At 39.5% G+C, this 144,179-nt stretch overlaps 3 protein-coding genes across 7 annotated transcripts; 1 reads left to right on the top strand and 2 right to left on the bottom strand.

Annotated features, from left to right (window-relative positions):
- Positions 1 to 32,151: 32,151 nt before the first annotated feature.
- Positions 32,152 to 61,364, bottom strand: TRAM1 (translocation associated membrane protein 1). 3 transcript variants are annotated; one of them, XM_070630450.1, is made up of 12 exons: positions 60,106 to 60,493; positions 56,506 to 56,607; positions 53,637 to 53,700; positions 52,040 to 52,161; positions 51,801 to 51,917; positions 50,393 to 50,451; positions 48,599 to 48,683; positions 43,499 to 43,569; positions 43,289 to 43,393; positions 42,297 to 42,440; positions 41,791 to 41,951; positions 32,152 to 33,723 (listed from the first exon to the last, which is right to left on the bottom strand). In XM_070630450.1, the coding sequence occupies exons 4-12, from the start codon at positions 52,088 to 52,090 to the stop codon at positions 33,650 to 33,652; spliced, it is 867 nt and encodes a 288-aa protein (XP_070486551.1). In that variant the 5' UTR covers positions 52,091 to 52,161; positions 53,637 to 53,700; positions 56,506 to 56,607; positions 60,106 to 60,493; the 3' UTR covers positions 32,152 to 33,649. The 3 variants fall into 3 exon arrangements, with proteins under 3 accessions (XP_070486551.1, XP_070486549.1, XP_070486550.1); XM_070630448.1 differs by lacking the exons at positions 56,506 to 56,607; positions 60,106 to 60,493 and adding an exon at positions 60,819 to 61,364; XM_070630449.1 differs by lacking the exon at positions 56,506 to 56,607 and having other exon boundaries at positions 60,106 to 60,497.
- A 10,483-nt stretch (positions 61,365 to 71,847) lies between these two features.
- LACTB2 (lactamase beta 2) lies at positions 71,848 to 108,307 on the bottom strand. 2 transcript variants are annotated; one of them, XM_008518950.2, is made up of 7 exons: positions 108,024 to 108,256; positions 99,349 to 99,512; positions 93,847 to 93,973; positions 87,303 to 87,481; positions 85,243 to 85,391; positions 83,314 to 83,395; positions 71,848 to 72,441 (listed from the first exon to the last, which is right to left on the bottom strand). In XM_008518950.2, the coding sequence occupies exons 1-7, from the start codon at positions 108,143 to 108,145 to the stop codon at positions 72,431 to 72,433; spliced, it is 834 nt and encodes a 277-aa protein (XP_008517172.2). In that variant the 5' UTR covers positions 108,146 to 108,256; the 3' UTR covers positions 71,848 to 72,430. The 2 variants fall into 2 exon arrangements, with proteins under 2 accessions (XP_008517172.2, XP_008517171.2); XM_008518949.2 differs by lacking the exon at positions 71,848 to 72,441 and adding an exon at positions 80,652 to 82,661 and having other exon boundaries at positions 108,024 to 108,307.
- XKR9 (XK related 9) lies at positions 108,272 to 140,052 on the top strand. 2 transcript variants are annotated; one of them, XM_008518951.2, is made up of 5 exons: positions 108,272 to 108,500; positions 110,744 to 110,823; positions 117,545 to 118,098; positions 133,103 to 133,323; positions 139,358 to 140,052. In XM_008518951.2, exons 3-5 carry the CDS (start codon positions 117,824 to 117,826, stop codon positions 139,984 to 139,986), a joined length of 1,125 nt encoding a protein of 374 aa, XP_008517173.1. In that variant the 5' UTR covers positions 108,272 to 108,500; positions 110,744 to 110,823; positions 117,545 to 117,823; the 3' UTR covers positions 139,987 to 140,052. The 2 variants fall into 2 exon arrangements, with proteins under 2 accessions (XP_008517173.1, XP_070486552.1); XM_070630451.1 differs by having other exon boundaries at positions 108,291 to 108,489; positions 139,358 to 140,048.
- The last annotated feature ends 4,127 nt before the right edge of the window (positions 140,053 to 144,179 follow it).

Here is a 144,179-nt window from a genome sequence, read left to right as displayed (position 1 = left end):
TTCTTCTTCATTGCTGCGGATAGACACTGCAGTGGGAATAGAGCAAAGGGGGAATTCTTAATCTCTTTTTGTGTCCTAAAGGAGAGCTTGCCTAAAACCGTCACACGGCCCCTGTTAAAACCTTACCTGCTGCTGTTTAAAGTGATCTTAAATCTATTAAACGGTATACAAGACTTTTAACACAGCTTGTTGCTCTTTGCTGCCTAAGAATCCTCTAATAGTAACTTCTGGAAAGCTTAAGTGTCACGCAAAAAGGGTCTTTGCCCTGACACAGTTTTGATTGAGTGAACTCCGTTTGTAAAGTGTGTTTGTGTATGTGTGTGTGTGTGTGTGACAGAGATAGAAACAGAGAGGGACTGAGACACAGAGAGCTGGTTGTGGTCTCTCATTCCTACAGCAGAGCTGGTGGCTGGTCTGGTTTTCGTTTAACAGTTCTTTGACTGACATTTGACTCTCCTGGCTTGTTAGAATAAGGTCTTTTATAATTTCCTCCCTTTTCCCTGCATGATTTCTGTCCATCACTGGGTAAAGCAGAATTCTTCCTAATGGATTTTTGATTTGTTCTTTGGAGCCCCCGTTTTTTAGTAAGCGCACAAAAAACTATTCATGCACGTTGCTACCTTACACTAAACATTCTTTGTTAGGTTAAATTCTACAAGCTGGGCAGCATAAACATTGAAGAAAAAAAAAAATTCATTGTGCCGCCAGTTCTAAGAATCTGGCACCAAACAGTCCTCCAAGGTTTGTTTAAACAAGACATGTATTAAAAGAGAGACATTTTTCACGGTGTTGATGGCCTTGACCACAGAAGTCACATACTTGAGGCCTCGGTCATTGCAGGCGCATTAAAGAGCCTGTCAGTGAAACTTTCCTCCAGGGCAGGGCCAACGGGAAGATTTCTTCACTTTGGAAGTTCTATATCTTTTAGTTTTTCTAAGGATAGTTTTAGCTTTTTTAGGCTTAGCACATGTCAATACTTGAGGAGAGGGTCAGAGAAAAGTTGGTGGAAATGAAAATTTGCTTTAAGAACTCAGTCAATTCTTCTGTGAAATTACCCTATTCGGTGACTTTCAATCCAGTGGATCTTAATCTTTGAGGCACTTCACTTCTAATTCCATCTCCTAAAACAACACGAAGGGTGACCCTGGGCAGAGCTGGGGGCAGGACGTTCGTTACTTTGTCAGTGCTGCATGCCATGATTCTGCCAGTCTTCCTTCCCCGGTTTGGCTGCCACTCGCTGCTCTTCCTCTCCTGCTCACACCTCTGTCCATCCCCACCCTCCTGCAAAGCATTGCTCAGGGCGAGTTCAATCATGGAACTTAATACCATACTTCCTATTTTGTACTGAAGCATTCATCAACTTACAGCATGTTTAGAACTGACAGGGCTGTTCGTCCATTCATTCATTCACATATTCTTCACCTATTTGTGTTTTGTGCCAGGCATTGCCCCAGGCCCTCAATAGCTTCCATTCTAGCAGGAGGGGTGGGTATGCAGAGAAGCCATTATAACCTACTCAAATAAATTCTGTACTAATGAAAGTGTGAGTAGAGCACAGTGGAAGCATAAGAGAAGTAGTTTTCCAGTCTGTCCAGGAGAAGACTGTGAAGCCTTCCCAAAGCTGGCAGTGGGCAGATCATATTCAGAAAGCAGGTGTAGATATCGTGTTTCCACTGGAGAACAAGCCGTGCAAAGACATGGAGAAACTGAGGGACCACTAGTAGCTGAGTACGGCTGTCGGGTAAGTTGTGAGCAGGGAAGCCACTGCCAATGGCTCTGAAATGGTGGGATGACCTCTTGAAGGATCTCAGATGCCGTGCAAGAGAATTTAGATTCTAAACTAGTGGCAATGGGAAAACCAATGAAGATTTTTAGCAGATATTTTAAATTAGAGTGATCACTCCGGCACTAAGGTGTATGGATGGGGTAGGAGGAGGAATCAGTGAGATTCAACTCAGGAAAATCTAGAAAGAGGCTAATATAATAGTCTAGGCAACTGATGATGATGGCCTGGGCTGGGGCAGTGACTCCAGGCATAAAGGGGACAGATGTTTAGGACTGAAAGATTAACTGGGTGGGGAAAGGGAGGAATCTAGAATGAATCCAGGTTTCTCTGACTTCACTGAGTGGATGAATGGTTGTACCATTCACTTATAGGAAATCCGTATATTTACAGGGCAGTTTAGAACTGAATGAAATGGTGAATTCAGTTTGTGCTTCTTAGGTTTGGACTGAAGATATAGAGTCCTGAAAATATCACTGGCAACTGAAGTGAGAAAAGTCTGAGAAGAGAAGCCCTAGGACAGAGATGCGGGATGGTCCACATTTAAGAACATCGTTAGAGATGCTCTCTTCATCTGTGAATAGATTCCAGGTTCCGCCCTCCATGATTTCAGAAGGTCTAGCTGCTGCCTAAGACTTTGTTTTTTAGAAAGCTCCTGAGGGGATTCTGATACACAGCTAAGAACCACAGATCAAGACCCACCCTATTCCAAGACAGAGCTGGAGCCTGAGGTCCAGCAAGGTGAAATGACTTTCCCATGGCCACAGAGCTCTCTAGAGGCTGAGTGAGGCTCAGACTCCCCATCCACTGTCCTTTCTCCTCTGCAGTGCTCGCTCTTCCACCAGGTTCCTTTGCCTCATTTAGATTTTAAAATCACTGGTGATGGTCTTCTCTTCCTTCTTCCATTGGTAACATATGATCGGTTATAAGAGCGTATCTGATTGAGCAGTGGATCTGGTAGATTGAGAGAGAGATGCCTCACAAGTTCGTGCCACTGGTTTTCTAAAATCCTATCTTCTATAGCACCCTCCTCAGTAGAGAGAAAACATATGATCAGTTGCTCAGTCTTAGTATTTTGCCAGCAGATTTTCGCAGAATGTAGTCTTTGACCTAACATATATAACCTGGAGCACGGAAGAGAAAAATGCCTCTCTTTTTGTGGGAGATGCTCAGTGGGAGAAAAATAGGCCCAGAATCTATGTGTCTTCTTACAAGAATTTATAGATGATGCAGAAATAAAAGATCAGATCACCGTGTTTAGGAAAATTGGGATCTCTTCAGTTGTGGGAGACCTTACTAAGGGATACCAAGATTTCTTTCCAGTTCTTCTCTTCTTTGGAGCACATATGCCTCTGGAATTAGTCACAATCATGGGATTTGCTTTAACAAATAAATGTTAGCATAAGCAACGTGTGTCACTCCTAGATGGAATAAACATGTGGAATTTCTCCGTTCTCCATGCTTTGTGCCTCTGCCCCAGCAAACCTGAAGCCTTTCGTAGAGATAGCGATGTCACAAGATGGTAGAACTTCTGCCAAGCTGGACCATGGAGTGACTGCGATGATCAGAGCCCCTCTGCTGACCAGTGCAGGAAATGTAATGCAAATAAAAAAAGAAAACCTAAAACCACTGTTTTAAGCCACTGAGATCTGGGGGTGATTTGTTTATAGCAGCATAGTTTAGCTTAATCTGATTAACACACCGATGAATCAGAAATATGCACAGGAAGCAGGCAGCTAACAACACAAACCCTGAGGTGTCACTAACGGGAAAGACCTCTGCAGGCTAGAGTAAGTCATAGAAGGCAATGCTGGTCAACTGGAATAATGGCACATGGACCGGATGGAGTTCAGCAGAGAAAAATTCAGGGTTATGCACTTGGAGTTCAAAAGTGAACATATTCAAAGGCAAGGTGCCAACCACTCAAAGGCAGTTGGCTGGAAAATTGAAAGTATAGCTTTAGTGGATAGCCAGCTGACCAGGAGGAATTGTCACAACCCTGCAGTTCTGTTGATTAAAAAAAATGCAAGCAGAGAACTGTGGCAAATGAAAAGCGTGTCTGTATCATGAGGTAATTGCCACAGCGCTCAGCCCTGATCAGAGCTGTAACAGAGAGCTGGGGCCGGCTCTGGCCTCCACAGTTCAATGGGATTGAGAGAATGCGGAGAGGGTTCAGAGCAAGAATAAAATAGTTATTCAGTGACCAGCAAAGAAGAGCTAAAGGACCTGGGATTCTTTAGCCGAGAGAGGAGAAGCTTCAGGGTGACGTAAGAAGCGTCAGCATTGGACACGAACTTCAGAAGAGCCACCGCTTGGAGGATGATGGCTGCTTATTCTGTCGCCAAGAGCACAAAAAGAATGGGCATATTGAAGTTAAACAACGAGAAGAATTTCCTTACCCCAAGGGTTGTTTGACACCAGAGAGGGTTGGACATTTCTCTCTGAAGGACCTCACAAAGATCAATGTTGTCTTTTGTTTTGTTTGTAATTTTATTTATCTTTAAATTTTTTGTGAGGAAGACTGGCCCTGAGCTAACATCTGTGCCAATCTTCCTCTATTTTACGTGGGATGCCACCTCAGCATGGCTTCATGAGCAGTGCTAGGTCTGCGCCTGGGGTTCCAGGCCTGCAAACCCCGGGCCACCAAAGCAGAGCATGCGAACTTAACTATTGGGTCACTGGACTGACCCCAGATCAATGTTCTTTTGAATGTAATGGCTTCACTGGGTCCTTCCTAAAGGTAAGGGATGGAAGGTTCTCAATCTCTTTCTGGCCTTGATCTAGATGATGGACGATGTCCACTGTGGGACACACTCACGTGGGAATGGTAACATTTTGCACAACTCCCAGCATCCTACTGGCAGCTGTATTCCTTTCCTTCTTCTTAAAAAAACGTATCAGAAAACAAGGGTGAGCCATGTTGTGATCAGGATAATCTCGATTGCTCTTTTTCTTTCTTTTTTTTTAAAAAAGGTAAACGTTTTGTAAATGTCAATATTTTAACTGTCATTTTAAAAAATAACTTGTGATATGATCATTCAACATTTATTCAACAAATAATTATTGAGTGAGGCGTGTGTGTGTGTTCGTGGGTGTATCTAAGGCTAAATCAACACACAGTTACAACACAGGGTGATAAATGCTGTTATATGGGAAATGGGATATGCTGGGAGCCAGGGAGGGCCTCCAAAGGAAGCCATGGACGAGCTGAGATCCACAGGCTGAGCAGAAGAAAGTCAATCAAGGGAAGATGAAAGATGAGAAAGCAGGAGCAGCTGTGTGTGTGAAGGCCTGGAGGCTGGAGACATACGGAGCGACAGAGAAGCGGGGAGACATCTGAATGCAGCACTGGGGCCGAGCGGAATGGGGAACAGCCAAAGACAAGGTTGGTATGCAGCAGGCAGCACCCTCGAGGTCGTGGACCATGTTGAGAAGCTTGTTGTATCCCAGGAGCACAGTGGGGCCACAGAACTGTTTTATGCAGGGGATGGACATTATCTAGTTTCTATTTCAGAAAGATCACTCTGGCTGCAGTATAGAAAATTGGGTAGAGGCGCTTTGAAATTAATCTGGCCTTGATTTGAATCTATGTTCTGTATTATTAGCTATAAGATTTTTGACAAATTGGTCTCGTTGAGTCTCAGTTTCCTCATCTGTGAAATAGACATGATGATGTCTGTCTGGCGGGGTTGCTATGAGGATAAAGTCAAACATTGTATGGAAGGCCTTTGAAGAGTCTGAAACCCTGATCCGTGCTCTAAAAATGCTGGTTGCCTTCTCTATGAATTTGTAGTCAATTAGCAAACGATAAAGGCACTTGACACAGAACAGAATCAAATACTCTTTTCGTTTGAGAGTGATTATTACATGGGTAGTTCCTACAATCCTCTTAGAACTATAGAGACCAGACTAGATTTTCCTCCAGTCCTTTAATCATCTTTGTGGTTCTTTGTAGAACTCTCTCCAATTTTTCAAAATTCCTCTTCAATCGTGGAGACCACAGCTAGATTAGTCACCGTAGAGAATTCATTATAATTAGATCAACACTGTGCCGTCGCTCAGGCGGCTGGCTTAGCCATGTAAACCCAGTCAGCTGGTCCCCGTCAACAAATAGGTTGTGTTCCAGGAGTTCATTAGTAAGTTGGTTGTTTGGAACACAGAAAGCCTTTCCCCATAGAAACAGAATTATGGATGGTGGCTTGTTTCCCAGGCCTGCACATAAAAATCTATTTAATGCACATGCAGCTGAACCAGGCCTTGGCAATAATAGTCCCTCAAGCCCTTGACTGCCTAAGCCCCAGTGGAACTCCCTGTCACATGGAGCCCTGAAGACCTTTGAACCCGGAGCCCTCCGAAGGAGGCGAGAAGTGGGCTGACGACTTTGAGAGCGAGGATCGTTGGCAGCCTGATTGCAAAGAACACTTTGAACAAGTCCTTCACCTGCAGTTGTGCTTATTATTATCTGAGCGAGTAATCAAGAGCTACCTTATGGTAACACCTACAATATCCTGGGTACTTTACCTAAATATACATAAATTATCTTTAATCCTCACGTTAATCCTGTAAGGAAAATATTCTTCTTCTCATTCTTCCCATTTTGCTAAGAAGATTGTGTGTGGCCCAGAGACAGGCAGGCAGAAGGTGGCAGAATTGATGTGGGAGCCCAGGCTTTCGGTCTTGCAAAGCTGAGAGCTTTCCACTGCACAACACTGCCTCCCTGTGGAGTGCGCTCAGCACATAACCCAGCATCACCAAACCAACGATGCTCAATCTCCGAGGGAAGGAACAAGTTCTTCATTCATGCATCCAACAAAGAATCTTTGAGTGCTTCCAGTGAGCTAGGCCTTGGGAACGCAAAATCAAATTAGACTTGGTGCTCTCACAGAGTAGTTGGGAAAAGGAACAAGTAAATCAACGATCAAAACCAATGAGACAAGAATATGATCAAATTAACAAAAAAAAAAAAAGATTACACAGAAACCCAGAAGAGAGAGTAAGCAGACTAGGGTGGTTGTGATGGTAAACAAGGAAGGCTTCCTGGAGGAGGGGAGGTAAGCTGAGTTTTGAAGGATGAATTGGAGTTAGATGCAAATCTACATTACAAAGGGTCAAAGGATATTCTATGAGAAGTAACAGCGTGTGTAAATGCATAGGGACACAAAACACACCAAAAATGTGTCAAGCATTTCTTTGACCCATCTGCTTTTGTGATGGGTGAGCACCATGCAAAGAGAGTAGCTGATAGCTTATTTTGTGGAATAGACAGTGAAAATAGTATTTAATATAGCTTTAATTTGCCTTTCTTTTATAGTGATGCTTTTAGAGCCTTTATAGATTTAAAATATGTATTTGTATTTTCTTCTGTGAACTGTCTATATTTATTGTTCATTTTTCTATTGGGTGTTGGTCATTTAAAAATTGAGGGGCCAGCCTGGTGGTGCAGTGGTTAAGTTTGCACGTTCCGCTTCTTGGCGGCCCGGGGTTCACTGGTTCGGATCCTGGGTGTGGACATGGCACTGTTTGGCAAAAGCCATGCTGTGGCAGGCGTCCCATGTATAAAGCAGAGGAAGATGGGCATGGATGTTAACTCAGGGCCAGTCTTCCTCAGCAAAAAGAGGAGGATTGGCAGTAGTTAGCTCAGGGCTAATCTTCCTCAAAAAAAAAAATTGATTCATTTAATAAGGAAATGAAAACTTTAACTCTAAAAGATATCTGCATCCCATGTTCGTTGCAGCATTATTTACCATGGCCAAGACACGGAAGCATCCTGAGTGTCCATCGGTGGACGAATGGATAAATAAATTGTAGTATACATATACAATGGAGTATTATTCAGTCATAAAAAAGAAGGAAATCTTCCCATTTGTGACAACATGGATGGACCTTGAGGGCATTACGCTTAGTGGAATAAGTCAGGAGGAGAAAGCAAATATCATATGATCTCATTTATATATAGAATCTGAAAACCAAAAAAACCCAACTGAACTCATAGATACAGAGGACAGACTGGTGATTGCCAGAGGCAGGGGGTGGGGTGGGTGAAATGGGTGAAAGGGGTCAAAAGGTACAAACGTTCGGTTACAAAATAACTAAGTCCTGGAGATGTGATGTACAGCATGGTGACAATAGATAATACTGTACCATACATTTGAAAGTTGTTAACAGAGTAGATCTTTAAAGTTCTCATCACAAGAAAAAAATTTATAACTATGGTGGGTGATGGATGTTAACTAGCCTTTTTGTGATGATTTCACAAGATATACAAATGTTGAATCATTTTCTCATACACCTGAAGTGATATATTATATGTCAATTATATCTCAATAAAAAATTGATTTGTAGGAGCTCTTAATCCACTGTATAATCATTTGTCTTTTGATTAAAAAAAATCTTCTTCTAAAGACCTTCCCCAACTCTGATTGTTTTTTAAAAATTAGATGTTTTTGCATTTGAGTCTTTGATCCAGCTGAAGTTTGTTCCAGGCAGAGTACAGAATATGGGAGTGCTGCAACTACATTTCCCAGGATGCCTTGCAGCTCTTTGTCCACCTGGCTGGGAGACAAGAGCCAGGCTCCCTGGGTGAACCTGGGGCAGAGACAGGCTTCCTCAAGTGAGAAAGGAGTCTGAAAAAGCTGGTGCACGGGCCTCCAGCCGGCCTGAGGGTGCCCACTCACGCTGGCAGGACGCAGCAGATGGCAGCAAGGACAGAACCAGCTCTAAGCTGCCTGGTGCCACCGGGCTCTCCCCTGCTCTCTGTTGAATGGAGACTTGGCAACCAGGAAAACACCTGCTTCTAGACTAGAAGGTCTTAGGACCCTTGATGCCGGGAACACAAAACTGCCCTAGGGAGTGAGCTCAGCAAGAAATAATAAAGCAACCCCCTCCCCGACACACACACACAAACCCCACAACAAAGCAAAAGAAAATGAACAAAACAAGGGCCGCAAACAAAATTTCAAAGCACGGGAAGAAAACCAACGTGAAGAAAACCAACAAACTAAAAGAAGATAATTTAACTACTGATACAAAAACCACTGGCAGCGCCCCCAACAAAATCTCTTTTGAGTCTGTTAGGACTTATCTCATTATGCTTTAGCTCTGTTCAGCAGTCTGTGGAGCCCCCCAGGACACCCAGGTCACTCTTCCTCTCCTGCCTATTTGGGAATTGTCCCAGAACTATTTATTGAAAAGAGTAGCCTTTCTCTGTTACTCTGTGTGTCACCTCTGTCATAAATCGAAAGTCCCTGGATGTGAGGGTCTGTTTCTGGGCTCTGTTTTGTAAGGTTTATTGTTTTAAGAATGTGTCCATTTCATCCAAATTTTCAAATGAGTTGACATAAAATTATTCGTAATATCCTTATTTTGTCTTTTCAATGTCTGCAAGATCTGTAGTGATATTTCCTTTTTCATTCTTGATATTAATGATTCGTGCCTTCTCTCTTTTTAAAATCAGTCTCACTAGGGATTTATCAATTTTATAAATATTTTCAAAGAACTGATTTTTGGCTTCTTCCATCTTTTTACTTTAACTTTTCTGCATCCTTATGTTGTAAACATAGAAAGCTGAGCATGTGTGTGTCTATCCATACTCAATAACCTAGCATCAAATTATATGAAGAAAAAAATATGCTCATATACAGAATTTGACAATTTTTAGTTATAGCATTTTGTCCATTTACTTTTAATCGATTAGTGATATTTTGGGGTTTAAATATATGTTCTCATTAAGTGCATTTCTTTCTTTTTCCTGCTCCATATTCCTTTCCTTTCTTGTCCTTTTTAAGATTGACAAAATTTCTTTTTTTTTTATTGAGTTCATGATAGGTTACAATCTTGTGAAATTTCAGTTGTACATTAATGTTTGTCATTCGTGTTGTAGGTGCACCACTTCACCCTTTGTGCCCACCCCCCACCCCACCTTTCCCCTGGTATCCACTAAACTGTTCTTAGTCCATAGTTTTAAATTCCTCATATGAGTGGAGTCATACACAGATTATCCTTCTCTCGTTGGCTTATTTCACTTAACATAATTCCCTCAAGGTCCATCCATGTTATTGCAAATGGAATGATTTTGTTCTGTTTTGCAGCTGAGTAGCATTCCATTGTATATATGTACCACATCTTCTTTATCCATTCGTCTGTTGCTGGACACTTAGGTTGCTTCCACGTCTTGGCTATTGTACACAGTGCTGCAATAAACATTGGGGTGCATAGGACTTTTGGGATTGCTGACTTCAAGCTCTTTGGATAAATACCCAGTAGTGGGATGGCTGGATCGTATGGTAGTTCTGTTTTTAATTGTTTGAGGAATCTCCATACTGTTTTCCATAGTGGCTGCACCACTTTGCATTGCCACCAGCAGTGTATGAGGGTTCCTTTTTCTCCGCAACCTCTCCAACATTTGTTACTATTAGTTTTAGATATTTTTAGATTGACAAGATTTCTCATTGTTCCATTTCCCTCCTCCATTAGACTGAAAATTGTATGCTTTGTTTTTTTTAAAGATTGGCACCTGAGCTAACATCTGTTGCCACTCTTCTTCTTTTCGTCTTGTTCTTATCCTCCCCAAAGCCCCCAACTACATAGTTGTATATTCTAGTTGTAGATCCTTCTAGTTCTGCTGTGTGGGATGCCACCTCAGCATGGCCTGATGAACAGTGTCGTGTCTGCACCCAGGACCGGAACCAGCGAAACCCCGGGCCTCTGAAGTGGAGTGTGAGAACTTAACTACTCGGCCATGGGGCTGGCCCTGAAAATTATATGCTTCTAAACTATTCTTTTAGTGGTTACCCTAATGATTAAAGCATGCTGTGTTTTGGGGTTTTTTTGCACTTTCCAACAGCAGCACTGCCAGCCCTGGTGGATAAGATTTGGTGCTCTCACCGCTGTGGTCTGGGTTCATTTCCTGGTCAGGGAACCACACCACCCATCTGTCGGTTGTCATACTGTGGCAGCTGCATGTCGCCATGATGCTGAAAGCTATGCCACCAGTATTTCAAACACCAGCAGGGTCACCCATAGTGGACAGTTTTCAGTGGAGCTTCCAGACTAAGACAGAGTAGGAAGAAGGACCCGACCACCCACTTTTGAAAAAATTGGCCATGAAAACCCTATCAATAGCAGCAGAGCATTGTCTGATACAGCGCTGGAAGGTGAAAGGATGGCACAAAAGACCAGGCAGCGTTCTGCTCTGCTCACACAGGGCGCTAGGAGTCAGAATTGACTCAATGGCACTACAAAAACAATAGCACTAGTGATCAGTGAGATATTCCAACTACAGAACATTTCATAGCTTGACCTCCAGCCTCAGGCCATGATGCATGATACAAGCATGTCTGACGCCCTCTCCGAAGGATTCAGAACATTTCTCACATTTATTTCATTGCTCACCCTTATTTCATACTGGGAAATGGCTGAACAGAATGATTCCAGTGAGCAAACTGAATTCAAATAATTGTAAATGTATAGTCCTTTTTCTAAGTAACCCTAATGATGGTAGGAGGCTTTATGAAGGTTAAGTTTGAGAAATATTTCTGAAGTGCAAATTCTAATCATACATATATCAAGTAAATTTGTTTATGGCAAAGGTTGAATGCCTAGAGCTTTCAAAATGCGTCCAAATTCAGTGATAAAATGTTGCATATGCTTTAAAATTTTTTAATTATTTATCAGTTCAAGATTACATAGGCTATGCTGTTTATACTGTTGAATGTGTATTTCCAAAGTCTCACAAACGTACGCAATAAATAGATTCCCTAGGAGCTGGCCTTGTGGCCGAGTGGTTAAGTTCACGTGCTCCACTTTGGTGGCCCAGGGTTTCACTAGTTCGAATCCTGGATGCAGACCTAGTACTGCTCATCAAGCCATGCTGAGGCAGCGTCCCACATGCCACAACTAGAAGGACCCACAACTAAAATATACAACTATGTACTGGGGGGCTTTGGGGAGAAGAAGGAAAAAAACCCAAAAAAATCTTTAAATAGATTCCCTGGTCTTGTAAAACTCTATCACATATTCCACTAACGCAGTATGTGTATTTCTGGGCTTATTGTGGAAAATGATGGAGCCTCCAGTGTCTACTGTAAGTACCAAGTGATGTTTAATGCTATCTTTATCCTTATTTTTAATGCAGATTTCTGGTGAGAAAATACTACAGCATGCCTTTTTGACTTTCAATTGGCAACTTACCTCTTCTCAGGCAATGCAAGAACCTTAGAATGCTTTATTTCCATTTACTCTCTCACTTTACTTTTATGCCATTGTTATCATGCACTTGAATTCTCTCTGTATTTTAAACCCCAAAGATATTATAATTGTTTTCTATCATCCACTTTCACTTGGATTTACTCACATAGCTACCATCTCCACTGCTCTTTATCCCTTTCTGCATCTCCAGTCTTTCATCTTCTTTCTGTCCAAATACAACCTTCAGGATTTTCTTTAGGTAGGGCTCTCTAGTGATAAAAATTTCTAGTTTTGTTTGTTAAGAGTTTCTTTCTTTCGTCTTTATTCTTGGAGGATGTTTTTGCTGGATATGGAATTCTAGGTTCCATCGTCTTTTGGCTTCCATGGTTTCCGTTGGGAAATCAACTGTCAGTTTAATGTAGCTCCTTTGAACTTAATTGTCTTTTTTCCTGGCTGATTTTTTTTTTTTTAAAGATTGGCACCTGAGCTAATACCCATTGCCAGTCTTTTTTTTTTTTTTCCTTCTTCTGCTTCTCCCCAAAGCCCCCCAGTACTTAGTTGTATATTCTAGTTGTAGATCCTTATACTTCTGCTATGTAGGACGCCACCTCAGGATGGCTTGACAAGCAGTGCCATGTCCATGCCCAGGATCCGAACTGGTGAAACCCTGGGCTGCTGAAGTGGAGCATGAAAACTTAACCACTTGGCCATGGGGCCAGCCCCATTTTCTGGCTGATTTTAAGACACTCTCTCTTTCTTTTTTTAAGGTTTATTTTATCTTATTTTTCATGATTATAGCCTAGAAATAGATTTCTTTGTTTTTTTTTTTTTAAATTTTTGAATCCTGTTTGGACCTTTTAGAGGTCTTTGAGTCTTTCATTTGTGTTAGATAGTTTCCAGCTATTTTCTTTTCAAATATTGTTTCTGTCCCCTTCTCCCTATTGCCTCCTTTTGGGACTTTAATTACGTATATATTAGTCTTTACTGAATTCTCTATGTCTCTTTCCTTCTTATCTGAGTTTTCCAACTTTTTGTCTCTCTACACTTCATTCTGGAATTTTCTTCTAATCAGTCTTTCAGGACACTAAATCTCTCTTCGTTGTTTTTAATCTGCTTTTAAACTCATTCCATCGAATCCTTAATTTCAGTTACTGAATTTTTCAGTGCTAGAATTTCCATTTTTAAAAAGTTTCCAGTTCTCTGCCCAAATTCTTAATCTTTCCTTTTATCTCTTTGAAGATAGCATACATGGTTTTTTTTTTTTTTTTGGAGGAAGATTAGCCCTGAGCTAACCACTGCCAATCCTCCTCTTTTTGCTGAGGAAGACTGGCCCTGAGCTAACATCCGTGCCCATCTTCCTTTACTTTATACATGGGACACCTACCACAGCATGGCTTATCAAGAGGTGCCATGTCTGCACCCAGGATCTGAACCAGCAAATCCCGGGCCTCTGAGAAGCAGAACGTGTGAACTTAACCACTGTGCCACCAGGCTGGCCCCATGGTTATTTTAAAGTTTGTGTCTGAAAACTCTACTACCTGAAGCTCTTGTGGGGTCTCTTCATATTGTCCTTTGTCTTTGCTGTTGTGTGTTCATGTTCTGTCTCCTCATATGCATGGTTATTTTTTATTATGTGCCAGATATTTCATTTGTAAAACTACTTGTGAAAATAATTGAGAGAACTTGAATGAGAGTATCTTCCTTCTGAGAGGATTTACCCTTTAGTGCCTGGGACCACTAGCACTAATCAGAGTGTGGAACTGAGATGATTAGAAAGTGAAGTGCTGTTCCCAGCTAGGGCCTATATATTTCATTCATTAATTCTCCCTGGAGGCAACTCTTTAGGATCCCAACTCAAAGTAGGGGGTTTACTAGGGCCTATGCTTTTAGTGAACCCTAAATTCCAGTCCCTTTTTCCTCAGCCCTAAGATGCTGTCAAAAGTACAGATCAGCCTCCCAGGGCCTCAGCAGCCCCTCTGGAGTGGTCAGACACTACCCTGGCTTCACCTCCCTGGCCTCTGTCCTTCCCTGTATCACGGCCCAGCAATTCTTCACTCTCTTGTTAGTTCTGCTTTGCCTTTAAGCAGATGATCCTTATACTTTGTCCAGACTTTCGAGTTGCTCTCAGGGAGAGTGTTTATCTGAGGTTCTTAGTCTGCCATTGTCTTCCATCAGCAGAAGTGGAAGTCTCTGATGGGTTTAATTACTGATCTTTTATTTCCTCCTTACTCTTAATTTTCTAATTTTCTTAAATAGTCTCAGTTGTTTATACTCTAAGATAAATGTTTGAATTGCTTTATCAATTTAAAAATTTTAATTGGCAATGTGACCAGAATTACATTAAACCTACAAATTAACTTGGAGAGGATCTTTACAGTTTTTAGTCTTCACCTTTAGAAGCATGACGTGTCTCTCAATGTGTTCACGTTTTTTAAATGTCCTCCTATATAGTTTTATATTTCTTTTGGCACGGTCCCTGCACATTTCTTATTATGTATGTGCTTCTGTTTTTATTGTTTTCCTGTTTTGAGTGGGATCTTTTCTCTATTTCAGTTTTAACTGTTTAATGGTGGTTCAAAGGATTTTTATATATTAATGTCATAAGTGGTCCTTTTATTAGTTTATTTTCTCTTCATTATATGTAATCAGAGAATGTGGTCTTTTCAATTACAGCTCTCGGGGTTTTTAAAAGATTTTTTTGCATTAATATATGATCATTTTTCAAAAAAGTGTTCTTTGGACACATATAAAGAAAGCATATGGCTGAAACTTACAACTTTTCTTATTTTTGTCTAATTGTTTTGGTACAGATTTTATGAAAGCACTGTTATTATATTACATGGTAATTATATTTCCATAACTCCTTATTTTTATCTCTAAAGTTTTTACTTTATTTATTTTTGGTCCTATATTATTTGATGAATAAATGTTCAATACTACTATGCTTCTCTATTGATACTATCTATTAGAAATATAAATAACCATCTTTATTCTGTTGTATAAAACGTGTGAGTTGTTGGAAAGGTAAATAAAATAATATAAGGAAAGTGCTTAGAATAGTACACTGGCATGTAATAAGTGCTCAATGAATGACAGCTCATCTGTTCTAATTCTCTTACTTTCAGGGTTTTTTTCTTTCATTTCATGCTAGTTGTGTTCTCTTGTACACAGCAAGTCACTGAATATTGTTTTCAAAATATTTTGTTGTTTTTAAAATTTCTATTGAATAACAGGATATTTTCAGAAAGGTGCACAAACTCTAAGTGCATAGCCCAACAGCCTAATGAATTTTCACGAAGTGAACAAAGCTGTGGAACCAGTTTTCAGATCAAGAACATCCAGAAACTCCTCTTGCCTCCTTCTAGTCACCAGCCTCATCAGGGGTAACCACTTCAACAGCACAGACTACTTCCACATGGTTTTGAATTTTGTATGAATGGGCTCTCACAGTGTGTGGGCTCTTTTGCTCAATATTACGTTTGTGAGATTCATTCATACAGGCGGGCACAGCTGCAGTTAGTTCATTCTTATTGCTGAATAATAGTCCATTATGTGAAGATACCACAATTTATTTTTCTATTTTACTGGGGTTTTTTTTTTTGTTTTTTTTGAGGAAGATTAGCCCTGAGCTAACTACTGCCAATCCTCCTCTTTTTGCTGAGGAAGACTGGCCCTGAGCTAACATCCATGCCCATCTTCCTCTACTTTATATGTGGGACGCCTACCACAGCATGGCTTTTGCCAAGTGGTTGCCATGTCCACACCCAGCATCCTAACCGGCAAACCCCAGGCTGCCGAGAAACGGAACGTGCAAACTTAACTGCTGCGCCACCAGGCCGGCCCCTCTACTTTACTGTTGATGGTCTTTTGGGTATTGTCTAGTTGAGGGCTATCTCAAACAGTGCTGCCACGAGTACTCTCGTACAAGTATTTTGGTGAACTTACACCTGCATTTTGGTTGGGAATGTGCCTTGGGGTGGAATCCCTGGGTCATAGAAAATGCATTTTTGAGTTTTGGAAGACACTGTTAAGCAGTTTTACAAAGTGGTTGTACCAATAAACACTTCCACAAACCTTGCCTTTTCATAAGAGTTTTTAATTGTCATAATTGTTGTGACCAATGTCACGTTATTATGTGGTTTTGTTTTTGTTTTCCCTGCTGTCCTTTTTTACTCCGTTCTCTTTTCAGTATAAATAGAACTTTGCTTTTTCTTGCCTTTCACAATAATTTGGAGGGTAAAGAGGCTGTTTTTAATTTTACTAATGGTTACTATACAGCAATTCACAATCATTCTCACAAGTCTGTCTAATTATCAAAATTGCAGTAAAAACAATTACCTTGACTCATTTTTTACGAAAGAGAAAGATTGCAGTGCTTTTACTTTTGCTCCTTTTCTTGATTCCTGTCTTCATGAAATTAATGTTGTGTCATAAATCCCATCGCCCAAAATTTAGCCCATCAGAGAGGTGCTAATCTGTAGGGCTTGATACTGGCCCATATTAAATTGATTAAATGGCTTGATGCCATTGACCTTGAATGCTGTTGTAAGGAAAGCTGAATGAAACTACTGATTGTGATTTCCATGAAGATCTTGTTCCTTGCACTACCGTGTCCTCCCAGAAAGACATTGTTCTCAGATCTCGGAATCAGAAATTGTGGTTTTCATGAGCATATGAGTTATTTTTACTTTATGAACCTGATGTTTCCCCCTCTATATGGCTGGCTCCTAGGAAATTTGGAATATATTTTCTCTCTCTATGTTGTTTACATCTTTGAAAAACAGTCTTGAACTCTTTTGGAAATGAGATGAAATATGAATCGATGTGATAAGGTGAAGGTGCCTTCCATGTCCACAGTGGTTATCTTCAGGGGAAGAAGTGAGATTGGAAGAGTAAAGAGTGAAAATAAATTTTACTCTTTATTCATCTGTGTTATTTGCATTATTTGAGTATGAATTTGTGTAATTTTAAAAACAAATAAGTATACGCTGATAAGAGAGAAAGTAAAGGAGAATATATTTAGGAGGTGGGACAGAACTTTCTAAGTAAGACGTGCAACCCAGAAGCCACGTGGAAATGATGGACAGATGTGACTTAAAAACTTAAAATCTTCTCTCCAGCAAAAAAACATTAAAAACAAAGTACAAAAATCAGTAACCAACTGGGAGATAATATTTATAACAAATATTCTAGACAAAGATTAATAATCTTAAAATTTAATGAACTCCTACAAATCAACAAGAGAACAAGAAAAAGGTAATAAAAATGAACAAGAGATATAAACAAGCAGCTCACTAAGAAGAGTTACAGAGGGCCTATAAACATACACTAATTAAACTAATAATTTAAGAAGTGAAGAAATGGAAATTAGAAAGAGGTAAGTTTTCTACCTGTCAGATTGGTAAACATTCAAAAGATGCATATGATGTCTTTCTGGCGAAGGTGAAGGAGAAAAGGGCGTGCTATTGAAGGTTGTATGAAATATCACAGCATTTTGGAAGGATAGTTGTTCACTATATGAACTAGCAATCCCATTTCTTGGACTCTATTCTGCAAATACATAAAGAAGCATGAATACAGATACATATATACACACACACATGCAGATATACACACAAACACACACACTGCAGTATTATTTCTAGGAATATAAATAATAGAAATGATCATTTTGGGAGACATCCATTAATGACATACCAAGCATCTAGTAAGAAAAATATGGTAGCTCTATGTATACTCACCTGAAAAGATGCCCACAGTATATGGGCAAAAGGGGAAAAAAAGCAAATTGCAGATGAACATAATCCAAGTTTTGGTACTCTCCCCTCCCCTCCCAAAAAAAGGAATATGCATATAGTATATATGTATCTGCACAAGCAGAGAAAACTTTTGAGAAAGATAACAAAACTTTAGACAGCGGTATCTCATGGGAGTGGGACTGGAGAGCGAGTGGGAAACTTTTCCTTCTTATTCCATATAATTTCCTTTTAAAATTTAGGGAGCTTCTGGTTAATGGTTACTTGCTTTGATACTTTTTTCAGTAACCCCTCAAGCACTACTTGCCTCACACACATTTAAAGTAGACCAGGAGTTACTTCTTAGTGTTAGGAATAGTTGGTTTATTTCTTTTTTACTTGTTTACAGTGGAGAAAATATCTTGTTTTAAGAGGTAATAGGTGACAAACCATATTCCATAATCAATTAGGTTACAGGATCAATTCAATAAAGCCAAAATAATCCACTTAAAGAGTGTGTTGCTAACAATGTTCAAAGGCACAACGCTACAAAAATATAGTATGGTACCTGGTAGGTATTTGGTTTCTTGGTTTAAAGAGTACCACTTCAATGATAGGGTAATAATCAAAGACAGTTTTGGGACAGTTACAGTAGCTGCATTTCTTATGATGATGACTACACAGTACCAACAATGACAATATCACATTTCAGCTCAAGATGGTGGATTGCACACATTGGGTCTCTGCTCTTTCCAGAGACAAGAGGAGCCCTTCCCTGGGCCTCACTCTGACCCTCTTCTAGCCACACCCCTCTCCATGGTACAGAGTCCATTTGGCCAAAGAGATGCCTACCCAGTCTGTGTTGCTGGTCCAGGGAATAGGTGAGCCTCTAAATTTGGTTTGTTGTCCCAGACGTGGACTGTGCCGTAAGTACGTTCAACTCTAGATCTGAGGTCTGACTGAAAGGAGGCTGTTTTCAGGGGTTTAGATGGAGGTTGGACATGTGGGTTGGAAAGACATGGGGGTGGAGGGAGTGGGGGCAGGAGAGGTAGCGCAGCAGTGAGAAGAGAAGAGGGTGGCCTGGGTGCAGGACAGAGCCAGGGATGGGAAGGAAATGCAGTGTGCTGAGCACAGGGCAGGAATGGGGTGGGAAGAGAAGTGGGCATGCTGAGGGCCAGGGGCCTGGAGATTGCTTTCCTTCTCCCACCTCATTCAGGTGTAGAATGCCAAGGAAACAGAGAATTCTAAATGCAAACCTGACCTTTCAGGGTGTCATGGAGGTATGTAAGTCAAACTAGGAGTTTAGAATATATTTTATTTAACATATTTATTTAATTAGCTTGATTTGTAACTTTAAAGTGTTCAGACACAAAGTACGTAGGCTTACAACGGAATTCTTCCCCTGGATTCCTACAAATGTAAGGGGAGCCTGTTAGAGACTCTGTCCACAAAAACAAAGGAGGGTCTTCTAGAAAACAAAATTGGACAAAGTGAGATCTTGGGAAGTGGATAAAACAATGTTGAAGAATAAAGCAGAACAGAGGTCGCTGTGGCCCGACGGCGCTTGGAGGTGCCCTGGGTCGGCAGCAGTCTGCCTAGAGGAACATCAGGACCCGCAAATGCTGAGATGGCAGGTGCAGGTGGGGCGACATGGGTCTGGAAACATCCAGCACGTGGAACAGTTCAAAATGTTTTCTGGATTCTGTGTCATTTCTTATTGGATCCTTGGATTATTTAAGAGCATGATACTTACCTTCCAACCATTGGGTATTTTAAAATAATTTTCATGATTTCTAGCCTGGTTCCACTTGACTAATTATACTTTTCAGAGCTGCACACCCCACACACCCTTCTTTCTCCCTGGCCTCCCCTTTATAATTTCCCCGTCATGCTTATCGCCAGCTGATTGACTATATCTTTTTTACTGCCATTTTCTCCACTCCTCCAAGCTCTGGGCTTTGATTTTCTCTTTTCTTCCTAGAATGCAGGCTCCATGATGGCAGGGATTTTTGCCTGTTTTGTTCACTGATGTATATTCCTAGCACTTAGAATAGTTCATGACACATAGTAGGCACTCAATGACTTTTTGTTGATCAACGAGTGAACTATAAGTATGTGCTGCAAGTTCCACTTCTTTGTGGAATAATGCAAAATAAAGGAGACATCAGTAGCTTCCAGTCGATTCCTTCTCCATTGGATCTTACAAGGACTTTCCTCTCCTCCTTCTCTCAGGGACTATGGCTCCTAGCCTGTCCAGCCAGGGGATGAGACTCCTCCCCTTCAACTGAAAGAGCTGTCCAAGACACGGCCGCCATTTTTCCCACACCTCCAAGCTCTGTGCTGCCTTTCCCTGTTGTCACAACCCCTGGTACCTCCGGCTCAATGGTGGGACCAGAACTGTGCTCAGCCCCTTTGCACAAAAGTCTGCTTTTTGAAAAGGAAGTTTAGCCCCAAAGGTCACTTTGGTTTACAAACACTCTGAGAATGAAACTCCTTTATACTGAAGTCATTGGCTCTCAAGCTTGTGTTTCGTGTGAAAGACAGAGGGCAGAGGCACACGTGACTCAGGAATGGGAGGGAGTGAGAACATGCACACAGGTTTCATCAAATACTTTGTTTTGGTTGTGGTAGTGTATTCACAGTCTACCTTTCTCCATGGAATGATTAGAGTGACTTACAAAGATACCCATAGATATCTAAGCTTTGTGAGAGCAGGGACTTTGTTTAGTTTACAGCTATACTCACAGCTCCTGAACAAGGCCTGGGACATGGTAAATGCTCAAGTCTTGGCTGAATGAAAGAATGAATGGTAGCACACTGTTATAATATGAATGAAAACTCAAGCATTGGGCTCTGTGGGTCAAAACTAGATGTTAAACAACCTTTGGTCACAGATGGTCCTGGAAGGAGTTCTGGTTTCCTCAGCTCAGATTTGTAGTGTGATGGGGGATGCAGTCTTGAAGGGCACTGGCCCTTCAAGGTCAGGTTGGGGATAGTTTGCCTGGGGCATTATTGTGCCCCAAGGGGTGTGTGTAGGAGCTTGGTTGCCCATATCCTTGGGGTCAGAGAATAGTGCACAACAGACTTTGAGTTGGGTTCCATTTTTACTCATTACCCCATCCCCTCTGTGACCATTCCTACAAACCCAACGAGTGGAGCCCAACAGGGTGTGGTTTTTTTTTTTTGGTGAGAAAGATTGGCCCTGAGCTAACATCTGTTGCCAATCTTCCTCTTTTTGCTGAGGAAGAGTGTCCCTGAGCCAACATCTGTTGCCAATCTTCCTCTATTTTGTATGTGGGTCACTGCAACAGCATGGCTGTATAAGTAGTGTGTAGGTCCGCACCTGGGATCCAAACACTCAGACTCCAGGTCACTGAAGTGGAGTGTAGGAACTTAATGACTATGCCACCAGGCTGGCCCCCCAACAGGGTTTCTGAGGAAGAACAAAAATTCTCCGAATACAGTAAGCCTCTATCTTCCTAAAAAGATTGTATCCACATTTACTATTGCCAGTTAAAAATAAGAACAAAATGTGTCTTAGGATCTTGTTACAACCTCTTCTACTTTGGAGCTACTTCCAAATACCCAGCTGTGAACGAGTCGGGTGCACAAGTCCTCGGCAGGGAAGACATTACGGAGCTGCAGCCTTTTCCAAGAAAGGAGACAGATGCCTGCACCTGACACAAGGGCACGGCTTAACACTCGCGTACAATCTAGACCGTCTGTGGTGGAGGTTGTTGGATTACCTGCTTTCTCTGCTTCTTGCTGCAAATGGTCGGATAACTAGGCCTATGGGGTTGTTCTAGGAAGCGAATGGAGAAAGTTTACGAAAGTCTTAGGGAAGCATCGTATATCTCTCCTTGACAGCCTCTACACCCTCACAGGTGCCTATTAATGAGAAACACGTCACTGCCCAGGTAACTGGGCCTCACTTTAGCAGGAATTAAATGATTCGTTTCCTTTTAGAGTTGCCTCAACTTTTTTCTAGCTCTCTCTCTGTTCTTCTTTCTCTTTGTATTTCTTTTTTTTTTTTAAATCATAATCCTTTTTCTGATATCCTAGAAAATATCCCAATATAGCCTATGTGATTCCATCACAGGTGATTAAGTTCTGACTCCAAAATGAATTATCGAGGGGCCAGCCCCATGGCCGAGTGGTTGAGTTTGCATGCTCCGCTTTGGTGGCCCAGGGTTTCACTGGTTCGAATCCTGGGCTTGGAGACGGCACCGCTCATCAAGCCATGCTGAGGTGGCGTCCCACATGCCACAGCTAGAAGGATCCACAACTAAAAATATGCAACTATGTACTGAGGGGCTTTGGGGAGAAAAAGGAAAAATAAAAAACATCTTAAAAAAATGAATTATTGAATCAAATCCTGCACACTAGTGAAGGAGTTATTCTACAGGCTTCTCTCAACAGCAAATAGACCAAAATTCTGCTACAAAATGCGTTTCTCAGAAAACCAAACAAAGCAAATAGAAAGGAACAGGCGAAGTTCATTTCTTTTCATTTCCCCCCCTCCCCTTGTTGCCTAATTCTCAGTTTTCATAAGGTCATTTTAAAAAAGGCAAGATTCTGGAGACTTCCAAAACACAACTTGTAATTCCCAAAGGTTTAGCCAGTGTCAATACACTTACGTGGGGAGGTTGAGACTGAATGTATTTGAATGCTTTGGGGTCTTTCTCAAAGGAAATGTTGGCTTCATTTGCTAGGTTCAGGGTAGTCACAGAGGCAACGGGGTAACAAGTAAGAATGAAAGCCTTGATTCAAAATATAATGTGGGCCACACCCCAACCCCCCAGCCAAACAAGTTCCCCTCTTTTCTCTATGAGAAGGGAAGTGTTTGGTTAAGCAAAGATGGGGGTGGGGTGAGTGGACGCAGGAGAGAAGGAGACAAAGGGATGATGAGGAAAGAATGGAATGACATCTCTATGCCCTTGGTGCTGCCAATTCTCTACAAAATGGAGCTCGCGTCTACAGTGGTGGCCTGAGGTTTGCTCCCTAGACTGGGCTTCACGCTCTTGGGCTCTCTCTCCCTCAGCCTTGCCACGCTCCCTCCCTCCAGGCCCCCTCCTGGCTGGGCCCTTGCTCATTGGATGTTGTGGCTCAGTTTCACTGCTATAAAAAAGAACACACCAAGTCTTTCTGGATAATTTTCAAAATTCAAGAAGAAATGAGAAAAGGGAATGCAAGAGAACAGGTGCTTTAGGACTCTGCTTCTTAATTCCCCTTCAAGAAATGTCATCAGTTGAGGCTTCTTCAACAGGTGAGTAGCTTGGACTTTGCCTGAACTAACTAGGTATTGACATGTATTTGCCAAGTTCTATGTGTAAGCACGATACCTGAGCACACGGGATCAAATTAACTAAGGTTTGTATTCTTTTTTTTCTATTGCTCTTTAATTCTAAAATTTTATATCAAATTCATGGGCCCTTGAATAAAACAGTACACCAGTTGGAGCCGGCCCGGTGGCGCAGTGGTTAAGTTCACATGTTCCACTTCTCAGCGGCCCAGGGTTCGTCGGTTCAGATCCCGGGTGCAGACATGGCACCGCTTGGCACGCCATGTTGTGGTAGGCGTCCCACATATAAAGTAGAAGAAGATGGGCACAGATGTTAGCTCAGGGCCAGTCTTCCTCAGCAAAAAAAAGACGAGGACTGGCAGTAGTTAGCTCAGGGCTAGTCTTCCTCAAAAAAAAAAAAAAAAAAAACAGTACACCAGCAAGGAAAATAAATGCTCTTTGAAAGTGAAAAAAGGAACCTGCTGTTTGATTTACATCATTTTGTTAATGGGTTAGTCAACATTTACTCAGAACCCGCTGGGTACAGAATGTAATAGATGCAGGAAAATTACAAAAGATATGGGAAGATATTTTTTTCTGCCTGCAAAAATCCAACTAATTTAGTCTAATGGAAGACATCAACTAAAGACATATGAGAACAGCTAAGAACACAAATAATGGGAACCTGGTGATGTCCGCTAAGGGCACATTAGCTTCAATGGTCCCTGAGTGCTCAAGAGCTGGCTCAAGGAGCATGTCCTCAGAAGCATCCCACTTGGGAATGTTGTGGCATCTCCCCGGCAAAAACCACTCCAAGAGCAGATCTTGCCTTTCTTAGTCACTACAAGAATAAACATAAGGTAAATGTGGTGACCTTGAAAGGCTGGTTTCTTACCCCAAATATCTGATTTTATTTAACTGATGATGCCATCATGACCATATGGGGATTTATGCCACAGGCTATGTGACTATATCAGACTTCTCTCTCCCTTAAAGTTAGAAGAGGCAGGCATGACACTTGCTCTGAAGGCACCATGGGTAACACACAACCCCTCTGTGCCTCCATTTAGCGCACTCACGTTTTGTCGATTTCACTCGAAATTAAGCATCCACTCTGGATAAATCTGACTTTCAAGGGGAGTGTACTCACCTTCCCAAAGCCCCCTGATCTGTGCTTCCTGCTGGCAGAAATCCAGACAGCTGCCGGGAATCTAGCTAAGAACCATTTTGAAAGAGAAAGTCAACAGAGTGGATCCAAGCTCCCTTCAGACTTGTCGCAAGTCTTTCCGGGGCCTTTTGGGACTTGTCGGGTTTAACTGCCTGTGCTTTGTGAGTGGAGTGCCTCTGAGGCCCGCTTAGTGGCTGATAACAATGCGCCTCAGATGACCTGAGGGGAAAGACCGATTTTTGTCTTAAGTCCATCGTGGATCAATATTTTAAAAAATAACAATAAAAAAATTACAGGAAAAATTCAATTAAAAAAACTCCAAAGGGGGCCTGGACCTGTGGCCAAGCGGTTAAGCTCGTGTCCTCCACTTTGGCAGCCCAGCGTTTCACTGGTTGGGATCCTGGGCATGGACATGGCACCGCTTGTCAGGCCATGCTGAGGCGGCGTCCCACATAGCACAACCAGAGGCACTCACAACTAGAATATCCAGCTATGTACTGGGGGGCTTTGGAGAGAAGAAAAAAAAAAAGATTGGCAACAGATGTTAGCAAAGGTGCCAATCTTAAAAAAAAAAAGCTGGGAAAAAAAACTCTCCAAAGGCATACAAAACACAAGCTCAATTCTTTTTCTTTTAGATTCAACAGACATAAAACTATTATGTCAAATTGCCATAAAAGTTCTGAATGTTTACTCTGTTTCTGTACTTATCTCATTGCAGACATGGTTATAAACAATTTGCAGAATGGAAGAGGAACTGGTCCCTGGACCACTATTTGAGTAGCGCTGCCTTAAAAGATGATGGGGGTGCCCCAGCCTGGTGGAGTAGTAGCTAAGTTCTCATGCTCCCCTTTGGTGGCCCAGGGTTCATGGGTTTGGATCCCGGGCACGGACCTCCACACCGCTCATCAAGCCATGCCATGGGGGTGACCCACATACAAAATAGAGGAAGATTGGTACCGATGTTAGCTCAGGGCCAATCTTCCTCACCAAATAAAAAATAAAAAAAGATGCTAGGGCTGTAAATTATTTTCAAAGTAGGAGCCTTTCATTGTTAGAGAGCTAGGGAGCAGATCCCCTTTAGTTGATTCCATGTAGCTTTTTGTTCTGACTTAAATCAGAGCTTGAAAATTTGAAGTCAAGAATGTTTGTCCCTAAAAGCCACTTGCCATCTCTCTTGGCCTCCCAGCTGAGATGCAAACTCCTTCTGCCCACTCACATAGAACTATTTAGTGTATTGTCTTATCTCTTTTACTCACCTGGAAGGTCTCATTCAATAGTGCTCACTGAATGAAGGGAGGAGGAACGAAATAATAAAATAGCAGTAATCTCATGTGCTAGAAAATCTGCAAAGTCAGATTTACAAGCATGGCTGAGAGTGTCCCAAGACATTTCACTCTCGCCAATGTCCTCACGGGGAGAAAGACTTGCTGAGGCGGCACAGGGATCCCAGCAGATCCTTCTAGGACTTAGGTCCGCAAGTGAAAGTGCAGCCGAGGGAAGCTCTGGGTGACGCCCCGCTGCTCTCCTGAGGGCACCAAAGGCTTCCTAGGAGACGAACTTGAACTCTTTTCAGTCTTTAGTTCTTCTTAGCAACTTCTGACCCTGCTGACCACTTCCTCCGTGAGGCCTTTCTGCTTGGCTTCCATGACCTCTAGCATCTCTCCATCTCTCTCCATCCCCTCTTGGGCTCCCTCAAAGCTTTCTCTTTCACTGACTGCTCCTTACACTTCAATGCCCCCAAGTTATGGTCTCAGTCTCTTTCAAGCCATAGTTGATTCCTTCTTTCACGGATCGATTCGGTCATTCATTCACTCACTCATTCCTTATCTGACCCTGTGCATGAAGCCCTGAAGTGAATTCTCATGATTCAAAACTCAGCCTCAAAGTCATTTCCTCAGGGAAGGCTTCTCACAGCTCCCAGACAGGGCCCAGCTCAAGTTCAGCCTTATGTCTGAGGCACCTTCTACTTGAGGCACCTCGTACTGATGCTTGCTCTCGAACTTGCCCCATTGTTGTAATGATTGTCTGGAATGTCTGCCTCTCCCACTAGACTGTGAGCCTTTGAAGCCAGGGACTTGTTTTAGTAATGTTTGTATCCTCATAACATCCAGAAGGAGTCTCTTAGTGTCCATGGAATAAATTAAAATACTCTGTAAGCTATTTGTGAGAGGAACTTATCTTTGCAAAACTCCTTAGAAGAAAGAACTGATGATCAAATCAAACGATCCTCTTCTGAAGCCGAGCTTGGGGGGAGGAGAGCTGAGGGGGGAACATCGTAAAGAGCAGGGGCTCCATCAGACAGACCTTGTCCAAGCCTGGCTTTACCACCTCCTCAGTCACTTCATCCCTCTGAGATTCAGTTTCTGTAAAAAAGGGCTAAGAATGGTCCCTATCTATTCATAGGATTCCTGTGGGGGGTAAGATTAAGGGGAAAAAAAGCACTTAAAATGATAATTGAGATTTAGTATGTCTTTAATACATGCTAGCATTTTTTACTGAATTTCATACAATCTAAGAATTCACCAGTTTTTAAAAAAAAACTTATTTTGTGTACACTAAGAAAAAATGCTGTTGATTTTGGCACGCCATTGATGGAAAGACTTGTTCTTATTTCAGAGATGCTACTGTATGGGAGTGGAGTACATTTTAGAATCAATAAAGTACAGTATTATTGTGTCTTATGGAAATAAAGATAATGAAGGAAAAAGAATGGGCTGTGGGAGAATATTTCGGGACTGAGGTAGGAGGGGATGGTCCTTTGCTACACCAGGATGTAAAAATGCAAATTTCCTTTCCCCATTTCTTCCATTTCAGAGGCAAGAAGCTAAACATTGGAACCCTGTGTGTGCAGGAAGAGATGAAGATACAGAGTCACTAACGCAAGCTGTCCTCTCAAGACCAGACGTTTGCACAGCTAAAGGAGAGTGAGAGCAGGGAGGACCCATTAAAACCAAGCGTCTCTGAAATGAGAATCACTAAGTATAAAATATCTGACATCACTGATAACTTCAGTGTTTTAGGCAGCTGGAAATACCCCAAAGAAACAAATTTTTAAAACTTCTAAAACCAAACTTTCAGATCAATGAGTGAAGTTCTGGACATACATTCAATTTGGTCCCTCCCATTGGCCATTCCATCCTATCAAATCATAGAATGTGGGGGTGTTTTATTTGAAATTTTGAAGCTCAGTGTGTGAAACGTAAGACTTCCATTTTAGAAGGAAGTGCAGATCCTGCATAAAGAAACAGCTGAAATAATGAACGCAAAAAAAAAAAAAAAAAAATCACAAGCCGAAAGTGTTTCCTTTAGTAGAGAATTTGTGACATTAGGTTAAAAAAAAAAAAAAGGAACAAATGTCAAGGGCGGCCGGGTTAATGAGTACAGAGAGTACAGCTGCTCTCACCTTGAGAGACTGGAGTGCTGACGTGGATGGAGCGGGAGCGGAAAATGAGGGTGGTGACCACAGCAGCCCCCAACATCCACGTATAATGGGGGATGATTGGCACTGCCTGCTTAACAAGAGAGGCTGGACTGTAATCAGAATGTTGGCGCTCATCAAAATACAGGAAAACAAGGAGAGCAGTGATTGCTTCAAACTGAAGCGAAATTCCACAGGATGGCTTTGCTTTTGAAATTCTTTATTGTTTTAGTGTTCGCTTAAAAAAACCCAAAAAACAAAACCACAGGCCATGCGAGATTAAGATGCTGTATGATAGAAGAATAAACGAGATGAGCCTGAGCTTTCTGTATAATGGCCACTATTGAGAGATGTGCTCTGCAAATTTCAGTGACAATCACTGCAGAGTATGACTTCAGAAGGAGATTTCTTTTTGCTAAATGTTTGTCTCCCCATTCCCATCTCGCTCCTCTGTACCACTGCTTCTGCATTAGACAGAGCTGACCCACCGTACCAGAATGGCAACAGAGAAGAGCCGTCTGGGTTTGAAGTGGGTGTTCTAGTCACGGAGAGTGACTGAGGACCGCGCTGTAATGGAGGTTCTCTTCGAAGATAAAGTTGAACCAAGCCTGGCCTATTTTCTTTGGAATTTCTCAAAGCTTCCTAAGTGTATTAGGTTTTAGAGAAATCACCAGTCTTCTAACATATTCCCGGTAGTCTTCTACGCCTTAATCCTACAGAATTGAATTAGTTTTTTAAAAATCACATTTGATTTTTCATTTTTCATATGCTTAGTATACACAGTATAGACACTTTCCCCTTCTGACCTAAGTTACAAATAACCTGTGTCTTACTGTTTTGTTCATTTGTTGTGAACGAAATGAGCAAGAAATAGAAAAGGACCACTCTAGTCAAGAGATCACTAGTACCCTTAGTTTGGTAAAATTGCATTTTTGAAAAATTAATCTCTAATTGTTCTCAGAAGGAACTTTACTATAGTTTCTCACAGTAAAAAGGATTAAGTGAAAAGACAGTGACAACCTTAGTCTTCAGATTTTACCTTTTTCATGCATTATCCCCACTTAGGTATATACCCCCCCCACACTGGCATATCCAGACCTTCCAGGCCACTTGCAGAATTGTCATCGCTAAGAGATTTTATGAGATCAGTTCAAATTTCTTGATAAACATTATCCTGTGATAACCCCTTCTCCCGTCCCAGGTCAATATTCTCGTTACCTGATGGAGTCTGATTCTTCCCACTAGAAGGGAAGCAACTGGTGTATACTCTGGAAGTTGTACATACCATCGAAATGAAACTATGGTTTCAGAAACCATAGGTGTCTGATTTTAAAAAACCATTCTTTAGAAACTATACATGCTCTTTGCTTTTGTAATGATCATGCCACGTAAGTGTAAATGACTCAGTCCAGACTTGGATGCTTGATTTATGCACTTTCGTGCTGGGTCAGCATGCCTGCAGTCCTCCAATGATTCACTGGCTGTCATGTTGGCTTGAACATGGCATGCAACTTCATTGGCCCCATGCTTGAGTTCAGCAGCCGTGGAGCACGGATCTTGCACTGGAGAGCACGAGTACTCGACCACCTTGTGTAACGGAGTCTCATGGGGAAAATTAGGAACAACTACGATTATTTACTACTTCTTATTAGCCATTCCCTATGCTGTTTGTCACAACCCTTAAGAGCTAACCACTAACATTTAATAAGCATCAGGCATGGAACTATGCACAATTTATGTGCACTATCTCAGCTCTCAGAACTACCTTGTGGGGTAGGAGCTATTACTCACCTCAGGAAACTGAGGCACAGACATTAGATCACACACAGCTGATTAGTGGAGGAGTCAAGATTTAAACTCTGGGGCCGGCCTGGTGGGGCAGCGGTTAAGCTCGCACGTTCCGCTTTGGCAGCCCTGGGTTCGCCAGTTCGGATCCTGGGTGCGGACCTATGCATCGCTAGTCAAGCCATGCTGTGGCAGGTGTCCCACATATAAAGTAGAGGAAGATGGGCGTGGATGTTAGCTCAGGGCCAGTCTTCCTCAGCAAAAAGAGGAGGATTGGCAGCAGATGTTAGCTCAGGGCTAATCTTCCTCAAAAATAATTTAAAAAGTTTTGAACTCTGGCCCACTAGTCTTACCACTATGTACCTACTAATATTAACGCAAGTCAGCAAGGTCATTCATCACTTGAATTGGCAGAAGTTTGCATCTTCAAAACAGGAGAGATTTTTTCCTCTGGCCAACTTAAGGTCAAAGTTAAGTTACTAGTAGCCATGAGTTAGACTACGTGATGGATCTAAGCCTCTTACAATGTTTTTCTGATTTGCTCGTTTTCAGGGCACCTAAAATATTTGATTTCGGCCTTAAGCAAATACATTAGTAATATTTTCACTAAAAATAGTTAAGCTAGACAATTGCCTTAGCCTTTTTCCAAATGGTATTGGATGAAGCTAGTCAATGTGTGGCACATACAGCCTAGTGCAGCTTTTTGTAAAGCAAATCCTGCTTAGCAAATCATGGTCTGTCTTTGTAAATACTGTGATCTCTGCTGTCTTCACAAGACAGAGCTGAGCCATGGGCTGTGTTGCCTTCAGTAAATGGCTAATAACTTTGAAAAATGCTCAGTAAGGAGATTAACAAAGACCTATTTTTTAAAAATTTTTTTTGAGGAAGATTAGCCCTGAGCTAACATCTGCCATCAATCCTCTTTTTGCTGAGGAAGACTGGCCCTGAGCTAACATCCGTGCCCATCTTCCTCTCCTTTCTGTGTGGGACGCCTGCCACAGCATGGCTGGACAAGCAGTGTGTAGGTCCACACCGGGGATCTGAACCAGTGAACCCTGGGCTGCCGAAGTGGAACATGCAAACTTAACTGCTGTGCCACCAGGCCGGCCCCATCAAAGCCCTATCATTATGAGCTTGTCATCTTGCCTCATTCCATCCTAGTGAATTGGGCTATACACCCAGGCTTCTGAAGCACCCAGAGACTCAGTCCAACCCTATTCACTTCCTGCAAACCCCGGGTTACTAGTCTTTAATTCTGCCTCCTAACACTTGTTATGTCTACTTTTAAATTCCCAAACCGATTTAGTGTTGAAGTTTTCCAGTAGATGATTCTTCTTAACTGAACTACCTATCACACTTAGGGGTGGGCTTTGGAGAAAAACATCTGCTTAAGCATTACCCTTGAATTTTTCCCACAGTTCCTTTTGAAGCCATGCTTAAAAATGCCAACAGGTGATCAATATCATTGTTATTCCTTAAACATTTTTATTGTTGTCCATATGCAGACACGCAGCAGAACTAGTTTTCAGTGAAAACGTCTGGCAACACCTTGGAGCCGTGGGGCGTCACTGGCTATTGCTAACAAAATCAGTGCAACAAAGGATTTCTCTCCCCCATTTCCTCAGTTCCACAAGCTGCGCCCCAGGATTAGTTCTGAACTTAAGGTCTGTGCAGGGTTGTAGTAGCCCCTCCTGATCCTTGAAGGATATATTCCAAGACGCCCAGTGGACGCCTGAAACCACAGATAGTACCAAACTCCGCATGTACTAAGTTTTTCCTAATGGGCTAACGGGCAGTTAGCGTACAGTGTGAATACGCTGGACAAAGGGGTGACTCACATCCCAGGCAGGATGGAAAGGGATGGCTCAAGATTTCATTACACTACCGGGAACGGTGCTTAATTTAAAACTTACGAATTGCTTATTTCTGGAACTTTCCATTCAATATTTTCAGATCGTGGTTGACCACGGGTAACCGAAACTGTGGAAAGCCAAATCACAGATAAAGGAAGACTACTGTACTTAATTTTAGAAAAATGTCGTTAATATTTTGTTTCAGAATAGTCCACCTGGACCACTCACAACCATATTCTACAGAGGGAAAGACTAAGCCCCAGAATGGCAAAGCAACTGTCACTCACTGAGGCTAAGACAGCTATCCTGGTTCACCGTCCTACTGTCATGCTTCCCACCAGGCTTCAAAGTTGGATCTGAGGCCAGGTGACAGTGACAGCCTCTGCACGATCTGGAGGCCAGTAAAGACACACTTTCCTCAGAGCATTTGGGATGATGGAGCCTGGGGCTTACAATTTACATTTATACTTGTGCATATATGTGTGTCTTATAAAGTTTTAACTACATTCCAAGGGCTTTCTGTGCCCCCTAAACCCATAGTGCATGATGCAGAACACAAGTGTTGTACAGAACTTTCCAGTAGTAGTTTCTACAGTTCAATGAGCGGGGAAACACTCATATTATACCCCCAGTGCCAACACTCTTGGTGGGTCAGGAAGCATATCTGCATATAAAGGACTGAACAGTCCTGTGGTAAAGAAACACCTTTAAGTTTGTTTAACCCAGTAGTCCCTGAATTTATTTGGTTATGAACCATTTTCCCCAGGAGCCCTCATAAATAATATATAAGACTAACCACCTTTTTTTGCAGAGCACAGTTTTTGGGAAAGACTATTATTCTAAATGTCTATCAAAAGTGTATTCTTTAAACACGGTACATTTTAATGTGATTATATACTAAAAGGGGATAAAACAACGAAGAAAATGTCCAGGATACAGCTTGTGAAAGTAAAAATTTTTATTTTGACTGATTTTTTTAATATATAGCTCAATATAATGCCAGTTTTTAATGGCAAAAATTTGGTTCCACTGAAACTCCATGATGCTACAGAGAGCTACTTTTTCCAGGAAGTAGGTAAACAGCTGGAAACAGAAAGCACAACTTTCTAGTAGCATGGCAACTTATTAAACTGCAGACCCAACAGGTCTGCCACTTTTATACTAAAAATGGCACAAACATTAGCTGGTGACAAAAGTGGGAAATTGGGAATAAGATGTGAATACCAAAAGGAGCAATATAGTACTGTAAAGACAACAAAAACCCAAATACAGCTATAAGGATTTTAAAGGATAATTATAGAAAAGGGAACCAAGTACTTTACTCAAATGTTTTTTTAGAGCCTTTCTGTAGAGATACAAATATATATATATATTTATCCAAAAATATGTTTTATACAGATAAACGCTTCTCAATTAAAGATGGGCCCAAAGCTATAGTTATAACATAAAGCATTGTCTTTTGTTAAGACTATTTATCCACCTGAATTTTCAATTTCTTTAAGGTTAGTGCATTAAATGTTTTCCAAAAATTACCTGACATTCTTTTTTTAGATATAAATCAAGTAGGCATTATTTTTAAAGGGTTTGCAGGTCAAACAATATTTTTCTAAGATGCTGTGCATACTGAACTTACGACAAGCCCCATTAAGAATCATTACTAAACATAGCAAAAAGGGCTATAGTCGATTTTCTTCTTTATACTAAATATTTAATTTCTCTGATTTCCAGTTTACAAGTGTTGAAAATGCACAAAAAAGATTTTTACTTCACACATACTTTTATGTCAATATATTTTGATTCAATATATATGGCAATAAATCTCCACACATCGTAACCAATTTTAAGTTTTCTTTTTTAAAAAATGGGGTGTAACACTAACAACCACTACCTATAAAATAAAGCACACGATTATTCTGATGAATTTACAAATCTTTTTTCCCAGGTGTAAAGGCTACAAAAATTCCTAAAAATCAGAGAACACTGAAAACATATTAAAGTTTGATTTTCAACTTTATAGTATTTCCATTTTACCCTGAAAGATAACTTAAAAAATATGACCCTGCTGGAACAGGCCATCTTGCTAATATAAAAAATTGGTGAGAGCAAGAAATTGTATCACTGATATGTAGAATTTTTGTAAATAGTTATCTCTCCAAATCATTAGAAAAATGTTCAAAGATAAAAAACAAAATAAAATAAGGTGGTGGTCCCTAAACTATTTTGAAGGCAGGTAGCTTAGACTAAGCTAAAACGTTTTTTTCACTCATAATAACCATCCTCCCCTCAAATGCCCTTTAAAAAAATGCATGAAACAGTACAATAGCGAGAATCAAAGAGCACAGACTGTATTTTCAAGAACAGGAAAAAAAAATCTCTAGTGCTGAAAGATATCGTAAAAAGCAGATTTCTTTGGGGACAGTAATCAATCAGATTATAATTCATTATGAAGATTTCTCTTTTCTATTACGGGGAGAGTCTGCTCCATTTGAGGTTACTGTTCCATTTACACCATTTTCTGAAAAGAGAAAAGAACCAGTATTACTATCTTTTATAAATAAATGCAAACAACATCACCTTGATACATAAAGGTGCCTTCAGAAAAGAGATTTTAAAATCCAATATATGCTCTTATGCCCCTGGGTGAAACTTATTTACTAGTGATTAATTTTTACTAGTATTTAATCAATCATAAACCTAATGACATATTAAACACAATGAACTGAAAAAGAGCAAATTAAAAGTAACTACAATGTCAATTATATCTCAATAAAAAATTTAAAAAAGAAAGTACTATGGAAAGAAGAAAAAAAGTGACAGAAAATTGTAAAAAACAATTACAAGAATTTTTAAATGGTAGTCTTGAAAGCAGTACTTTGGTAGAAATAAAGAACCTTTTCACATCTGACAGCAAACAAATGCAGTTCTTGGAGACATGTTTCTTTACAACATGTTAGAAAGTTGGTGTTTGGGATGATAACTCTTAGTTTAAGAACGTCACATGGCTGCCTTCTTCTTCAAGCTATAATGCAATAACTAACGTCAGACTCACCCCCTTCAAAAATATCCATAAAAGCTGAATACAAAAATGGCTGAAGGCACTGGAAAAATACCAAGGCAGCTATGTGTATTTCTCCCTTACGGCATTAGCCAAATGTGCACACACCACGCAAGAGTCAGAGACAGCACAAAGCTACAGAGAGAACGGGGAAGTCTCACAATGACAGGAGACAAAAAATTTGAATCCAGGGCCTGTCAGGGACAAAGGACCTTATAAATGGTTGACATCCTAGGAATGAGAACAAATTGGAAATAGACTGGCTTTGACAAGACAGAATGATCTAACCATATTCAATCCAGAACCTCTACACGTTTTTACACAAAATTCTAACAGTCAATTAAAAATTACCAGGCCTACCAGAAAACACGACCAACTGACTAAAAACTAACAGGAAAAAAACACCAGAAATAGATCCTCAGGTCATCCAGATCTGGAGTTATCAGATAGGGCCATTGAAAGAACAATGATTAATAAAAATAAATGAAAAGATGAAGAACTTCACCAGAGAACTGAAATCTTTAATCCCAGAAGTGGAAAATACAGCAAGTGAAAATATAAATTTAATAAATGAGTTTAAGAGCAGATTAGGTGTAAGAGAATACATTAGTGAACTAAAAAAATACTCAGATTGAAACTCACAGGAAAAAAGGATGGAAAATGCAGACAGCGTGAAAAGATATAAGGGCTGGGGGAAAAGGGTTTAACACAAGTGCTGGAGTCCCAGAAGGACAGGAGAAAGAGAAGGGAGAAGCAGCAATATTTGAAGAAATAACGTTCAAGAACTTTCCAAAAATGATAAAATAAACCAAGCCAAGATGCAGAAGCTCCAGACAAGACAGAACAGGATAAACACAAAGAAAATCATACACAGGAACATCACACTGTAACAGCCAAAAAACAAACACAGGAACTATCAGACTGGAGGGAAAAAATGCTGCTTACAAAAGACACAATTTATATTTAAGGACAAAGAAAGGGTTAAAGTAGAAAAATATAGGAAAAGATACACCATGATAATATTTTATCAAAAGAAAGTTGGTGTAGCTATAGTAAATTCAGACAAACAAGAGATGAAAATGGACATTTGATAATAAAGAAGGACAACTTCGACAGGAATTTATAAAGACTCTAAATTTTAATGTACTTACAACACATCTCCAAAATATTTAAAACACAAACTTATAAGCTTGTGTTACAAGGAGAAATGGTCAATACCTCTTGCAATAACAGATGAACAAGCAGAACTCCTTCCACCAAATCAGTCAAGACAGAAAGACTGAACGACACAATTAACAAATGTGACCTGACATCTATAGAACATAATACCAACAAAGGCAGACACACATCCTTTTGAGGTCCAAACAAACATTCACCAAAACTGAACACAGGCTGAGCCATAATGAAAGTCTCAACAAATTCCAAAGAATTGAAATCATCCAGAGGATGTTCTTTAACCACACGGAATTAAGGTCGAAATCAGTAACAAAAAGAAAACCAGAAAATGCCCAAATATTTGTAAATTAAACAATACACTTATAAATAATCCATGGGTCCAAGAAGAAATCCTAACAGCAAATTAAACCCAAAGAAAGGGCAATAAGAACAGAAATCAAGGGTATGACAGAGAAAATCAACAAAAGAAGACAAATGTTGTGTCTTGGCTGGTGAAAGAAAAAAGAGAAAGGCACAAACTACCAACGTAGGAAATGAAAAACGGAAATCACTGCTCTTCTACAGGCATTAATAAGATAACGAGGATATTATGAATAATTTTATATCAATCCATTTGCAAATTTAGAGGAAACAGACAAATTCCTTGAAAAACACATCTTACCAAAAGAGACAATAAGAAACAGAAAATCTGAGTAATTCTATTATCTACTAAAGACTGTGAATCTGTAGTTAAAAACCTTCCCATGAAGACAACTCTACGTTAGATGGCCTCACTGGTGAATTCTACCAAACATTTAAATAAGAAATAATGCTGATATTACAGAAAAGACAAAACTGCCCAACACTTTTTATAAGGCCAGCATAATCCTGACACCAAAACCTAAGAAGGATATTACAAAAAAGGGCTAATTACAGGCCAATCTATTACACGAACACAAACGCAAACATCCTAAACAAACACTGAAAAAACGAATCCAGCAAAAGTGGTTATTATCACCATCGGCTTGGGCTTATGCCACGAATGCAAGGTCGGTTTTACATGTGAAAAGCAAGACATCACCAAAAAATACACCTCAGTATCCCTTATAAATACAGATGTAAAAATCCTCAAAAAAATACTAACAAATCAAATCAAGCAACATCTAAAGAGAATTATACACCATGGTCAAATGAGATTTATACCAGGAATGCGTTATTGGCTTAACATTTAAAAATCAATTAACATAATCAATGATATCAATAGAATAAAGGACAAAAACCATCGGATGATCTGGGTAGATGCAGAAAAAGCAAGTGACAAAATACTTACCTCCTTTTCTGATAAAAATACAAACAAACTAGGAATAGAAAAAGGAACTTCCTCAACCTGATAAAGGCCATTTAGGAAAAACCCACAGCTCAGATCATGCTTAGCGGTGAAAGAGTGGATGCTTTCCCGAAGATCAGGACCAGACAAGATGTCTGCTCTTCATCATCCTTCTAGTGGGCCTAGCCAGGCAATTTGGCAAGAAAATAAAATAAAAGGATTCCAAGTTGGAAAGGAAGAGGTAAAACTGTCTCTATTTGCCGATGACACGATCCTGTATACTGAAAATGCAAAGGAATTCACAAAAACGAAACGACTATAAAATAATAAAATTTTAAAAACTTCCTAAGTTTAGCAATGTTGCAGGGTACAAGATCAACATGCAAAAACCGACTGTATTTCTATATACTGGCAATGAACAATCCAAAAAGGAAATTAAGGAGACAATTCTATTTACAATAGCATCCAAAAGAATAAAATACTTAGGAATAAACTTAACAGAAGAAGTGTAAGATTTCTACATTGACAACTACAAAATTTAATTGAAAGAAATTAAAGATGACCCAAATAAATGGAAAGACACCCATGTTCATACTTCCCAAGGCAATCTACAGATCTGAGGCAATCCATATCAAAAGCCCAGTTGGTTTTTTTGCAGAAATTGACAAACTGATCCTAAAATTCATATAAAAATGCAAGAGACCCAGAATAACCAAAAGAAGAACAGAACACAACTGGAGGACTCAGATTTCCTGATTTCCAAACTTACAACTTAGTTATCAAGACTGTGGCACTGGCTAAGAAAAGACATACAGATTAACAGAATAGAATTCAGAGCCCAAAAATAAATTATTACTTTTATGATTAAATGATTTTCAACAAGAATATCAAGATAACTCGAAAGAGAAAGACTGATTTTTTTCACAACTGGATATCAATATACAAAAACAGCGACCGTAAAAAGGTACAGTCACTTTGAAAACCGTTTAGCAGTTCCCCCAAGTTACCACATTCCTCAGCAATTCCAGTCCTAGCTGAAGACCCTCTTGGGAACACACAATAGGTGTTCAAACAAAAACTTGCATATGAATGTTTACAGCATTATTCAAAATAGCCAAATAGCGGAAACAACTCAAATGTCCATCAACTAATATACGGAGAAACAAAATACGGCACAGGCATACCTTACATTGCACTTGGCAGATATTGCACTTTTTTAAAACAAACTGATGGGTTGTGCCAACTCTGTGTCAAGCAAGTCTATCGGCACCATTTCTCCAACAGCATTTGCTCAAATTCTCACAGTATTTCAAACGTCTTCATTATTATTGTATTTGTTATGGTGATTTGTGATCTTTGATGTGCTATTGTAATTGTTTTGGGGTGCCACAAGCCACACTCATGTAAGATAGTGAACTTAATCGATAAATGTTGTGTGTGTTCTGACTGCTCCAGACTGGCAGTTACCTCGTCTCTCCCTCTCCTCTCCGCTCCGCTCTTCAGGCCGCCCTCTTCCCTGAGACATAACAATATTGAAATTATGCCAATGAGTAACCCCACAACAGCCTTGAAGTGAAAGGAAGCGTTTAAGTGAAAGGAAGAGTTGCACGCCTCACTTTAAATCAAAAGCTAGAAATGATTAAGTTTAGTGAGGAAGGCATGTTGAAAGCCTAGACAGGCCAAAAACTAGTTTGTTGTGCCAAACAGGCAAACTGTGAATGCAAAGGAAAAGTTCGTGCAAGATACTAAAAGTGCTACTCCAGGGAACACATGAATGATAAGCTTTATTGCTGATATGCAGAAAGTTTTGTTTTTTTTTAAAGATTGGCACCTGAGCTAACATCTGTTGGCAATCTTTTTTTTGTTTTCTTCTTCTCAAAGCCCCCCAGCATACAGTTGTATATTCTAGTTGTGAGTGCCTCTGGTTGTGCTATGTGGGACGCCGCTGCAACATGGCCTGATGAGCGGTGCCACGTTCGCGCCCAGGATCCGAACCTGAGAAACTCTAGGCGACCCAAGTGGAGCGCACGAACTTAACCACTTGGCCACGGGGCGAGCCTCTGCAGAAAGTTTTAGTGGTCTGGATAGAGGATCAATAAGCCACAACATTCCCTTAGGCCAAAGCCTAATCCAGAGCAAGACCCTAACTCTCTTCAACTCTGTTAAGGCTGAGAGAGGTGAGGAAGCTGCAGAAGAAAAGTCTGAAGCCAGCAGTGAGTCCATGAGGTTTAAGGAGAGAAGCCATCTCCATAACATAAAAGAACAAGGTGAAGCAGCAAGGGCTGATGTAGAAGCTGCAGCAAGTTATCCAGAAGATCTAGCTGAGATCATTAATGAAGGGGGTTACACTAAACAATGGATTTTTCAATGTAGATGAAAAACAGCCTTCTATTGGAAGAAGATGCCATCTAGGATTTCACAGCTAGAGAGGAAAGGTCAATGCATTAGCAGCTGGTGAGTTTAAGTTGAAGCCAATGCTCATTTACCATTCTGAAAATCCTAGGGCCCTTAAGAATGATGCTAAAGCTACTCTGTCTGTGCTCTATAAATGGAACAAAGCCTGGATGACAGCACATCTGTTTACAACACGGTTTACTGAATATTTTAAGCCCACTGTTGAGAACCACCACTTAGAAAAAAAGATCTCTTTGAAAATTACTGCTCATTGACAAAGCATCTGGAGCTCGGATAGAGATGTACAATGAGATTAATGTTTTCATGCCTGCTAACACAACATCCATTCTGCAGCCCATGGATCAAGGAATCATTTCCACTTTCATGTCTTATTAAAGAAATACGTTTTTTAAGGCTATAGCTGCCGTGTTCCTCTGATGGATCTGGGTAAAGTCAAGTGAAAACCTTCTGAAAAGGATTCACCATTCTAGATGCCATTAAGATGATTTGTGATTCATGGGAAGAGGTCCAAACAACATTAACAGGAGTTTGGAAGAAGCTGACTCTAGCCTTCATGAATGACTTTGAGGGGTTCAAGACTTCAATGGAGGAAGTAACTTCAGATGAGATGTGGTGGAAAGAGCAAGAGAACTAGAATTACAAGTGGAGGCTGAAGATGTGACTGAATCGCTACAATCTCATGATCCAACTTTAACGGATGAGGAGTTGCTCCTTATGGATGAGCAAAGAAAGTGATTTCTTGAGATGGAATCTGCTCCTGGAGAAGACGCTGTGAAGACTGTTGAAATGACAAGAAAGGATTCAGGATATGACAATCTTAGTTGGTAAAGGAGTGGCAGAGTTTGAGAGGACGGACTTCAATTTTGAGAGGAGTTCTACCGTGGGTAAAATGTTGATAAACAGCATCACATATTACAGCGAAACTGTCCATGAAGGGAAGAGTCAATCAATGTGCCAAACTTCACTGTTGTACTGTTGTCTTATTTTCAGAAATTGCCACAGCCACCCCAGCCTTCAGCAACCACCCCGTGATCAGTCAGCAGCCATCAACACAGAAGCAAGAGCCGCCACCAGCAAAAAGACTACAATTCGGTGGAGGTTCAGACGATGCCTAGCTTTCTTTAGCAATAAAGTATTTCTTACTTAAGGTAGGTACATTCTTTTTTAAGACATAATGCTATTGCACACTTAATAGACTACAGCATAGTGTAAACACAACTTTTATATGCACTGGGAAACCAAAAAGATGCACGTGACTCGCTTTATTGTGCCATTTGCTTTATTGCGGTGACCTGGAACGGATCCTGCAATGTCTTCGAGGTGCGCCTGTATATCCACACAATGGACTATTATTTTGCCATAAAAAGGAATGAAGTATCAGTATATGGTACAACATGTACGAACCTGAAAAGCATGCAAGTGAAAGAAACCATCTGTAAAAGATCACATACCGCATGATTTCATTTATATGAAATGTCCTGGAAAGGCCAATCCACAGAGATAGAAAATAGATATGTGGTTGCCAGGGGGAGGGGGAGAATAGGAAATGACTGCTAATGGGTATGGGGTTTCTTTTTGGGGTGATAAAAATGTTCTGGAATTAGATAATGCTTCACATCATTTTGTGAATACATTTAAAAACCACTGAAATGTACACTTTAAGGGGTGAATTTTATGATATGTGAACTAGATTCTAATAACCCGGTTATTAAAAAAACATTACAGAGAGAAATTAAAGATAATCAGATAAATAAAGGTACATATCATGTTCCTGGGTGGAAATACTCAATTCTCCCTGAACTGAGCTATAGAGTCAACATAATTTCAACCCAACATTCCAGCAAGGTTTCTTTTCATGTGTGGAAATTGACCAAGATGTACTAAAATTCATATGAAATGCAAGAATTGCTGAGACAAGCTTGAATGAGGACAGGGCTGGAGGACACAAACTATCAGATATGAAGACTTACAAGGAGCAAACCAGAGTAGACATATTTTTATAACGGGAACTCCTTGTGCTACAGTTCCAAGTTTAACACTAAATAGAAATTGAAAAAATTATTGCCATGGCTTTCCAATATATGGTGCTGAAACAAGGAGATAGCCATATAAAATAAAGCTTAATATGGGAGAAAAAATTTACAACAATGTCAATGCATTTCCAATCAAAAGCCAGAAGAGAAAGGAGGTTAGACGCAGGTTCAGAGATGAAGGATCGAGCGATCAGAAGTTACCAAAAAAGCTTAGGACTAAGGGGCAGATGGGAAGCGGCTGTAGAGAGGTTTCGTTTTTTAAACAAGAATAAAATGCTTGAGAGCACAAACTATCACCCTCTAGGTTAGTTATTCACTAATATGCCCACACACACTGGTGAATAATGGCTCAGGGTAACCAAGCGTGGAAAACTTGTGAGAGAGAAATGCAGTGGACAGCTTTGGGAGAAATAACTGACCCTAGGAAATCACCAAACTCTAGAACAGGGTAAGACTACTTTGCCTCTAATTTTGCTAAAAAGTAGAATAAAATTTTCTTTATAAGATTTTACATCTTAATAAGACTACAAATAAGACCCCACAACACTTTTTTTAATGTTTTCTACTTGGGTTTTTCATTGCTTCCTGAATACAAACCTGTTCCTTTTCTAGAAGACCTGCCTTTAGTCACCGTTGGTTTCTTCTTCACAGCTGGTGCCTGAAAAGCAGAATGTTCCCTCCACCTCCGAAGCTGAAAATTAATGAACTTCCACATCATGAACGCTTGGGTGATGCAAATGGATGCCAGAACTGCGATTCTGAGAATAGTAAGAAATTAAAAGTCAGAGTGCCTCAAAACAATGCCACTGAATAAGTATTCTACCCTGCTTTGACAGTATTAGCTTAGTGCTAAATTCTCCTCTGTTGACAAGATTATGTTAATAAATAATTATCCCATTACTAATTAATCCCATAAGTTAAATGAATACTTTAGTACTTCAATTTAGACACATGAAACTGCAACAGGTATGAAATCAAACCACACTAATATTTTACCTAACCCCTATATTTATCCCTTTAGTTTTTTAGATGACTCACATTATAAACTTATACTGTACACTACATAGTAGTTCAAAGTAAGAAAAATGTTAAATTGACTGTACCTAACAGCCAACACATTGAAGTTTCCAGTACTGAAATCCAGCTTCTGATTCTCTGCTCTTGCAAGGCCAAAGCCAACAGTGAGCACTGAAAGAATTAAAGTCAGAAGTCTTCCCAAAACAAACAAGACTGCCCACAGAGAGAACCTGGAAGAAAAATGACATGAGTCACATTCATAAAACTGAAAAGATAAGAAAAGATTCTAGTAGAAGTCAGATTCCTGCTAAGTAAATGCACATTAAAACAGCACTTCTTGTTGTTCTGCAAAAAGGATTCTGAAGTAAAACGTTTGGGAAACGCTACGTATTCTATCACACTCTTCGAGAAACATAACACAGCATATTCAAGGGTCTAGGAAGTCCAATAAAGAAATGTTTGACTTTTTATTTAGCTGATCTCTTTATTTTTTATATAACTACTGTTAATGATCCTCAGAACGACTGGTACACAGAATCATTCTGAAAAATGCTGGACAAAATAGAACCAAAGCGGTGCTGTAAACAGGATACCCAATTACCATTTAAGAGTCCTAGTTTTATTTATCTTTTTTTTAAGTTTTAACACTCTTTACAAGTCATACTGCTCCTATTCTGTTTGCAGTCCAGTTTTCCCATCAAAATATTTTACAATCTTTAAGACTATATAATCTATTGTTTCACTTTCTTCTTCCCTATCACTATTATCACCTCCCTGTTATTCTTTCTCCAAAAGAAAAACATGCATTAAACAAGAGACGTTGTAACAGAAAAGTAAACCCAAAAAGCCTTCGAAATTACAAATTCCAATATAATATCTCTCTAGCCAAGAAAGACTCCATTTTAGAGAACTGAAGACCAACCTGAATTGCTAAATAGTTTCATTTTATTTAAAGCTGCTACTAACAGTTTATAGAGCAATATAACTGCCCACAGCATGGACCTTGGCAATAACATGGTCCTTGGCAACACAGTACTAATTTTAATTACACGGAAAACAGAATGGCTGAACAACTTACCCTTTCTGATACTTTTCATCACTAAAATAGAACAGGCGGGAAATGTGGAAAAGAAATTCAACAAAATAATGCAGCACCAAAAGAACAAGTCCCAGATGATTCAAGCTGTTAAAAGAACAAATTTAAAATGTAAAGATTAATTATCAATTAAGACAGATTAGCATTCTCTCTGCCCAGCCCATATACACCCCCAAGGAAATCCTGACTCACTTCAGAAGATAAGCTCCAGCAATGTGAAAGAGGTAAAGACCAATGTAGACAAGCTGACGAGGAATATCCTCCTGCAAATGGACAGCACAGTATAGATTAAAACACGCCGAAACACTTCTGCCCTTAGGGCAGTGCGGCAGAGCGGAAAGTGTAGGGCTAGAGCAAAGACCTGAGGCGCTGCTGCCCCCACGCCACCCCACCCCAACTGCCCACCCCACTGAACTAACGGCTTCAGCCATTCATTTCCTCTCTTGGCCTCAGCTCCTCATCTGTAAAACGTGAAGACTTGGGTCTCCTGGAAGCAGATGAATCAAAATCCCTTTCAGCGCTAAGATCTATGTTTTTTTTAAATAATAAACGTTTATTAAATGACACAATATTAATAACCATAATCATGTCCTTCTAATAATGAAAGTGCTATGTTTACGGCAGTAGGGATGCTATATTACCTAAAATAGTATTCACGTGTCAGCTCTCGCTTCTAGTCCCCTTCACTGTCAGTTACAGTCATTAAAATTGAAGGTTAAAATTTTATCTTCTCACTTCAGATACATCTAATCGTATGTTTTCTCCTCCTAATAACCCCGTATGCCAAGTACCTAGATTTTACTTTTGCTTCTCTTTTTTATGTCCACAGTCCCTAGCAACCTGGTTATCTTAGAAATCGTGTTTTTAAAAAACGTTGAGACCTACTAGTGGATCATGAGATCAATTTAGGGGGTTGTACCAATATCTTTTAAAATACGAAATAGATTAGAAAATGCTAGCATGTACAGCATATTGTATTGTTTCATGAAAATTTTATTCCAGATTTCAGACACACACACTGGATTATGTTATAAAATCTAGTTTTTCATCTTGGGTTATAGTAAAAAATGTTTGCAAAATACTGACAGTATTTTTTTTTTCTCTTCTTCTTCTCCCCAAAGCCCCCTGGCACATAGTTGTGTATTCTAGTTGTAGGTCCTTCTAGTTCTGCTATGTGGGACACCACCTCAGCACGGCCTGATGAATGGTGCTGTGTCCGTGCCCAGGATCCAAAGCGGAGCGCACTAACTTAAAGACCCAGCCACTGGGCCGCCTCCTGATAGTTTAAGATTAACAAACGTTTTCTATACTTGAATGGAAAAAATACATAATGAAAATGAGATTTTAGAAAACTTTCGCCAAGTTCTTATATATTCTTAATGCTAATTTTCAAGTAGTTTATACAAGGATGAAATCATGGAATAATGACTTAAATTTCTGACGTCTCATTTTTCATGGAAAATCAAATATAGTACACTTAAATCAAAACAGATTCTAAAATTATAAATAACCTCAAGTGACATTTTTGGTTGTTATTCCAACATCTTTTTACTAAAAATGTCAGCCATATTCTTTAGTAAATTTCTACATTTATAAGAAAATGCTTTTCTTGGGGCCGGCCCTGTGGCCGAGTGGTTAAGTTCACTCACTCCGCTTCGGCGGCCCAGGGTTTTGCCAGTTTGAATCGTGGGTGAGGATATGGCACTGCTCAGCAGGCCATGCTGAGGCGGTGTCCCATGTGCCACAAGTGGAAGGACCCACAACTAAAAATACACAACTATGTACCGGGGGACTTTGGGGAGAAAAAGGAAAAAATAAAATCTTAAAAAAAAAAAGAAAAATGCTTTTCTTAACTACACTGTACTAAAAAACAAACTTTACTTTAAACTGAATATCACATATATGACCAAATACAAGGCTAAGACTTTTCCCTAAATCACGGATGGAGCCATCTTATATCAAAATCTCTGAAAAGCCCCCATATTACAGGGATCTATATCAATTACTTTAGGACAACAAATAAATGGGTAAGATACATAGCCAGAAAAACCTCAATAACGTCATTTCCAAACGTTTGCTGAGGTCTAGTGGAAGAATCAGTGAGACAGAAATAAAGATGATGCACTCTGGAAAAACTGAGCTAGATGATTCAAAAATTGGCTTCAGTAATGAATGACAGATATTAACAACAAAGTTGCACATGAAAAGCACGAATATAACTTTCATGAAGTAGGAGTGGGGAAGAAGTATTATTTCTTATTTAATATACTTTATATGATATGCAATTATATGTACCTATAATGAAACTTAAGTGAATATTAGAAATAAAACATTCGGCTATTTCATCCACTTGCTGAAATCTCATATATTCGAGTCAGCGAAGAAATTACATTTTGAATTTTCTCATGGGTAAAATGGAGGAGTATTTATATTGAAGCATATGTATTATATGTAATTAAAATATTCTCCTTAAAAGAGAGTGAGTTATTTGTGACTAACACACCTCTTGAACTGCTACTAACAGTGTTCGTTTCTTTCATTTCTCTGTAGGACTGGTTCAAAACAATCACTATACTAGTTTCTTCCAGTAAAAAGTTCTTTCAAAAATAATTTTCAGAGAGTAAATTTTAAGAAACTGTTTAACACATATGCAGCTGTTACTTTCAAATTATGTTAATTACTTGAAACAGTTACTTTCGACTGTCATATGTAGGTGTTAAAAATAGTTTCAGTGAGTTCTAAGTTATGCAAATTATTCCACAAAAATTAGACTGCATTTCTGGAGAAATGCCATCTGGCAGGAATTTATAAGAAAAGAGCTTCGAAAACTAAAATGAACAATTACTTTGAAATGTCCATCTTTACTTACATGGTCAGTGAAGAAGATATAGACACATGTATTAATAACGAAACCCGGAGGTATTATGTCCATGGTATACAAATACATGAAGAAAGTTTTAAATATTTGACCCATGGTACTTAAAAATCAAGACACTAAGGAGGGGTGGGGAGTGGGTGAAATAGGTGAAGGAAGTCAAAAGGCACAAACTTCCAGTTATAAAATAAATAAGTCATGGGGATGTGATGCACAGCATGGTGACTACAGTTAATAATACTGTACTGCATATCTCAAAGTTGCCAAGAGAGTAAATCTCAAAAGTTATCATCACAAGAAAAAGAAATTCTGTAACTCTGTATGGTGACGGATCTTAACTAGACTTGTGATCATTTCGCAATATATACAAATATTGAATCATTACGTTGTACACCTGAAACTAACATGTTATATGTAAATTATACCTCAAAAAAAAAAAAGAAACGAAACGAAACTATGATATTCCCAGCAGCGCTGTCCAAGAGAACTTTCTGCAAGGATGGAAATGTTCTCTATCTCTGCTATCCAAAATGGTAGACAGCAGCCACATGTGGCTAGCAAGCACTTTCAATAGGGCTGGTGTGACCAAGAAAGTGAATTTTGTTTTTATTTTATTTTAATTAATTTAAATGTGGCTAGTGGCTCCTGTTTTGGAAAGTGCAGCCCTAGGACATGCATGGTTCACATCATGTACTTACTGAAGATGGAAGGGCTGCTGGAAATTGTGAGCCTAAGAATTTTATCTGAAGACTGTTTCAAGTCAAAGGTTTTATGGATCTTCATCCTACTCTTTACAATCAACTTAACCAGAAAACATTCTACTTTATAAAAGAAATCAACATAAAAACAACTTTTGAGTCATAGTACATGGACTTTAATTTAGTGCTATTTATCTAATCACAGCAGACATCAATGAGGAGATACATAGGACACAAAAAAACACGAACACGAAACAGCAGTAAATCAAGAATCTATACTTGTGAATTAACCATTTGCAGTACATATAGAAGCAAGCATTCGTGGCTTTTGAGAAGGTGGAGAAACTGGTCACTGGAAGGGTGGCTGTACACTTCCATTTTAGAAAGCTCCTCAAAGAGGATTTATTGAAAAAATGTTTTACATGTGGAAAAATGTAAATATACAGAACAAAGAGAGGGTGTAATGTATCCTCATGTACCCATAAACCAGCTTCAATAGTTAACTCATGACCAAACTTATTTCATCCATATCCCCACCCACAAGTCATTTCACATATGGGGCTTTTTTTATAATCTCCCCTTCATAAAAGGCAATAAAGGGGGCCAGCCTGGTGGCTCAGTGGTTAGGTTCGCATGTTCTGCTTTGGTGGCCTGGGGTGTACTGGTTTAGATCCGGTTCAGATCCTGGGGGCAGACCTACGCATCGCTTGGCAAGCCATGCTGTGGCAGGTGTCCCATGTATAAAGTAGAGGAAGATGGGCACGGATCTTAGCTCAGGGCCAGTCTTCCTCAGCAAAAAGAGGAGCATTAGAGGCAGATGTTAGCTCAGGGCTAATCTTTCTCAACAACAACAAAAAAGGCAATAAAAGTGCTTGATTACTTTACCAGAAGGAAAAGGTATTCCAGGAAAAAACCTGATGTGGTAGGATCATAAAACTAGCGAGTATCACCGTGAATGAAGCAGAAGTGAGCAGAAGAACAAGGGGCAGGGAAGAGGTGGCACAGAAGGGAGGAGCCCTCAGACCAGAGGGCGGCAGCTTTCTCCTAGTTCAAGGCACTAGGAAGCTGGTACAGGTTTTTGAGGAGAACGAGTTAAATTAGAACTAAAGTTGAGTCTGTGATATCAGGGAAGTCAGACTTCAGAAGTACTGATGGTGAAGCGAGAAAGGAGGATATTGCACTGCTCTGGCGGCTCACTTACTCGTTCAAATCAAACAAACAAACAAACATCTTTCCCACATGCTGAAACAGGAATGCTCCACCCATTTCAGGAAAGATTTCACTGGTGAATATTTAACTACGGTTTACTTTTTTCAATACTGAATTTTCCTTTGGGACTTACACACAGAACCATTAGATGTGGAATAATCTGATTAATCCTTTTGGTCTCACTTGTGAAATTGTTAAGAATGTCAGTAACATGAGACTAATATTACATTTCAAAATTTGTCTAAATTTTAGCGTATTTTAAATTACCCCTAATATAATTGTAAAACTAGCAATTAGCTGTCAAACGTAAAAGGTCCCTAGTTAAAATAATGACAAGAATATTGTAAAGAAACACTTAAGGACGCTTGGTCTCCGTGGAGAATCCTGGGGGAAGAGCTGAGGCAGGAGGAGAGGGAGTAAGAGATGTGAGGAAATACTTGATTTTAGAAAGACTTCAAAAACAGGAAAAAATGACAAGACAATTTTTAAAATTACAAAATTCCAGCTTACTTTTTTGGTTTTCTGGAAGTAGAGTTCAGGAAAAGCATGAAACCAGTAAGCCAACTGAGATACGTAGAAAAACTTCATTTGAAATCTGCACAACACAAGAAAGCAAAAATATCTTTAAAGTATAATATTTTTAAAGAATAAAGTAAAAACAAACATTGGGAATTAGGATACACTAAGGAACTACCTTTGTGTTATCAACTCCAGGTCCCCTTATGACACTCTGTACCGTTAAACAACTCTCCGACAGCCGTGTCCCTGTCTCCCTAGGACATTCCCACCGCCAGTTCGTTCCTCTGGATTCAGCAGCAGAAACAAAGGCATTATCTGCAGAACCCTGTTAACATGCAAGCTGGCGGGCAGGAACCAGAGTCCCCTGTCTATTAATTAACACTGATCAGTATGTCACGTTAGCTACTGAAAACATAAGGAACAGGACTCTGAGGGAACCGAAGCACAGACCTGTGAGGTTTCATCAAGAGGAAGCAAGAAAGACAAGGAGACTGATGCAGAAGCGAAGGCACACAGATGATCAGCGACCTGAAACTGCGATAATCCCAAATTCAAATATCGCCTGGCTTTTTCCTTAGGGAAATATGGTAACTCTACCTGGTTGGAACACTGAGGGTCCCAAATAAATGGAGGCAAACCAGGATTAAAGAGAGGAACGTGGCGTGGAAGGGCTCCCTGGGAGAGTGACCCTAATCAGTCTAGAATTAGGTCTCCTCTGTGCATCACAGCCTCCAGTCCTTCTGCTTTCTCTTTATTCTCCTCTCCCTCTCCTCCAGAAGTCTCACACAGGAAACACAAAGCTGATCTGATAGAATTTCGGCGGAAGGTGGTGGGAGGGGGAAGATACAGTCCTACATCAAGATGATGTTTATAATCCCATTCTATAAATGTTCGTTGAATTCGTACAATTTTTAAAAGTCAGAACTCAGCAGAGTGAGTATCACAGAGTGGGTATTAAAACAAAGATATGCACGGTCATGTTATTCCCTCTGTATCTTTTTCTCCAATTCTCACATCACAATCCATTTACTGAATAGTGTCGAGGTGATAAGCACCTACAGCCTGGCACAACGAAGCATATAAAATAAAAAAAGAGAGTTTCTATTGTGGTCAAGGCACATACAGTCTTGGTGGGCATGGGCACAATGTGAGACTTACATAAATGAGACAATTATAGAACAGTCAAGACAATGTATAGATACTACATAAAATATTATACACGAAAATGATAAATTCAGGAAAGCAAAAGACAACATGGGCTAAAGCAGCAAGGAAAATACAGATTCCATGGTTATACTAGAGCTGGGTTTGAATAGCGAACAATTTTGCTGAATGTCTCTGCCATTACTGAGCTTCTTCAGCACTGTACAGAAACCTTGGGGGCTAGAAAGCTAAAAAAGAAAGACTCCCAACCATCAAGTTTATAGCATAAGAGAATAAGAAATGGAAGGAGTGAAAAGGGACTGGGACAAAGAAAAGGAGCAAAAGTAGGGAGAAGACGGAGCAGCAAAGAGGAGAAAGGCTGAGGGCGAAGAAAGGGAAAACAGAGCATTAAATTAAGACTGTTGTTAAAATCAGTTTTCTCAAGCTAACAAACACGTTGAAAAGATTATATACAAGAAAAAAGCACACAGGAATCTTTTACTTAAGACAGTGGGACTGTTGATGACATACCCATTGTATGAATTTGCCTAAGGTCCTAATAAGAGTAACAAGAATGAATTCTGCTTGAAAGTGACATGACCATGGTCCTTAACTAAAAAAAGCCTGCAGGAAATGACTTACGTCATCAGGTTATGGGGATAAGCCCTCCACAAGATAGTTGGATCTGAGATGTAGTTTTCCTAAGAAAGAAGATGCAAAAATTAGCCTATGATTACAACACAAAGTTCTTGGAAAATAAGACAATATTTTCACTTTTGCACATTCACAATTCCCCATATCAGGTTCCAAAGAGCTCACAGAAGTCAAACTGTTCAGTGGTTGTAGTTATTTTCAATTCAGTTGAATTGTTTACTCTAGGGAAGCGAAAATCAATATGAGAAATACAAAGTGAAATTAAGACATAATTCCTGGCTTTTGAAATTCTTTCAGTCCAGCAGAGTAAAAAATACATGTATACAAACAAACATAAAACGACCCAGAACAGTAACGGCACAGAACAGAGGTACAATAGCGATGGGAGAGAGGAATTTTATCTTGGGTAATCAGACGAAGGTTTCAGGAAAGACTAGCACCTGACAGGACACAGAGCAACAAGGTGTTGCCAAGTTTTATAGGATTACGTCCACATAGTAACCAAATCTTTTTCTTAGATAATCAGATCTATTCAGTGAGAATTAATGCATATGCAGAAAAAAACCTCAAGTGACTTATGTTAATTACTACTGAAATGTAACACGTTTTTTAAAAAAATTCTAAGATAGATTTTAAGCTGAAATTTACATCTATCGCTGAAGGATCATTAAAGCAGCAGCACACACTGGAACGAGCAAGGGATTTAAGGCTGAGTTGAGTCTATCTCCAACATTAAGCGTCACACCTCGGAAAATTCCCTCTGCCTGTTTATTCATCTCTAACATCGTGACTTAAAAAAAAATTATGTGTTCTGATAAACTAAAAAGTACGTAAACCTGAAGTCCATGTAAATTTAAGGGATTGTTATTACTAACCCTAAAGCAGATACTGCCCCTCTCATTAGTTAGAATGATACACTTAAAGGTTTTGACAGCCTTAGCTGAAAAGTTATATAATATTTTAAGTTGTTTGGAAAATATGTGGACTGTTTTTAAAGGGGGAAATGACTAAAAACATTACAACTCATGTAACCTAGTAAAAGTATCACCAACATCTTACCCTTTTTGCTTATATAGAGATATCTGCAAATGACTACAAGATATAAAAATAACTTTCAGATTGACTAAAAATGAGTAAGGCTTTCTGAAACATTAGACACAGTTTAGAATTTCTGCTGTATAAAAACTAACTAAAAGAGAGACTTATTGCTGAAACTTGATTTATACTAGTTCAAAAGCAGAATTCCTAATCTTTGATAAGAACAACAATAATAAAGAAGGATTTTCTAAGGTTCAGGATTTGCTTACAAGCATTAAAAACAGGACATCATTTTCTATTCCGGGTATATAATGTAAATACTTTGAGAGATGAAAATTTAAGCATAATACATACTTACAGATATTAGAATGAATGTGCCCCAAATACAAGAAAAAAGGTAGAAAGCACTAAGCTGACCAGATTCATTAAACTTGCTGTGTTTCGTTTTGGAGAAGTGCATTCGCCTGTTAATTTTCTAAAAATAAAAACAATCATTAGTAATTAAGAATATATTGTAAAGTATATTTAATATACGACTATCATAGTACAGAGAACTAGTATTTTACAAAGTATAGATTGCTAAGATTGTATACTTACATCCAACACATACTCTTGAATTATGGCATGAATAATTATCGCCACTAGCATGTAGAAGAAAACTGTAGCCAAATCTTTGATACCATAGTAATAAAGGGATGCTGATTCAGTAGCTTGTTCCTCTGAGGGCCGAAAAGGACAGGACACACATACACAAAAATATACATAAGGTTATAAAAACAGTACTAAGTACAACATAGTTATGGAAACAAACAAAAGAAGACTAACCTAAAAAATAAGTTCAAAAGAAACATCTTGGTAATTAGCTTTTGGACATTTTGAGTCTTAGGAGCAATAAAAAATGAAGAGACTACCTGGAAATCTAAAGCTTTAGAAATTACTTACAAAGACTTGACACATGTTAGTTACAGCCATCAAAGACCAAAAAACAGGGGCGGGGAGGCCACACTTATCCATGGGAAGATTGTAAGACTGATACCATCCCAGGGTTGAGATTAGGTTATACTTAGCTTACATTAAAATTATACTTAGTCTGTCTTTTCAAAGAACTTTTGAAATTTTCTACTTTCAAACTAGACACATTATGATTCTGATGGAAAAACTCATTTAACCTATGTTTGATTTAGTTTTGATCTGTAAGCTGTTTAAATTGATTTTTAATCCGTGAAACTGCTATAATTTCTCAGAACAAATCTTAATCAAATATTTGTTAATTGCTGTTGCTTGTTGTTCTCACGTTTTCCATTTCTGGGGACCATCTGGGTAAAATATTCTCTGGCATGCTCAAATTTCAAAACAACTTTGTGGTTTTGAGTAATCTGATACCCAAGTCACTAAATCAAATATTTACAAAACGAGATATATAACTAAACAAAAACTCAACTCGATGTTATATAACTGATCTTACATTCTAAATAGAGTGCCTCTAGCCAAGTTTACTGCCTGAATATGTTAATATTTTATTAAACAAATACCCCATCCCTCACCTGTGCTGCTTAATTATATTACTGTATTCAACTATGATCAATTTCCAATAACAACTTTATTTTCACATAGCATAATTTACAAATAAAACTTTTTGAAATGTTAAAAGTGCAGTTTGGATGCTATTACTAGACAACTCTCAGAGCTTACTGACTGACATTCTCTCTAATCAACACAACCATTAGAAGCAAAGCACAACAAAAAAGTGGAAATAAAACAGGCTTGAAAGGATTGTTATCACAGGTCTAAAGCATAACTCACAGGTCAGAAAAACTGAACCTGAATACTGTGCCTTTATAAACCTTGACTGAACAATGACACTTTAAACAAAAGTAAACTATCCTTAGAATTTTTTAATGAAAAGACCAGAGGGAAGAAGAGGCAAAAAAAAGTTCTTTGATGGAATTTCAAGCCCATTTACAAAAATATACAATAAACATTAGACACATAAAAACTGATTTTCATATAACATATAGGGTAAAGTCAACCAAAAACATCAGATCTTGCATCACAAAATCATCAAAATAATGCTGTCTAATCATGAATGAGATCTATGAAAATTACTGAAGAACCTAGTGTTCACGAAAATTTCCTAGTCTGTCCAACTGAACTCTTCTATTTAAATAGAAAATTCTAAAAGAAAACTACCCACCTGTTGCAGGGAGGGTGACATTGTACTGAAGAGTAACAAAAATGATAGAAGCTTTTGCTGTTATCTAGGAAGAAAAAAAAAGACCAAGTCAATTTGTGACTTTCTCCCAAACAGTAGCATGGGGGAGAAACATTATAAGTTTTGTCCCCAAATCTAAGAACCAAGGGCACCCCATTCCTGTGGCACCCTGAAGGCACAACCGGAATTCCTGATCACCAGGGAGTTGAGCTTGGGAGTTAACAAAACTCCCCAGTTCTGCAGTTTAGATGCAATCGTGTAGTTCATTCCTAACTCTAAGATTTCAAAAGAGACACTCTGCAGTTCCACCGAACATTGAGCAAATTATGATTCTCTACTCCAGACCTGTAAGCGATGAACACAAAGTTCCTATCAAAAAAAATGTAAATGTAAATGAATAAAAGAAAAGGCAGCAGTTACCATGACAAAAATGGATCAAAGGTAGGTTCTGCGGAGGGGGGGGTGTGCGTTAATCTCCCACACACCTGTCACAGTTAAGCAATCAATAAACATTTAACTGATCTGACTATTAGTAAAAGTAAAGTGGTCAGAACAGAAAAATGGCATGCTTACTCAATATTTACAGGCACCAGGCAATGTGCTGGACAAGAAAGGACGACAAAGATGAATGACAAAATCCCTGACGACTTGTGCTCAGTCGGGTCAGGAAGACAGGTACATAAACTGTTACAACACTGGAGAATCAGTGCCAATGGCCACTCAGGATAAACACACTTCTCTGGTTTTTATTCTTTCCCTGGGGTGGGGAATGAGGCACATTCTGGAAAGGCTTCTCAGAGATGTGGTGTGGAGCTGTCTCTTGCTGGAAAACAGAAGTTCCCTAGGCTCACGAAGGGGGATGAGAGGGCAGCACAGGTAGAAGAACCAGAAAGTGCAACGGCCAAGCAGCAGTAAACTTGAGGGCTGCCACAGGCACACATCAGGAAGTGGCAGGAAAGCCTAGGAAAGTTACCAAGTGCTAGAAAGGCCCTTGTTTGTTAACTAGTTTAGATTTGATTTTAGCACGACCAGAGAATTTGAGGAGGTAGAAGTTCACTTGTGCTTTTCAGAACGATTGCTGGGTGTGCCCCACTAAGTGGTTCCTCAAGTCCCCTCAGGTCCATCCTCCACACTGTGACCAGAAGCGTCTTCTGATCATGTTAGTGCCTCTCCCCATGTCCACCCTGCCCACCCCCAAATACTTCACTGAGCCCCATTCGTTCTAGGATAAAGAACAAAATCTTTAATGTGGCCCATACAACAATGCCTGGCCTGACCCTCCCCTCTGCTTCTCCAGTCTCATCTCAGACCATTTCCTTCCGCTCCCTTGCCTCTTGCATTCCTGCACCACAGGAGCTGTGCACATGCAGTTCCATCTAAAACACTGGTGGAAAACCTTCTCCCCACAATCTCAGTCCAATCACACCTTTTCAAGGAGGCCTTCCCTGTCTCTTAGAGTAGGTCATTTCCTTTGTTAGACTGTCTTAGAGAACTGTGTTCCTTTCTTTGAAAACACATACTCTGGTATGATTATATTAGTAATTTCTGTCTCAACTGTTGGAAAGTAAGGTCCGTAAGAGCTCAGACCATGCCTGTTTGTGCTCATCCCTATCTGCTTAGAGCCCAGCATGGGGCCTGGCACATTATTAGGCGCCTGATCAATATTATTAAACAAATACTAGATAAAATATACATCGGGGTAAGCATGTAAGTAAAAGACTTCTGCAAGAGACTGCGTGAAAGATACTAAGGCCTGCACTAAGACAGTGGCAGTGGGACAGAGGCGCTACTGGGTGAGGAAAAGGGAAGAGTCGAAGATTATGTATTGATACTCACAGCCTGAACAATGAGGCAACAAGCAATACTATTAATAAAAATGTGGACTACAGGAGGAACAGCAGGTTTTAGGGAAAGCGAAGAACGTGAGTTTTAGATGAACTTAGATTCTGGTGAACTATACAAGTAGAAAGACCAACGGGCAGCTAAAGCCCAAGTGTGGCTCTCTGAGGGAGAACCGAGCTTAAAGACTCGGGAGTCTCTATTCACAGACAGGAGCTGAAGCTGTGCAACTACATCAATCATCTATGGAGAGTGTGCAGTACTCGGAGAGAGCAGGACAACCTGAGAACCGTGGAGAAGGCAGAGAAAAGCTGGTAGCAAAGTAAGAAGGAATGATCAGAGAGATGAAAGAGAATAAAGACAGCTTGAGGCCCAAAAGCCAGGGGGACATTTCAGAAAGGTGTGGTTAACAAAGTCAAAGTTTCCAAAGAGACTGGCAGGAAAGGAGTGCAACGGACTGGACAACTTAAGAAGTCCTCAGTGGTCACGGCTCGAGTGATTCCGACGAAGGAGTGAGAGCAAAAGCCACATCCCAGTGGACTGAAGAACACAAGAGGAACAGAGTGGTATCTAGGGACAGATGCCAGGTCAAGATTTATGCTGTTTTTATGATGGGACAGATTGGGCCCATGTGGGGACAATCGGAAAGGTGCCAGGGAAAAGGTAGTTAAACATCTAAGAGGATAATGGATGGGAAGACGTGGTAGGGAATGAAATGTAAGGATAGAGCTAGAAGTTAATCTTGAATAGTCTTTCTCTTAGACCGGGAAGAAGGTAATAATGGATGAGACAGGTGGGTTCAAAAGGCAGGAAACTGAAGAAATGTACGTCTCATAAACTCTTATCTCCCCTATGGACAAAAAAAGCAATGTCATCTGTTAAGTATAGTTGGGGACTTGAATGATCAGCATTTATATAGTTCCTTTAGGGAAAGGAACTGGCCAGGGAAGAGTAAAAAGATCAGCGGGTGTTACTGATGTCTAAGGTTAGAAACTTTGGTTTGTACTATTACCTCTCAGCATGAGTGTATGATTCTCTCCGGCAACCCTTAGCAATGCACGAACAGGGAGGCACCAGAAAAGGCAGACGGTAGGCTGGATCCATGGTTGCATAGCTGCAGGGCAAAGAGGAAGAAAGACCACGAGGGAAAGGGAGCTGAGGGCCTGAGGAGACTGTGGACAAGTCAAGTCCTCAGGAAAAAAGCAAAGCGACGAGGGGGCCAATATAATGGAGAAAAGGAGAGGGGGCCAAAGCATCATAAGAGCTTGGCCTGGGGGGAGAGCGGGCACATGAGCAGTAGAATGAGGGAGGTGAACAACTTGGAGGGTGCGGCTGAGCTCTGCTACACTGGAACTCAGGGTCTGGAAATACGGCAGGTCTGCCTGATAAAGTCCAGGGTACGGCCACCAAAGCAAGTTGCTTAACTCGGTAGATAGATAAAGGTCACTTGACTAGAAAAGGCCAGTAAGGCCTCTGTATTACAATTGTGTCATTCACACAGATGCATTAGAGCAGAATGATCGCATGGGATTTCAGGGTGACACTGCTTTCACGCCATTATTTTTAAAAAGGTTGACTGATTACTAAATTTCATTTTTAATATCTTGGTTTACACTTCATATATATAAAAACATACATGTACACACTCTCTCTACATCCCTATTTCTACTTTAGAATGAGGTCACCACTACCGCAGCGAAGAAAATTAAAGAGTTCTTTACAAACGACAAGTGAAATTTTTCAAAGGTAAAAATCAACACCAAATCCCAAAAGCAACAAAAATCAGATTATCCTTTTACGCCAAGCTTCCAAATAAAATTAAAACCTGGCTTCCAGCTAGTTTAGCATGTGAAATTAAGTAGAAAAAGGAGAGGAAAAAATACAAACTACACACCCCAAAGAAGTTTACAGAAAAATTAAACCATGCTCCCAGCCATTTCTAGGCTTCCTAAACCTCACATCCCAGCCAAGCAATGCTTTACTTAAATTAACGTTACAATCAATTAACAGTAAGACAAATTAGTTTGGGATAAAATACGCTACAGAAATAGATAATGCACTCAAAAGTGAAAAAAAAAACCCCTGAGTTTATGACAGTTTTGGACATTTATAGCACTGCTCTCCATTTACAGGAAGAAAATGAGACATTCAAATACATCTTAAACAGGTTATCACAATCTCTAATCATTATCTAATTCTAGGTTGTATGCAATATCATGAAGATCATAATATTTCTTTATTAAGTAGTCAGCAGTTGGAGCATGGTATCTTATCTTGTTATACAGAGATGTTAACTATTTTGTCCTTGTCAGAGAAAGGTGTGACATCTACACTGACCGGGTGCCTGAACGGTAAAGATAATTTCTGAATATCAAATTCCACTTCCCCACCAGCTTATATAAAGTTCTTAAAAAAAAAAAAGAAGGTAAGAAAATGTTGGCATTAAGACATGTCATGCTTTAAAACAGAGCAAACCTCTAAAACTGTTCCAAGACAGCTGTCATTGTAAATGTCCCCTCAAACCGCATGGCACAAACAACCTAAACCCCTGCATATCTGGAAAAGAACTCCCTTCCCGAGAAAAATATTCCTCTTGGAAATGCCTCACTTTTCTGTATCCTCGCTTTCAAAAAGCTTCCCAAATCTCCTCACACTCTTTGACCGTTCAAATTTTCCTAACTCAAATATGAAGCCATTAATTACAGACCCTGATCTGCAGTGGGTGGACAGATACTGACTGCACCAAAAACACGAGTTCAAAACTCACAAGCAATTTTTGATAACACGAAGTTTCCGGGAAATTAAACTCTTACATTTCCACAGACGACTACTTTACCAACCTTTTCAGTATATGTAATCTCTTAAGATGCTCACTGTTGGATGCTTCTCTCCCATAAAAATTCTGTCTCCTCTTTTAATAAGAGCTACCATTTATGGCATGCCTCCTGTAAGCCAAGCACTGAACTAGGCATTATACACATTAATTACTTTAATTCTCAATGAGCCCCACTTTACAGAAGAGGAAGCAAGTTCTGAAAAGTTAAATGACATGCCCTAGCTTACGCAGTCAGCAAGCTGTAGAGCCCTAACTTATCAGGGAACCCTTCAGCTCCAGCATCTGTGCTTCGACTGTATATCTATATTGATTCCTTATTTGGGCTAGTAATATAGTATCTATTATTGCTTTGTCAATTTCACCATAAATCCTCTGACATTTCCTCAATATATTTACACAAAAGGCTTAACAGTTCTACTGCAAACACATCAATTTCTCTATTATTCTAGCACAAATACTGTCATTCTATAATTATACTAACTTTGAGAGGCAGCAGTAATCATTTTAAAAGTCAAACAGCAAAACTAACCTGGTCAATTTTTTTCCTATATACAGATAACACTATTTCAAATCCTAAAACTTTAACATATGGTAAGGAAAATGTGCAGCTTGCACAAACTCCCCTCTTCTGTATACCTCTTGAATGTTCTCTTTTGAAGTGACTTTAAAAACTTCTATTTAGATCTTTCTTGTGTCTATTTAGATTTACAAATTTTACAGATTTACATAAAGGCGAAAAATCTACTCGCTGTTAAAAGCAAAGTATACCATTTCTAAGTGTCAGGAATTTTGATCTACATTCCATTTCATTAGAAGCATTGCAAATATATCTCGCAGGTAATATTACTTCTAAATTATATTTTTAAAGGCAGGAATTCTTCCGATATGGAGACAGGTTGTGGCAAGTTTTACAAAACTGCTGAATATACTGTATATACAAAGTATTACTACTTCTAATATCAAAGCAAAAAGTATACGTAAATATAAAATCCTGAAAGTGAGCGAAAAGGTTTAGCATTGCATTTTTAATAATATACATTCATATAGTATTCATAAACCATCAGATGCCTTCACACCATATTACGTGATCCTTGCAACAATGGCTGTGAGAACAGCACAGGTGACACTATTTCCTTATATAGAGCAGAAAAATTGAGGCTTAGTCTTGGGTCACTCAGTAGCTAAGTAGCACAGGCCCAGCCTACGGCGAAGCAGCAACATATGTTTGCTTCCTTTACCTTTCCTTCCAAGGTACCTCCAAGCTCCTCAGCAGTGGACTAAGCAGACATAAATGACACTATCAGGAATAAAAAAATCTATTATCTAGATCCAGAAAAGTCCGTTTGAAAAGAAGCATAAATAAAATATTAAGCTACCTAATAATAACATTAAAAAAACCCACACGGACTCTATTCAGTAAGTCCATTCACCTTTCGGTCACTGGCAGCCTCATTCCATAGTTCTTCCTCTAAGAATTCTTAGTGTCACTCATTCAACAAACATTTTTTCAAGCACCTCCTATGTCCCAGGCACTATTCTAGGCACTGGAAATAGACCAGTAAAACCCCAAAATTTCAGCCCTCTCTGAGGTGACATTCCAGCACGGGGGGAGGCCAACAATAAATAAGTAAAAGATCAGCATATTTGATGGGGCACGGGGGCTATAAAGCAAAATTAAAAAGGGAAGGCAGATAAGGAACGGGCGTGTGTCTCGGGGAGCGAGGGAAAGGAAACCGTGGGATGTTACACGTTCACCTTGTGAAGTTTATTACTCACATTCAACAGCTGTTAAATAAGTCATCCAAATACCAGATACGTGGGCAGAGAATTTACACACTCCTGACATCTGCAGCCTCTCATGCTTCAAGAAACAAAAAGAAAACTACTCCCCTCCTTGGCACTGCGGTTCAGAGCCCCGATTTCTGCACCAGACCTTGTGGCTTTAAGGAAAAGGCAAGCGTCGGGGCCAAAAGTTCGGGAACCGACTGTAAGGACGCCGGTTTGGGAGACCAGACCTCAAACGACCGGGTGCGCCCGAGCCGCGGCCGCCGCCCTGCCAGGTGGCGGCAGATGCGCGCGGCCCGTCGGCTTCTCGTCCACCGCCGTCGCCGGTCGGCCGGGGCCCCGCGGCCTGGCCTCCACCCCCGGCCTCGCCGGCGCGCCCGCTCGGGGCCAGCCCGGCAGCGCCGCGGCCACCCCCGCGCCGGCGGCCCCTCGCCGGCTGCCACGTACGCCTTCGCGGGAAGCAGGAACTGCGCGGCCGGCCGGGCCGCCGGCGGGAGGGGGCGCGGCGGGAGGCGTGCGCGGCGGCCCAGCGCCCGCGGCCGGCGGCCAGGCCCGCGGGCCCCCCTGCCCGGCGGCACGGGAAGGGCAGACGCGACCTCCCGCCGGCCCGGCCGAGGGGCCGAGGCTGGCGGCGGGGCCGGGAGCGGCGGCGGGGCGGGCGGTTGAGGCGCGGGGCGGGCGGTTGGGGTGCGGGGCGGGCTCACCTCGAACATGAGTCCCAGCAAGAAGACCATGGCCACGCAGGAGACGATGTCCGCGTGATTCTGCAGGATGAATTCGTGGCTCAGGACCGGGGGGCTCTTGCTGCTCTTCTTGCGAATCGCCATGGCGAGGCCGCCGCCCGTGCCCGCAGGTGCTCCGCCCGGCTGCCCAAATGCTCAGCGCCTAGCCGTCGCCGCCGCCTCCTCCTCCCCCCGGCCGCTCCTCACTGCCCCGCCGCCGCCGCTCGCTGGGGCTTCACTTCCCATCCCACACCAGTACGCAACCGCCGGGGCCGCCCGGAAAAAAAACCCAGCGAGCCCACTGCGGGGGCGAGCATGCGCAGCCGGGAGACGGCGCTCGCTCGCGCAGCGGCCGCCCCGGCGAGCCCACAGCGCCCCCTGGGGACCGGAGGCCGTCGGGCGCGGCCGGCGTGTGTAAGGGACCCGAGCGGCGCGCGGCCCTGGGCGCCGGGGGGACGGGGTTGCGAGTCGTTTGAGCCGCGAGCTTCCTGCGCCTGGTTCACAGGCTGAGTCCACCGCGGGGTCCGCGGGCTGCCACGTGCTGGGGCGTGTCCCGCCCACACACGCCTTCCCGTCCTCTTGGCGACCCGGGACTTGGTGTCAGTGCCTGCTTCCATATGGATTGTCACTTTTTGAAAGCCACTGCCACCATCAAGATAATTTAAACTTACGACTACAGCCCCACTACGCAGGGTACAGTGTGTTCTTCAGTTTTAGCATCTGCCTTAGAAATTAACATCAGAGTTATTTTAAACACGCCTGGGGGCTTTTTCTTATTCTTTGTAGGCTCGAACTAGTTTTTTCAAAAGGAACAATTTCTATTCGGTCACGCCTACCCATCCCTATTTCTATCCCCATCCCCCACGGGGCCTCCAAGTGAAGACAATGGGATCAGTTTGGGTTTACTTCCTTCATACTTTCACTAACAACACTTCTTGGTAATCTAGAGAGATCGTAAAAAAAAAAGGTTTGTGGATTACACAGGTCCTCTTCTTTCATCTTTGCCCAAACTAAGACTTCCTTGTATTCTTTCTCCTGATGAAAAGTGCACGGCTGTTTACCCATTTGCCAAAACTAGAAAGGAAAGTCAGCCTGGACTGATTCCTCTCGGCATCCTTCCACATCTAAACTATTATCAAGCCCAGGCAATTCTGTCCCCTTGCCCTTTCCCACTGCCGTAGCCTCAGGAGGGGACTTAACTCTTGCCTACAACGTTACAACTCTGGTGAATCACTTAGTGGTTTAAAAACATGGGTTTTAAAATCAGAATTCTGTCACATTACCTGTATGATCATGGACAAGTTACTAAATCTCCACGAGACTTGATTTTCTCATTTATTCATGTATTCATTTATTGGATGTCTACTATGTGCTGAGGATAAAGAACTGAATGAAAAATACAAATTAACCTGTTCTTAAAGATTTTATTTTTCCTTTTTCTCCCAAAGCCGCTCCCCGCACCCCGTACATAGTTGTGTATTTTTAGTTGTGGGTCCTTCTAGTTGTGGCATGTGGGACGCTGCCTCAGCATGGCCTGATGAGCGGTGCCATGTCTGCACCCAGGATTTGAACTGGCGAAACCCTGGGCCGCTGAAGCAGAGCGGGCGAACTTAACCACTCGGCCACAGGGCCAGCCCCAAATTAACCTGTTCTTATGGGCTTTCATTCTAGTGGGGGTGGGAGAGACTCTTCACAGGAGATTTTAAAAGTGAAACATATATTCAATTGAGATGAGGTCCAAAAGAAAAATAAAGCAAGGGGACTAGGGAAAGCATGAGGAAGTTGCATTTGCCTGAAGACCTGAAGGAGGTGAGGGGGCAAGCCACGCTGATATCATCTATAGAAAGGAGATAATTGTAGTACCTACTTCAGCAATGGAATGAGATGAGTCAAGAAAAATGTTTAGCAGAGAGTGAGGGCTCTCTAAATGGTAGCTGTTATTGTTTGCCTCCTTTCTAGTCAAAAAATTACTAGTTTCACTTACCTCCAAATTGCCTTTCAATTTTTACGTTTGAATGATGCTTCTTACAGGCTCAAAATTTTTGGTGGTTTCCTTTTTCCTTCGTGGAAAGCTAGCATGACTAAATAGCGCTTTATGATTTGGCCCCTGCCTACCCAAACAGGCTCAAAGCCTGCCTCTATAATCCCCAAGCTCTTAGTACCAGCATGACTAACTTCACATTGCTGTACACAGTCTAACAAACTCTCTTCCCAGCCTCTCCCCGGCTTTGTGCCCACTGCTATTTATTTCTGTAAAGTTTTCTCCTCCCCCCTCATAAACCCAGAACGCTCCCACTGTTCCTTCAAGTCTCCTTCACGTGTGATCTCTGAAACCTTCACTGACTTCCATGACTGACCTAGGCAATCTGTCTCTTACGATTCAATTGTATTTTTCACAAAAGCTTTATTGCGCTATAATTTACATCGCATAGTTCACCTATTTCAAGTGTAAAATTCAATGGTTTTTAGTAGATTTACAAAGTTGTGCAACTGTCACCATAATCTAAGTTAAGAACATTTTTATCGTCCTCAACAGAAACCACGTACACATTACCAGTCACTCTCCATTCCCCCTCATAGTCTTGGCAGCCGTTGGCAACCTCTAATTTACTTTCTGCCTCTCTAGATTTGCCTACTCTGGACTTTTCATGTAGATAGAATTGCGATCTTTCATGACTGCTTCTTTCACTTAGGATAACGTGTTCGAGGTTCATCCATGTTGTAGCATGTGTCAGTACCTCATTCCTTTTTACGGCAAAATAATATTCACTGTACAGATCTATCACATCTTATTTGTCCATTCATTGGTCGATGAACATTTGGTTTGTTTCCACCTTTTGGTTATTGTGAGTAATGCTGCTATGAGAATTTGCGTACAAGTTTTTGAATGAATATCCGTTTTCAGTTTTGGGGGGAGCATACCTAGGATCAGAATCGCTGGTCGTTGGGCAACTTTAGTTTATAATGGTCAAGCTTTTGAGGAACTGCCAGACATCTCCGAAGTGGCCACACCATTTTCCAGTCCCACCAGCAACGTATGAGGGTCCCAATTTCTCCAGATCCTTGCCAACACTTGTTATTTTCTGTCTTTTAATTCTATCCATCCTAGTGGGTGAGAAGTGGTATCTCACTGTGATTTGGATTTGCATTTCCCTAGTGACCAATGATGTTGACTACTGGCCATTTCATGTGCTTACTAGCCATTTGCTTATCTTTGCAGAAATGTCTATTCAAATCCTTTGCTATTTTCTATATTGGGTTATTTTTTTAAAAAATCATTAAGTTATGAGTTTTAAAAATATATTCTAGACACAAGTTCCTTATCAGATAATTTGAAAATATTTTCTCCCATTTTGTGGATGGTCTGTTTTCTTGATGGTGTCCTTTGAAGCACAAATGTTTTTAATTTGATGAAGTCCAACTCACTTATCTGTCTTTTATCACTTGCTTTTAATGTCCCTTCTAAGAAATCATTGCCTAACCCAAGATCACAAAGATTTACTTCTGTGTTTTTTTCCTAAGAGTTTTGTAGTTTTAGCTCTCACACTTAGGTCTATGATAATTCATTTGTATTTTGTACATCATTTCATTTTAACAGTTATTGTACTGTATTCTACTTGTAAGTCTGTCTTCACACCAGACCAGTGCTCCTCAGCAACTGGGAATCTTTTCATCTTTGTGTCTCCTATTGCTTGGCTCTATGCTGTCAGATTTTTAGCGTTCACTATTTACTGAGTGAATGAAAAGGAAAAGGTTTCACATGGACTAGAATAAAACTTTAAAACAGTTTACTCAATAAACAAATATAGAAGTGAATTAAAATATGGCTGTACAAATTTGCTCATTTTAAAGATGTTAAAAGACAACTAGCAATGCGTTAAGCAAGTCCTGAGTATTAGGGATATAACTGTGAATAAGACGGACTTAGTCTTTGTTCTTGAAACTCACATACCTGGAATAGAAGACAGGCAATAATCAAGTACTTACCAATGTGATGGGGTATTTTCAAGACTTGCTTGGTGGAGGGTGCAATGAAGGTTTTCTAGGTTATTTGAAAATTAATTTTTCCACTAAAGTGAATTTAACTGAAATTGCCTCTTTAAACATTAAAATTTAATTATTTTTTGCTCTTTTATGAGAAAATAGCCCCACTCGTCTTCTTTCAGTTGCATAAACCTACCATACTCTGGTCAGACATAGGACTCGAGATGACCATTGGATTTGGCAAGACAGAGATTGGGTGGTGGGGTCAGTTTGGGTTATCTAGGAAACAGATGCCAAGACAGAGTCAGAAGCATAAGAGATTAGCAATAGCATTTGTAAAAAATAAAGGAGAGAAGTCAGTAGGGAAAGCCGCCAGACCACAATACAGGTCTGATGCCCGTGAAAGGAAGGAAGGAGGACTGAGCAGGAAGAGCCACAGACTGAGGTGTAGGCTGAGAAAGTTTCGACCAGCCCAGTGGGGAGCTCCAGCACACTGGGTAGAAATGGTGAGTCCTTGCTCAGTCAGGGTCTGGGGGCTCCCACTCTGCACTCTTGTCATCTTCCACGGAAGGTCCCACCTTCTGTCAGGAGGATCCCTCCCCACCACTCTCTCTTGAACTCTGGTAACCACTCCTTCCTCTGGCCCCTTGAAGCACCCCACTGTTAATAACCCCAGGGTACTGCACTGCCCCTTGGGGTTTCCTTACACCCTGACCGTATCTTTGAAGAGTGCTTTTCTGAAAATTTCCCCAAATTACTCCACTTGAATGTGCCATTTGATCTTGCGAGGACTCTGACTCATTATGAAGGTCATTAGTGACCTTGAAGAGAGTGTTTTCTTTGGAATAGTAGAAATAAATGGCTGACTGGAGTGGGTTCAAGAGAGAGTGGGAAGTGGCAAGGTGGAGGCACGAGTGTAAACCACTCACTTGAGGGTTATTTTCCCTGTAAGAGGAGGCAGAGAAATGGGCAAGGAGCTGGAGAGGGGTCTAAGGAAGGTTTTCATTTTCTTTTTGGCTGTGATCTATTATGGCAAGTTTCCATGCAGAGGGAATGACCCAGCATGGAGAGAAATTTCTCCTACAGGGGATACTTGCAGGAGCAAAGTCCTTAGGTAGGTAAGAGGTGATGGCATCTAGTGCACAAGCGGAGCACCCATAGTAACAAGGATGCAGTATCCACAGTAACCGGTGGGAGAGCAGAGTTTATGGATAGGCTGACAATGGCAAGATGAAGTTGTCTTCTGATTGCTTCTATTTTCTCAGTAAAATATGAAATGAAATAATCAGGAGGGGGGATAGTGTGATGGAGTTTGAGGAGAAAATGAGGTCAATTTGTGGGAGGTGAATGGATTAGGGAAATGTGATCAGACTGCAGAACCTACTGGAGACTTGTGGACAGAAATTTAAAGTGGGACTAGTAAGCAGAGTCACATAATTGTCTCTAGGCACGTCCGCTGCTTGAATACAGGTATGGAGAAGGCAGGGAGTTGGGTTTTCCCAGGCTGGTAGGACAGAGGGGCAAGGATGCTGAGGATGTACGCAGGTGAGGGGAGGGTGAGGCAGGGAAGCTGTGAGGAGGTGGTTGTGCACCTTATACTCTGTCACCTTCCACCCTGAGAGTCCACCATTTTCTGCTGTCAAAGGTCTCCAGACTGCATTCCTGAGGCTCTCTTGCCTTCTGACTTCTAGTTGAGTTTGGCCCATGGAAGGCACTGGCCAAAAATCAGAGGAGAGTTTGGGGATTTATTCTCCCTCAATCCCTCTTTGCTTTACTATGGTTCTGGCAGTGGTTGTGTTCTCCTTTGGCCACAGCCCTTGTCAGGTAGCCTTTCTCGCACTGTTCCAGCTCTCACTGGGCTCGGTGACCTCATTCTCTCCCCTGTCTCTTCAGGCTGTAGATGGTAATGGCTTCCCGCATTCCTGCTCCCTGGGAGCTTCCCTATCCCTTGCTGGTTCCCTCATCCTGCCCTTTCCTCTGTGAATAGGCCCTTCATTAACTCTCTTCAGTTAAACCCTTCTGAGTGTGCCGTCTGTTCCTTGTTACTTCTCTGACAGATACAGAGGACGGAGAAACAGTGCCAAGGCCTCTGAATTGGAGGGTACACATGGGGTTGAAGATTGTTGGAGGGGGGCTAGTTGGCTGAGGAGGAGGTGCTCAGAGACTGGGATTCTGGGATGAGTTCCGAGGTCGTGCAGTCTCCAGCAATGAACACGGGAAAGGTATGGTGAAGGGAGTGGGGGGCTGAGGTGGACGGAGGAGGAGCACATTGGAAGTGAGGAGTCGAGGCACTAGGAGGCTAGGGTGCTCGACACACGCTCTCCCTGGATGTTCAGTCACCAAGAATGACCAGAGGACTAGAATGCAGAGGGGGCCAGTGAGTGAGCCAGGCACTAACATCTGGGATGACTCAAGAGGACTCACAGAGGTCAGCAGATGATTGCTGCAGGGGGCTGGTGGGGGCTATAGTTGGACGGCATGGGCTTCCAGAAAATCTGGGGTTTTTGAGCGAAGGAGGAGAACCATCTGTCAGCAGCAGTGAGGATCATGAAAAACACCCACTCCACCCCAGGCCGTGTGGTATGTGGGGCGTGGGAGGGAAAAACAGCCGCCTCTTGAGAAGGCTCTGGGGCAGGCTGGTTTCAGTTTTCAGTTAGAGCTGCAGCCAGGTTTCTGCATAAGAGGGCGAAGAAAATATTCAGAAAGAGGTGGAGGGTGTGGAAGATTTGGCAGATAACCTACTGGGGTTCTAGGGGATCTAGTGGAAGGTTTTGGGGGCTGGGGGGAGCTTTTAGCTTAAGTCAAATAGGGGATGAACAGAGCCGTGTGGGGAAAAGAATGTGATGATGATGGATGACACTGGCGGTTTGCCTCTGGGGGGTTCTGACGCATGGTGGAATTATCCTCGTGATCTTTTAGGGGAAAGTTGGGGATCAATTCTAATTTTAGCTTCCTTTTTAGGACTGGCCTCATAAGAAGTTTACAGGGAGGGGTGACTGCCATTGAATCTTCTGAGGGTGGGTCATGGTGGTGGGGAAGGCGGTCTCACTAAGGCCCTTGGGGCTCTGGAGGCTTCTCTTAAGTAGATTGATTGCTCAGGTGAGCCCAGCTCTAAAGGCCATTGTGTGTCCTGCATGGTGCTGGCTACCGTGTCTACCGTAACCGTATTCTGAGTAAGTGATGTTTTGGCGAATGGAGCTTGGACCCTGAGTTGGGACTCTCGGGGCACATGGCAGATGATTTGGAATTGGGTCTATCCAGGAAAATCTCAGGCACAGGGTTGCAATAATTATGAGAAATATAAAGAAACAGATGATCTTTCTCCTCAAAGAGGTTATCTCTAGTTGGCCACACAAGACATATTTAAGAATGAAAAACTAGTTCTGAGATGGTGTGAAAGTAAGTGCAAGAAAGTGTCTAATAGAAGTGAGTAAGAGCTAAAATGGGACGTTGGGATTTAACCTCTCCTGGGGACAAAAGGATGAAGAAGGAACTGGTATTTGTTGCATGCTTACTATGTTCTGGGTATTGCGCTTTCACAGAGGTCATTTAGTCTTTGCAGAAACCCTATGGAATAGATGTTATTTTTTAAATTTAAAAATGGGGAAACTGAGGCAGAGAGGTTAAGCAATTTGCCCAAAGTCACAGGACTAGTAATCTGTTTGTCTGGCCATTCTTGTTTCATGTAAATAGTCCTTCAGGAACTTCACTTGCCAGGAAGACCCTGAACTTCCAGAGAGCAATGATTTTCAACCTAACCCGTTTAAAACACTGGTTCCTGTTCTGAAAGAAACACAAAGCCCCTCCCCCCCCCTTTTTTTAAAAAAGCAAGACATTTACTTTTTTACATGCTATTGTTATATCATTTACAGTAAATTTTAAAAATAGAAAGTTGCACTCATATTGTGAGAGGACATTGTATTTCTATGAGGAGGCAAAACCACTCCATTAATAGTTGGAAATTGTATAATTTTCTTGAGTATAAATTTTACTTCTATGGAAACTATAAATCAAATTTATAATGCAGTGTTGCTACTAGTAGGTAAGACTGGTAGGAGATGACATCACACTTGAAGCTTGGTCTGGCAGCTGAGGGAGAGCTAGCTGGTAACGGTTATGAAGTCTGTGACCCACCCAGACCACCCCTGTGTCTCTCTAGGGGTAAGACTGTGACCTTCTGGCCTGTAGAAGCTCAAGGAGCCCCGGGGGAGTTTCTCTCCTTATTTAACCTATAACTTACTCCACTTTCTTTAATCTCACTTCACCACATCAGGGGCCTGAGTTCATGTTTCTGTGATAGAAGAAGAGACATCAGTTTCAGAAAGTGGAGAACGCAAAGTGAAGAAATGGAAACAAGTGTAAATGCTTTCAAGAAGTTTAGCTTTGAAGGGGAGGAGAGAGCAGAGTGTTCACTAAAGGGGAACGAGGAAGTTAAGGCAGATTTTGTGTTTGCTTTTGAATGATGTGACAATTGAGCCTGTTTAGATGACGAGGAGGAGATGATGCGGGCTCGGTGAGCTGAGGAGTCAAAAGAAAGATTTCTTGCACTCTCAAGTTCTAGTAGTAGTGCTCTTTATTCAGAGAATAGCATGGGGACAGGACCCAGGGGCAGTGAAGAGCTGTAGCATGGGGACAGGACCCATGGATAGTGTGGAGCTGCAAGGGTTTGAGGGTCAGGGCTAAATTTATAAGGCATAGGTATGTGAGTTATTTCTTTATAAGACAAAGGAAAGATCATGTAAAAAAGTTCTTAAAATTGTATCAGTGCAGGTGGGGTCTGGTTATCGGGTATTCCTATAACTTTGGATACAAGTCAGGTCGGATCAGGTCAGGACGTCCTATATTTCCTGGAGGATGATATAGATCAGTATGTAGGGCAGGACGCCTTGGGCTTTTCTCCCTGGGGCAGTCTTGATCCTCATCAGAGAGGGAGAGGTTGAAGATATTGGGGAGATGGGGAGAAGGGGAAAATTGGTGGACTGAGGTCTCTAAGGTTTGGGATCCCCCAGACTATAGGTAGAGGATCATAGGAAGAGACACCTCTTTTCACACTGAAAGGAAGGAGGGAGGAGGAAAGGTCAGGAGAGACGAGGCAATCATGGATCTGAGAGTGGAGGTTCTTCCACATGGGTGCTGAGATGAGGAAGGGCGATGCGAGGAAGACTGTGAGCCAGATTCCTGTTTTGAGCAAATGAGCGGGGAGTAACAGCAATAAGGGTGGAGGGGAAGACGGCCGCAGGAGCAGGGGTTTTCAGGAGAAGGGTGGCACGCTAATGGTTTGAGAGGATGGCCAGGATATAGTTAAAGCAACTGGTCAAGGGAAGGTTTGGTGCAGTGGTGGAGGATGTGGGGAGTTTATTTATATTGGAATGAGTAATATTAGTTATAACTCTTCTGGTTGCAAGTGACTGAAAGAGGATATATTGGACTGAAAGTTAAAAGATTCAAAAGAAAAGCTTTGGGAATCAGGGTGCATCGTGGATCTTAGGAATTAGAACAGGCATTTGACCTCAACAGGACTCTCTCTCTCTCAACCTCTTATTCCTGTCTTTTGTTTCAGCTTGGCTTCATTTTTCCCGGGTGTAAATGGACTTTCTTTACATGGCAGAGAACATGGTCACTTGCAAGTTCTATCAGAACAATCCCAAGGAAAGACCTAGACTAAGCTGGCTTGGTTGCATGATTATTTCTGGGTCAATTTTTGTGACCCACCTAGGTCACATGCTTTTCCCTGTGGGTAAGGTAAGTGAGTCTAGCACCAGAAGGTGTGGAGGAAGGAGTGTTGGGCAAATAAGAACATAGACTGCCACAGGGGTCCCAGAGAACATGGTGGAAAGATTCTGGAGGTAGAGGAACAGCAGGAGGTGGTTGGATCAGGAAAGAAAAATCCAATAGTAGTATGAATGTGAGTGAATGAGAAGAATAGATGAATACCATCACCTGTATTTGAAGCAACGGCCAGGGGCTATGGAGATGTGTAGTAGGGTGGATTTCTGAAATAATCTCAGCAGACACAGATAGAGGAGGGGTCTTAGTTTGAATTTGCTGCGCTTTCAAGAGCGTCTTAGTTCTCATGAACAGACAGGAAAATGGTGGTAGGTAACTGGTTCCTGGGGAGGCTGGCACAAGCTGGACACAGCCGCAGAATTGGGGGATGTGTCAAAGGTAATTGGGCACTTACATCTGTCAGGGAGGTCCCCCACGAGATCACTTTCACTTGAGGAGAATGAAATAACTAGAGCATGATTCTGTGCAAAACGCTCTCCTGAACTGCTTCTAAAATTAGATGGTCTTATGCTTCAGGGAATTTGTGACTGCTTGAACTGAGTTGATATCTCACAGCCATCAAAAAATGGCATATGGCTCAGTGCCTGGTAGAACCAAGGTCTTGGAGTGGTGGCCAAGCATTCTTCGGAACTGTTTCCTTGTTTGCATCAGCTGCCGTGCTCTAAGACAAAGCTTACAGCACAAATGAAGACAACTAAAATGTAGACAATTCTTTGCAGTCCTCCAAGCACTGTCAAAATACATGACTAATTTTAACCTCATAGCAACCTAGAACATAATGTTATCCCTGTTTCAAATGAGGAAACAGAGGCTCAGTAAAAGAACTTAAGATTTTACAACTATTAAATTTTAACTCCCAGGATGGAAGAATGTGAATTTTATAAAGTTATGGTAAGATTTTGCTAAAGAGTAAATATGGTATTTTGTGAAACTCAATTGGTATAAGTCAAAGTGAAATAATCATGAGGGAGTATGTGAATGTATTCTGTTAACAACAACAACAACAACAACAACAACAACAACGTAATAGTAAGTAATATCTACTGGGTGCCAGTGACTGTGCTAAACACTATGAACATTTAATACTCGACAACTCATTGAGTTAGGTACTATTACCATTCCTTTTCTACAGATGAGGAATTGATTGGACAGATACTATTACTAAACTGTTACTGCTGTTACCACCACCATCACCGTCACCAAGATGGATGGAAACAGGAAATGGCCATGTACAGGGAAATCAATTAGTAGTAGTTTATTTTAATTTGGGAAATGAGCACTAGGCTGGAGAAGAAAAGAGAAAAGGATTCATCCCGAGACTGTCTAAGATAAATAATAGGTTTTGTCCCTGTGAAGCAAGCCACTTTCATTTCCTAGGCAATTTATCACTCCTTCTGAGCATCCCTCATATTTACCGGCCTTTTCTTTGGTCTTCAAATTGCATCTACATCCTCAAATGATAGCACAAATATTGCCCTGCAAAGTGAAGTGGGGATTGAAAGGACTGATTCAGCTCGGGACATGGGAGAATGGTGATGCTATTTACCCAGATGGTGAGTTGGGAAAGGGAGGTCATCAGGAATATGAAATCATGCAGTAAGAAGAAAAGGGGCTGGCTTGGTGGCTCAGTGGTTAAGTGCACATGTTCCGCTTTGGGCGGCTCAGGGCTCACTGGTTCAGATCCCAGGTGCAGATGTGGCACCATTTGGCACGCCATGCTGTGGTAGGCGTCCCACATGTAAAGTAGAGGAAGATGGGCACGGATGTTAGCTCAGGGCCAGTCTTCCTTAGCAAAAAGAGGAGGATTGGCAGCAGATGTTAGCTCAGCGCTGATCTTCCTCAAAAAAAAAAGAAGAAAAGTTCACTTTTAGATGTACTGAGTTTCTTCAAGTTGATGCTTGGACTTTGGGAGAAAACCAAACGAGGAGTTTCTAGAGATAGCAAAAGACTTAGGCCTGGGGCTTTGGTGAATGATTCAAGCTCAAGCATCTATCTGGAATTCTTCAGCATGGTGGTAATGGTTAACACCACTAAAATGGATCAGATCTTTGAGGTGGTGAATAAAAAGAAAGAAGGGTGACGTAGTTAGTCTTGCGGGTGCCCACAGCGAAGAGGCTGAAGGGGGATTAGGAGCTTAATTACATATATGGCATTGAACAGCAATGATTTTCAGAGTGCTTTTCAAACAATCATTTCCCACAAAGTCTCCACCAAATCTGAATGACGAAACTTTTGAGCTCACAATATTCTTTCAGTCTATAATCCTAAAAACTGATTTATTTTAGGCTTACATGCTATTGCAAGGAATATGCTGGTCTAAAGGATAGTATTATTATCTGTTATTTCCTCTGAAGTTGAAATTCATTCAAAACATACTACACAAGACAAGTAATCCAATGGGGGGGAAAAAGGAGAATAATTATATCAAATAACTGAATTCCAAGAAAAATCACTGTGAGACTAGCTTCCAGGCAGCCAAGGCAAAAAGTGAACATGGTGAATTAACTAGATATTGTTCCATGCAGATTTTTTGAAACATGGGTGATTAGCAGTGTCACATGGATCCTCCCTCACCTGGGGATTCTGATGAATGGGTCTTACATGGGGACTGGGAAGCCGTGTATTTTTAAAAAGTTCCCCAGGGGATTTTGAGGATTAGTAAGACTTGACAAGAACTCGTCTAATAAAGGAAACATATCAGTTCACAGGAGAGAAAACCTTCTTCCTAGCTCTGAAATCTGAAAGAGATTTTGTTCCACGGACACTGAGGAACACTGACTAATAAAACAGACACTGTTCTCAACAGCATTTTAAAAAACCCCAGATTTTATATGTGTGTATCTCACACTGACCTTTGATAAAACAAAAACCAATAAGATAATACTAAATCATAATTCTGTTGATGTGGAAAAGAACCATCTGGGTTGATGGAAAAAATTATATTGTTGGTCCTCTTCAGAAATTCTGATTCAGTAAATTTGGGCAGGGAGCAGAAATTTGCATTTGTAATCAGCGCCCCAGCTGATAGTGGAGCAAGTGGTCCAAGACCACATTTGTGCCTCGAGAGAATGGATGGTTAACAATATTCCTTACAAGTTTCAGATTTAGATATAAAATCCTGAGATACACCATTTGTGATAGATATTTTTGCCATTTTTGAAAATCGAGGCAGGGAAAGGGAGCAGGATGAAGCGACTTCCACAAAGTAGGCAGGGAAGACTTTTGGGGTATAAAACCAGAGAGCTGCTTCTAGTGAAAGTTTTTCTTCAACCCTTGGGAAAATATTAAAATCTTATAGAATCATGGGAAAAAACATATGGGAAAACTGACTGACTAGTCTTTTGGTAGAGATCCACTTTACTCAAAACACTTAAGTACCAAAGATATCACAGTATTAATATAATCGTGCACAAAATAAGGTCATAGACACGTATCTTGAATTGCTGCAACCTAACATAGTTGGAAACCTCTGATTTGTAGCAACACATGCTTCTCCACAGTAGTCTTCTTTTTCAAATACATCAGGAAAAAATATTGTTTTTTTCAGAGGAGGGCTTCTTTGTGGTCATTAGCCATCTCAAACTTTAAAGCACTAGTAAAAATAAGTGAGGGAATCTGTCATGTAAGTGTTAGCTTTCCCGCAGATTTTGTAGTGGGTAACTTGGCCAGCCATAGAGAAAAGGTGGTGTTGGCTGCAGACTCTGAGACATACAGGCAGAGTCCTCTTGTCTTTACATTGGCTAGTTACTAAATCCTAATTCAATTTAGACCCAATATGAGAAACTTGAACTATGATAGGTCTTTACTACTCTACCATGCTGTGACTGGAAAACACAGCTGGGATCTCCATAGAGATATGAATAGCACTCTGCTGGATTCAGGTAGCCTGGGGTCTAGTTCTCTTCAGATGGTTTTCATACCACAGTGAAACATTAAATGTCACAGAGGTCTCTGACTCCAGTTCACCTGAATTCTCCAGGTCCTTCAGTTTAGATACTAGGTACAGGATTTCCTCTTAGGGAAAACTATACGCTTGAGGATTGTATCCATTAAGGAACATGAACTTAAAAATTCCTATCCTTAGGCCTAAGGCAACATTCAATAAGCTTGTACCTCTCATCGTTTCCGATTCCTGATAATTTTTTTAAAGATTTTATTTTTCCTTTATCTTCCCAAAGCCCCCTGGCACATAGTTGTGTATTTTTAGTTGTGGGTCCTTCCAGTTGTGGCATGTGGGATGCCACCCCAGCATGGCCCAATGAGCGGTGCCATGTCCCTGCCCAGGATTCGAACCAGCGAAACCCTGGGCCGTGGAAGCGGAGCGCGTGAACTTAACCACTTGGCCACGAGGCTGGCCCCCCAATTCCTGATAATTTTTGCAGGAGAAAATTCTAGGACAAAAGTTTCTCCTCCATTGGACTAAAGAGTTGAAACTCAACCATTGCATATTGTCAGTATTTTGACATTAAAATGTTTCATTTGTGGGGCTGGCCCCGTGGCCGAGTGGTTAAGTTCGCGCACTCCGCTGCAGGCGGCCCAGTGTTTCGTTGGTTCGAATCCTGGGCACGGACATGGCACTGCTCATCAAACCACGCTGAGGCGGCGTCCCACGTGCCACAACTAGAAGGACCCACAATGAAGAATATACAACTATGTACCGGGGGGCTTTGGGGAGAAAAAGGAAAAAAAAAAATCTTTAAAAAAAAATGTTTCATTTGTATCAAACTAATAAATGTACCTAACTTAAAAATTAAATAGTACCAACAGGAAAACCATTTTCTCACTCTCTTTCTCTTTTTAAGATATTTCTTCTGGTGTTAACCAATAAAACGCTTAGACTTCTATTTCTTGATTTGTCAATTTGCCTATTGACTTTCTATCATCCTAGATGATGAGATGATTTAGCATTCTCAATCTCCCACTTCCTTTCCTTTATTATCCTTTAACACATTTTTTAGTCAGTGTTTACATTATTGTCTATGTAAAATCGCAGAGTCAGGGAGTATTTCATAATTAGTTCCTTCCTCATGTAGCTTTTGTTTTTTGGAATCAATAACTGCCTCATTTTTTCCCACCAGTGTAGCGGTCTAGTAACTGGTCCTTGTTTCAACTGCCCAATTAGAGCTGTTGTATGACCACCAGCAGTGGTTTGCCCCCCAAATTCAAACCTACAGATGATTTCTCAGTTCCACATCCCCCCCCGGGAGAGCTCTCTGAAGCCCCCACCTCCCACGGGTGCAATCTGGAGCAGGCTTCGGCACCCCTTTGTCTTAGAACTTCCTTTTGACATTTTCCTTGTTGGATTTACTATTTCAGTTGCATGCCTTCCTTCTTGTTTTTCTGGAGTACATTATTGAGCAATTCCCTAAAGGGAGGCGCATGGCAGATAGACTTTTTGAGTAGACTTTTTGAGTTCTTACATTCACATGTGATCGATAGTTTGGCTGGTTATAAACTTCTAGGATACAAATAATGTCTCCCTCAGATTTTTGAAGGCAGTGTGTCCTAATATTCATTGAAAAAGCCAGTGCCATTTCGATTCATGCCCCCTTCTAAGGGATTCCAAATCCCCAATCCTACCACCATACCCACAACTTGGAAGCTTTTAAGAGCTTCTCTTTATCCGGGATGTTCTGAAATTCTGTAATGGTATGACTTGGTGTGGACTGTTTTCTCTTTTTCACATTGTTGGGCACTAAGTAGACTATTTCAATTGAGACTCATGTCCTTCAGTTCTGGGAAATTTCCCTGTAATTCTTCTTTGATAATTTCTGCCTATTTTCAGTTCTTCTCTCTTTTCTATTTTCCATCTTTGTTTTTCAAACACTTGATGAATTTTGTTTTCCAACCTTTCTATTTATTTTGGTTACATATTTTTACTTTCCAAGGCTTTTTCATAAAGCTACTTTTCATAGTATCCTGTTCTTGCTTCACAAATTATAATAGCTTCCCTTATCCAAGGATACTAATAATTAAAAATTTTTTCTCTACATTTTCTTTTTTCGTTACTCCTGCTTGTTTTGCTCTTTCATTTCTGATGATCTTTGGATTTCTGTTTATATTAAGAGATACTGATTGGAAACTGTATCTATGTGTGTGGGTGGGAGTATCGGAGGATGTGTCAAATTGTAGGTTTCACTGGCGAGAGATGTGGCCATTCTGTTGGAGAACCACATACAACTGTATGTGGTTTTTTCCTCTAGATCATTCACTGTCTGTCGAGACGAAATTTCCAATCGTCTACCTGGCATTCATCGACTTGGAAGCCGCTGTTCTGTGGACAGGTGAGGAAAGGGGAATGGAGGTCTACTGTTGTGACTTTCACTTAACTTTTTTTTCTGCTTTTCACCTCCAAGAATAAACTTTGGTTTCTTTTTTGGGGTGGTGGCTACCTGGCTGTGTAGCACCAGTGCACATATAAGCTTTCAACAATCCAACTTTTAGAACAGAGCGGTATCCCCAGCTTCAGCAGGGCCTGGTGCCTGCAAGGCCTAATCTCAGAGGGCTGTCAGGGTGAAGGGGCTCTCCCCGCTCCTGCAAACATTTTAGGCTAGAGTTTTGTCACTGCCCTAGCTCCATCTGCTGTCTTTCAAAATTTTATTTAAATCTTTGCATTCTCCTTTTGCCCTCTGTCCTCTCAGGTTTATACCTTTTACTACTATTTTTTATCTGTCTGTCTTTTTACTTAATATGTATTTTTTTTTTACTGGGTCTTGGAAAGGAGTAGCAATGAACATATGGTCAATCCGCCATAAATAATCAGCACTAAGAATTACATTTTCAAAGAATAATGTTTAATATGTTTTTAAAAACTGCCTATAATGTTAATGGCTTTTAATGTGGATTTGTTGGTGATTCAAAATTTCAGCATTTATGAGCAATCCTTCAGGATAAAATTGGCAATAAGCAGTCACTTGGTTGAGAATTTAATGTTGTACAATGGATAAAATAAGCATAAACAGTACATAAAACAAGAGTCTTCATTTAATGCTCTTGCCCTTTTTTGGGATACTCTCCTGGGTGCTGTACCACCACTCTCCCAGGGATTGTCCTATCCTTGAGCAAGCTTTCTTAATCTTCCTTGCTAACTTCCCTTCCTGTATACCCACCCCAAGGTCTTCTACACACGCCTCTCCATTGCTTTAATTGCAACCTCAGTGCTGAGGACTTCCAAATACCTCTAACGCAGATCTCTTTCCAAAGCTTCTCTGTACCTTCTATTTTCCCAGTGGTCATGTGCCTCCTCACTGTTTTGGGGGACTAGCATGGGAGATCCTATGAGACTGGCTCAGGCCTTTTATTTTGATTAAAATATTTTATTATGTATATTTTGAATAGGCAATACACTCAACTCCAAATTCAAAAGATATAAAAGGGTATATTGTGACATTTCCACCCCATCTCCTGTCCCTCGGCTACCTGTAAGTTCCCCTCCTGGGAGGTAATCAATGTTATTGGTTTCCTATGTTTCTGGTATCTTTCTAGAGACATTTTATGCATACACAAGTTAATACAGTTATATATGCCCCTCCTCCATTCTCCACTTTACTTTCAAATGTTTCAAAAGGCCCAGCACGAGTATGGCTGGAACTAAGACTTTCACCATCAATATTTCAAATATTGAACTTTTTTTTTCTATCAAAACATCCTTTAGGCATTCCCAAACATGGAATAAGGGGAAAAGACTGATAATGATGAGTTTTCCTGCGCCAACAATGCCTGGGAATCAGTAGCAAGTTTCATGCTGATCCATTGCTCTGGTAGGCACAGAGAGACTCACAAGGGAGGGGATACTGATGGATAGTGCTGGCAGAACTTAAGAAATATCTGCACTTGAATCTTTTCTCACTTTCTCCAGGATTCCAGCTTCCTTGCTACTAGCCAACTTTACTGACTTTTTCTTGAAGTGACAATCTGGAGATATGAAAATATTCCCAAATAACTTAAATACTCAAAAAGTCTCACAGAAACAGAGAGAAAAAGATTCAAGTTGCACGCAGTTGGCCCAGGCATGCTGTGAGCTACTACAGAGAGCTCTGTTTTACACACATTGGAAAGAAACGAAAGCTATTCAGTGAGGAATCAATATTGGTTCAGAATCTTCCTGTGACACTCTTCATCTGAGAACAGACCTCACCCACTCTGGCACAGGGGTAGGCACACGACCAAAGCTGGACCAGACCACTGGGACCAGCCTAAGGAATGGGTAATTGGCCACTGAGTCCTTCGCCTAGGATTTCCCAAACTCAAGCTGGAAGAACCAGCATTTCCTGCTGGTTATGGAGAGGTTAGGATACGTGCCCAGAGCGGCCCATAGCCATGTCCCCTGCTACGTGAGTCGCCAATCTGCCGTGGGGCCTCTGACCCGCAAGAAAGAGAGGCGAAGGTTTGGGGTTCTATTGATGGGATCCAAATCTTCATTCGTGTTCATAAGCCTGGCTCCACTCACATCCTTCTCAGGTTGGTTACATGCCCTGACCGACTTCTTCCCATTTGCTTAAGCTAGCTGAAAATAAGCCTGCAACAAAATATATCCTATGTAGCTCCAGCTCCGTATATCTAAGTGCATACTAGGTATCTCCCTCTGCATGTTCCTCCGTACTTCAAACTCATATGCCTAGTACAATGCATCTTTCCTCCTTTTCCCACTCCGCCTACCCCATTTCCTGTATTCTCTCATCCTGATTATCAAGTTAATATCTACCCAGCTGCCTAAGCCAGAGATCTAGAGCTCTACTAGCCTCCCTTCCTACTTAATCCCCAGCTCTCAAGATCTAATTGGTTTCTAAGTCCTATTCCTTTTCTTAAATATTTCTCCTATCCGTTACCCTATCTTCTGCTACCTTTGAGACCCCTCTGCTGCTTTTTTCTCCTTCCCCCACTGTACTGAAAAGGCCAAATCTCAGGGACCACCAGAAGCTGAAGCTATAAAGGCAGAGGTGATGACAAGGGGAATGTACAAACTCTTGAGTAAACAGAAAATGGGTAAGCAGAAGCTATGAGTAACTCAAAACTACTGGGCATATTGAATGGAGGGTAAAGTAATTGTCCGGAGTGATAGAAACAAAAAGAGGAATGAAATCACCATAATGGCTGGAGACAAACTCTTGCTGTTGAGGAGGCAACAAACTCCTACTACAACTGCCCTGAACCAGGCCTGCTTTCCAATTCCTAAATTATGTCTACTCCAGCCTGTATGAAGCATGCGTGGATGAGAGTCCATTTGTTCCTGTGAGATTTCTGTGTTCTTATCCCTATTACCTTAACCCACAAACACTATATAGTTTAGCCTTATTAATTAGTTCCCCCAACCATGTGATGCTCTGCCATATCTTGTTTATGTGCATACACTATTTCTTCCAACTGAAACAATTCTTCTCATCTCCCAAATATCCCTAACTTCTTCACCTGGCTACCACTTACTCATCTTTTATGATTGAGCTCAGGCTCCTCTAAGCAGCTTTCTATAACCCAACCAGGTTAGATACTCTTCCTTTACTCCAAACAAATTTAATGGTACTGCACATTGGAATTCTGTGTCTCCACAACTAGAATATGAGCTTCTTTTGAGAGCAGAGATGCTATTTTGCTCTCCTTTGTATCCTCAGCGCCTGACCCCAGCAGATACTTAGTGAATGCCATGGTTTTTGCTAAAGCTCAGTTGCCTCGACTCTTTCAAGAACCAGTAAGTTTAACAGTCTTCCATCATCACCCCTCTTCCAATAGACCCACTTGCAGCTTGAAGTGTGCCAGGCTATTTAAAAAGACTATGATATGTAATCATGGCTTTGTGCATATTTCCTCAGTTCAGGAATTCAGTTCAGAATCCTCATCCCTGTCCCCCAACTCCCTCCAAGAAGGGAAGTACGAAGACCAGAGTTAAGGGTTATTGCAGTTGTCCCGGCAAGAGAGGATGATGGCCTGGCCTAAGGAGTACTGGCGCAGTAAGAGGTAGTGATCAATTCTAGAGGTAAAATAGTTAACTACTTGGTGAAGAATTGGATGTGGGATGACGGAGGGGGGATATCAAAGATGACTACTGGGTTTTCTGGTTTAGTCAACTGAATGGTGCTTTTATTCAAAGAGAGAGGAAAGAATGGAGGAGAAGCAAGTTAAGAGTTTAACTAAACATTCACATATCATATAATCAGATTTCTTCTTGTCTGAATTTCGCTGCTGTGTGTTGTACTTAGGGAATGGGAGTACTGATTTTGTCTTTATTGGTGGTGGTGTTGGGGAAGACACTTACAGTTGTTATTATTTTTTAATTTACCACTTTAACCATTTTTAAGTGTACCATTCCGTGGCATTAAGTACATTTACACTGTTCTATACAGTCATGACCACCACCCATCTCCAGAACTTTTTTCATCTTCTCAAACTGAAATTCCTTACCCACTAAACCATAACTCTCCATTTCTCCCTCCCCCAAGTCCTTGGCATCTACTATTCTACTTTCTGTTTCTATGAATTTGACTACTTTAGGTATGTCATAAAAGTGGAATGATATAGTATTTGTCCTTTGGTGACTGGCTTAAATCACTTAGCATAATGTCTTCAAATTTCACCCATATTCTAGTACATATTAGAATTTCCTTCCTTTTCAAGGCTGAATAATTTTCCATTGTACGTCTATACAACATTTTATTTATCCATTCATCCTTCAATGTACTCTTAGGTTGTTTCCACCTTTTTGGCTATTGTGAATAATGCGGCCATGAACCTTGGTGTACAAATATCTGTTCAAGTCCTTGCTTTTAATTCTTTCGGGTATATACCCAGAAGTGGAATTGCTGGATCATATGGTAATTCTATGTTTAATTTTTTGAGGAACCACTATACTGTTTTCCATAGCAGCTGCACCATTTTACATTCTCATCAGTAATGTACAAGGGTTCCAATTTCTCCATATTCTCCTCCAACACTTTTCTGTTTTTGCTTTTTTTTGATACTAGTTATCCTAACTGGTGTGAAGAAGTATCTCATTGTGATCTTAATTTGCATGTCCCTAAAGATTAGTGATGTTGAACATCTTTTCATGTGCTTATTGGCCATTTATATATCTTCTCTGGAGAACTGTCTATTCGATTCCCTTGCCCATTTTTGGATTGGGTTGTTTGTTTTGTTTTCTTGTTGTTGAGTTCACAGTTATTTTGTAATGTGGAATGGTTTCAGGAATATAACAGGTTTCCAGGGCATGAGAATAAGTGTTTAGAATAATCTGAAAGGGGTAGGGACTTTGGGAAAAGGGCCAGAAAGAGGTGAGGATCTCAAAGAAAGTTGACCTCGCTTGAGTTATATACCTGACTTTTAGTATATAATTCATATATATGCTGATGACTATCTATATAGTAAAGCCTACACTTGGAAAGTAAGTTGGTTATACTAATGGATTACAGAAATAATTATTTATTCTATAATGCCTTTAACTGGGAATTTAATACTTTTTGATTAGCAAAAATTGATGTGCATAAATCATTTGTGGGATATCATTATAAGAAAATACACGTGATACAGAGCTTTAGAATTAATACATAATCATGACATAATTGATAGAAACATGAAAACAAAGCTCTTATCTACAGATGTAGACAAAGGTTGTAGAAAAGGAAGGATTACATAGAAGTCTGTGCTGCTAACTGAAGCAGCTAGAGAAAATAGTACATGGGCCAATGGTAATAGATAACTAATCTCCAAGAATAATATCCACTTTAAATTACATAAATTTTACTATTTTTAATGTAACCATTTTACATAATCTATTGAAACTGGATACAATGCTGGATTCTGAATTTTTGGTAAAATGTTGTAAGACCTAGGTTAAATAAATAACCTGTATGATAAATGTGAAATGTGATTTATATATTTTATAATAAATATACATCATTTTAAAGTGTATCTAGGGTTATTTTCAATGCTTTATACTCTATATTCTCTGTAAATAATTAATAGTTAAGAAAACATACCATTCTCTAAAAACAAAACAACAAAATCATCCATTAATCTGACACTAAAGATTAGCTTTCCATTTCTTGTCAGGATCCATGTTGCTAACTGTGGAAAGAAAATTAGAGAGTAAAAATTTAACAACTGATAAGCAAATTCCCTGGATTTTAAGCTATCTTGTGCCTAGAAAAGGCATTCATTCCTAAAATAATTTTGTTGCTCAATTCAGAGTTGGTATGTTTTTTGTACATGTAAAAACATTGCTGAAGCTTCTACACAAAATTCAATCTTTGAACCTCTCAATTTTAAGGATCAAACTTCTACAAGGATTATTAATTTGATGAATTAATCTAACACTAGTAAACAATTATAGAATTCCTGCTGGAATATCTTTGCGTTTACTACTTTTACTACTGCTAAAACCTTTGGCTGTTCTCGAATCTTCTACGTGTAAAATTCTTCGTGGCCTTGTGGTCTGGGAGAAGAGAAGCTGTCCTCCTGCTTTTGACCATCATTTTGGAGGGTGAGGACTGGAACCCTAAACAAGATTCTAATTCCTGTGGGAGCTTTTGGTTCCAATTTGTGGTCCACCTGCCTTTTGCTACTAACCGTTCTTTAGTGCCTGTCTCTCCAACTTACTGGGATATTCAAAGGAGAACTCTGATGGGTGTTATTTTTCCTAAAAGGAAACTAGTTTGTTTGTAAAAAACATATTGTAAATGCTGGTAATAAAAGAATTAAAATTTGGAAGTATACTTACATATCTTGCCTTCTTTTTCTAATTTCTTCAAATGAAGCAAGAGATTACGTTCAGCCATTTTATATAAATGCTCAGGAGTATTCTAAAAGAAACACCAGAGTGAAAAAAAACATTTCTTTTTAAAAAAAGAACAGAGTTAATCCTTTTGAAACTTTTAAAGAAAAAATGCAACAGAAGAGAAAATTTTAGCTTAAATACATTTTTATATAGTAATAACCAAAACAATTTCACTGTGTACATGTGTTGCTTTAGGCCACTATATTCTTATACACATTCCTATGGATAAAACAGACTGTAAGCTCCATAAAGATAGCAGAAGTATGTTTTGTTCACTACTGAATACCCAGTGCTTAGCATAACATCACACAGTAGAAACTCAGTATTTTATGAATGAATAAATAAATGCAAAAATTAATCTAGATACTTTTGATGATGCTACAGACAGCTGGCTCTGTGGTTTATTTATTAGGTTACACGATGATATCTCTGCACATTTCTCTTGGTTATCTCACCTCTCTTCTCATTTGGTTTTCATCCTGGATAGTCTTCCTTGGACTTCTCTTAAACATTGATGTTTACAGTGAGTTGTAGCACTGACTCTCCTCTTTCTAGTCAACCAACTTGCCATAGCAATGTCACGCATTAATGGTTCCAAATATAAGCCTCCAACCCTAAACTCTCCCTTAAGCTTCAGAACCATACACTCTTATCGATCAGTGTGATCTTCTAGATCGCATTCTGTGACTCCCCTGCCTAAGATCCTTGAGTGGTCACTCCCAGATTATTGGCTTATTCCCCAGTTTTGTAGAATGGCAGTGAAGGCTTCCCATGATCTGACCATGCCTGCCCTTCCTGCCCATACACATATGCATCTTGTGCTCCAGTCACATGCAGTTTCTTTGTGGGTGTCCAAACACAAACAATGCTCTTTCATCACTCTCAGCGTTTGAACACATCTTTCCCTCCATATGAGCGACTTCCTTTCTCCTGTTCTCTGGCCTGGGAAACGCTGGCTCCTTCTTCCAGATTCAATTAAATGATTAAGTTTCTGAAGCTTTTCCAGACAAACCTCATTTCCCTGCATCTTCATCAGGTAGCATTTATTCCTCTTTCCTTTATGCCCTGACATACTGTGTATAGGCCTTGGAGGAAGCTTGGTGTGATTGAAAAAAACAAGACCTGAATATCTGACACCTGACATTTGAGTATATGACATCTGACAGTTGCATGCCTTTGGAAAAGTTACTTAGCTCATACATTCTGAGTCTGTTTTTCAATCTATTAAATTGGAATAAGAGTATCTTTGTGCAATGAAAATTTGAGGTATTTGTATTAAGTACCTCAAATTATATTTGTAAATGTAAAGCATTTAGTACACAACAGCATGCTCAACAAATGGAAGCTCTGATGACAGAGTCAGGATTACAAGTATCTGTTGAAGGTGAGGGGTTCTTTATCTATCAAGTCAGTCTCCTCACGTTCTTTTACTGGTACCCTCTCCTCTTCCTCCATCGTTAGGCACTGCCGCTGCTTTTCACTGCTTGTATCCCAACTTCTGTCTCTAGCAGATTACCCCTTCTCATTTGCTACAGGCTAGGACATCTGATAATCAAGATGGTTGGAATAATACGTAGATCATTGCAAAACAATCACCAGGCTGTTCATAACAGTCTCGACTACAGAATGAAGTATATAAGGTTCAGTCATGGCTCAGAATGGTTATTTTTGTTCTCCAGGACAGTTTTTGTTTGTCTAACTTCTGTGTTCTAGAAAGTGGAGATTCCTGGTCTGAAATCTATACAAGTGGCGTTACCTATAAAATTAACAGAGTTATTCTGTTCTGGGATGTGATAAGTTTACCATATCTATAGTCTATTAAAAGATTATTCTAATAAAATTGTGGCTATGTACAAATAAGATAAAAATTACCTTGTAAATAATTTTTACAAGCTCCATTGCTGTAAATGATTCTTGAAAGTTCTCACTAAATATCGTAAGAATTTGCTGTTCTCGCACATTTCTGTGAGAAATGTATTGTAGAATTTTAGCTTCAGCATTATGGATTACTGGGCCATGTCCTGAATTAGAATAATTACGAAAATTATTTCAACTAGATAAAACATATTAAGCACAAATGAAGTTAATTTACTCTATTTAAAAATAATTCATACGTTGTATTGAAAAAGCATAATAAATACACAACCAATATGAATTATTTGATTACTATACAGGTATAAAAGATTGAAAAATTATGTACAATGCCAACATTAGAGAATTATGTAAAATAAAACCTATATAAAAGGTTATTGGGTACATTACAAAATATAAAATAAAAATTTAACAACAAAAATATAGCAATGAAAACAGTAACGATAGGTAATATTTACACAGTGCTCATTATTTGCCAGGCACTGCTCTAAATGCTTAATATACATCATTCTTACAAGAATCCTGTGAGGTAGGTACTCTTATTATTTCTTTCTATAGCAGCAGTTGAGGCGCAGGGAGGTAAACAGCCCGCCCACAGTTACGCAGCTAAAGCGGGGGGAGCTGGAGTTCTGACTCAGGAGCTTCTAACTAGTCTATGCTCTTCACCACTATACTACACTTATAAAAGATGGAAAAGGGGAATGTAAAAAGTAGCTTCATGCAAGTGACCAAGAGCTATTAAAAGTCCATAAGAACCACAGTAGAACTTGAAGAATCTTATGTATATAGGCCAGGAATTCAGAAATGTTGCCAACCTAAAGTTGTACTGAAATTTACTTGCTCTTTAAGACAGTGCAAATTAATATAGTACACAAGTCTGCAAGAGGGAGGTTTAAAATAGCCAGAAGCAGGCTGACCTATTATCACGTAAAGAACATGGGCTTTGGTTAGAATATCCACTCTGACTTACTAGTTATGTGGCTATGGAAGTCTCTCAATCTCTGAGATTGTTTCTTCAGCTGTGCAATGAGGACACCGCTACCTACTTCACTGGGTTTTTGGGAGGGCGACAGCTGCAAAGGTCCCTGCACAGAGCTTGGCAGGTAGCAGGCTTTAATGGACGGTAGCTATGACTACAGAACATAATTTACATATAAACTCCTGCTGTGCTAATAAGCTAGTACACCGATTCATTAAAGCAAAGACTCTAAGAGCCTTTCCTAGGAAGCCTCTCATTAGCTTTGCTTGAATGTGAGTGCATCAAACGTCTACTCTCTCCTCTTTAAAAATAGCTGTCAACTTCCAGTCCTTTTATGTCATAATATTAATCCGAATGCCCAGCTCCACGGTATGTTTCCTGTCTCCTCAGCAGGAGAAACTCATGAGAGAATATAAGGGTATTGAACACACTGTATTTACAGATCTTTTCATAGCTTTTTGGTTAGGAACGAGTTAGAAGGACTTAAAACATTAGGTAACCCAGTCTCTTTTTCCTTCTGGGCCCTCTTGCTGGGTCCTGTGTCTTTCTTGGCTTTTAAGATGGAGGGTAGATTCACATTGTAGAGCAGTGCAGTGATAACAACAGGTTTCTTTTTCTAGAGAATCAAAATAAATATACGGTTTTACAGTTGATATGGAAGCTACTGATAGTTCAATAGTGTGAGTTAAAAAACTAAAGCTCACAGGTCAAAAGTTACCCAAGGTTACAGGGCTAAAATGTGGTCCACAATGTAAATCAAGTTAACAAAACTGAAGATAGCTTATGGAATGAAAAAATTTTCCTGTTCCAATATAACTTTATTTCCTTTGTTTAACAGTTCCATTGATACCTATGTAGATGTTAAAAAATAACCCTCATATCTTTATAAAGGTTATTAATATAACTCTTGGCCTTCTTTTTAATTGCATGGCTGGACAAGACTTACCAGTATAATTTAAAGAAGCTGTTCATATGTATCTCTTCAAAACTGAAAACAGAAAGAACTCACACACAGACAAACCAAAATGAATCTTCCTCATTATGTGACACAAATGGTTTTTGCTAGTAAAAAATTACCCACCTGGATATATAATATCAGCTTTGATTTTCAATAACTCTCTTAGGGAGTTCATATAATCATAGAGGTCTTCAAATACAGTTGTTCCTTCCCCTAGGATGCAATCTCCAGAAAAGACAGCATTTTCCTCTTCTAAAAGTAAAGCCATGTGATCATCAGTGTGGCCAGGTGTGTATATAACTCTGGTTGAAAGAAGAAATAGTGACAACTATGAACTCTTAGGCTTAGAAGAAACTATGAGAAGTTAATTATTCTCTCTCCGTATCTCTGGATAAGACACAAATAAATGATGTCAACGAGTTAAAAAGCTCCTCTTTTTCTTGTGGCCCACTGAATATTATAATCAGAAAACTCTTTCCTTTAACTAAATCAAATTACTCATGCTGAAGTACAAACTCAATACTTTTCCCATCTTTTTTATTATTTAGTAAGTAATAAGCACTGATTACAAATTTGGAAAGCAGAAAAGGAAAGTACTTAAAGGAGATAAAAATCACGAATCATTCCACTACACAGAGGTAGTGTTTTTATTATTTAAAAATATACATTTTCCATTTTTATTTGCATATATATATATATTTACAATATACTTTATGGCAAGATTATGAGGAAAAAGCACTTATATATGTTGCTGGTGGGAGAACAAACTGGTACAGTCTATATGGAGATGAATTTGGAATTTTCTAGAAAAATTACATATGCATTAAACCCTTTTGCCTATCAATCCCACTGCTAGAAATTTACCCTGAAAATACACCTTCACAAATACAAAAATTATGTACAAATTATTCATTACATTATTTGTAATAACAAAATATTAGGAACAACCCAGATGCCCATCCATAGGGTACTATGGATAAGTTACAGTATATGCCACATGGAATACTATGCAGCCATTAAAAAGAATGAGGAAGATCTCCATGAACTGATATGGAGTAATTTGCAGGATATCCTGTCAAGCGATAAAAAGCAAAGCACAAAAGAGTGTTTATAGTATGCTCTTTGGTATAGAAATATGAGAAAATAAAACCTATATGTATATATTTCCTTATTTTTGCACAAAGCAAGTCATGAAGACTAAATCAAAAACAAACAAATATAGCTGCCTACAGGGGGTAGGCAGATGGGGTGTAGGGAACAGAGGTGCAAGCAAGACTTCCCTGATTAGAACTTTTCGACTAGTTTTAACTTTTAAGCTATATAAATATTTTATATATTCTAAACCTAAAATTAAATAAAAAGATGAAAGAAAACCTTAACCTTGAAAACAGAATGCAGTGAATCTTACCGTACATTAGATAGATAACATAGCCATAGTAAAAAATGAACTAATTGAAGTAACTTTTAAATATAGTACAAGACTGTACATCCTTAACAGAATATATCTTAAGATCAAAAGAATTGCAAAGATATCTTGAACTTTAAGAGGTTTATTGTTGGCAGTGTTATTGGCTATTGTGTTTCTGAAACTATCTTGTGTTTGCTGTTCAACAGTATAAACAAGTAAATAAACTGATGTCACTAACCAAGGTTTTCACTGTGGGATAAGGAAAAAATATATATGGAATAAGGGAATTATGGTTTTGGGTTGTTTGTTAACTGAATCGAGGAATCATTACTAACTCATCATTTTATTTTTTTTCTGGCTCCGTCTATAAAAAGGCCCAGGAATAATGATACTCACACCCAGAGTATCCTGTGAGCGTATTTCACACTCAGTTCTTTCTTTCTAAATATTGATTCCCACTCAAAGAAACCAGGGCTTCTTACAGATGTGGCTGGCTCCAGGCCTGAGGCAGGGGAGGTAGAATGCGGTATTGAGACACCCCGTATCAGATAGCAAGGAAATGATCAAGATTAATGGGGCTATGTCAAAAGGACAAAGACGCACTGAAGCACAAAAAATCCTAAGTCTCAGAAAAGAAGGATGGGGGAAATCTCTTCTTTAAGAAGAGTGTCAGCAAATAAAGAAAAAAAAGAAAGTGGAAGACATAATAGAAGGAAAATAGCACAATTTGGCACCTTTAATATATTAATTGATTAAAGCAAGTATCATCAACTGATGCTAAAACCACAAAAACAAGTACACAGAAATAAGCTTAAAGTTATTTGCATTAAGCTTAACTCACAGGACTATATTACTAATATGCAACAATGGAGCTCCACGAAAAAGATGTGTAATTGTCATTAGCAACTAAGGGCTCAGTATTTTCACAAGACAATTCTACCAAACATTTAAAGGTCAGGTAATTTCACTACTCCTCAACCTATCCCAGAGCCTAGAAAAAGAAGGAAAATTTATGAATCTCAAACCTAACAAAGGTTGCACAGAATGAAAACTACTACCTAATTTCACTAATGAATACTGTTATAAGAATCTTAACTAAAATATTAACAAATAGAATCCAGGAGCATATTTCAAAATAATAATATCATGACCAAATAAAGTTTATTCAAAAAATGAAAGTGTGATTCAATATTATAAGATCCCTGAAAATAATAATAAGGTTATGGAGAGAACTAGTAAGATCATCTCTCTAGACACTGCAAAGATATTTGACGAAATTCAACTCTTAAATAACACTGTTTAAGACGACTGAAATGACTATAACTTAGAAGAGTTTCTCCTTTGTCAAAAGAAATAAAAACCAATCAAATCCTTAACACTGAATATTGAAACTATAAAGCCTTTTTAAAAAATCTGCTAAAAATGTGATAGATGTAAGGTACAAAAAGATAAGATACTAGTGTAACAGGAGCAACTATTTTTGAGAAGCATTAAGAACTGACATTAATGGGGCTGGCCCCGTGGCCGAGTGGTTAAGTTCATGCACTCCGCTGCAGGCGGCCCAGTGTTTCGTTGGTTCGAATCCTGGGCACGGACATGGCACTGCTCATCAAACCACACTGATGCAGCGTTCCACATGCCACAACTAGAAGGACCCACAACAAAGAATATACAACTATGTACCGGGGGGCTTTGGGGAGAAAAAGGGAAAAAAAATAAAATCTTTAAAAAAAAAAAAAAAAAGACCTGACATTAAGAACTATTATGCTTTTATGGTTTCCAAGTGTACGCTTTATCTACTGCAAACACTCACTATATTATGGTTGCACCAATAGTGAGATGCTAATGTTAGAAATCATCTCTTTTGTTTGATTAAACACGCTGTGACCTGTTAATCAAAGTATTCAATGTTATATGAAAATAATTCCAGGAGGTCTTTTCCAGCAACTATAAGAACACATGGATGTGGGGATGTATCTTATCTTATGGACAGTCTTATGAAGGGTCACACACAGAATCATTTACAAACAGAACCACTTTACAAATGCATTACAAAACAGAACGTCTTTTTTCTTAACCTACAGAAACTCATTTGGAGAACCACTCTTTTTCAGAGTCTGCAAGCTGTCTTATCCGTCCCTTTGCTCACAATGTCTCCTTTATCATTCCCCTCCCACTCCCCATGCTAGAACTCAGTAACGGTTTTCTTTGATATTTTCTAGGCTAAAGGGAATAAGATTTCTTAAATGAGGGGATCAGAAATTCTAATTCTCCAGTCACCTGGGTGGCTAATGCTTTAATTTTCATAAAAACTGTGTTAAAATTCACTTCACGTAGGCAGGAGGAGAACAGGAAACGACATCAGAGGTGCTTCGCTAAAGATGTGAGGACCTGTTGCTGTGGCCTTCCCATTCATCAGGTAGAACATTTATTGAGCTCTGCCACCTCTTAATAGAGGAGACTTTTTAAGGATGGCTGTCTTAGAAAATTCAGAATAGTCAACAAAAGCTGTCAGACTGACTTTTCTTCCAGAAACTTGGTTCACTAGAAAAGTCCTGAAAGTTATGTACAGAATCAAATCCTTACTGAAAAACCTTGCTAATTTCTACTTTTTACCAAAGGGTTCTAGGTGGGTATTATCTCTCTCTCTATTGTATTTTGTTTTTTTCAAAATTGGCAAGTAGACAAGATCAACTGGACATCAAATACTTGGGGACTGAAGTAGATTTTAACCTTCTGTCATGGAACTTATGCTTAACAATGAGTCTCTCCTTAATATTTAAAACTATAGGGTTTTACCCACTTTATAAAAATGGAAATTGGAAACCATGGTCATCACTAAATTAAATGTTTTATTCAGATTTATTAAAATATATTTTAACAAAATGTAAATATTTTAATAAAATGTAAATATAATACAATTTAATAAAATATAACTAGAATTTCTATTTTAAGAAAAGATTTACTGTCATTTTTAAAATGTTTGTCTGTTTTTGATTCTTTGTGTTAGTTTTCCCCCTGAATCTTAAAATAGATAGATTCTCATACTTAATTTATCTTAATCAGAATGCAGTAAAACAAAAATTAGACAGAATTCAGATAAGGCTGAGATCCTGGGCGTCAATTCACTCCCTGAATCTAAGAGAGCATTCAGCCAAGGTGGGGCCAGTGACAGGATGCACCCGGGGAGGCCTCGGGGCACTGATATTGTTGTTTTGGGATCTGACTGCTGGCTACACGTGTAACAATTCACCACGTTGTACAGTGATGGTATGCATACTTTTCTGCTTGCATACTTCAATAAAAAGCTTAAAATATGTGGTCTGTTCATGGCAGATGGGTGGAGGTCAAATTCCAAGGGCTAAATATTCTTAATCTACAAATTAGGTATAGGTCTAATATCCATGATTCTGTGATAACTGATAAACCAGTAATGGGATTCCCAAACTTTTGAGAGAGAAGACCCAATGAACCACCCCTTTCATTCACTTGGCCTAGGGCTGGTGTGCAATGGGGGAAATTCATCATTGTCAAGAATACTTTCTGAAGAAGTAGTAATGTTTGTTTTCCTTTGGTATCATGAGCAAATTATATGAGATACTATCATATTTTCAATAAGAGTATCCTAAAAAAGTTGCTCAGAAATTAGTTGGTTTATAAATTAAATTTTGTAAATCACTGGCAGAGTGGAAAAAAGGGAACACTGAAAGGTGGCATAGAAACCCATTATTTCGCTTTCTTTTTCTCATTCATCTGTTCATCTGCTTGCCTCTCTGTAGATATTCACTATATGTAGGATAAATATTCAGTGCCTTCTATGTGCCAGGGACTGGGGATATGAAGATCAATCTGGTATCTGCCTGTGCTTATCATCAAATCTGTTTCCTCTTTTTCCTGGGCATGAAGTTAAACTATATTTCCAAGCCTCCCCACAGCCAAGGGTGGCATGTGACTGAATTTACAGCCAATGCAACAGAAGACCTGGTCCATGAACACCTCCCATGCAAAGTCCCTTCCATGCTTTATCCACTTGTTGGACTGACTGAGGTGAGCACGGCACCCCTGAAAGCCAAGTATTGAGACGGTGGAATCACAAGATGGAAGGAGTCTGAAACACGACTTGCAGGAGGGCCAAGTGCTAATCAGGAAACTTTTTGGCTTTTATGTTACTGAGAAATAAACATAGTTCATGTTTGAGCCATTATACATTTCTGGGTTGGTTTGCTATAACAACTGGCATTAACTAATATTGTGAACCTAAGGAGCTGATTGCCTTTTAAGGAGAAACCTAAGGGGAAGGTATAAGGAAAGGCAGGAGCACACGTAAGGTGCCCAGGAATATCTGGATACGACTAATGGTGGCTGTGAGGGGAGTGGGAGGAGCTAAGGCCAGAACAGTGGCTTGGGGCTGGACTGTGTAAGGAGAGTAAACATGATCTTTAATGCACTGAGAGTTATTCAAGCTTTCAAGGGGGTATGGGTTTCAAGTGAGATGGGGTACAAAGGGTACACTAGAAAGGGCAGAGCTGGGAGACAGGAATATTAAGCAAGAAGTAGTGGTAGCAGACATGAAGAAAAAGGGACAGCACTGACAAATATTTCTGAGGTAAAAACTAACCTGGCTAGATGCGGTGGGTGGGGGAGGGACGGTGATAAAGGTGAGGAGGAATCAGCTTCTGTCTAGGAAGGAAAAATAAAATCCTAAGTACTGAGAGCAGTAGACGCTCTGAAATCAGAAAGCAAGCACAGATTGTGGGAGAGAGAGGAGAACCACAATTAGTTCAGTTTTAAAATTACTGTGTTTGAAACACCTTTCTGAATCCCTCAAACAGGTCACGGGGGACTATGGGTCTGGCCTAAAGTGTATTTATTTTAGGTATGGCTCGTCTTTTGGAAGTGAGAACAGGAGAAAGCTCTAAATTTAATTGATGGATAGATCCCTAAACCACTTCAGCAGGAAATACTAATCTATTTTTTTAAATTTAAATTACATTTATTAAAAAAAGATAATCATATAATTCAAACAAATAATTAAAAAAGGGTGGATAGAGTGAAAAGCCTTTCTTTTACCATTTCTCAAGCAACTGATTTTCTCTTCCCAGAGTAACCAACGTTAGCAGATCTTTTGTATCCTTCCTGGGACATTCTTCACTCGAACAAGCAAATATGCAGAGATCTTCCTTTCCCCCGTTTTATAACACATGTACACAGACCCCTCCCCTCACCGCTGCCCTCTCTGGCTAAAGGCCATTCGCCTACCTGAGAGTGGCACCCTCAGTCTTAATCACATCTCCATCTTTCAGATAAACATATTGCTGCTCTCCATCTCCTATAATTTCTTCTTTATGAGGATTCCGTGGCAGTTTTTTAATGCAATATACAGTGTCTAGGCACAAAACATGTAAAACATATTAAGTCACCCTTTAAATGAGAATTCAGCCTTTTAAGAGATCAACTTTCATAAAGCTAACACGTGAATGGCTGCAAAAAATATTAACGTTAAGAGACAATAGAAAATGGCATGAATTACAGCAGCTTATCTCTGGGATGGTAACTATTTCTTCTATCTCAACAAAAGGGCTTTTTACTCTCTCATGCCCCTCTAAATCTATATAAAAGCCCTTAGGTTTTTCTAGTTACTCCTATTTTATACAAAAATTTGAAAGTAGTTCTTCATAATCTAGCTAGCTTTGATATCAAGATGGGTGTTGAAGGGCAGTAATACAGAACCAGGGAACTTTTCTCTATCTAGGTGCCTAACAGAGAGTAAAAGAAGTCATGGCGTCATGGCAGTAGTTAACAATAAAAGGATGACAGCATAAAGTTCCTTCTGTGAAAGCTGAAAGGAAGCCCCAAACCCAGGGCTAAGAAATTAAACCATTAAAATAAATTTAACCCATACTACCACTGACACAAAGAAAATCAATTAAAACTAATCAACAGCTGAGTGCCAATTACGTAATCAGTATACTATGTATAGTGAATACAAGCACCATGACAGCGAAGTGCTTAAAAAAACTGTCATAGTTAGGAAGATAAAACTTCCAAACAGGAGATAATTAAAGAACTATATTCAGTACCATTTAATGAATATTAAACAAACAATTTAGCTAAGAAAAGCAACAGGAGTTTAGAGACAGGAGAAAATTAGGAAAGGATTCATAAATATTATAGAACTTGAGGTATGACTTACAGGATGAACAGGATGGGAAAAGGTATAGGGAGAGTTATAGGTAAGAGTAGCATTAGTAAAGGCAAAGAAAGGAGAATGAGATGGCATATGTGCAACAATGTAATGCTACCAACTTGTCTAACGCCAAACCCTGGCTAGTAAGAGTGGAGATAAAGTGGGATAGGTAAGATGAGCTCAGATCATGGAGGGCCTTAAAGTGCCTTTCACAGAATAAAGGAATTTAAACTTTACCATATGTGGCCACTCTTCAGTAAGAAAATGAACCAGTGTTAACAGGTCGATCAATATGGCGCTATAGATGCAGAGACTGCAGGGGGAGAGATCAGAAAGACCAGGAGGGGATGACTATAATAACTCAGCTGGAAGGTAATGAATATTAGGGCTAGGGTGGTAGCAATGGAAATAAGGAGGGAGAAAAAGACCTTCAGAGAAAAACTGACAAGGCATAGAAATCTGGCTAGTACGGAGGACAAAGAAGACAGAAATATTGCAAATATAATAAAAATAAAACAAAACAACAGCAACTGGACCTTCCCTCTCTAGCCCCAAACTCCATTATTTTGTACCCTAGAGGCTGAAGAAAAAAATAATATGCTAGTCTGGGAAATGACATTACATAACAAGGTTGTCTTCACTATAGAGTAAGATGGTGAGGTTTTCTTGCCTGTTTTTATTTTTAACCTGCATAATTTTGTCTTTCAGTAAAGAAATGAAGGTACTATATTTCTAGTTATGAGACCTTTGGCAGACAATCCTTCCAAAAACTCTCGATCATCTCAAAATTACAAAGCAAATGTTATACTATAAAATAAGTTCGTGTCAGTTTTAAAAATTATGTGGAAATAAGAAAACACATATCCTATTCATAATAGCAATCTATACAGGCAGGATGGAGAAGGGCATGTTGAAAGCAATCATATAATAATTAATTATTACTACTTTTAATAAAAGCTTATTGAGATATAATTCACATACTATAAAATTTACCCTTTTAAAGTGTACAATTCAATGTTTCTCTAGTCAGCAAAGAATTGTACAACCATCACCACTACCTAATTTCAAAATATTTTCAAAACCCCTTAAAGAAACCGTGTACCCAAGGTAGTCACTCCCTATTCTCTTGTCTCAGTCCCTGGCAACCACTTAGCTACTTTGTGTCTGTGACATATGATTATCATTATTTTTGTTTCCCGAGGAATATTAGCCCTGAGCTAACATCCATTGCCAATCCTCCTCTTTTTGCTGAGGAAGACTGGCCCTGAGCTAACATCTGTGCCCATCTTCCTCTAATTTACATGTGGGACGCCTGCCACAGCATGGCTTGATAAGCAGTGCGTAGGTCTGTGCCCAGGATCCGAACCTGCGAACGCTGGAGTGCCGAAGAGGGGCGTGAGAACTTACTGCTATGCCGCTGGGCAGCCCTCTCTATCATATAATTATCTTAACAGGAGGAAACCCTCAGTCATTTGCTAAGGTTTGAATATTGGATTATAACATCATTGCTAATGCTAATTATTTAAGCTGATACAAACGTGATATTGTTCATGTATAATACTTTCCAATAAAAACACATTCTAATTGAATAACAGAAACAAACATTTGACTTCTAGGATTTGAATGTGAGATATGTGGTCAAGAACCAACTTCAGGTGCAAAATAATAATTATGAGATAAAATATATTTTATAAGATTTACTCAAAAACAAACCAGAACAAAACACTTAAGCAGCCTGGAGCTACATAGTTCTTATGTCTAGTAAAATTCTGGCTCCCTGTAAGCAACCAGGAGTTCCCAAATTATACAATGATTGCATTTTAAAATTTTGTAAGCAAGTTGTTTCAGAGTTACCGTATATTTCCATAGAAACCTTACAAATGGCATTCATAATGTCAATGTGGCCTGTAAAAACACAGGTTGTTTAGCGTTGAAAAGCAGTTGAAAAACTTCTCCATACTAATGATTGAACAGAATAGTAAAGCAATGTGGAACAAAAGAAAACAATAAAATAACAAAATGGAACAAGAATGCTAGTGATTAAGGATTTAGAGAGTGAAGAAATACATAGAGCTTTTGGGAGATGAATCTGAAAGGTACCTCTGTACAATTTTAGTGCAGAGCCACTCAAGGTCTGCATGCACTTGTCTAGCTTCAATACAGTTCAGAAAGAAAGACAACAAGCCACTTCTCAAACAAAATATTAAAATTTTAGCGGCTATAAAGCAGTGTCAAATTTCTCCTTGATTTTCTTTAAATCAACTTAATAGGTAATCTATGATGCAAATATTCATTATTTTATATAGTATTCAAAACTATTTTGATTTTTAATTTAAAGAAAGTGGGTCAAATGTCCATTAATTGGTGAATGGATAAACAAATTGTGGTATATTCCTACCATGGATTACTACTTGGCAATAAAAAGGAACAAACTACTGACACACGAAACACGAGTGAATCTCAAAAACATCCAGTATGAAAGAAGCCAGACAGAAAGTGATTCTGTATGCTTCCATTATGTGAAATTTCAGAACAGGCAAAACTAATCTACAGTGAAATAAAGCAGACCAGTGGTTGCTGGAGGCGGAGGGGAAATCACTGTAGAGTGGCATGACCAGACTTCTTTTTGGGGCAGTGGGAGTGTTCTTTATCTTTTTTGCTTTTTGTGAATTTTTTTTGGTGAGGAAGATTCACTCTGAGCTAACATCCGTTGCCAATCCTCCTCTTTTTTTGCTTGAGGAAGATTAGCCCTGAGCTAACATCTGTGCCAGTCTTCCTCTGTTTGTATGTGGGATGCCGCCACAGCCCGGCTGATGAGTGGTAGGTCCGCACCCAGGATCCCAACCCACAAACCTAGGCCACTGGAGTGCAGAACTTTAACCACTCAGCCACCGGGCTGGCCCCTCTTTATCTTGACTGGAGTGCTCACATAGGTGTTTACCAAACTATACACTTAAAATGGGTACATTTTATGTATGTAAATTCAAGCTCAATAAAGTTGATTTATGAAGGAGAAAAAGTGGGCCATAAACATTTAAGTTTTTCAAACTGACCCTCATGTTAAAAGAGTTGACCAAAGCTAATTATAACCCTCAGCATAGTTTTTTCACAAAATTTAATGAGTAGATAGACAAGAGAAAGAATGATGAGAAGTGAGACTGGGAGACAATGACTTGCACAGTCCCCTCGGTTGGAAGAAAGGAGGTCAGAGGGTAAGAAAGTTAGGTTAGATGGTTTTTTACAATGGACAGCCTGGTGACATTGAGTGCTATAGCTGAGAATATCTGGGTGTCCCAATTGTAGTCTCAAGGCCTAAAAAGAAATACTTAAAAATATTTGTTGAATGCATACGTGCATTCCTTTTGTGAAAGAACATTCATTTGTTTTTTAAAGATTGGCACCTGACAACTGTTGCCAATTTCTTTTTTTTCCCTGCTTTTTCTCCCCAAATCCCCCCGAGTACATAGTTGTATATTTTAGTTGTGGGTCCTTCTTGTTGTGGCATGTGGGATGCTGCCTCAGTGTGGCCTGATGAGCGGTGCCATGTCCGCACCCAGGATCCCAACCGGAGAAACCCTGGGCCGCTGAAGTGGAGCACTTGGGCACGGGGCAGGCCCTCTGCATGAACATTCTTGACCTCCTTGTCTTTCACGTGCCTTGAGCATGCCAAGCATACCCCCATTCCAGTAATGGGTCCTGCAATGCCCTCTGCCCGGTGTGCCCTCCTCTCAGATACCCATATAGCTTATTCCCTCTCCCTGTCCACCTTAAATATAACAGACACTGCCCTCCTCTACTTTATTCTCTCTTCCTTTTCTTCCCTTAGCTTCATTTTTCTTCAAAGAACCAATCACCACCTGATCTATTATTTATTTACCATTTACCTTCCCTAATAGAATGAAAGCTCCATGAGAGCAGAGTCTTTGTTTTGCTCACTATATATCACTTGTGTCAAGAACAGTGCCTGGATATAGTGGTCATTTGAGTATTTGTTAAAGGAAGGAAGGAAGGAAGGAAGGAATGAATCCATGTGATGGTAGGATAAGGGAATAAGGAGAGAATGGTCAAGTGTTGGTACTGAATAGGTTTCAGGGACAGAAAAGTATCACCACAATGATCTTTCACCAGTATTTCAGTCCATCACAGTAATTGCCTTAAAGTTATGGAAGACCTGAGATCATGTTTAGAATGTGGACGTTAGCACCTACCTCACAGTATCCACGCATAAGGTGTTCAGCACGGTGCCTGGCCCATGTAAATGCTCAACATTAGTTAGTTACTATTAAATCTGAAGTAGTAACTGTCACACAGACTAAATTAAAACTGACCTTTATCACTGGGCAAAGGGGAAAAATAAGAGGAAAAAGATTTGAAATAGAAAACAGAACTTTTCCTTTCCTCCTTTGTTAAAATTGGGAACAGTATTCAAGTTATATTAATTGCAAAAAGTACAATTTAAATATAAGGTATTCATTCAGTAAATGGTTTACTAGCTTACTTAGCTCTGTAACTGAAATAAATTATTCTGAAAACATAGTTTTCCTCAATGAGATTAACGGCAGTTTTCTCTTTACCATTACTGATGCTTTTACAGATATCTCTTATGCCTCCAGTATGATCACGGTGCCAATGAGTCACTATGATTTCCTGGATTGCTGTGTTAAATTCAGTCAGAGCCTGCTTTAAACAGCTGATATATTCTGGAACTGCAGGTTCTCCAGTGTCAATGAGGATTCTCCTGTAAAGTAAATGGAAGATAATCACACAATTGGAACACAGAGTTAATATTAGCATATTTCTCACATAGATAATTTACATTACATTTAAGAAACTGCATATATTGCTTTGCTTTTAACATGCTTGAAAACCAGCTATATGTTACTTCAGCTTAATCATAGTAATCTCCTTAAGAAAGTTCTTTGAAAAAATTTATGGCTAAGTGTAAGTCTGAACAAGGAATAAAATTAATACTGCACCCTTATATAGCACTTAAATATGGCACTGTTTCAAGGATCTTAGATATTTAGACAATCATATCCCCCCTAATAACTATTTAAGGTATGTATTTCATTACTATATCCAGAAATTAAGTAACTTGCCCCAGCTTACTCTGCAAATAAGTGGCAGAACCAGCATTCAAACCCAGGTATTCTGGTGCCAGAATATGTCCTTTTATTCACTCTGCCTTTGAGATCTTTTACAACACCCTCAAAGGTCTCATAGATATGAAAGATTTAATTCACGGGCATCCCTAAAGAAACCCAGTCTTCTGCACTACATATACCACCTCCCACTGACGTCTTCCACTGCCCTTTACACACGGAAATGAGGGCAGCAGGGAGGCACGGGGCAATGTCTGAGGGGCTTGCTTCCTTCACTGAGACAACCCTGTTAGTTATATTTCTCTGCTTGCACTTCTGAACCTTCCTTATACTTTGCCTGCCCTTCCTCAACATCTTATGGGACGATGGTCTTTCTCTATGACGTTTTCCTGAACTAAAGAAATGAAGGGTGACGTTTTCGTCCTCAAGGACCAGTTCAGAAACATCTGACTTCAGGTGGTTTCACAGTAACTCCTCTCTAATGCAGGCAGGGGGGAGATTAGTCTGATGAAAAGTCTGAGTCACTCGTTCATTTGTTAATTTATCAGTAACTGTTTATGAATTATCTACTACATGCCGTGCCTTTCTTGCAAGACAAAAAACCCTGTTTACATTCTAGTGGAGGATGGGAAGGGGAGCTGTAGAAACAAACAATAACAGTAACAGTGACAGATAACAGACAGCATTTTGCAGAACATAAAATGAGGTAAATATGACAGGAAGTAACTGGATGGCTCTTTTATGTTGGATGGTTTGTTTTCCCAAGACCTTCAGCCACAAGGGGAGGGCAGTGGCCTTAGGATTCAATGGCTTCTATCTACATCTTAGTTCCCTAGAGTAGTTCACAAGTACACAGTGTTACAACTGTCCTCTCTGGAGATAGGGAAACCAGGCCAAAGGGTAAGTTATAGAGTCCTTTGGCCGTGGAAATGTGAGGAGGAGATGGTTTAAAGAACACTTAGGAGGTGTGATCAAAACGATTTTTTTTAACAACTGGATGTGGAAGGGAAAGGAAAGAGTTGATGATTCTGAGGTTTCTAGGTGGGATGACTGGTGTGTCAATCAAGATTGTAAACACTGGAGGCAGCAAATTTGAGATGGGTTTGGTTTGGGTCAGGGTGAATTTTGAGTACTCTGCCTGCCATCTTCCCTGGCTTTTTCTCCGTAGTACTTATTACCATCTGAGATACAATGTATTTACATGTTTATTTATTTGTTGCCTATTTCCACACCCTCCCCCATCCCACAAATTTAAGCCCCATGAGTGTAGGAATCTTGTTTGTCTGGTTCTGCCAGAGCCTACACACTGACAGGTACTAGGTAATAAGTATTTGTTGAATGAATAAATAAGGCAGTAGCTTTATTTTTATCTTATTTAATTATTAAAACAATTCTATGAGTTTACTCTCATTGTACAGAGGAGGAAGCTGAGGCCTTACAAGTTGACACACATCTAATACATTAACTTGCTCTATGTCACAAACTCTAGCAGAGGATATATTTGAATCCACACCTCTCTAACTCCAATGCCCATTTTCTTTGGATGTGAGAATTACTTCAGCAGGTTTTGATGAACAACTTTACTTTTTTTCATTTTTCATTTTTTTTGCTGGGGAAGACTCACCCTCAGCTAACAACTGTTGCCAATCTTCCTCTTTTTTTTTCTCCCCAAAGCCCCAGTACATAGTTGTATATCCTAGTTGTAAGTCCTTCTAGTTCTTCTATGTGAGTTGCCACCACAGCATGGCTACCGACAGACAAGTGGTATGGTACCATGCCCAGAAATTGAACCCGGGCTGCTGAAGCAGAGCGTGTCAAACTTTAACCACTAGGCCATCAGGACTGGCTCTGATGGACACCTTTAGGTAATGAGTTCTTAACTATTCTTATGTCTTGGGCCATTTTGGCAGTGTGGTGAAACCTATGGGCCAGTCTCAGCACAATGTTTTAGAGTGCCTAAAATAAAATATATAGGATTACAAAATAAACCAATTATATTGAAATACAGTTATCAAAATAAAAAAATTATGATATAGTATTACATGTGCTTCCTTATTATCATATGAAGTAACAAGACCAGCACCAAATCTTATAATGACTCTAATTTCTAAACAGTGGTGAATATACATACTATTTTGAGATACCTGTCATGACTGTAATATACTATGAAAATATTAGACAAAAAAAATCTCCGGCACGGCCAATTACTACTATGGTTTGTTGCTTATGTTCACACTTGAACAAAAGGTTAATTTTCAGTTTGAGGTTAATAAAGGTGTCATTTTTTTTCCTCCAGCTAAGGTTACATTCTCTGAATTATACCCTTTGGAGGACCAGAGAAGATCCCAGGTTAAGAACCCCTGATTCTGGTAGAGGAGGAAGGAGAAGAGAAGATAATAAAATCAAGTCTGAGCTACTTGAATTGAATTAACTATTAATTGTTTGTTGATGAACCTCCAGTTGTCTAGAGCAGTTCTGGCATAAAATAGGTACTCAATAAACGTATACTGAATAAACTTAGTTCAAATTCTAATGAATGACTACTAGGTACAAGATATTGTGCTATATACCTTATGAGATGAAAAGCTGAGCAAGACGGACTGTACAGTCTAGGAATTTACGGTTTATTTCTATATCTACAATACATTGTGCCATGCTTGGCACTGTGCACATTTAGTCATACAAAATTAAAAATACACAAACTATGGGGCTGGCCCAGTGCCGTAGTCATTATGTTCACATGCTCTGCTTTGGTGGCCTGGGGTTCACAGATCTGGATCCTGGGTGGGGACTTAGCACCACTTGTCAAGCCACGATGTGGTGGCGTCCCACAGAAAATACAGGAAAATTGGCACAAATGTTAGCTCAGTGACAATCTTCCTCACAAAACACAAACAAACAAAAAAACACAAACTATAATATTATAATACTCTCAACAATACTCTCTAGCCTACTATCTTACATTTTGGCTGCCTCCACACATTTGGGGATATCTGGCATTTATTAACCACAAATTCTTGTTGCCCTTTAATTAGCATCACTTAAAGACTATTTTGGAGGTCTTCTGGCCCTTGAGAAGAATCCTTCCATGTGTCAGCACAAGACTTCTCAAATTTTTTCAAACCACCAACGCCCTACCCTTTTTCAATCCTTGCCTCCTCCTCCTCTCAAGGAACTCTGTTTTGAAATGTCCTGTAATCTAAAAATGAGTTTAAGTAATAATGTCCTTATTTTAAATTAAAGGCCAGATTATATCAAGTCGATCAAAAGTCATGACAAAATTAATGGGGTTAATACATAGATTTGATAAAATCTAGTAGTAAAGAAAACAATTCTTTTAGAATGACCATGCTTTCTGTTTGCAAGTGAAAGTGTGAGTGACAGACCTCTGGCCCTACAGAATGTGGTTCATGGTCCTTCCTTCTTAGGTCTCCTAAGGGTACCGATCTGGTCTAACAAAATTGGTATTGGCAAAGTAAGGACTTTCAAAGTGAGGAAAATAGGACTTTCACAAGTCCTGGAATAAACACAATCTATTCAGAACAGAGGAGGAGTGTCTAGATGCTATAAAACTTAAAAATTAAGTTTTTATCAAGCATTAGGGAAAAAACAGTCACACTGATAACATCTTACATTGACTGACATAGCAATTTAAAGTAACACTTGGCGCTTTCGTATTTCTTATCTCTTTGACCCTCAGAGCAACTCTAGGGAGGTATTATTACTTTTTATTATTTTATTTTATGGAAGAGGAAACTAGCCTTGGGAAAGGCTAACTGATTTGCTCCAAGCTCCAGGAAAAGGCAGTGCTAGGAAGCACCAGATATTCAGATACAAGGTCTAGTGACTTCTCTATTGAAGACACACTGCCTCTGGTGGAAGGGACTGCTCAGGCAAGCCCCTAGATCATCCTTCATGTGCATAAAGAAAACTTCAGCTGTAAATTAGAAAAAAATGTTCTCAGTTTCCTCCTTAACAAATAGCAGTTCCATCAATGACGTTTGGGAGTAGTTATCGCAAAGGATTAGACAGTGTCATCTCTATGTGGGCTGGCTGACTTTGCTGCTCATGGCCACAGACAATATCCCATCTCAGGAGGTCATTTTGCAAATGCAAGTTATGCTAATAAAGGGGGCAAGAGAAGAGTGCAGAACAATCTGTACAGGTCTGTAACAGATTTAACCACTAGACCACACTGCCTGGCACACAGTAACAATCTGCTACGTGAATGGAGAAAAAAATTCTTCAATTGCTGGAAATTAGTGGAATCAACTTCCTCTTTTAGGTATTTTATATCAAGAAAGCTATTAAATAGCCTCTGTCAATGTCCTATCACTCTTACAAAATCATTAACTATTTTCTGGGCACCTACTATGAACCCAGAATTGTCTGGCTGCTATGAGGGAAGAAGTGACAAAAATAACAGCTAACATTATTGTATGCTTTCCACATGCTGCAATTTAAGTGCTTTTGATATGACTTTTCACTTAAATTTCAATGAATCTTTATACCATCCTTATGACATAGGTACTATACAACCCTCATTGTATAGATAAGGAATCTGAAGCTTAGAGAATCAACTGTCTTCTCCAAAGTCACAAGCCAGGGTTAGGAGCTACGTAATCAGAGTCCAGAGTCTTAACTCTACTGCACTTTTCCTATCAATAGGAAATAGTATATTTGCCCTCAAGATATTTACAATTTTATAGTAAAGGTTAAAATTGCAGTCTTTAGAGGTTCTTAGGCAGGGGAGGAATGTGGAAATACTCTTTGGAAGATGTGACTGTTATTTGTCCACTCAATGTTTGTTAAGTACCTACGTACTAGGTGGGCATCACAGGAGGGCTAGCAGTGCTTTAGGGAAATTCATTTGGTATTCACGGGTTGATCAGAATGAGGAAGGAAGACCAGCTTAAACTGCAGTGATCCAGCAGTCCTAAAATCATAACAGAGAAAATGTAGAGAAGGCTCATTTATTCAGCAAATATTTACCATCCTACCTGTACTACATACAAGGCTCTGTGCTAGCTGCTGGGGATAGAGTAATGAATAAGCCTTCACTGAATTTTTATTCTAGTGGGGAGTGGAGGTGGGGAAAGACACTAAGCTTTTTCTTACACAAAATAATCGTTTTATTATCATTGAGATAAGGGCCACGAAAAACATGGAGTGCTAAGGCAGTGTATTACATAAACCTAACGTAGCCTAAGGGGTCAGGGAAGGCTTCCCTGAGGAAATGATATTTTCACTAAGCTCTAAAGGATGAGTGAGGTTAGCTGGGTGAGGAGGATAGCGATAAGAGGGGTTCAGGGAGGAAAGCATGCATGAAAGCCCTGAGGCAGAATGGATACAATTCACCTGGCTGGGAGGGGAGAGAGGCTTGAGATCAGGCTGACGAGATGCAAGGAGACCAGAACATGCAAGGTCTTCTAATTTTCATTAAAAAAAAAAAAATACTACTTTGGCTACATGGAAGAGAATGGATCGAAGAGGGACAAAAGCACACGCAGAGAACACAGTTAGAGGATATTTTAGAAGCCTAAGCAAGAGTTGCACTGGCTTGGACTGGGCGACAGCAGTGGAAATGGAGAGATGTTCGTAATGGCTTGATGTGTGTGCAGGATGCAAAGAAAAATGTTAAGTATGTACTTAAATATTTGCCTTGATCAAATGTAGAGATGGGGGGCCGGCCAGGTGTTGCAGCGGTCAAGTGCACATGTTCCGCTTCGGCAGCCTGGGGTTTGCCAGTTTGGATCCCAGGTGCGGACATGGCACCACTTGTCAAGCCATGCTGTGGCAGGTGTCCCACAATAAAGTAGAGGAAGATGGGCATGGATGTTAGCTCAGGGCCAGTCTTCCTCAGCAAAAAGAGGAGGATTGGCAGTGGATGTTAGCTCAGGGCTAATCTTCCTCAAAAAAAAAAAAAGTAGAGATGGTTTTGTTTGCCAAGATATACACAACTGGAAAAGGACCAGGTTTAGTTTCCCACTCAACCCCATGAGTTCATGTTTGGGAAATACTGAGTTTCAAGTGGCTGTGAGTCATCCAAGAACAGGTTTAAGAAAGCAGTTGGCTACTCTAGTCTGAAGATCAAGTTTGGATTTTGTCTAAACTGGAGCTATAAATTTGGGAGTTATTAATAAATAGATAATAGGTGAAGTGAAGGAAATGGACAAGATTACCTAGGTAGAGAATACAGCATGAGAACAGAAAAAAGACTGTACTGCATCTTGAGGAACTCAAACACTTAAAAGATCTGGTAAAGAGGATGATTCTAGAAAAGAGACTGGGAAAGAACAGCTAGAAAGGTAAGAAGAAACGAGGACAACGTGGTGTTAGCAAATCAAGGAGGGTGGTCAACAGGGTCAAAACAAAGATACTGAAGTTTGAATAAGATGGGAATGGAAAAATGCCATAGGGTTTAGTGATATAAGAGCCACCTGTGATCTTTACCGGTTTACTGCAGTAGAACAGGTGAATACCAATATCACAAGCTCTTACTTGGACCCAATTAATACTCATTTCTAGCCACTCGACTTCTACTTTGCACAGGAGAAAGGCATCACTTGTACATTAACTTATTCTAGCCCAACTATATGGACTCATCATTTCTCTCTCTCTCATATATGAGTGATTCTACCGGTCACTCCACTGCCACATTCCACTATGAGTTTATGTGAGCTGTAGTGTACGCAGTATAAGATGGGAGACCATGAATCTGCTCTTCCTTTAGTCAGTTGCAGGTTCTTTCCGTCTCTTTTAGCATAGGCACTTTGCTACACTGAGTGTGATTCTAGTGTTTAAAGATACAGAATGTACTTTTCACACAACATGGCCTCTAAACACAACTTCTTCTGGTTTTCAAATGAAATCAGCCATCTGTTCATGTTGGGAGGAAAAGAAGTAAGCACGGGACTTACTGAGAGACAGTACATTGATCTCCAACACAGAGTTCTCCTAAGAGACTTTCTAGGGTAATTCTGACTATCTGCTATTTTCATGTTGGGTATCGACTTAAGAGATAGTTTAAGATGACACCCTGAAGAGAAGAGAATGCCTAGGGACTGCCTGGGGCGGAGTCCCAGCCAACACTGACTCTAGCCTAGACATAAGGTATTTTTTCTGCTTAATTCTCTATCCTCCTAGGTTCTGGAGGCAGCCTAAAGCTCTTGTACCTACCTAACTCATTCTTGTTTACTCTGGACTTAATCTTTGGCCCGCCTGAGTTGCAATACTTTCACTTTTTCCACTCTGCTGCTTCTAAAATTCTGATTTACTGGAAAAAGGCAAATACAGTAGATGCTTCAAATGAAAACTCAATAAACCATACTTATTAATCTGTATTTAGTGATTAGCTATATTTTATTAATTGTAACACGTTGTGACTGCACAATTAAACTCTATGCTCAGGGGGAACTATATCTTTTGTATACTAAAGACTATACAAAAATTGCTCAATGCACTTATTGGGCAGTAAACCTTATCTCCCCATTTCTGCATAATTCCACTAAAACAGAATGCAGATGAACAAGAGAAAAACCTTAGAAATACAGATAGGTTATTCCATCCGCAAAATAACTTAAATAAGGCCACACAGTAACAAAACCCAAAATTAGTCAGCTCCTCTTTCCCAAGGGCTAGGGGGCTCTTTCGGGTTTCAGACTCGAGCAATGTGGAAGCAAGAAAACCCTGCCCTCTGCCGGTGAGTTAAGAAAAAGGCCTCAGCACAATTAATCGCTTTGGCGAAGGGAAGTTACACTTCGGTCAAAACGCTAGTGAAAGTCAAAGGTGAGCCAAGTAAACGCCTTCCTGGGTTCTTAACAACTCTGGGCGATCCTAAATTCTCAACAGGTTAAACACGCTCGCCCTCGCATTCAACACCAAACAAAGCAAACTGGGTTTCAAGAACAGGAAGTGTTTTTTTTTCATTATTTCTCCCTCACAGCCATGGTTAAGTCAGAGAGGTTAGCACCCGGGGTGGTCGTGATTAGGGGAGGTCCTGGGTGGGGCTGCCCGGCCCGAGCAGGACGCCGCGCTCCCGGCTGCGGGCGCACAGCCTCCCGGCCCGCGGCGACCCATGGGCTCAGCCTAGCCCCGTGGGTCTCGAGGGCCGCTGTGCATGTTGGGGAGAGACGAGGGACGTTTACCTGGGGCCGGTCCCCACCAAGTAGGTGTTGGTGCCCTGCAGGGTCATGGGCCCCGGGTTACAGCCCAGGACGCGCACCACCCGGCCGGACAGCCGTTCGATGGGCCGCAGCGAGGCACTCATCTCCGCCGCAGCCGCTCGCCCACTGCGAGAGCACCCGGGCGCAGGCCCCAGCGAGGCCCGGAAGGGGCGGGGCCACGGCTCACGTGACGCCGCGCGAGCACGGCGAGGCCACTCGGCGGCGAGGCCGGGGGCGGGGCCATGGGTCACGTGACGTCGGGCGGGTCTGGCGGGCGGTGGCGGGAGGGAGTCGGCGGGCGCGTGGCTGAGGGGGCGTGAGGCGAGGCTGGCTCCGGGCCCGCCGGCGCTGCGGCTTCTCCCGGGAGGTTGTGTCCCCGCAGAGGAGTTCATCCACGTGGACGAGTTACATTTTGACCTGGAAAGTCTTGTGATGGAGCGAGGGGCAGGCAGGTTTGGGGTTAGTTTCCGATTTACTAAATCCTGGGCAGGATTGCTTGTCAGGTTTGTAGGCAGTGGGTCTGTGTGGGGGTGTGTGTGGAGGAGTCTGTCAATCTTTTATAATAAATAGCAAACTAGTGTTTGCTTCGTGCTCGCTGCTGTGCTAAGGGCTTTTTGGAAACACTACTGTGTTTAATCCTCTGCGTCGGAGTTTTGTCCCCGTCTGCCAGGCACCAACACTTGCCCCCATCTGGCCGACTCGGGAAGCTGGCCTCTCCTCTCTTGTGCCACCCTCCTGCCCAGAGAGCCGGGTGGCCTCGTGGAGGAGCTTCATTCCCAAGACACAGGGACCTATTTTCTCTGTAAGGAGTCCTTTACTGATTTGCTAAGCCTTAACTATTCCGGTGTTAACGACGGCTCCCCTTCAAAAAAATCGAGTCACAGTTTACCTAAAAGGAAACGCGCAGATCCTAGGATGTTTCACCCAGTTATGACAATTGCATGCAACTGTTACCCCAAAGAGGTATAGAATATGTCCCCTCTCCCAGCCCAGCCCTTTTCCAGAACAAGTGAGAAACTGACACACTTGGTGCTCGTAGTCCTAAAATTTAGGACAAGCTTTTTTAACATTCTTTTTTTGCAGGTATTTCTGAAGAAAAGACTGCCATTAATTTATAAAATATTTGTTTTACAAATCAGCAGTTTAATAGTCCAGATTTTTTGATACACCTGTATTGTGTGTGACAAATTGCTTTGCCTTCTGTCTCAAACAGGTACTTTTAATGGAAAAGTGTTTCAGAAACCTTCTCTGAAATAATCGTGTAAATTATCCCCCCTGCAATGAGAAGGCAAGCAGTATGCCTTTAAAAAAAATTCTTGGAATAACCGTCAAAATTCCATACATCAGGAATTTTCAACTCACCAAGATTTATTAATTTTTAGCATCATTAGTGGCTATTCAAGCAGAAAAGTACCTCCATCTTCCCTTTTTAAGAGCTCTGTGCTGGAAAGCCAGCAAACCTTTGAGAAGAGGGTGGAACAGTAATTTCTGGACGATAGTGCTCTTCCTGAGACTCCTGGCAGCTCTGTTTTCTTATCCCTTAGCTTTTTTTTTCCTTTTCAGTTAGAATTTCCCTTGAGCTTCCATCTCAGTTTCATTTAGTCCCTTGCTAAGTTCTTTATTTGGCAGATGAAGCAACGGGTCTGACAATTTAAGAGTTAAGTGACTTAAGTAGAGTTATACAAGAGACGCTAGCGGAGGAGCAGGAACAGAGGGTAGCTAGTGAACTTGCTTTAGACGAGTTGAAATTGAGGTCATCGTGGGATATTTCCAGTAAAGAAATCTATAGGCAGTTGGGTATATGGGTTGAGCTCAGAAGACAGAGCTTCTTTGTGGATAGTTTAGCAAAGTGACTTTAAGTTCTTCTCCAAGAAGTAAGACCAAAGATTTTTACATTCTGTTCAGTGACATTTATAGTCGTTTATCATCTGCCTACAACGTGCAAAGTGTTGTTGTAGATGTATTGAGGGGGTGTTAGAATGAGTAAGGTAGTAAGCTTTCTAGAGGCTTATAACCAGGAGGGAGTCATACATGATCTTATTTTAAAGCATATGTGGGTAAATCCTAGAGGAGAAGTACAGCTAAAGGATGGGATTGCAAGGATGAAGGGAAGTATCACGTTCATTGGGAATATCTGGGAAAGCTTAAAGGTGGTGGATTTTGAGCTGATTCTTAAAGGATTGATAGAACTTGATCAGGCAGATAGAGGTAGAAGGGCATTCTGGAAAGTAAATAACCTTGAGCAAAGGCTTGGAATTGGAAGAAATGTAGTATTTATTTTGAGAATAGAAACTGACAATCATATGTTCTTGGGGCATCGCATTTGACAAGGTACAAAGTTTGAAAAAGTAGGTGGGGCTACATTAATTATACTTTGTAAGTTCTTCATCGGAGTATCTTAAATTCCAGAATCTCTCTCCCTTTCTGACATGACCACTTGGACATGCTGTGAGGCAAATTGTATATTCTTAAAACTTAATTGATAAATCCAGTAAAAGCTTGTTATGTACTCAACCTAAAAAAGGAGCCGTGTTATTCCTCCTCTCAATGTGATAGTTATGAAGGGATGTACTGACGTTACAATGATACAGACTCTGTTATCACTAGATTAGAAAATCCCACGTGACTAACAGGTGATTTCAGTTTCCTTTTAGCGTTTGATCTTAAAGGTTTACATGCCCTTTAATTATACTTGTTTTCAGTGAAGGAGAAATAAATATTTGCGGGATGAAGATTTTCCAGAAAGGACTTGGATTTAAAGAAGGCTTTTTATATTTGACAAGTAAGTCTGTATTTTATGTATGTTAAATTTGGTTGAAAAATGAAAGTTTGCTGGTTTTTACTTCTTCAAATATTTTCTTTGTCGCAAAGAGATCATATATAGTGGGCAAAGGTTACCTACTTTGGCTGGCAGCCAGGTAGCCACACAGCTGGGTTGACCTCTGAATGAAGTTGGATTGTAACTGTCCTATAAAGTCAGTGAGTGTCACAAGTTCTCTATGAAGTCACATTTTGGAGGTGGCGTTATTTCTCCTAAGGTGGTATTAGAACAGAGATCAACTGAAGGGATCAAGATGAACTATCCTTCATACAAGTTATACCACTATGTGGTTATTGAGAGAGCTGTGTGTTCTCTTTATGAGAGCTGCTATATATATCATCTTGCCATATAGTTTTCTTTCCATTTAGTGTTATGTTCTGCCTGACTAAATTAGGAGTATAAAAGTTTACATATCAGATGAGTCTAAAGGTGTAACTTGTTTTGTTGTGCTTCACTTTATTGTGCTTTGCAGATATCACATTTTTTACAAATTGAAGGTTTGTGGCAGCCCTGCGTTGAGCAAGCCTATCGGCACCATTTTTCCAGCAGCGTTAGCTCACTTCATGTCTCTCTGTCACATTTGGTAATTCTCACAATATTTCAAACTTTTTCATTGCTGCTATATTTGTTATGGTGATCTGTGATCAGTGATCTTTGAAGGTACTATTGTAATTGTTTTGGGGCACCATGAGCCACATATAAGATGACCAGCTTAATCCGATAACTGTTGTGTGTTCTGACTGCTCCACAGACCAGTTGTTCCCCTCTCTCTCTCCCTCTTCTTGGCCCTCCCTGTTCTCTAAGACACAACAATAATGAAATTAGGCCAATTAATAACCCTACGGTGGCCTCGAAGTGTTCAAGTGAAAGGAAGAGTCGCACATCTCTCACCTTAAATCAAAAGCTAGAAATGATTAAGCTTAGTGAGAAAGGTATGTTGAAAGCTAGGCCTCTTGTGCCAAATAGTTAGGCAAGTTGTGAATGCAAAGGAAAAGTTCTTGAAGGAAATTAAAAGTGCAGCTCTAGTGAACACACGAGTGATAAGAAAACAAAACAGCCTTATTGTTGATATGGAGGAAGTTTTAGTGGTCTGGATAGAGGATCAGATCAGCTGCAACATTCCTATAAGCCAAAGCCTAATCCAGAGCAAGGCCCTAAGTCTCTTCAATTCTATGAGGGCTGAGAGAGGTGAGGAAGCTGCAGAAGTAAAGTCTGAAGCCAGCAGAGGTTGGTTCGTGAAGTTTAAGGAAAGAAGCTGTCTCCACAACATAAAAGTGCAAGGGGAAGCAGCAAGTGCTGATGTAGAAGCTGCAGCTGGTTATCCAGAAGATCTAGCTGAGATCATTGATGAAAGTGGCTACATTGACCAACAGATTTTCAAGGTAGATAAAACAGCCTTCTTTTGGAAGAAGATGCCACCTAGGACTTTCATAGCTAGAGAGGAGAAGTCAGTGCCTGGCTTCAAAGCTTCAAAGGGCAGGCTGACTCTCTTGTTAGGGGCTAATGCAGCTGGTGACTTTAAGTTGAAGCCGTTGGTCATTTAGCATTCCGAAAATGCTAGGGCCCTTAAGAATGATATTAAATCTGTTCTGCCTGCGGTCTATAAATGAAACAACAAGTCTAGATGACAGCATATCTGTTTACAACATGGTTTGCTGAATATTTTAAGCCCACAGTTGAGACCTACTGCTCAGAAAAAAGATTCCTTTCAAAATATGACTGCTCATTGACATGCACCTGGTTATCCAAAAGCTCTGTTGGAGATTTACAACAAGATGAATTTTCTTTTCATGCCCGCTAACACACCATCCATTCTGCAGCCCACAGATCAAGGAGTGATTTAAACATTTAAGTTTTATTATTTAGGAAATACATTTTGTAAGGTCATAGCTGTCAGAGATAGTGATTCCTATGGTGGATCTGGGCAAAATAAATTGAAAACCTTCTGGAAAGGATTCACCATTCTAGATGCCATTAAGAATATTTGTGATGCATGGGAAGAAGTCCAAATATTAACATTAACAGAAGTTTGGAAGAAGTTGATTCCAACCCTCATGGATGACTTCAAGGGGTTCAAGACTTCAGTGGGGGAAGTAACTGCAGATGTGGTGGAAATAGCAAGAGAACTAGAATTAGAAGAGGAGCCCGAAGATGTGATGGAATTGTGGCAATCTCATGATGAAGTTTTAGTGGATGAGGAGTTGCTTCTTATGGATGAACAAAGAAAGTGGTTTCTTGAAATAAAATCTACGCCTGTTGAAGATGTGAAGATTGTTGAAATGACAGCAAAGAATGTAGAATATTATATAACTTAGTGATAAATGAGCGACAGGGTTTGAGAGGATTGACTCCAATTTTGAAAGAAGTTCTACTGTGGATAAGACGCTGTCAAACAGCATCGCGTGTTACAGGGATATCATTTGTGAAAGGAAGAGTCAATTGATGTGACAAACCTCATTGTTGTAGTATTTTAAGAAATTGCCGCAGTCCCCCCAGCCTTCAACAACCACCCCCCTGATCAGTCAGCAGCCATCAACATAGAGTCAAGACCCTCCACCAGCAGAAAGGTTCTGGCTTGCTGAGGGCTCAGATGATGGTTAGCATTTTTTAGCAATAAAGTATTTCTTAATTAAGATATGTACGTTGTAGTTTTAGACATAATGTTGCACATTTAATAGGCTATAGTGTAGTTCAAACATAACTTTTATATGCACTGGGAAACCAAAAAATTTGTGTGACTCACTTTATTGCGAGGTTCGCTTTGTTGCGGTAGTCTGGAACCAAACCCTCAAGATCTTTGAGGTGTGCTTGTATTGAGCCTGATGTTCTCCCAATAAGGCAATTTCTAAGTTCCTTAGAAATTATTTTTTCCATCTTGTAAAACTTGACCACAAACTGCTAGTGTTTCCCTCATCCATGCCAGGTAAAGGACGCTCTCTTTGTGGGGAGAGTGGTTCAGAAATGCACACGTGGAGTGCTTAGGTATTGTCTGTAATTGTTTTTTTCTGCTTTACGTCCCCAACCCCCCCCTGTACATAGTTGTATATCTTAGTTGCAGGTCCTTCTAGTTGTGGGATTGTCTGTAATTTTAAGGAAACTATCTACATTAAAATTAGCTTACTCGTTAGGGATACCTAACCTGAATACCCAACATCTCTAAGCCTCGGTTTACTGACCTGTTGAATGGGACCCATAATGCTCCTCTGGTGGGGATTTGTGAGGATTAAATGTAATTATTTTATGTAAAACACTTCACACTTAGTAAACGCTCAGCAGTGGTAGCTGTTGTTATTACTGTCTATTCTTCCATACATATATGGAGTGGTTTTTTTCCTTAGATAGTGAAGCTTAAGACATTACATTTTTTAGAATGGTGTTAGAACACACCCTGGATACACATTAAACACACCCAAGATAACCATGCTAAGAAATCTGCCAACATTTTGTGGAACTTTTGTTTCTGGAGGACATACTCAAAATCTAGTACATTAGACTTTCGAACTAGCTGTTCCTTCCACGTGGAAAGCTTTTACATGTGATATCCACGTGGCTAATTCTTTTACTCAAATGCCACCTTCTCAGTGAGGCCTGCCCTGAGCATTCTAATTAAAATTGCAACCCATAAAATGTCTGCCTCTATTCCAGCTCCTAATCTCCCTTAACATGCTCTGTGTTTTTTCCATAGCACTTACCACCTTCTAATATAATACTGAATTTACTTGTTATTTTATTGTTAATGGACTATCTTTCTCTGCCAGGATTTAAGTTCTGCAAGGGCAGGGGTTTTCGTCTCTTTTGTCACTTGATATATCCCAAGAGCCTAAAACAGCACGTGGTAGATTCTAAGTAAATATTTAATTAATTCAATTGAATAAAACCTTCTGATTAAGTCTCATCCTCCTTAACTCCATGCTTATGTTGGACATGATGTCTTTCATTTTAAGATAAGAAACCTACTGCAGGGAAATTCATGGCCTGCTAGATTGTAAAACCTCCTATATATATATATATATATATATATATATATATATTTTTTTTTTTCTTTTTGCTGAGGAAGATTCGCCCTGAGCTAACATCCATGCCAATCTTCCTCTATTTTTTTAGTATATGGGCTGCCAGTGCAGTGTGGCTGCTGAGAGAGTGGTGTAGGTCTGTACCCAGGAACTGAACCCAGGCCATGGAAGTGGAGCACACTGAACTTAATCGCTACGCCACCCGGGCTGGCCCCAAAACTCAGATTTTAAAATTATTTTTTCCATCCTGTTGACCACAACATTCTTGACAGGAAAAGTAGTGATAATGGACTCTTGGTTTTTTTTTTCTGTTAGAAGAGTGAAATACTTTCTAATATGATTCTGAAGTCTTTTAAACAAAATACTGCTAAGTGGTAAAATGATAAGAACCCTGTAAATATTAGATTGTGTGTGTTTTTAGTCATACTTTTCCCTCTGGTTTCTGAAGTAATAAGTGTTCTTTATAGGTTACATAAGGGTATTAGTCTAATCAGGCTGCCATAGGAGAAGACCACAGACTGGTGGCCAGAACAATGGCAATTTATTTTTTCACGGTTCTGGAGACTGGCAGTCTAACACCAAGGTGCTGGCGTGGTTCGTTTCTGGTGAGGCCTCTCTTTTAGGTTACAGATAGCTACTTTCTCACTGTGTCCTCACATGGCCTTTCCTGTGTGTGTGTGTGTGTGTGTGTGTGTTAGGGGATAGATCTCTGGTGTTTCTTATAAGGACACCAGTCCTGTCGGATTAGGGCCCCAACTTGTGACTTCTTTTAACTTTAGTTACCTCCTTAAAGTCCTATCTTTAAATACACTCACCTTGTGGGGTTAGAACTTCAACATGTGAATTTTGGGGGGAAACAACTCAATCCATATAGAAAAGAATGAAGAAGGAAAAATTCATCTATAATACAATTAATTTCCCAAATAAAGCCATTATTAACATTTTGTATTTCTGCAGTCATATTTCCTTTGCACAGTCAAAGCTTTGAGATCCTGTGATAGTATTTTTCCACTTAACATTCTTTACAGTGAAGTCAAAGATGGCAAACTTAGATGCTTACAGGGATTAGGCAGACAGGCAAGGTCATAATGGTAACTTAGATTTTTTGAGTCCTAACTGTATGCCAAGTACTCTTCTAGAGGTTTATATATATTATATGTGTTATATTAACCTTCACAACAACCCTGTGAGGTGTATACCATTGTTATCTCCGTATTTCTGATGAAGAAAATAAGGCATAGGGAGGTGAGAGAGCATGTGCAAGGACACACAGCCGGTAGGTAGCTGCATTAATGCTTGAGACCCGGTTGCGGAAGTGACTGAAGTGGGCTGGCCAGCTGCTGTGGCAGGCTCGAGAAGGCGTGTCCCATCTCAGGGAGGGCCCAGAGCTGATGAAGTACTGCTGGTCTAGTGTAGTGGATCTTCCCGGTTTTGATAGCAGTGAAAAATCTGGATTTTTAAATGAAGTGTTGGCAATTAATAGGAACATTTTTAAAAAACACTGTTGAGTGTTTTTTTAAAAAAATTAAAAAAACATTTTAGAAACACTGTTGAGTCAGGCAAATCTTGTCTGCAGGTTACATTTAGCCACATTTATAAAATAGGGGTCATAATAATAGTATCTACATCTTAAGTTTGGTGTGAGAATTAAATGGGAGCATTTTATATACAACATTTAGCTGAGTGCCCGGCACATAGTGCTAAGTGGATGGTAGCTATCATTAGTAGCATAAACATCTTCTCCAGTCATCGAAATCCTCTATAAATATCACTTACTGTTGTTTTTATTTTAAGAAATTATGTAAGTAAGATGAGTACATGTCTGTTGTAAAAAACTCAAACAATATAAAAGAATAATTAATTAAGGGATGGAAGTTGCATTTGCTTCCTACTCTCAAACTCTTGAGATATATAATTAAAGCCATATATATATATAATTATATATATTATATATGTAATATATAATTAAAAAATATATATAATATATAATTAAAAACCATAAATGTGATATTTATCCTTCTGGCACTTGCTTTTTTCAGTTAATACCTTCTGAAGATCTTCTAAAAGTCAGTTTGTACAAAGCTGCTTCATTCTTTGTTAAAGGTTGCATGGTATATTCTTTAGTATGGATGTACCATAACTTATTGAACTCTCAGTTGTCATTTAGGTGATTTTCAATTTTTTGCTATTATGAGAAAGGTTCTGCAAAGAGCGTAATATCTTTGTATACATTGGTGAATATTTCCCTAGGCTTGATTCTTAGATGGAATTGTTGAATCAAAAGCCTATGAAGAATTTTCACAGCTGTTGCACCTTTGTTAAATAAATTTTTAGTAGGTTTTTAATATTCTACTTTATGAATCTACAATTATTTACCATTCCTTATATTGACATGTTTAAATTGTTTCCAATTTTTTCCCACTATCAGTGGCCCTGTGATAAATATCTTTGTGAGTACGTTATGCTTTTTAAAAGGTAAATAGTCTGAGAGGAAGGTGTCAACTAGTAAGTATATTTCTGAGACTTTACTTTCCCAAAACTGTTATAAGAACTATCTTTAGTGGTAATTATTATTTTTAGAAAAGGTAGAGCTTTGATAAAGTCATGGTCTAGGGTTTTTAATATTATTCTCAAGATTTTTAGAATCTTTTGTATATGTTTCATTTTAGGTGTTGTCATCTGTAATGAAGATCATTGTGAGACAGAAGATTGAATAAATACTTGTAACATTGGCCCAGGATTAGAGATTTAGAAAAGAAAGTTAAAATTAGTGACTTTGGTTTTAGTGTTCCAATTTCATAATATTTATTCTTTCTTCTAAGTAGATTTAGGAGGTAGAAATTAAAATTCAGTGCTGTACCAAAGGCTGCACTAATATTGGTTCTGGTACTTTTTTTTTTCTTTTTGTATGAGAGAAGAAAGTGGATAACCAAGAGCCGTAGTGACTCATGATGAAATATACTAAATTGAATTTTATGATGTCAGCTCTTGGCGTTATAATCTATATAACTGATTTAATTGTGGACATTTGGGTATCCGTCAGGTTTTTCTATGAAGGGCAGTACGTATTTGGTGTTTTAACAGTGAGCTTTATGCTCTTTGGAACAATTGTGGTCCAGTGTTTTAGTTACTCTTGGTTCAAGGCCGATTTAAAGAAGGCAGGTCAAGAAAGTCCGCGTTGTTTTCTTCTACTTCATTGCTTGCAAGGAGGAGTTTTTACGAGGTGAGCATACATTTTTGATTGTTAACACTATTTTTCTTTTATCCAAATGGAAACTACCTTTCTGTATCTGGATAGTCAAGAGTACAAAGGTCCCCTACTTGCGTGTAGGCCAAAGGTTGCTTGCCCCTTGCTATCACTGCTTATATGAGTCATTGCTGTACTGTCAGAATGTTCCAGGGTCATTAATAGAGTTCTTAATTTAATTTACCTAATGAAGTTACTTTTTCTGATGTGTGCTCACTTTTTATGGGAAGGAAACAGACTTATTTCTATGTCTTGTGAATCTTTTATCTTCTATTTTATATTCCAAGCCTGATTGTGTAAATATAGCCCATCACTTGCAACTCTGATAGAGCACTTAATTTTTTGTTATTTATACCATCGATTTAACTAAAAGAAATTTTTACTATAATAATACAGTAGCCATGTGGTTAGCTAGGTACGGAGTCATACCCAGAACTAAAAACAACCTTAAGAATCATATTGTTCACACCTATTTTGTAGTTAAACTAGGATCTAAATAGGCCCTGAGAATTCTGTGATTCTCTGTCTATCTGATTTCCTATGACCTTTTCATTATTACCTTAAGGGATTTAATTCTGTTAAACCAATGTTTAATTGTTAAAAGCAAAATATATATTAAAGGTAAAGAGAAAAATTAAAGACAGGTTTTGAATTTGGGCTATTTTAATAGCCATCTTTCTTGAGAGAGTTCAGTGACTATAGAATTCTAGACGAGTAGTTACTTTCTCTCTGCACATTTCATTCTCTTGTCTTTTGGTGTCCGTTGTTGTTCTTGAGGAATTAGATGTCATTCTTACTGCTGTTCTTTTAAAAGTATTTTGTCTTTTTTTCTCTCTGCTCTTATGATTTTTCTCTTTATATTTGGATTTCTACAGTTTATGATATATCTAAATATAGGTTTATTTTTATTTCTCTTGCTTGGGATTTGCTGGTGCTCTTGATTGTATGGATTATTATCTTCTATCAGTTCTGCACAGTTCTCAGCCATTGTCTTTTCTAACATTTTCTTTATCTTACTTCTATCTCTTTTCCGTCTGAGACTCCAAGAAAGTGTAAGTTAGACCTTATCACTGTATCTAACATGACTGTTATATGTTAGATATTTTAAATTTTTATTTTTGACTCTCTGTAGTACATTTTGTATAATTTTTTCACAACTCTTTTTTATTTCACTGGCACTTTCTTTTGCTATGGCCAGAATGTTATTAAATTCAACCACTGAGTTTTAAATTTTGACTATTAAAATTTTTATTTTTAGAAGCTCTGTTTTTTTTTCAGGCTGCTATGTCACTTTTTATAGTTTCCTGTTCATTGCAGGTATTTTCAAACTTGGTATTTACATCTTTAAATGTAGTAAGCATGGTTTTTTGTTTTTTGTATTTGTAAAGATTGGCATCTGAGCTAACGTCTTTTGCCAATCTTTTTTTTTTTTTCCCCTTCTTCTTCTCCCCAAAGCCCCTCAGTACATAGTTATATATTCTGGTTGTAGGTTCTTCTGGTTGTGCTATGTGGGATGCCACCTCAGCATGGCCTGATGAGTGGTTCCATGTCCGCACCCAGGATCCAAACTGGCAAAACCCTGGGCTGCCGAAGCAGAATGCTGAACTTAACCACTCGGCCACGGGGCCGACCCCATAAGCATATATTTTTTTTCATTTATAGTTCCAGTATCTGAAGACTTTTCAAATTTGTTCCAACTGGTTCTGCTTCTACTACTGAGTACCTATATTGCCTTGTTTTCCAGTATGCCTGGTATCACTAGTTATGTTCTGGTCATTGCCCTTGAGAGAATTACTTGTGGGGCCTTCCCCAAGCCCTATCTAGAAGCTTTGATTTTATTCCTAGGAGCTAGATGCCTAGAGGTTCTGTCAGATGCTGTCTACACTTAAATTCATGGCTTGAGGTTCCTGGCCGACATAGGTTATGCATACCTGGGGTGCAGCACTGTTCAAGGAAAGTCTGTGTCAACAATACACCAATCAATTTTTAAACAAGTCGACTTATTGAGGTATAATTTTACATACAATAAAATACACATGTTTTAAGTTTACAGTTATAAATGACCTCAACAATTTTGAGTCATTGAGTCTTCAATCCATGAACAAGGTTTTTCTTTCTGTTTATTTAAACTTTCTTTAATTTCCTTCAGCAGTATTTTGTAGTTTTTAATGTATAGATCTTATATATATTTTGTTATAATTGTCCCTAAGTCATTATTTTTGGATGCTATTGTAAATGGTACTTATTTTTAATTTCAGTTTCTAATTTTTCATTGTTGATATATAAAGTTATAGTTGGTTTTTATATTGATCTTTTATCCTATGACTTTGCTAGGCTCACTTGTTAGTTCTAGTAGCTTTTTTATATACTCCTTAGGATTCTTTATGTAGATAATCATGTCATTTGTAAATAAATAAATCAATATTTGCTTTATTGCGGTAGTCTGGAACTGATCCTGCAGTATCTTCGACTGATGCCTGTGTATTTAAAGTGTACAACTTGATGATTTGATATATGTATACATTGTAAAATGATTGCCACAATCAAGCTTATTAACATATCCATCCCTCTTAGAGTTGCCATTTTCTTTTCCTTTTGCTTTTTTGTGTGGTGCGAACACTTAAGATATACCGTCTGAGCAAATTTGAAGGAGAGAATACAGTAGTGTTAACTCCAGGCATATTGCTTCACGTTAGAGCTCCAGAACTTATTCATCTTGCATAAATGAAACTTTGTACCCCTTGACCAGCATCTCCCCATTTCCCCCTCCTCCCAGCCCCTGCTAACCACCATTTTATTCTCTACTTCTATGATTTTGACTATTTTAAATTCCACATATAAGTGAGATCATACAGTATTTGTCTTTCTGCATCTGGGTTATTTCCGTTTAGCATAATGTCCTCCAGGTTCTTCCATGTTGTTGCAAATGGCAGAATTTTCTTCTTTTTAAAGACTGAATAGTATCTCATTGTTTATGTATACCACATTTTCTTTACCCATTTGTCTGTTTATGGACATGTAGGTTATTTAATGCTGAAGTGAACATGGGAGTGTAGATATCTTGTCGAGATCGTGATTTCATTTCTTTTGGATATATACCCAGAAATGGGGTTGCTGGATTATACATAGTTCTAAGTTTTTTAATAAACCTCCATACTGTTTTCCATAATGGCTATACCAATTAACATTCTCACCAATGGTATACAAGGATTCCTTTTTCTCCATATCTTTACCAATACTTGTTATCTTTCATCATTCTGAGAATAGTCATTCTAACAGGTGTGAGGTGGTATCTCGTTGTGGTTTTGATATGCATTTCCCTAGTGGTTAGTGAAGTTGAGCACTTTTTCATACACTTGTTGAACATTTCGTTTGTCTTCTTTTGAGAAATATCTATTCAGGTCCTTTGGCCATTTTTTAATGGAGTTATGATTTTTTTTTGTTATCGAGTGTAAGAGTTTATTACATATTTTGGATATTAACTCTTTAACAGATGTTTGGTTTCTTCCATTCCATAGTTTGCATTTTCACTCTGTTGATTGTTTCCTTTGCTGTGCAGAAGGTTTTTAGTTTGATGAATTCCCATTTGTCTATTTCTGCTTTTGTTGCATGTGCTTTTGGTGTCATATCCAAAAAAATCATTGTCCAGACCAATGTTGTGAAGCTTTTTCCCCATGTTTTCTTGTAGTAGTTTTATGGTTTCAGGTCTTAGGTTTAAGTCTTTCATCAATTTTGAGTTGATTTTTGTATATAGTGTGAAATAAGGGTCTAATTTCATTCTTCTGCATGTGGTTATGCAGTTTTCTCAGCAGCATTTATTGAAGAGTAACCTTTCCCAATTGTGTATTCTTGGCATGTTTTCTAAGATCAATTGATCATAGATTTGTGCATTTATTTCTGGGCTTTCTATTTTGTTCCATTGGTCTATATATCTGTTTATATGTCAGTATCATACTGTTTTAGTTACTGTAGCTTTGTAGTATATTTTGAAATCAGAAAGTGTGATACCCCCAGCTTTGTTCTTCTTGCTCAAGATTGCTTTGGCTGTTCATAGTCTTTTGTGGTTCCATCTGAATTTTAGGATTTTTTTTTCTGTTTCTATAAAGGATGCCATTGGGATTTGGATAGGGATTGCATTGAATCTGTAGATCACTTTGGGTAGTGTAGACATTTTAACAATATTACTTCTTCCAGTCTATGAACATGGGGTATTTTTCCGTTTATCTGTGTCTTAAATTTCCTTCATGAGTGTTTTATAATTTTCAGTGCACAAGTCTTTTACCTCTTTGGTTAAATTTATTCCTACATATTTTATTCTTTTTGTTGCTATTGTCAGTGGGATTGTATTCTTAATTTCTTTTTTGGATAATTTATTTTTTGTGTATAGAATTGTGACTGATTTTTGAATGTTGACTTTGTATTCTGTGACTTGACTGAATTCATTTATTAGTTCTAATGGTTTGTTTTCATTGAATCTTTAGGCGTTTCTATGTATATGATCATGTCCTCTGCTAACAGAGATAATTTTACTTCTTCCCTTTCGATTTGGATGCCTTTTATTTCTTTTTGTTGTCTAATCGCTCTGACTAGGACTTCCAATACTATGTTGAAAAGAAATGGTGAGAGTGGGCCTCCTTGCCTTGTACTGGATCTTCAAGGGAAAGCTTTCAGTTTTCCCCCATTGATTATGATGTAAACTGTGGGCTTTTCATAAATGGCCTTTATTGCATTGAGGTAAGCTCTTTCCATACCTACTTTGAAAGTTTTAATTATGAATGGATGTTAAACTTTGTAGATGCTTTTTCAGCCTCTATTGAGATGATCATGTTTTCTTCCCTTTCATTCTGTTAACGTGACTGATTTGCCTATGTTGAACTGTCTTTGCATTCCTTGCTCATGGTGTTTAATCTTTTTAATGTAGCCCTGAATTTATTTGTTAGTATCTTATTGAGAATTTTTGCATTTATGATCATCAAGGATATTGGCCTGTAGTTTTCTTTTCTTGTAGCATCTTTGGTTTTGTTAGCAGGGTATTGCTGATCTCGTAAAATGAATTTGGAAGTGTTACCTCTTTTTCTGTTTTTGGAAGAGTTTAGGAAGGATTGGTATTAATTCTTCTTGGAGTGCTTGGTAGAGTTCACCTGTGATGCCATCTGGATCTGGGCTTTTCTTTGTTGGAATATTTTTATTTACTGACTCAATCTTCATATTTGTTGTTAGTCTGTTCAGCCTTTATATTTTTTCTTTATTCAGTCTTGATAGGTTCATGTTTCTGGATTTATCTATTTCTTCAAGATTATCCAATTTGTTGGCATATAATTGTTCAGAGTAGTCTTTTATGATCCTTTTTATTTCTGAGGCATCTGCTGTGATGTCTCCTTTTTAATTTTTGGTTTTATTTTTATGAATGTTCTCTCTCTTTTCTTAGTATATCTTAAGAGTTTGTCGATTTTATCTTTTCAAAAAGCTAACTCTTAGTTTTGTTAAGTTTTTCTATTATTGTATTCTCTACTTGATTTATTTCTGCTTTAATACTTCTATTTTCCTTCCTTCTGCTAACTTTGGGCTTTGTTTGTCCTTTTTATAGTTTCTTGAGGTATAAAGTTAGGTTGTTTGAGATCTTTCTTCTTTTCTAAGGTAGGTATTTATTGCTATAAACTTTCCTCTTAGTACTGCTTTTGCTTCATCTCATAGGTTTTGGTATGGTGTGTTTTCATTTTTGTTTATCTTGAGATACTTTTAAAATTCCCTTTTGATTTCAGTGTTGTTCAAGAGTATATTATTTAGGGGGCCAGCCCAGTGTTCAAGAGTATATTATTTAGGTTGTTCAAGACTATATTATTTAGGGGGCCAGCCCAGTGGCATAATGGCAAGTTTGCACACTCCACTTTGGTGGCCCAGGGTTTGCAGGTTCAGATCCTGGGCATGGACCTCCACACCGCTTATCAAGTCATGCTGTGGCAGGTGTCCCACATATAAAATAGAGGAAGATGGGCACAAATGTTAGCTCAGAGCCAATCTTTCTCAGCAAAAAGGTGGCAGATGTTAGCTCAGGGCTAATCTTCCTCAGCAAAAAAAAAAAAAAGTGTATTGTTTAGTTACCACTTATTTGTGAACTTTCCCAATTTTATTGCTGTTATTGATTTCTAACTTCATTCCATTGTGATCAGAAAAGACAGTTTGAGTGATTTTGATCTCCTTAATTTGTTAAAACTTGTTTTGTGACTTAGTATGTGCTCTACTCTGGAGAATGTTCTTTTTGCACCTGAGAAGTATGTGTATTCTTCTGCTGTTGGGTGGAAAGTTCTGTGTAAGCCAATTAGGTCCTTTTGGTTTATAGTGTTGTTCAGCTTTTGTTTATTGATTTTGCTGTCTGGATGTTCTATCCATTATTGTAAGTGGGGTATTGAAGTCTCCTACTATTACTGTATTGCTGTTATGTTGCCTAGAGATGTCTGTCAATGTTTGCTTTATATATTTAGGTGCTCTGATGTTGGATGCATATATATTTATAATTATTATACCTTCCTGTTGAATTGACACTTTTATTCTTACGTAATGAGCTTCTTTGTCTCTAGAGACAGTTTTAGACTTAAAATATATTTTGTTGATATAAGTATAGCCACCTCTGCTTTCCTTAGGTTACCATTTGTGTGAAATATTTTTTTTCATACCTTCATTTTCAGCCTATGTGTCCTAGCATATAACTGGATCTTGTTTTTCTGTTTGTTTAGCTACTCTATTTCTTTTGTTGATGAATTTAATCCATTTACATTTAAGGTGATTATTCATAAGTGAGAACTTAATATTGCCATTTTGTTAAGTGCTTGCTGTCTGTTTTATAGTTGTTTTGTCTCTCTTTTTCTTGTTCTCTTTGTTATTTGATGATTTTTTGTAGTGATTTGTTTTGATTATTTTGTCTTTGTCTTTTTATATCTGTTATAGGTTTTTTATTTGTGGTTGTCTTTAGGCTTGAATAAAATATCTTGTCATTGTAACCTCCTATTTTGAGTTGATAACAACTTAACTTCAATTGTATACAAAAACACTAAACTTTTACTCCTATCCTACACTTTGTGTTCTTTTAGTCGGTTTGCTTTTTTTTTTTAATTGTCTGTCTGTTAACACTTTTTATTTTTTAATTTTTATATGTGTTAAAAGTAATGCATGCATCACCATTACACTGTTACAGCCATCTGTATTTGTCTATATATTTACCTTTACCTGTGAGATTTATGTGTTTGCATTATGTGTTTTTGTTTCAATTTGGAGAACTCCTTTAAGCATTTCTTGTAAGGTAGGTCAACTGGTGATGAACTCCCTCTGTTTTTGTTTGGGAACGATTTTATCTCTTTTTAATTTTTAAGGGAGAATTTTGCCAGATATAGTATTCTTGGTTGTCATATTTTTAATTTAAATTCTTTGAATATATCATCTCACTCTCTCCTGGCCTGCAAGGTTTCTGCTGAGGAATCCACTGATATTCTAATGGGTGCTTGCTTGTATGTGGTGAGTTGTTTTTCTCTTGCTGCTTTCAAAATTCTTTGTCCTTGACTTTTGACAATTTGATTATAATGTGTCCTGGAGTAGTCTTCTTTGAGTTGATCTTGTTTGAGGACATTTGATATTCATCAATCTGAATGTCCATTTCCCTTCATGATTTTGGAAGTTTTTAGCCATTATTTCTTTAAATAAGCTTTCATTCCTTTTCTCTCTTTTCCTTCTGGGGCTCTCATAATATGTATATTGATTCCTTGATGATATTCCATAAGTTCCATAGAATTTATTCATTCTTTTTCATTCTTTTTTCTTTTTTCTCCTCGGACTGGATAATTTCAAATATCTTATCTTTGGATTCTCTGAATGTTTCTTCTGCTTGATTGAGTCTATTGTTGAAGCTCTCTCTTGCATTTTTCATTTCACTCGTATTATTCAGCTCCAGAATTTCTGTTTGTTTCTTTTTTTATGTTTTGTATTTCTTTATTGATCTTCTTGTTTTGTCCATGTATTACTTTCCCGATTTCATTGAGTTGTCTATGTTTTCTCATAGCCTGCTCACTTTCCTTACAACAATTCTTTTAATTTCTTTTTCAGGTAATTTGTAGGTCTCACGTTCTTTGGGATCAGTTATTAGAAAATTATCGTGTTCCTTTGGTGGTGTCATGTTTCCTTAATTTTTCTTGTTTATTGTAGCCTTGCATTGATGTCTGCACATTTGAAAGAGCAGTCATATCTTCCAGACTATGGACTGGCTTTGATGGGGAAAGACCTTCAACTGTGGGTGGGTGTGAAGGTACTGATTGAGTGGAATGTGGTGGCTCTAGCTGTGGGTAGGGTGCAGCAGAGTGTTCTCTGTGCAGCTCCATCAGCTGAGGTCAGCATTTGCAAAGACTACACATGGGGCACAGTGATGGCTTCTTCTCCACAGTGGCACCACAGGGTAGACTCTGGGAAGCTCCATCAGCTGGAGTCAGCATGGGTGAAGACTGTAGGGGTCCTTGGTGGTGAAAGCCACAGGTATCCATAGTGGTGGCAAGTGCTGCTAGGGTTCTCCTGCTCTTCTTTTCCCCAGGTGGGTAGGTTATGCTGAAGGGATCTCTCTTGGATTGGGGAATGGTATGACACAGGTAAAAATGCTTCCTATACTTTTCTATGCAGCCATCCTTGGTTTTTGTGCTCCTCTCTGTTCTTTTTCTTTCTCTTTGTTTTTTCTTAGTGCAACAAGTAGGAGAATACATAGATGAATAATGAGAAATAAGCAAAAATTAAAGCAATTCATAAAAATGGGCCAAATTATCCAAGGGTTTGTCCAGACTAAGTATGGAAAAACTTGAGATTTACTAAATTATAGATTTTTTTCCCTGCAGTATAGATAAATTGAGTTTGTGTTGGTAGATAAAGATGAGGCATATCAACATGAATTATTTATTAGGTATAAGAGCCTGTTGATACTAAGTATGCTATTGTTGCTCATGGGTCTGTGGAGTAGAATGTTTCATTTTCCAGAATATAAATTAGATGACACTCTTGCATTTTCATTTTCTGTATGTTTTGTGATAAAACTTTTCTCTTTGCCAAAGGAGACTTTCCTTTGATGGATATATAAAAGCCATTTGAATTATTTAAAATATGGAAGTTATTTTTGCTCCTTTTAAATACATGGTAAAAAAAGTTCAAATTGTATAAAAGAGAGTACAATGGGAGACGAATCTTCTTCCTCCCACAGATCCATAGGCCCTTCTTTATAGAGTTTCTTAAATGAGCATTAAACAGTTGAACCCTCTTTCTTATCTATTTTTCTATTTAAAATTCCTTAGAGAGAGGTCATCTAGCAATGTTCAAATTTCCTAGGGTGTAGCATATGAAACTTTAGGATCTAGGCCTTTTACCTCAATCTCTAAATATTTGGGGATTTTCCTAGATATCTTATTGTTATTGATTTCTCATTTAATTTTTGTTTTGGTCAGAGAGCATACTTTGTATGATGACAGCCTTCTTAAATTTATTGTGACTTGTTTTATGGCCCAGCATACAGTCTAACTTGGTGAATATTCCATGTGCATTTGAAAAGAGGTTTTAATTTGCCCTAGTTGAGTGTAGTAGTCTATAAATGTAAATAGGGCAATTAGGTTGATAGTATTATTAAAATCTATATCCTTACTGGTTTTTTTTGGGCCTACTTTTCCTTTCAGTTACTGATATGTGAGTGTTAAAATCCCCAACTAAGATTATGGATTTGTCTTTTTCTCCCTTTACTTTTACCAATTTTTGCTTCATGTATCTTAAAGCTCCATTATTAGGTACATAAAGATGTCTTCCTAAAGAATTGATTCTTATATCATTGCAGCATGACCCTCTTTATCTCTGGTAATATTCCTTGATTTGAGGTCTTTTTTTGTCCAGGATACTAATATAGCCATAGCCACTATTTTTTGTGATTTCAGACTATCCATGTCTCTTGTAAATCGCATAAAATTGAATCTTGATTTTTTATCCAATTTGGCAGTTTTTTTAATTGAAGTGTTTAATCCATTTAAATTTCATGTAATTATTGAGGTAGTTGTTTTCTTTTGTTTTTTTCTGATGAGAAGTCAGCTAACATTGTTTCCCAGTATGGAATATGTCTTTTTTCTCTGCTTTTAATATTTTCTCTTTGTATTTGATTTTCAGCAATTTGAATATGATGGGCCTATGAATGGTTTTGTTTGTATCTTTTCATTGGGTTCATTGAGCTTTTTGGATCTGTTTGTTGTTGTTGTTGTTGTTGTTGTTTGAGGAAGATTAGCCCTGAGCTAACATCCGCTGCCAATCCTTCTCTTTTTGCTGAGGAAGATTGGCCCTGAGCTAACATCTGTGTCCATCTTCCTCTATTTTCTATGTAGGACACCTGCCACAGCATAGCTTGATAAGTGGAGCCAGGTCCGTGCCTAGGATCTGAACTGGTAAACCCCAGGCCACTGAAGCAGAATGTGCTAACTTAACCGCTGCACCACCAGGCCAGCCCCTGTATGTTGTTGTTTTTGATCAAATTTGAAAGATATTTTTGGCAAGTATGTCATCAAGTTTTTTTTTCTTTTGCTGCCTCATTGTTTCTCTCTCTTTCTTTGGAGATTTCAGTTACACTTGTGTTATTGAGGTTCAATTTTTTTTCTCTCTGTACTTTGCTAATTTCAACATCTGGATCATCTGTGGCTGTTTCTATTAACTAATATGGTTCTATTAACTGACTTTTCACTTCGCTCTGTCACGTTTTCTTGTTTATTTGCATGTCAAGTGATTTTTTATTGTGTAGTGGACATTATGACTTATACTTTGTAGAGACTGGTTTCCGTTATTTTCTATTGGAGAGAAAGCAGAAAGTTAAATTATTGGCAGATTACCTTGGTGCATTACGGAGGCTTGGTGTAGGCTTTGTTAGGGAAGGTCTCTTTTGCTTTTGTCCTTACTCCTAGGAAAAAAGTCTTAGACCTGAAATATGGTCTTTACTCCTAAAATATGACCCTTTTGGGGTATCAGTGGGATGCCTGAAGTGTTTACCATGCCCCTCCAATTTGATGGGACTCAGACTCCAGGCTCTTCCCTGTGGTTGACAGCTGCCAGAATCTCTGCTCAGGTTCCTTCTAGTCATTTTTCCTCAGTTCCTGGAAGTCTCACTCCACATGTGCATAGTAAGGGGTCAGCCAAGGACTTGAGAAGAGTATATGCAAATTTTGGGGTTCTCTACTCTGTGGCTTCCCCTTTTCTGGGATCCTCCTTTAATTTCTGATAATTCTGGCAGATTCAAACTCAGTCTTCTAATTATTCTGACTTTCTGCTTGAGCTGTATCTGCTTTGTGCCTTTGGACTGTGGGATGCCTGCAGAGGAAAAGCCAGGTAAATGTGCATCTCATGCAGTATGGTTCCCTTCTTTCAGGGGTTGAATGCCCTCGTGTTTCTTCCTACTTTTGGTTGCTCTTCTGTGCCTTGTTTTCATTTATATTTTGTCTAGAATTTATCGTTGTCATCAGTAGGAGGCATAGCATGATACAAGGTAATCCATCATTACTGGAAGCTGGAGCCTCTTAATCTCTAATAAAAGAATGTATGGTGATAAAATATGCTAAGAAAGCTCCCTCTGTTTCTTTGGCTTCTTCATCATTTCTCCCATAAAACTGAAGCAGTATCCTATTGATTAAAAAGTTATATTCCTACCTTCCCATGAAATTATCATCAGATAAGCAGAAGTTTGCATAGATTTTCCATTAACTGCTACAGAATTGAAAAGCATTTCTCCTTAAAGTCACTGGAAATGTTAATGTGCACATCTATAAACAGCCTTATCTTTTTTTTTTTTGATTAGCAGGCACCTATATAGCACTTAACATGTGCCAGGTACTGGTCTAAGCATTTTAAGATCTTATTTTTTTTTCCTTTTTCTCCCCAAAGCCCCCCGGTACATAGTTGTATATTCTTCGTTGTGGGTCCTTCTAGTTGTGGCATGTGGGATGCTGCCTCAGCGTGGTTTGATGAGCAGTGCCATGTCCGCTCCCAGGATTCGAACCAACGAAACACTGGGCCGCCTGCAGCGGAGCGCGAGAACTTAACCACTCGGCCGCGGGGCCAGCCCCTGGTCTAAGCATTTTATATGTATTAACTCCTTTAATCCTCCCATCAACCTAGTGAGGTAGGTATGATGATTATCCTCATTTTCCAGATGAGGAAACTGAGGCACAGAGAGATTAAGTAGGAAGTGATGGAGCCAAGATTTGAACCTAGGCATTCTGGCTTTACTAGAATCTGTACTCTCAATGACTGCTCTGCTACCTCTCCCACTCCACCTGCCTATACTAATTATGCTCTGGGTTTGTACCTGTTAGTATTTGTGAATTTTTCAAGTTTTTCAATTAGTGGTATCTATCCTCTTGGTTTATAGTCTTCTTTAAGAACAGGAAGCACATACTGTGTTACATAGTGGTATTATATAATTTACATCCAGGGACTCCCTATTGTGTCAGATACCCAGAAAAGACTCAAACACAACTTCCCCTAAAAATCTTGCCTATAAATTCTAGGGGGTGTTAGTCATTTTTTTTCTTTTGTACTTTCACAACGTACTATTTACATTTCTATTGAATGGTTATTTTTTCTGCCTTGTATTGCAACTAGTACTTAATAGGCTCGACCTTCCTATTAAGTTGAGGTCATTAAAGGTGGAGATTATGCCTTCCATCATTTTTGTGGACATTCTGTCCTGGCGTCTAGCCCATATTGAATAGAAATGGACCATGTTATTCTAAAGCTGTGATAGTAAAAATACACTTCTATTTGCCAGATGAGAATCTTTGCATATCCATATATGTGTACATCTTGTTTACAATAAAAGTATCTTATATTTGTGTTTTACTTTCAACTTTTGAAAATCTTTTCATATCTACTATCTTTTTATATCTTTATGGAAAAATGGCATAAGCTTTCACTTATTCATTCAGTAATTATTTTCTGAGAACCTACTATGTGCCAGGTACTGTTCTAGTTGCTTAGCATATAGCAATGAACAAAACAAAGTCCCTGCTTTCATGTAGATTTCATTCTTCTGAGAAGGCAAAGATAAACAATAATGTGTCAAGCGGTGATGAGGAAAAACAACATAGGATAAAGAGAGAATTATGATGGAGAATACTACTTTAGATGGTGTGATCTGGAAAGACCTCTATGAGGAAGTGACATTTGAGTAGGGACCTGAATGAAGTTAAGGAGTAAACTTGTAAAGTTTCTGGAGTTTAGAAGAGTTCCAGGGAGAGGGAGTAGCGAAGACAAAGGCCTTTGCATTAGGAAAAACAGCAAGAAGGGTACACTGGAAGTGGGGGAGAAATGAGATGGAAAGGTTGTGGTGTAGTGCGTGTGGGAGGCAGATTATGGAGGGTCTTGTAAAACATGGTAAAGACTTTGGCTTTTATTCTAATTTTGATGCAAATCATTGGAACATTTTGAGCAGAGGAGTGACATCTGAATTATGTTTAACAGGTTCAATTTAGATGCCGTGGAGAGAAAAGGATGTATAGGGAACAGGAATAGAATCATAGAGACCAATTCTGAGGCTATTGAAGTAATCCAGGCCAGAGATGTTGACTGCTTAAACTAGGATGGAGGCAGTGGAAGTGATAAGACATGTTTAGATTTGGATATATTTGAAGTTAGAACCAAGAACCGTGATAACCTGCTGAGGACTTTTTATAGGATATGAGAAAAAGAAAGGAGTTGGAAATTACACCCGTGTTTTTGGTTTGAGCATCATAGTGAATGTTAGTACCATTTACTGAAATGGGAAACACTGACAGAAGGATCGGGTGGAAACAGGATATATATCACTGCCCTTATTTTCTGTTTGAAGAAGTTGAGGTGTAGATAAAGAGTTTTGGTAAGCATTGGGCTAGAATGCTGGTTGCCTTATTGCTAGCCTCAGATTTATTCTAAATAAGAGTCTCAATATTTTTGTTACTAATTTTACTTGCATGATGATAACTCATGTTCATTTTTAAATTCTTCCAAAGGAAGAGCCTGAGCAAGGATGTTTTAAGTCTTTGGGATGTGAGGGCAATCTGGCTGTGGCATCTGTCACTCCACTGATCACCAGGGTTGATTTGGCTGGGCTGGCTGGCTAGGTGGGTGTCCCCTTCTTCCCTCACCGCTCCGTGTGCGTCCCTCCTGAAGCTGCACACTCTGGTTGAAGAGGACGACCTTCCCGATAGAGGAGGATCGTTCTTCCATCAGGGGTATACGAATAGCTGTGCTCTCCTGCTAGAACCTCCAGACAAGCTCTCAAGGGCCATTTGTAGGAGAACGTAGGGTAGTCAAGCTTCCAAGACTCCAGACACATCCCAGTGAGGTGCTGCATGTGGCAGTCTGCCTTTCTTTAAAAAAAAAGTCTTTGACGTTTTATCTATTTTCTCAGATAGTAATGTTTGCTGGATTAAATTGAAAGGAGTTTCAATCTCCCCTTTAACCTTGACATTGTCGTAAGGTGTGTATCTGTCTTGTGGTTAAGATAAATTGCATGAATTGAAAATTTCCGTGTGTATTTCAGAAAATAGTGGTTAAGACTAGGAATGATAGGATCTAGGTTTGGGCTATAGGAGTCCCTTACACTCTGTATAACTTTCAGTGAATCACTGTACTGTTTTCAGCCTCAGTTTTCCCATCTGTGAAATGGGAATAATACCTACTCATCTTACATAATTATTTGGAAGATGAAATGAGATCATGCATGCGTAACAGTGCTAGCACACAACTGACACATCAAATATGCATTAAAGTTTATGGAGTCTGAATCTCAATAAAGCCACCATGAGATGTTCACAAAGTTGGGAGAAATTTGTAGTAGAGAAAGTTTGTGGGAAAATTCTCTACTTAAATACATGTTGCTTTTTTCGTATTATGTATATTAACTTACATGTTATAAAGAATATATCACTGAAGATTAATGTTCGTGTTTGCTTTACAGGTATTGGTTTGTTTTGAAAAAGGGCTATCATTTGGCTTTCAAAGATGGCAGCCAAACTGATAACTTCATGGAAGAGCAGATTGATCCACATAAAGAAGTTCTAGATAGAGTGACTGATTTGAGTATGCTCAGGCTATTTGAGACCTACCTGGAAGGCTGCCCACAACTTGTTCTTCAGCTCTACACCTTTCTGGGATATGGTCAAGCAAATTTCAGTCAGTGTAAGTCTTTCTCAGCACCCTGTGTTAAATGGATGCCACTGAGGTCTCATGTCAACTACCTAACTCTTTGGCAGGTTTAGAACATATTCTTTTATCTTTGTTCCTTTCTGAAATCTCACTAAAAAGGAGAGCGAAGGAATGAAGACAATATAAACCCATAAGGACAAAGAGACTGCAGAGTAGAATACCAGATTAGAAATATCAACAGATGTTTAGAAGATGGAAAACTTAGGTTATTCAGATTAACTCTACCACTGAAAGGCTAAATTATTTGAATCAGTCCTCCTTCTGAAAACATATAAAACAATGGGATAAATATTTTCAAAAGCCTCCATAAAAGCACAAAATAATCTGATACAATAGGCCAAAACGTGTGAAAGTGGGAGTGCAACAGGGTTAAGTAGGACTCTGAAGGCATTTATCCCCTGAGGGTTGGTACTGAACTTTATAATTATAAACAGTAGATTCAGTTTTGATGGCTTCCCAGGGTATGGAGGACTGAGGACAAAACTCATGGTCCTCACGGGGAGGGACGTCTGGTAGAAAATCCTAATCCATAAAGCTGGTACTTCAAAAGGCACCTTCCTTGGGGTAAAAGTGAAGTTACCTACCTCACTCTCTACTTCCAAGAGACTCCAAGGTGTATTGCCTTGCTGCTGCGTACTGCAGGAAGAAGCAACCCGGAGAACAGTATGATTTGCAGCCAAAATTCATACCTTCGGGCTAGTTCAAAAAACAAAGTAATAGAAACCGAGTTATGAATATGTTTTCAAGGATAGTACCCCTACATGTCTGGCAGAAATGAGTGGAAATCCTCCCTGGAGGAATCCACCTTTTCTTAGGCCTCAAACAAGTTTTCCAAACAGTTTTCCAAGGAAAATGAATGGTTTACAGTAGTTTATAGCACGAAACAAAATAAGGCACCATGAGTAAGAAAAAAACTCGTTAAGACTTTAGATATTGGAAATTGCCAGATGCAAAGTATTAAACATGAATCCTGTTATGTTGAAAGAAGTAAATGATGAACTTGAAAATATGGAGTAGGAAACTAGAAAAACATGAGTTGTGTATTTGAAAAAGAAAAAAGTAGAATTTATGAGAATGAAAAATTTAAGAATTGGAATTAAAAATCAGTAGATGAGGGGCCAGCCCTGCGGCCTAGTGATTAAGTTTGGTGTGCTCTGCTTCAGTGGCCCAGGTTCAGTTCATGGGTGCAGACCTACACCACTGGTTGATGGCCATGCTGTGGCAGTGACCCAAATACAAAATAGAGAAAGATTGGCGCAGGTATTGGCTTAGGGCAGATCTTCCTCAGCAAAAAAAAAAAAAAAAAAAAAAAAACCAACAAAACCCAACAAAACTCAGCAGATGAGACAGAAGTGTATAGACAGTGAGTCAATGCTAAGTCAGAAGAAATTATCCAGATTACAGCTTACTGAGACGAAGAGATGGAAAATATGAAAGAAATATTAAGAGACATGGAGGGAGCCGACCCTGTGGCGAAGTAAGTTTGCGATCTCTGCTTCAGGGGACTGAGGTTTTCCAGTTCAGATCCTGGGCACGGATCTAGCACCACTCATCAAGCCGTGCTGAGGCAACATCCCACATAGAAGAACTAGAAGAACCTACAACTAGGATGTACAACTATGTACTGGCGGGTTTTGGGGAGGAAAAAAAAGAGATAGATTGGCAACAGATATTAGTTCAGGGCCAGTCTTTCTCACCAAAAAAAAAATAGAAAAGAAAAGAAAAGAAAGAAACCAGAGGCCAATATTTAAAAAAAAAAGACATGGAAAATGGGATGAGAAGATCTCATATAGATCTGAGCAGAGTTTGTAAAGGAGAGAAAGAATGGAGGAGAGGCAAAATTTGAAAAGTTAATGGCTGAAAAAATTTCAGAACTGATGAGAGTGACCTACCCACAGATTTAAGAAGCCCATCATCTCACAAGCAACTATGTAGAAAGAAATCCATACTACAGAGTATCATCATCATATACTTTAGACAGAATAACGCTATGTGGTAAAGAAAAAGATAAATGAAAGTACAAGGCAGCAATAACATGTAAGTCAGATGGAAGACAAATGGAGTTAAAATGTTTTAAATTTCTTGTGTGGTCCAGAAGACAGATGGATCTGTGTTAATATACATATATATATGTATATTAGATAGATATAGATATATAGATATATAGATTTTTTTTTTGGTGAGGAAGATTGGCCCTGAGCTAACATCTGTTGCCAATCTTCCTCTTTTTGCTTGAGGAAGATTGTTGCTGAGCTCACATCTGTGCCAATCTTCCTCTATTTTTGTATGTGGGATGCTGCCACAGCATGGCTTGATGAGTGGTGCATAGGTCCATGCCTGGAACCCAAACCCATGAACGCCGAGCTGCTGAAGCAGAGCACGTGAATTTAACCATTATGCCACTGGGCTGACCTCCTGTTTTTTATTAGTTTTAATTTAGAAAAGTTTCTTTCAACTTCACAAATTAGTGATAATATCATGTATATTTTTGGATCATCTTAAATTTGGGAAAAACTTTACCAATTTCTTCAGTAATATGCTGTAAGATCAGAGTATAGCAAGACTTCTTTTTTTGGATGAAATATCTAGTTTTAAATACTGTTTGAATTGACAACTCTAGTTAATTGTGGAAGTCTCTGTTAGAGAATATTGGGAGTCTTATGTTTTCTTCACTGGTGTCAGTAATGTCAAAGCAGAAAGAAATTAAGGAGTCTGCATAGATGTGATTGGGCAGGTTCATTTCAGACTGAGCGAAATGCGTAAGCAAAGGCGTGGTTTGGCAAAGACAAGGAATTTAGTTTGGCTAGGGTGTAAATGTACAGGTTAGGTTGCCAAAATGATCAGAAAAAATATGTTGGAAGCAGGTAGGTAAGTGGGAAATGGGAAATAGCTTCAAACTAAGTGTCCACTGGATGAGGCTAGACCGTCAGGCCTTAACGTGCTAAGGGATCTAAAGGCTGCTGATGGCAGTATAGTGGAGTGTTAAGATCAGGCAAACTGCCTGAGAATCCTAGCTCTCTCGCTTACTAATCTTAATTATTCAAGCAAATCTTGTAAATGTATCCCCTAAACCTGAGCTAAATGTACTCTCAACTCAGTTTCTCTTTAGCCAGATCCCCGAAGTGGCCACGGCTGCTTTAGTACACCAAGGGAAAATGAGAGAGAGTAAGCAGGAGTAGAGACAGGGAGTTTAATCAACTGCAATTAAAATGTCTTATTTTTCCAAATTTTATAAAAACAAAAAGGCAAAGTGAACACATTGCTAGGGCTTTGCCAGGCTTTGAAGGTAGGTCTCTGACATTTAAGCTTCACTGCCTTCGTGATAAGTTCACCTCTGAGGTGATGTTGATTAACTTGAAACTTTGCTGTGTTTAACATGCATGTTGTGATTTCTGGGGAAACCACCAAAGAATGAAAACAGCATCTCACTGAAGGACGTGGATTATTAGATTGAAAGGGTGAATAAAAATGGCCCATACCAAGCCCCTCATTATAACATTTCAGAGAGGCAAAGATAAAGATAAGATTCGGAAGATTTAAGAGAAAAAAGATCACATAAAGATAGAGAAACTGAATGGCATTGAAATTCTTAACCATGACACTTGAAATTAGAACCTAATAGAGCAATGACTTCAAAGTTTCAATGGAAAACATTTTTAAACTTTGAATTCTATTTCCAGCAAAACTGCGTGTCAAATATGAGGGTAGAATCAAGACATTTTGAGACATACCTGGTCTTAAAAAATTTAGCTTACGTGCGACTTTTTTCAGATATGTCTGGAGAATGCTTGACCAAAACGTAAGAATAAAGCAAGAAAGAAATATGAGAACAGGAAATAGGAAGTCAACACAGAAGACAGGTGAAGGAAAGTTCTGGAAAGACAGGAAGTAAACCTTGAGAACAACCATCTTAGAACAGGAGGATCATATTCTTAAAAAAAAGAAAAGAACTAGTAGATGTATATAGGGGAGTTTTATTAATTAATTAATTTGAAGACTTTTCTAAGAAATACAGTAGTCCCTCCTTATCCATGGTTTTGCTTTCTGCAGTCCGAAAATATTAAATGGAAAATTCAAGAAATAAACAATTCTTAAGTTTTAAATAGTGTGCCATTCTGAGTAGCATGATGAAATCTTGCGCCGACCCACTCCATCTCACCCAGGACGTGAATCATCCCGTTGTCCAGTGCATGCACACTGTATACGCTGCCTGCCTGTTAGTCACTTAATGGCCATCTCAGTTATCAGATTGACTGTCGACGTATCACAGCGCTTGTGTTCAAGTAACCCTTATTTTACTTAATAATGGCCCCAAAGTACCATTAATCTCTTACTGTGCCTAGTTTATAAATATGATTCATCATAGGCAGGTATATATAGGAAAAAACATGGTATATAGAGGCTTTGGTGCTATCTGCAGTTTCTGGCATCCACTCGGGGTCCTGGACCGTATCCCCTGTGGATGGGGGGACTGCTGTACTGAGAGGGTCATGAAAAACTGAGCAAGGAAGGAAACAATGAAAAGTTTTAAAAGAAAGGAAATATAATCAGAGTGTAGTAGTTGGCTGAGCAGTAAAAAAAAAAATGCTGTACTTATATAGTTATAATAAGGTACACAGTGAATATTGATTTTACCAAAATCGTGATGTTACCCTTTTGGGCAGATGGAGGGAGAGGACAATGCAAGGAGGGTGTGTACCTATGTGTGTATGTGCTAAGTTTTTTTCTTCCCAAATAGGAAATCAATGAGCAGTGTCTAAAGCAGATAAATTAAGAAATAGCACGGTATGTGTTTTATTTACAAATATGGCAGTAAATGTCAGAAGAAAAGCTAGAAGAGTTGATAGCGATTTTTTCTGGGGGTTGTGACTGAGAGGTAAGGGGGTAGACCAAGGTTCTGTTCTTTTTCTTACAAGTTCTGTAGTACTTTGACTTTTTAAAACTATGTATATGTGTCAGTTTGATAGAAATTAAAATCAGTTATAAAAAAGAAATTTACAGGAAAAGGATACTTTAATTCAAGTATTTTTGAATTAACAAAGAAAGAAAAGAAAAGAAGTTCAGCTAATTGTGCTGTCCAGAGTGGTATTTGCTAAAACCAGGAGAGTGGACAAAGGCATTTATAATCCTCATAATTCTCTTCAGTAGATAAATCCAGCTTAGGTCTGCCTTTCTGTCCTGATAGATAGGCCTCCAGTGAGGCTAAGTGGGGATGGCTAGCATTCTGTATTCTGCTCTAAATTATTTCTTTCTCATTCTCTAATATCTTTGCTTTCAGTTTTATAAAAGTCTTCAACTTTGACAGTGGGGCTAGTGACATGCCTTTCCAAAGTAGTAATGAACTTACTCTTGTTATTTGTTGGGGAGAAAAGGGGGTAAAGATGTCAAGCCTACAGAAATGTGTAAGTTTTAGAACATGTTTGTTCATTTGATCCATCGTCTTAAAGAGATGGTGAAATTGAGCTTGTTGGTACCTTGTACTTAGGTTAAATTTTCTGTTTAACCTCCCTTCCTCCCTTCCTTCCTGCCCGCCTCTCTCTCATGATGCTGTCTCATAGTGAATTAGGTATATGCCCAAAGTCAAAGGCAAAATGTCTGGAAAAGCTAGTCTCTTAGAGAACTTCCAGAGTATGCAGTTTCCACAATACCAATTGCTCCATAAAATCTGTCAAATGAATTTATTCAAAATCTTATAAAGCAGTCTGATGTCGTGGTTAATACCAGCTTTGAAATCAGGCAGATTTAGGCTCAAACCTCAGCTCTCTGCCACTTGCTAGTTGTGTGACCTGGGTCGAGTAATACATATATTCTCCAAGCACCAATTCCTTCCTATGTAATATGGCAATGTTAACATCCATTTCAAAGGATTGGATGAAATGAGTATATAAAGTGCCTGACTTTGTGAGTCTGTGTATATACAGATAAGGCGTGTACGGCATATAGTAATTTAATATCGCTATTATTATTCCTATAACAATATCTCTTTTTTAAATTTTCTGTTTTGTAGATGCAGCCATCGTGGTCTCTTGCTGTGCTATTTCTTGGTCGACTGTTGATTACCAAGTAGCTTTAAGAAAATCCTTGCCTGATAAAAATCTCCTCAATGGATTCTGGCCCAAACTTGCATATCTCTTTTACAAGTTGTTTACATTATTATCTTGGATGCTGAGCGTTGTACTTCTTTTATTCTTAAATGTTAAGATTGCTTTATTTCTGTTATTATTCCTTTGGGTTTTGGGTATATTGTGGGCATTTAAAAAGCAAACTCAGTTTTGTGCTTCCATGGGTATGGAATTCTTATACAGGATTGTTGTTGGGTTCATCCTTGTCTTTACATTTTTTAATGTTAAGGGACAGAATACCAAATTTCCCATGTCTTGTTATTATATTGTAAGGGTACTGGCCACATTGGGGATATTGATTGTGTTCTGGGTTTGCCCACTTTCCGTTTTTAATTCAGACTATTTTGTACCTCTCACTGTCAGTATAGCTCTTACTCTTCTCCTTGGAATTATTTTTCTTATTGTTTATTATGGGACTTTGCACCCAAACAGAAGTGAAGAAACAAAACCAGATGAAGTTGATGGAAAATCAGTTCAAAGAGACTGTAGAATGAAGTATTTCCTAATGGAATAAGCTATTTGCTTATATGTTTCCTTTTTTCATTTCATTGGTTATTAAAGAAAATGCTGTGTGTATGTGTGTGTGTTGTTTCTTATTTTTACCTTCTTCAATTTGAGATCAGTTCTGGTGCATTAGTTATGAATGTGAGAGAGCATAATATTTTTATTATTTAAATTAATTTCTTATTTGGTTTTGAAGATCTTGGGTGCTCAGATATATTTGCCTAATGTCTAGTAGAGTTGCCCTTGGAGCCTGAACTGGAAGAAATGGTCTGGTTCCCATAATTAGAAGGCTGGAGTTGAACTTCCCTCCAACTTTTTCCTCATTGTTCCCCAACTAAAACTGATGTAGCTGTTGTGAAGAATTGCAAAGGGAAGAGCAGAGAACACTCGTTCTTTCCTCTATTTTCTTGATTCATTTGCGTATATTTTTGAGTTGGGGACAGATTGAATAGAGGAAAAGGGAAAGGAGAGAAAGAGAAAAAACCCATAAAATTTACCATCTTTTCTTTTTTTTTTTTTTTGAGGAAGATTAGCCCTGAGCTAACTGCTGCCAGTCCTCTTTTTGCTGAAGAAGACTGGCCTTGAGGTAACATCCGTGCCCATTTTCCTCTACTTTATATGTGGGATGCCTACCACAGCATGGCATGCCAAGCAGTGCCACGTCCACATCTGGGATCTGAACCAGTGAACCCCGGTCTGCTGAAGTGGAACCTGCGAACTTAACTGCTGTGCTACCAGGCCAGCCCCCAAATTTACCATCTTAACCATTCAAGTGTACAGAGTAGTAGTGTTAACTATATGCACCTTGTTGTGCCTCTCTTTTAACTTTTTTTTTTTTTTTTTTGGTGAGGAAGATTGGCCCTGAGCTAACATCTGTGCCGATCTTCCTCTATTCTGTATGTGGGATGCTACCACAGCATGGCTTGATGAATGGTTTGTAGGTTTGCGCCCAGGATCTGAATCTGAGGAACCCTAGGCCACCAAAGAAGAGTGTGCCAACTCAGTCAATATGGCACTGGGCCTTCCCCTCTTTTAACCTTTTTTTTTTTTTTTAAAGATTTTATTTTTCCTTTTTCTTCCAAAGCCGCCTGGTACATAGTTGTGTATTTTTAGTTGTGGGTCCTTCCAGTTGTGGCATGTGGGATGCTGCCTCAGCATGGCCTGATGAGTGGTGCCATGTCCATGCCCAGGATTCAAACTGGCGAAACCCTGGGCCGCTGAAGCAGAGCGTGTGAACTTAACCACCCGGCCATGGGGCCAGCCCCCTCTTTTAACCTTTTTATCTTGCAAAACAGAGATTCTGTTCCCATTGAACAGAAACTCCCTTCCCCATTGCCTTCTCTTTCCAGCCCCTGGCAACCACAATTCTATTTTCTGTTTCTGTGAATTTGACTACTTTAGATACCTCATATAAGTGGAATCATACAGTTTTTGTCTTTTTGTGACTGGCTTATTTTGCTTATCATAATGTCCTCAAGATTCACCCATGTTGTAGTATGTTACAGGATAGTCCATTGTATGTATGTGTCATGGTTTCCCTATTTATCCATCTTTGGGTTGCTTCCACCTCTTAGCTATTGTGAATAATGCTATAATGAACAGGAGTTTGCAAATCTCTCCCCAAGATCCTGCTTTCAGCTCTTTTGGATATATACCCAGAACTGGGATGGCTGGATCATATGGTAATTCTATTTCTAATCTTTTGAGTAATCTCCATACTGTTTTCTATAGTGGCTGTACCATTTTATAATTCTACCAACAGTGCACAAGAGTCTCAATTTCTCCACGTCCTCACCAGCACTTGTTATTTTCTGTTTTTTTGATAGTGACTATCCTAATGCGTATGAGGTGATCTCTCTTTGTAGTTTTGATTTGGATTTCTCTAATTGTTAGTGATGTTGAGCATCTTTTTGTATGCCTGTTTGCCACTTATATATCTTCTCTGGGGAAATGTCTATATCTGATCGAGGGTTAACATTCCAGAATATAGAAAGAACTACAGCTCAACAACAAAAAATCCCAAAATAGCCTGATTAAAAAATGGGGAAAAGACATAAAGTAACCACATTATGTTTTTTCTGCATTATTCCCTCTAGTAAGAAGTAAATTTTGGTCCTAGGAGTAATAGGGAGGACAACTGGATTAGGCTGAACTCCTGGAAATAATGAAGCTTTTTCCATCAAAATTTTTTTCTTTTTCAGTTCTTTTTTCTTTCCCTTGGGTAAGCTCTTAGTGAACGAATCCTCAAAGAATAGCCTTCTCTATTAACAAGAGAAAAAATTGCCATTTCCACATTGTCTTTTTTCGTGTGTGTGTGAGGAAGATTGGCCCTGAGCTAACATCTGTTGCCAATCTTCCTCTTTTTGCTTGTGGAAGACTGTTGCTGAGCTAACTTCTCTGCCAGCCTTCCTCTACTTTATGTGGGATGCCGCCACAGCATGGCTTGATGAGTGGTGCTAGGTCGGTGCCCGGAATCTGAACCTGTGAACCCCAGGCTGCTGAAGCAGTGTGTGTGAACTTAACTACTGTGCCACTGGGCTGGCCCCCCACATTTAGTCTTATAACTTTATATAAAACTACTATATAGCTTTTGGAAAGAAGGGTGAATTTACTGGATACGACTCTCCAGTAAGATTTCAACTATCAGATTTCTGATAGATCCAGATAGATTTCAACTATCAAGCTATTTCAAGAGAATAAGTAGATGTCAATTGCTAGCTCTGTGCCCAGCACCCTCCTAGGTACTGTTGTGGATATAAAACAAGTCCAGAATAGAGTTCTGTTCCTTGAAAAGGTTACATACCAAAGCATTTACAGAAACTGACAAGCTATCTTTCAGAAGGTTTGTAATTTTCATTTTGTAGTAAAGCAAATAAATATTGAATAACAGGTTGGTTATACTTATATGCTTACATAGAGTATTTAAAACTCAATGAGATGGCCACTGTGCTGCTCTTTGAGAAAGTTAGGTGGTGTGGATGAACCATTTACTTTTGCAGGAGCTAGAGAATCTGTAGTTTACTTTGGGCACATGATCCTTGTATGTGTGAGCCCCACTTATGCTTATCTCCTTATCTCTTCATGTTTGGTGTGTATGTGTACGTGTTATGTTTGAGAGAGTGAAGATGAGAAAAGAGGTTCACTTAGCACTTGAGTCAGGATCAATGAATCATAAAGGACCAAAAGACTTTGAGTGATACAGTGAAAGTGGTCTTTATTCCTTCCTGAAGGTTTGAATGTACATGTGTCATCATTTCCCTTTAGGCTAGAAAAGTTCTTTTGGGATTTTCTCTAGTATAGGTTTGTTAATGATGAATTTCCCCCCACCCCCCTTTATCTGAACATATCTTTCTTTCTTCTTCATTCTTATAAGATATTTTTGCTGGATATAGAGTTCTGGGTTGACAGGTTTTCTTCCTTTAAGCATTTTAAAGATTATTCCACTAATTTCTGGCCTCTATTGTTTCTTATAAGAAGGTAGTGATCATTCAAATCATTGTCCCCCGATATGTAATTTGGTTTTTTTCTCTGGCTGTTTTGAGATTTTACCTTTAGTTTTTGATTTGCAGTAATTTGACTACTGTGTTAACAGGTGTAGTTTCTCTTTGTATTTATCCTATTTGGTTCTCTGAGCTTCTTGAACCTGTAAATTTTAGTCTTTCACCACATTTGGAAAGTTTCCAGCAATTATTCTTCACATATTCTTTCTATCATTTTCTCTCTCTTCTTAACCTCCTCTGAAACATATGTTAGACCTAGTGATATTATCCTATGGACCCCTGAGGTTTTGTTCATTTTTTTCCAATTTATTTTCTCTGTCTTTCATATTGGATTTGTCTTCAAGTTCATTGACTTTTTCATTCACCTTCAATCTACTATTAAACTCATCCAACAGATTTTTTTTTAAAGATTTTATTTTTACTTTTTTCTCCCCAAAGCCCCCTAGTACATAGTTATATATTTTTAGTTGTAGGTCCGTCCAGTTGTGGCATGTGCCATGCTGCCTCAGCATGGCCTGATGAACGGTGCCATGTCCACGCCCAGGATCCGAACTGGCAAAATCCTGGGCCGCCAAAGCAGCATGCATGAACTCAACCAGTTGGCTGACCAGTGGGGCTGACCCCCAATGGACTTTTTAGAAAATATGTTTTTATGTTCTAGAATTTTCATCTGGTTCTTTTTTATGGTTTCTATTTTTCTGCT

Source organism: Equus przewalskii, chromosome 8 (genome assembly GCF_037783145.1).
Source record: "Equus przewalskii isolate Varuska chromosome 8, EquPr2, whole genome shotgun sequence".
Taxonomy (NCBI): Eukaryota; Metazoa; Chordata; class Mammalia; order Perissodactyla; family Equidae; genus Equus; species Equus przewalskii.
The sequence above is the reverse complement of the archived record's forward strand: the minus strand, read 5'-3'. Positions and strand labels throughout refer to the sequence as shown.

Excerpts from the sequence above, each read along its gene's own strand:
- TRAM1 (XM_070630448.1), bottom strand. The coding sequence starts at position 60,941 with ATGGCGATTCGCAAGAAGAGCAGCAAGAGCCCCCCGGTCCTGAGCCAC. Across the intron at positions 51,918-52,039 it reads TTCAAGAGTATGTGTTGGAT|AAAATTAACAGGCGAATGCA; the intron begins GTAAGTATACAA and ends TTTTATTTTTAG. Across the intron at positions 33,724-41,790 it reads GTCTTCTAGAAAAGGAACAG|AAAATGGTGTAAATGGAACA; the intron begins GTTTGTATTCAG and ends TTCTCTTTTCAG.
- LACTB2 (XM_008518949.2), bottom strand. The coding sequence starts at position 108,145 with ATGAGTGCCTCGCTGCGGCCCATCGAACGGCTGTCCGGCCGGGTGGTG. Across the intron at positions 93,974-99,348 it reads CTGTAAAAGCATCAGTAATG|ACACTGTATATTGCATTAAA; the intron begins GTAAAGAGAAAA and ends TTTTGTGCCTAG. Across the intron at positions 83,396-85,242 it reads TTGTAAAAATTATTTACAAG|AATACTCCTGAGCATTTATA; the intron begins GTAATTTTTATC and ends TGTTTCTTTTAG.
- XKR9 (XM_008518951.2), top strand. The coding sequence starts at position 117,824 with ATGATGAAATATACTAAATTGAATTTTATGATGTCAGCTCTTGGCGTT. Across the intron at positions 118,099-133,102 it reads CAAGGAGGAGTTTTTACGAG|GTATTGGTTTGTTTTGAAAA; the intron begins GTGAGCATACAT and ends TTTGCTTTACAG. Across the intron at positions 133,324-139,357 it reads TCAAGCAAATTTCAGTCAGT|ATGCAGCCATCGTGGTCTCT; the intron begins GTAAGTCTTTCT and ends TCTGTTTTGTAG.